Source organism: Nomascus leucogenys, chromosome 13 (assembly GCF_006542625.1).
Source record: "Nomascus leucogenys isolate Asia chromosome 13, Asia_NLE_v1, whole genome shotgun sequence".
Lineage (NCBI taxonomy): Eukaryota > Metazoa > Chordata > Mammalia > Primates > Hylobatidae > Nomascus > Nomascus leucogenys.
Genome location: NC_044393.1, coordinates 77,843,932 through 77,988,110, shown reverse-complemented (window position 1 = coordinate 77,988,110; position 144,179 = coordinate 77,843,932). Strand labels below are relative to the sequence as shown.

The window sequence follows — 144,179 nt, the reverse complement described above, 5'->3', positions numbered from 1 at the left end:
GTAACCACCGTTCTGCTCTCTGATTCAATGAGGTCAACTTGTTTAGATTCCACATATGAGTGAGATTATGAGGTATTTGTTTTTCTGTGTCTGGCTTATTTCAGTTAACATAATGTCCTCCAGGTTGATCCACATGATTGAAAATGACAAGATTTTCTTTTCTTATGGCTGAATAATACTCCATTGTGTATATACACCACATTTTCTTTACCCATTCATTTGATTATGGACACTTTTAGGTTGATTTTATACCTTGGCTATCGTCAATAGTGCTGCAATAAACGTAGAAGTTCAATAAATAAATAGGATTCATAATGCCTGTTGTTTTCTTATATCCATATATATAAATCATGTTTCTAGGTATATAAATGTCCCATTAATCCCTTTGATCACTCTAGAAAATGCTGTTTTTTCATCAATACAAGAATGTTCAAAGAAGCACTCTTATAATAGCCCTAAACTATAAATATCCAAAATGTCTACCATGAATAAAATGGATACATTGTGGTATATTTCTACAATGGCATATTAGCACAATAGGAAAGAATGGTGTGCAACAACATAGATTAATTCACAGTGCTCAGCAAAAGGCATATATGTGAGTACATATTGTGTGATTCCTTCTATATGAAATTCAAAAGCAGATAAAATTAATCTATGATGCTAAAAATCATAATAGGAGTTACAGTGGGGGTGATTTGTGACTGGGAGGAACATGAAGGGGGGCATTAGGGAATGCTGGTAATGTTCTCTTTTTTTGATCTGGAGGCTTAGTTACACAGGTGTACTCCGTGAAAATTATTTGAATGGTACATTTATGATTTGTGCATTTTTCTATTTTTGTTATAATTTGATTAAATTTTTTGAGATGGAGTCTTGCTCTGTCACCCAGTCTGAGTGCAGTGGCGCAATCTCTACCTGGTACAACCTCCGCCTCCCAGGTTTAAGCGATTCTCCTGCCTCAGCCTCTTGAGTAGCTGGGACTACAGGTGCACGCCACCATGCCCGGCTAATTTTTGTGTTTTTGGTGGAGATGGGGTTTCATCATGTTGGCAGGGCTGGTCTGGGACTCCTGACCTCGAGTGATCCACTCGCCTCAGCCTTCCAAAGTGCTGGGATTACAGGCATGAACCACCACAGCCAGCCTATAATTTGATTATTATCTTTTTAAGTTAATTAACTAGCTGGGTGTGGTGGTACATGCCTGTAATCCCAGCTATTCAGGAGGCTGAGGCAAAAGAATCACTTGAACCCTGGAGGCAGCATTTGCAGTGAGCCAAGATCAGCACCACTGCACTCCTGCCTGGGTGACAGAGACTCCATCTCAAAAAAATAGGCCTGGTGCGGTGGCTCATGCCTGTAATCCCAGCGCTTTGGGAGGCTGAGGCTGGTGGATCACAGGTCAGGAGATGGAGACCATCCTGGCTAACATGGTGAAACCCCGTCTCTACTAAAAATACAAAAAATTAGCCGGGAGTAGTGGCATTCCCCTGTAGTCTCAGCTACTCAGGAGGCTGAGGCAGGAGAATCGCTTGAACCCGGGAGGCGGAGGTTGTAGTGATCCGAGATCGAGCCACTGCACTCCAGCCTGGGCAACAGAGGGAGACTCCATCTCAAAATTAAATTAAATTAAAAGTTAATTAACTAGCCAGACTAGTTACACTAGTGTACACTAGGTACACTAGTGTGTACCTGTAATCCTAGCTACTTGGGAGGCAGAGGTGGGAGGATTGCTTGAGCCCAGGAGTTCAAGTCCAGCCTGGGCAACACACTGAGACCCCTGTCTCTTAAAAAAAAAAAAACAAAACAGTTGATGAAAAAAATAATTGTTTAGTGGCCTTGTGCCGCTTTGGTCATATGTTTTGCTCTCTCTTCTTGTGACCAAGCCTGGCAAGTTTAAGAGTCTATTTGTGACCACAAAGCTAAGGGGTCCTTGCAGGGGTGAAGGTTATGATCTCAGCTCCAAGATAACTGGTCCTGGAACCTAAACCAAGGGTGTGGGCAGGCCTACCCTTTTGCAAAATACTAGCTTTCTAGGCATTTGTAAATTTTTTTCAGTTTTGTTTGTTTGTTTGTTGTTTTTTCCAGTTTTTTTCTTCTCATTCTGGAAGCGGAAGAGAAGTGAGAAAAGGCAGTGAGAGTGGCTCACATGAGACGAAGTTTGTGAAAACACCTTGTAAACTGCAGGTTTTCTCATTACAAAGCAGTTTTTAGTAACGGGCAATGATAAGTGGGAGAACTGGGTTTGGGAAGCAGAAAGGGTGAGGAAAAATAGAAAAAGTCATAATGAACAGCGTCCCTCTGGTGATACCTTTTTTCCCTCCTCGCACCTGCCTTGGATCCAAGAAGAGCTTCCCCTCTTTGCTACAGTCAGCTCCTGGCGTCTGCTCCCCTAGCCAGGCGGAGTCCCGCTTCTTACCGCGAGAGGGCGATATGGCCACACTGAGCTGGGACCCAATTGCAGAATTGAGAGTCGGAGTGCATGAGCTGTGGCCTGGGTTTAATCTGGCTTTGAGGGCTAGACCCCCTACTGGCCAAACCCTCCTCTGTCTCCTCCTGCCCCAAGCCAAGCCATGGAGAAACTGTGGAGCAGAAGAGCAGGGAGGCATTTCGCAAGTTGCATTTCATCTCTGGCGCATTGAAATTTAGGGCATGGGGTTGGGAAATTTGAGGGTGCTTTTTTTTTTCTTCCTGTGGTCTCATGGAGAATAAAATGTGCATTGCTTCTGCAAAGGGCTTGAAGACCAGGGCCAGGAATCCAGGTCCTTCTGGACCAGGGTCATGGGGGCTTTCAAAAGTGGAATGTTGGCCGGGCGCGGTGGCTCACACCTGTAATCTCAGCACTTTGGGAGGTCAAGGCAGGCTGATCACTTGAGGTCGGGAGTTCAAGACCAGTCTGGCCAACATGGGGAAACCCTGTCTCTACTAAAAATACAAAAATTGGCCAGGCATGGTGGTGGGTGCCCGTAATCCCAGTTACTCAGGAGGCTGAGGCAGGAGAATCGCTTGAACCCAGGAGGTGGAGGTTGCAGTGAGCAAAGATCGCACCACCGCACTCCAGCCTGGGTGACAGAGCAAGACTCCATCTCAAAAAAAAAAAGAAAAGAAAAGAAAAAAGAAATGAAGTAGAATATTGACACAATAGGCTTTTAAAAAAAACAACATTTTCCCCACTGTTGAATGGTTTTCCCCTTCACTTTTCCTCTCCCAGTGTTGCAGCCCAGTGACTTCCCTTCAGCAACCCCACCTGAATCACACACATCAGAGCCAGAGGGGACCTAAAAGACCATTTGCTCCTGTGCTGCTCAAATTAGGCCCAATTGTCACTAGCACCAGAATCAGCTGTGCTTGTTAAAATGCACATTCCAGGACCCTCACTCAGACGCCATTGGGTGGGTCAGAAACTTACATTTTAAATGGGCACACCCCCTCCTCCAGTATATACGTGTGGTTATCCATGCGCACTAAATTTTGAGAAGTTCTTTAGTTCAGCTCTTTCCATTTACAAGGGAGAAACAAATCTCAGAGGTCAAGTGTCATGCCCAAGGTTATCCAGCAGATTGGCAGCATCACTAGGACTGAAATCAAGACCCTGTACCCTGACCTCACATCAGGGTAAGTTTTTACTCCATGTTTCTGAGAGCCCTAGAGTTTTGAAGAGGTGCTTCAGACGTTCTGCAAATATTTAATTGCGAAGTGACCTGTTTAAAAGAAAACAGAAATTTGGCATTTGCAACTTCTTCTTATGTGAATCAGGATTTTAAAAAATCTTGTGGTTGCAAGGATCAGCCATCATGTTCATTTAATGTTATTGAGATCACTGCAAAAGTCCTACCTTTATTATTGGCTGACTTAGATAAAATAAACGATTGAAATGCCACTTTTATTTGTTTTATCTATTGGAATTCTTTTTAAAGTTTCATTTGACAAAGCAATTCTACTGCTCTATATAAAATGTATTGGGCAATCACTAACTCTGAGAACACAGCACTGTGGAAATACACAAAAACCACCCAAGTGAGAAGAAACAGAAGCTGTTTATTCAGAGGTTGCTTTAGCCAGGGACTCAGCCACCATCACTCGCATTTGTCAGAGACTCAGGCAGGTAGAGCTGTGCAAAGCTTTATAGTGAAAAAATGGACGTCTTCAGCTATGCCTTGATTGGAGCTTGTTGGCATGGGAAAGCTACGTGTAGGCTGACTAGAAATGGAGCATCCAATGTGATTGGATTGGGGACCATATTTGTCTTTCTGTGCTTGGTCCTGAGTTGGAAATGGGGGCAGAAGTTAGGGCAGCTGCACTTACTGACTTGGTTAAGTTCTGACTGTTCTGGGCTGATTGCTGCAGAGGCTGTGGTTTGGCTTCCTGGATGGTTGCTGCAGAGGTTGTGGGCCAGAGTTCTATTGTCATATATGATCTGGCCATTGTCTGTTTGTATTTTCAGTCTCTCAGCCTTATCTGCATTACTTCATCTAAGCCCTTTCACAACTCCATGAGATTAATAATATTATTATTTCAGCTTTATGAATGAGAAATGGAATTGCAGAAAAGTTAGGTAACTTGGCCGAAGTCAGACAGTTATAAAGAGGTAAAGATAAAACTTGAACCTAGGCAGACTGATTTCAGAGCCCTGGGTTTCTGTCTCAGCTTTACAGGAAAAAAAAATTATAGAAACTGACAAACTGTCTAAAAATTCCCATGAAAATGCAAAGGATCTAGATTAGCCAAAACATCTTTGAAAGAGAATAACAAAGTTGGAGGGCTAACACCACCTGATTTCAAGGCTTCATATAAAATAATAGTCATCAAGATGAGGTGCTATTAACATCATGATAGACAGATCAAATAGAACAGATCAAATGGAATAGAATAGAAAGTTCAGACATGCATACATACACATATACAATTGATTTTTAAAAAGACCCAAAGGCAATTAGAAAGGATAATTTCTAATGAATAGTTTCAGTGAGTTGGACTAGAACAATTGGATAGCTATATGCAAAAAAATAAAAAAAGAACTTCAATTCATACCTCATACCATGTATAAAAATTAAGTCAAAATTGATTATGCACCTAAGTGTAAAATCTAAAACTATCAAACTTCTAGAAAACATAGAAGTAAAATCTTTGTGACCTTTAATTAGATAATATGTCTTAGATATTACACTAAAAGCACAGTCAATAGGAAATAAATTTGATAAATTGGATTTCATCAAAATTAAAAACTTATTTTCCTGAAAAGATACTATGAGAAGAATGAAAAGACCAGCCACTGACTGGGAGAAAATATTTGCAAAGCCCATATCTGATAAAGGATGTGTATCCAGAATATATAAAGAACTTTGGAAATCAAATAAGAGCAAAGAATTCAATTTTTTTTCAAAAAGTAGGCAACAGATCTAAACAGATATTTCACCAAAAAAAATGGATGACAAGCACATGAAAAGATGTTCAACATTATTGCACATTAAGGAAATATAAATTAAAATCACAATCAGAAACTACTGTATACCTACCTATTAGATGTCTGATTAAAAACCACGTGTTAATAAGAGTGTGGAGGAACTAGAACTCTCATACACTGTTGGTGGGAATGTAAAATGATAAAACCACTTTGGAAAACAGCTGATCAGTTTCTTAAAAAGTTAAACATACTTACCATATGATCTAGCCTTTCCACCTCTGTGTATTTACCCAAAAAAAGCACATATTCATACAAAGACTTGTACACAAATGTTCATGGTAGCTTTATTGTTTTCTTCCTCAGCTTTATTGAGGCATAATTGACAAATAAAAATCACAGCAGCTCTTTTTTTAAGAGATAGGGTCTTGCTATGTTGCCCAGGCTGGACTCGAACTCCAGGGCTCTAGTGATCCTCCTGCCTCTGCCTCTCAGGTAACTGGGATTACAGGCAGGTGCCACCACACCTGGCTTGAAGCTTTATTTTTTAATTGAATTTTATTTTATTTTTTTTTGAGACGGTGTCTCGCTCCGTCACCTAGGCTGAAGTGTAGTGGCATTATTTTGGCTCACTGCAAGCTCCGCCTCCTGGGTTCACGCCATTCTCCTGCCTCAGCCTCCCGAGTAGCTGGGACTACAGGCGCCCGCCACCATGCCCAGCTAATTTTTTGTATTTTTTAGTAGAGACGGGGTTTCACTGTGTTAGCCAGGATGATCTCGATCTCCTGACCTTGTGATCTGCCTGCCTCGGCCTCCCAAAGTGCTGGCATTATAGGCGTGAGCCACTGCATCCAGCCTGAATTTTATTTTTTTTAGAGATAGAGTCTTGCTGTGTTGCTCAGGTTGGAGTACAGTGGCATGATCGTAGCTCACTGCAGCCTCAAACTCCTGGGCTTAAGTGATCTTCCCACCTCAGCCTCCTGTATAGCTGGGATTACAGGTGCAAGCCACCATGCTGGGCTAATTTTTTAATTTTTTGTAGAGATGGGGTCTTTCTACATTGCCCAGGCTGGTCTCGAATTTCTGGCCTCAAGCCATCTTCCCACCTTGGCCTCCCAAAGTGCTGGGATTACAGGTGTGAGCACCTCACTGGTCTGCAGCTTTATTTTTGGTAGCCAAAAGCAGTAACCAATCCAATGACTCAATAAATGAATGACTAGACAAACTGAAGTATATTCATATAATGGAATGACCTCAGTAAGTGAACATTTTTTCAGTAACAGCTTTATTGAGATATAATTCACATATGTAAAAATTGGCCATTTTAAATATGCAATTTTGTAGTTTTTAGTGTATGTACAGGGTTGTGCAATCACCATCACAATCAATTTGAGAATATTTGTATTACTCCACAAAGAAATTCTGTACCCTTTAGCAGTCACCTGCATTGCCTCCAACCACCCTCACTCTGACCTGGGCAACCACTAATCTACTTTCTGTCTCTATTTGCCAATGCTGGACATTTCATATAAAAATGGAATCAGGCTGGGCAGGGTGGCTCACGCCTATAATCCCAGCACTTTGGGAGGCCAAAGTGGGTGGGTCACTTGAGGCCAGGAGTTCAAGCCCAGCCTGGCCAACATGGGGAAACCCCATCTCCACTAAAAATACAAAAATTAGCTGGGCGTGGTGGCACATGCCTGTGATCCCAACTCCTTGGGAGGCTGAGGCAGAAGAATCACTTGAACCCAGGAGGTGGAGGTTGCAGTGAGCTGAGATTGTGCCACTGCACTTCAGCCTGGGTGACAGAGTGAAACCCTGTCTCAAAAAATAAAAAATAAAAATAAATAAAAATGGAATCTTACAATATGTGGGGTTGGTATGTGTGTGTTTGGCTTCTTTCACTTAGCTGAATGTTTTCGAGGTTAATCTATGTTGTGGCACGTATCAGTGTTTCATTCCCTTTTATGGCTCAATAATATTTCACTGTATGGAGAGACCACATTTTGTTTATCCATTCCTCAGTTGATGGACATTGGAGTTCTTTTCACATGTTGACTATTATAAATAATGCTGCTACTGGCCAGCTGCCATGCCTCACACCTGTAATCCCAGCACTTTGGGAGGCCAAGGCGGGCAGATCATTTGAGGTCAGAAGTTTGAGACCAGCCTAGCCAACATGGTAAAACCCTGTCTCTATTAAACAAAATACAAAAGTTAGCTGGGTGTGGTGGTGGGCGCCTGTAATCCTAGCTACTCTGGAGGCTGAGACAGGAGAATCGCTTGAACCCAGGAGGCAGAGGTTGCAGTGAGCCGAGATCGCGCCCCTGCATTCCAGCCTGGGTGACAGAGTGAGACTCCATCTCATAATAGGCCGGGCACAGTGGCTCACGCCTGTAATCCCAGCACTTTGGGAGGCCGAGGTGGGCGGATCACAAGGTCAGGAGATGGAGACCATCCTGGCCAACATGGTGAAACTGCATCTATACTAAAAATACAAAAAATTAGCCAGGCGTGGTGGCGCATGCCTGTAGTCCCAGCTCCTTGGGAGGCTAAGGCAGGGGACTCACTTGAACCCAGGAGGTGGAGGCTGCAGTGAGCCAAGATCATGCCACTGAACTCCAGCCTGGCGACAGAGCAAGACACCGCCTCAAAAAAAATGTATAATAATTAATAATCCTGTTATGAACATTCATATACTGGCTTTTGTGTAGACACATGTTCTCATTTCTCCTGGGTATATACACTTAGGAGTGAAATTTTGGGGTCAAAAGTTAACTCGATGTTTAAATGTTTGAGAAACTGCCAGACTGTTTTCCAAAGTGGCTGCATCATTATAAAAGCCTACTCGGCCGGGCGCGGTGGCTCACGCTTGTAATCCCAGCACTTTGGGAGGCCGAGTCGGGCGGATCACGAGGTCAGGAGATCGAGACCAAGGTGAAACCCCGTCTCTACTAAAAATACAAAAAATTAGCCGGGCGTGGTGGCGGGCGCCTGTAGTCCCAGCTACTCGGAGAGGCTGAGGCAGGAGAATGGCGTGAACCCGGGAGGCGGAGCTTGCAGTGAGCCGAGATTGCGCCACTGCACTCCAGCCTGGGTGAAAGAGCAAGACTCCGTCTCAAAAAAAAAAAAAAAAAAAAAAAAAAAAGCCTACTCACCAGCAGGGTATGAGAGTTCCAATTTCTCCCTATCCTCACTAACACTTGCTTTTGTCTGTTTTTTAAATTTTTGTCATCTGAATGGGTGCGCAGTGGTATCTCATTGTGGTTTGTTTTTAGTAACAGCTTTATTGAGAGATAATTCAAATAGCGTACGACTCGCCCACTTACAGTACATGCAGTAATGTGGATAGATCTTAAAATAATTAGACCAAGTGAAATAAACCAGACAAGAAAAGAGTAAGGACTTTTGAATAAAAGCTATGTTAACTGGAAATAAAAGAATAAATATTGTACGATTGTATTCCTATAAAATTCTAGAAAATATAAACCAATCCATAATTACAGAAAGCAGATAAGGGACAATGGGGGGTTGGGGAGAGAGTTTGGGGGAAGTTTCCAGGAAGAAGGGATCACAGGAGGACACAAGGAAACTTTTAGGGGCTGATATTTATTTTCATTATCTTTTTTTTTTTTTTTTTTGACAGAGTCTCACTCTATCGCCCAGGCTGGAGTGCAGTGGCACGATCTCAGCTCACTGCAACCTCCACCTGCCGGGTTCAAGTGATTCCTGTGAACCACCGTGCCTGGCCTATTTTCATTATCTTGACTGTGGTCATGGTTTCACGGGTGTATATGTATGTCAAATCTTATCCCATTACACTGTAAACATGTAGTTTACTGTATGTCAATTATACCTCAGTAAAGCTATTTTGAAAGAATACAAAGGACTCTACAATATTCTGTTACCTCCCCTTTGTCATGTCACTATACTTTTACCCTGAAAGCTCCCTCCAAACCATACCCCTTAAAATTTATTTTGTTTTATACCCTCACCAATGTCCTCCAGCTTCTCCCACGCCACATTGCTCCATTCCAAGGCATCCCCTGTTTCCAGCCACATTCACTGGTGTTCCTATTCCTGGGCTTCCTAGGTCCCCAGGCTTCCTGGGTTCAAGCACAAACTCTGGAGATGGCTGCTTGGGTTCCAATCCTGGTTTTTCTGTTCTGACCTTAAGCAAGTCTATCATCCTTTTTATGCCTCACTTTCCTCATCTATAAAATGGGCATAATCCTCATACAGTTGGTGCGATGATTAAATGAGTTAATAATATATGTAAATGACTGAATGGAAAAACTGGGAGAGTCAAAAGTGAGCAGAGGCTCTCCATTTCTACTTTTGTCACAAACCGCATTAAATTGTAAATAAGGCCCTTCTTTGCTTGACTTCAGGCAGCAGATTGTCGAGAAGCCTATGGACAGCAATTTCTCTGACAAGACAAAGTGGATATTTTATACCAGGGGTTGGCAAACTATTGCCCATGGGCCGAATTTGGCCCAGTCTGTTTTTGTATGGTGCAAACTAAAAATGATTTTTACATTTTTAAAGAGTTATAAAAGAAAAAATACGTGGTCTGTAAAATCTAAAATACTTACTACCACCTGGCCTGTTGGAGGAAAAGTTTGCCAAACTTTTTTTTTTTTTTTTTTTTTGAGAGGGAGTCTTACTGTGTCGCCCAGGCTGGAGTGCAGTGGCACGATCTTGGCTCACTGCAACCTCTGCTGCCCTGGTTCAAGCGATTCTCCTGCCTCAGCCTCCCGAGTAGCTGGGATTACAGGCACCTGCCACTGCACCCAGCTAGTTTTTTTTGTAGTTTTTAGTAGAGACAGGCTTTCACCATCTTGGCCAAGCTGGTCTTGAACTCCTGACCTCATGATCCACCCACCTCGGCCTCCCAAAGTGCTGGGGTTACAGGTGTGAGCCACCGCACCCGGCGTAACCTCTGTTTTATACCATTAACTATGAGATTAACAAAAACCTTTACCTTTGTGCAGAAGGTTAAAAAAAAAAAGCGTAGTCAAGGAAAAGGAGATGTGTTACCTCTTCATACACTTCTACAACCATGGCATTGCAAAAAATAAAAATAACCACCTTTAAAAAAAAACCTTATTTAAATTGCTGTTAAAAAATAATAATATATGTAAGATGATTAGATCAGTTCCTGGCATATGGTAAACATAGGTAAGTGTTCAGTATTTATTTTTGAAGCAAAAATGAGGATTTGTCAAAAATTGGGTGAGCAGCTACTTATGGAGGATAAAAGAACCTTTCAGGCTGTTTGGGAAAAGCTTCATTCTAAGTTTCTTCTTTGTAAGAGGACCTATTGCTGCCAGCGCTTCTCTTGCTAACAATTCTGGTGGGTGATTTGTCTTTGTTCTGCATTTCCTTCCGTGGCTCCTGTAGACATTGAGGGTTGGGTAAACCTGTTACTAAGGGGAGATACAAAAGTAGTGCAGAGGGTAAGATTAATTGCATGGAAATGAAATATGCTCTGAGCTTTTTTTTTTTTTTTTTTTTTTGAGACGGAGTCTCGCTCTGTCGCCCAGGCTGGAGTGCAGTGGCACAATCTCGGCTCACTGCAAGCTCCGCCTCCCGGGTTCACGCCATTCTCCTGCCTCAGCTTCTCCAAGTAGCTGGGACTACAGGCGCCCGCCACCACGCCCGGCTAGTTTTTTGTATTTTTAGTAGAGACGGGGTTTCACCGTGGTCTCGATCTCCTGACCTCGTGATCCGCCCGCCTCGGCCTCCCAAAGTGCTGGGATTACAAGCGTGAGCCACCGCGCCCGGCCTGCTCTGAGCTTTTGAACATTTGTTACGTGAACCTGAGGAATGAGATGATATACTGAGCACTCCACAAGCTGTCTTTTCCAGTCACTTGTCTGGTCAGAAATTTGTTAACTCACTCCTCCCTGATTCATCACACTGTCAGAAAGCTTGTATAACACGGAGTCTGAAGCATTCCAGAATCTTTCTTTTTTTAAATAGAAATGAATCTTTCTTTTTTTAAATAGAAATGAATCTTTCTTTTTTTAAATAGAAATATGTTGCCCAGGCTGGTCTCAAACTCCTGAGCTCAAGTGATCCTCCCACTTTGGCCTCCCAAAGTGCTAAGATTACAGGCGTGAGCCACCACACCCAGCCCAGAATCTTAAATTTACTATTGTACTTAGGGACTGCAAGAACTTAAAAGTAAGAGGAATAAAATGATCATGAATATTAGTTAGAATTCAGTTTGATAATAACAGAAAAAACCTAAAACACCAGCTGGGTGCGGTGGCTTACGCCAATAATCGCAGCACTTTGGGAGCTGAGGCGGGTGGATCACGAGGTCAGGAGATCGAGACCATCCTGGCCAACATGGTAAAACCACGTCTCTATTAAAATGCAAAAAAGATTAGAGGGGTGTGGTGGCGCAGGCCTGTAGTCTCAGCTACTTAGGAGGCTGAGGCAGGAGAATCGCTTGAACCTGGGAGGTGGAGGTTGCAGTGAGCTGAGATTGTGCCACTGCACTCCATCCTGGGCAACAGAGTGAGACTCCATCTCAAAAAAAAAAAAAAAAAAGAAGAAGAAGAAGAGGAATTATTACATCAGAGGGCAATTAGCAATTATATATATATATATGTTTAGATGGAGTCTCACTGTGTCACCCAGCCTGGAGTGCAGTGGCTGGATCTTGGCTCACTGAAACCTCTGCCTCCCAGGTTCATGTGATTCTCATGCCTCAGCCTCCCGAGTAGCTGGGACTACAGGTGCGCACCACTATGTCAGGCTAATTTTTGTATTTTTAGTAGAGACAGGGTTTCACCATGTCGTTCAGGCTGGTCTCGAACTCCTGACCTCAAGTGATTGGTCTGTCTTGGCCTTCCAAAGTGCTAGGATTACAGGCGTGAGCCACCGCCCGTCCTAATCATAGAAAGTTAATAATAAGATCAATATATAATTAGCATGTGACAAAAAAGCCTGGTTCCTAGTATTTGATTGTTTAAACTGAAAGATTAAAAAAAATCTGTTTGTTAGAAGGAGCACTGTTTAGCATGGATTCTTGGAAGAGGACACTTCTGGAAGGTGGACATAGGCATTGCCCATCCATGTGTTGTCCAGGAGGCAGGAAATCACAGCCTTTAAATGACAAAACAACTTATAATGGAGATGTGGAGGCAGGAGGTTGTAACCAATGGGCTGTGAGTACTCTGCAGTAAGTAACCAGTTGGTGAGACCACCTCTATTATAGGATGACTGGCCTAGGCTGTCTTAGCCTCACCTGTTACCACTGAACCCTGGGGCTTCGTCTAATTTCCATGTGTTTTCCATGGCCACTTGGCAGTCAACTTTCTCATTTTCATGGCGACCTGCCGACCAGAGGGAATGTGCTGCAGAGAGAGACTTGCAGGGGAGAAGTGGCTGACCCTGTAACAGTCCCAATTCTCATGGTCAATGAGTGAATTGGCAGCCCGGTGTCTTCCTCAGCCTCCTATGTCCCTTTTCCAATGTGAGTCTGTTCTCAGAGTCTGGTCCTCGCTGTGTATTGCCAGGGGTGAGCCTGTGGTCCTTCAGGGTGGAAGGCCTGATCCTGAAAAGTGTGATTGTGTGGCCGGGCGCAGTGGCTCACGCTTGTAATCCCAGCACTTTGGGAGGCCGATGTGGGTGGATCACGAGGTCAGGAAATCTAGACCATCATGGCCAACATGGTGAAACCCCATCTGTACTAAAAATATAAAAAATTAGTTGGGTATGGTGGTACGTGCCTGTAGTCCCAGCTACTCGGGAGGCTGAGGCAGGGGAATCGCTTGAACCCGGGAGGCGGACATTGAAGTGAGCCAAGATCACACCACTGCACCCCAACCTGGTGACAGAGCAGACTCCATCTCAAAAAAAAAAAAAAAAAAAAAAGGCGATTGCCCTGAAAGAATCTTTCCCAGCTCCAAACCACTTCCCTTAGATGACATCAATCAACTCTCTGCTGGTTCAAAGAATATGTTGAAAAGAGTGTCAGAGTTAGCAATTTTCATTTTATTATAGTTCTTTGAGAACTGAGAAGAGATAGTGGGAGTGTCCTAGAATATATACTAGGTTTGGTATCAAGAGACTGGTCTAAATTCTGTTATTGCCAGTAACTACTTCTAAACCTCTGTTTCCTCATTCATTTGTAAAGTGGAGCAAACTCATAGCTGTCTTGTTTGCCTTAAAGCTTTTAATGCAAATAGTAAAACTCTTTTCTAAGGTAGATTATTATTCTATGAACACCTGTGGTATTCAGAGTTTAATATAAAGAAATACAATCAATATCCGTTATAGTTATACCTTGTCTGTAACTTTTTTTTTTTTTTTGAGACGGATTTTTGCTCTGTCACCCAGGCTGGAGTGCAGTGGCGCGATCTCTGCTCACTGCAAGCTCCGCCTCCCAGGTTAACGCCATTCTCCTGCCTCAGCCTCCCGAGCAGCTGGGACTACAGGCGCCCGCCACCACGCCTGGCTAATTTTTTGTATTTTTTAGTAGAGACAAGGTTTCACTGTATTAGCCAGGTTGGACCTTGTCTATAACTTTCAAGCAAAATGTCTTACTTGGTAGAATACTCAGCACCTGTACCATGTCAGATAGTTTACAGTACCCAAAGGCACTAAAACATGGTTTTTGTCTTCTGTGAGCTTATGGTTTTTCCCCTAATATGTTCTCTTTTTTTCCGAAATGAAAATAGCTTTTAAAAATTGTAAATATCATATATGCTGGTAGAGAAAAATAGAAAAGTATAAGAAGAAAGTAAAAATCTCCTTAAGGCTGGGCACAATGACTCACACCTGTAATCCCAGCACTTTGGGAGGCCAAGCCAGGAGAATTGCTTCAGACCAGGAGTTCCAGACCAGCCTGGGCAACATAATATTTGTCTTATAAATTAACATAGTGAGACCCTGCTTCTACAAAAAATACAAAAATTGTCCTTGGCTACAGGTGGTGCTTGCCTGTAGTTCCAGCTACTTGGGATGCTGAGGTGGGTGTATCACCTGAGCTAGGGAGGCGGAGGCTGTAGTGATCTGTGATTGCACCGCTCCACTCCAACCTGGGTGACAGAGTGAGGCCCTGTCTCAAACAAAACAAAACAAAACAAAACTCCTTCAATTCCATTGCTCAGAGGTAATCACTGCACATTTTGTTTGTTTTTTTGAGGCACAGTTTTGCTCTTGTCATTCAGGCTGGAGTGCAATGGCACTGTCTCGGCTTGCTGCAACCTCTGCCTCCCAGGTTCAAGCAATTCTCCAGCCTCAGCCTCCCTAGTATCTGGGACTATAGGCATGCACCACCATGCCCAGCTAATCTTTGTATTTTTAGTACAGACAGGGTTTCACGATGTTGGCCAGACTGGTCTCAACCTCCTGACCTCAGGTGATCCGCCCACCTCAGCCAAAGTACTGGGATTACAGGCATGAGCCACTGTGCCCAGCCGATCACTGCACATTTTGGTGCTCTCCCTAGCTAGCCTCATTTATAGAAGTGTACAAATGTAATTAGAGGGGGAAAATTGTAATCACCAAAATGTAAGAGGGGAAGGCCTGTGTTTCAATATAATTTTTTTTTTTTTTTTTTTTGCAGGCGGGAAAGGTAACATACATGCATGATAAATGATTCAAATAGTAAAAAGTGTATAATCCTGTAAAAGGATGTCTTTCTACTTTCCTTGATTTACAGCATCCTTCCCCAGAGGAAACTTGTTACCACTATCTTGTGTTTCTTTTTTGAGAATTCTTTGCTTAGCTCTGTATTCCTTTGGATGAAATTTTAAAATTTTTGTCTTGTAAATTAACACACAGAACAGGCAAGATGGCTCACACTTGTATTCCAGTGCTTTGGAAGGCCGAGGATTTGAGAGGATTGCTTGAGGCCAGGAGTTTGAGACCACCCTGGGCAACACAGCAAGATCCTATTTCTATTAAAAAATTAACAAAGAAGGCTGGGGGTGATGGCTCACGCCTGTCATCCCAGCACTTGAAAGGCTGAGGCAGGCAGATCACTTGAGGTCAGGAGTTTGAGACCAGCCTAGCCAACATGGTGAAACCCTGTATCTACTAAAAATACAAAAATTAGCTGGGCATGGTGGTGCATGCCCGTAGTCCCAGCTACTCAGGGAATTGAGGTGAGAGGATTGCTCGAGCCCAGGAAGTCAAGGCTGCCAGTGAGCTGTGATCACACTCCCCTGGACTCCAGCTTAGGTGACAAAGCAAGACTCTGTGTCCAAAAAGTAAAATAAAAAAAAAATTTTAAAAATTAACAAAGAAATTAACATACAGCAGTATTGACCCTTTTTTAAAAGTACTACGAGTTTTAACACGTGCAGATTCTTTTAACCACCTCCACAATCAACATACAGAATGGCTTCATCACCCCTCTAAACTCTCTTAGCCTATCTTCTTTTGAGACAAGGTCTCATTCTGTCACCCAGGCTGGAGTGGCATAATCATGGTTCACTGCAGCCTTGACCTCCCTGGGCTCAGGTGATCCTCCCGCTTCAGTCTTCCAAGTAGCTAGGACTACAGGTGCACACCACCACACACACCTAATTTTTTAAGGTTTTTGCAGAGATAGGGTCTCATGTTGCCCAGGCTTGTCTCGGACTCCTGGGCTCAATCAATCCTCCCATCTTGGCCTCCAAAAGTGCTAGGATTACAGGCGTGAGCCACTGTGCTTGGCTTTATGCTATCTTTTTGTAATTATATCCTCCCCTCAATTCCATATCCCTAGAAATCATTAACATGTCCTTCAACACTATAGTTTTGTCTTTTTGAGAATGTCATATAATAAAATCATACAATATGTAACTTTTTTTTTTTTTTGAGACAGGATGTTGCTCTGTTGCCCAAGCTGGAGTGCATTGGCACAGACATGGCTCGCTGCAGCTTCGACTTCCTGATCTCAAGTGATCCTCTCACCTTAGCCTCCAGAGTGGTTGGGACTACAGGAATGTGCCACCATGTCTGGCTAATTTTTGCATATTTTGTAGAGATGGGGTCCCACTACGTTGCCCAGGCTGGTTTGAACTCCTGGTCTCAAGCAATCCTCCTGCCTTGATCTCCCAAAATGCTGGGATTACAGGTGTCAGCCACTGCACCCAGTCAATATGTAAGTCTTGAGACTGGCTTCTCACACTTAGTGTAATACCTCTGAGGATCATCCCAGTTGTTACCAGTGTCATAATTCATTTTTTTCCATTGTTGACTGGTATCTCATTGTATGAATGTACCAATGCAAAAAGTTTCTTGGCCGGGTGCGGTGGCTCACACCTGCAATCCCAGCACTTTGAGAGGTCGAGGGGGCAGATTATGAGGTCAGGAGTTTGAGACCAGCCTGACCCACATGATGAAACCCCATCTCTACTAAAAATATAAAAATTAGCTGGGTGTGGTGGCAGGCGCCTGTAATCCCAGCTACTCGGGAGGCTGAGGCAGGAGAATCACTTGAACCCGGGAGGCAGATCTTGCAGTGAGCAGAGATTGTGCCACTGCACTCCAGCCTGGGCGACAGAGTGAGATTCCGTCTCAAAAAAAACAAAAAGTTTCTTTATAGTTTCAGCCACTGAAGAACATCTGGATAATTTCTAGTTGGGGGTAATTATGAATAGCGCTACTATAAACATTCACATGCAGAATTTTGTGTGCACATATGTTTTCATTTCTGTAAATATGTAAGAGTGGGATTGCTGGGTCATGTGGTAGGTATATGTTTAACTTTATAAGTTGCCAAACTGTTTTCCAAGTGGCTGTACCATTTTGGATTCCTACCAGAAATGTATGAGAGTTGAAGTTGTTTCACATTCTCGTCAGCACTAGGTATTCCTAATATCTTTTTTTTTTCTTTTGAGACAGAGTCTTGCCCTGTTGCCCTGGCTGGAGTGCAGTGGTGCAATCTTGGCTCACTGCAACCTCCACCTCCCAGGTTCAAGCGTTCAAGTGACTTTTTTTTGAGACGGAGTCTCGATCTGTCGCCCAGGCTAGAGTACAGTGGCACGATCTCGGCTCACTGCAAGCTCCGCCTCCCGGGTTCACGCCATTCTCCTGCCTCAGCCTCCCAAGTAGCTGGGACTACAGGCGCCAGCCACCACACCCAGATAAGTTTTTTGTATTTTTAATAGAGTCGGGGTTTCACCATGTTAGCTAGGATGGTCTCGATCTCCTGACCTCATGATCTGCCTGCCTCGGCCTCCCAAAGTGCTGGGATTACAGGCGTGAGCCACTGCGCCCAGCCTCAAGCAATTCTTGTGCCTTAGCCACCTGAGTAGCTGGGATTACAGGTGTGCACCACCAGGCCCAGCTAATTTTTGTATTTTTAGTAGAGATGGAGTTTCACCATGTTGGCCAGGTTGGTCTTGAACTCCTGGCCTCAAGTGATCTGCCCACCTCAGCCTCCAAAAGGGCTGGGATTACAGACATGAGTTGCAATGCCTGGCCTGTTATTTTTTATTTTTATTATTCTATTACGTCTGTAGTGATATCTCAATTTGTATTTCCCTAATGGCTAATGATGTTGAAGATCTTTTCATGTACTTATTTGTCTTCTATATATTTTCTTTGGTGAATTGTCCGTTCAAGTTTTTTGCCCATTTTTAAATTGGGTTGTTTGTCCATTTCTTACGACTGAATTTTGAGAGTTCTTTATATATTCCAGATGCAAATTCTTTGCCATGTAGGTGATTTGCAATATTGTGCCTCATCTGTAGTTTATTATTTCATTCTCTTAAAATTGTCTTTTACAGAGCAACAGTTTAAGTTTGATGAAAACTGGAAGAAAATATTTTAATAAACGTTTGGGCTAGAGGTAAAAATTAGTGGTCAGTAGAACACCCAAGAAACGAAACAGCCTCCCTGCACTGTTTGGTGGTGGTAGCTGGCAGGCATCTAAAAACACACCAGTTTTTGAGCACTTCTCTAGCTTTCTCACTGTGTTACTTTCACACTGTGCTATGGTTTGAATGTGTGTGTCCCCCCAAAAGTGATACATTGAAACCTCATCTCCAATATGATGACATGAGCAAGTGGGAGTTTTAAGAGATGAGGTCATGAGGGCAGAGACTCAATCAATAAAATTAGTAACTTTATAAAAGAGGCCCCAGAGAACCGCACGGCCACTTCCACCATGTGAAGACACAGCAAGACGCTGCAATCTATGAACCAAGAAATGGGCCCTCACCAGACACTGCATCTGCCTGTGCCTTGATCTTGGACTTCCCAGCTTCTAGAACTGTGAGAAATTAATTTCTGTTGCGTATCAGCCACCCTGTCTATGGTATCATAGCCCAAATGGACTAAGACACACTGCTTTCTCAAATATTCTTTCTCATAGTCTCAACAACCATTGTGTTAATGTATTGCCTTCAAACACTTTGAAATGTTGACATTTTCGGAGACTATGCCAGAAAGGAGCAAATATCCCTTAAGCCAGGCTTCCATCCTGAATTCTACACACAAGATGAAGAGAAGAAATTCTTTTACTCCTTCCAGAAAGGGGTGAAAGAAGGAAAGAGGAAGCTAATAGGAACAGAAAAGCTGTGACCTGCCCATGTGACCATTCCCTGCCATCTCCAAATGGTCACCAGGCATTTCCAGAAATACCTCATGAATGCTCTGAGTGGCTCTATCTACACGATAGGGAGTTCTACATGGAATTCCTTGCCAGCAGCTCTGATGGCAGGAGGGGAGACGCATGGGAAAAGGAGCGCTGGGGCTGGCAGAAATCTACAAGGATAGTTTTGGATTTCAACAGCCTGTGGCCTTAGCAGTGAATCTGTGTAAACTCTGCTGGGAATCCCAAGAAATGAGGCAGGGAAGGGGTGGGGGTGGGGTCCCTGCTAACTTCTGGTATGTGCATGCATGTATAAATATAAAAGTATCTTTTTTTTTTTTTTTGAGACAGAGTCTCACTCTGTCACCCAGGCTGCAGTGCAGCAGCACGATCTTGGCTCACTGCAACCTCTGTCTCCAAGGTTCAAGCGATTCTCCTGCCTCAGCCTCCCAAGTAGCTGGGACTCCAAGCGCACGCCACCACACCTGGCTAATTTTTGTATTTTTTAGTAGAGATGGGGTTTTACCATTTTGGCCAGGCTGGTCTCAAACTCCTGACCTCGTGATCCACCCGCCTCAGATTCCCAAAGTGCTGGGATTACAGGCCTGAGCCACCACACCCCACCAATATAAACATATCTTAAAATTTACATGTAACTGGAACTATGTTACATATGGTTAGAGAGGCCATTTTCCACTCAACCGTATGTCAGCAAATATACAACATTTCATCAAACATAATATGCTATCACCTGTTAAATGCCCTATAAGTTTCGGTGCCATTAAGAAAGAAAAAAATAGGCCGGGTGCGGTGGCTCACGCTTGTAATCCCAGCACTTTGGGAGGCCGAGGCGGGCGGATCACGAGGTCAGGAGATCGAGACCATGGTGAAACCCCGTCTCTACTAAAAATACAAAAAAATTAGCCAGGCGTGGTGGCAGGCGCCTGTAGTCCCAGCTACTCGGAGAGGCTGAGGCAGCAGAATGGCGTGAACCTGGGAGGCGGAGCTTGCAGTGAGCCGAGATTGCGCCACTGCACTCCAGCCTGGGTGACAGAGTGAGACTCCATCTCAAAAAAAAAGAAAGAAAAAAGTGCTGCCAAATAAACTGTGATATGCCATGGAATGTAACAACTGTGAAAATGCATAAAATAATCATTTTAGAATTGGTGGCATATGGTAGTATGCATCATTCTTTGTCATGAGTGCATAGTATTTCACTCTGTGGATGTTTCAGAATTTAACTACCTGTCCATAGGTGTACATAGTGTTTCCATTTTTCACTTATGTAGGCAATACATTGTCAAATAATCTTGTACATCTATCATTGCTCACTTGTCAGATTACTGAGTTGGAATAAATTCCTAGGAATGTAGTTTTGAGGGTCAGAGGTTACAGATATTCAAAATTTTGGCATAGATAGCTAGAATGCCCCTCAGCACTCCAAGATGACACCCTTTCCCGCACAACCTTGATAACATAGACAAATCTTTTTCAATATGTAAACTGTTTCCAATATAATTGAAAAGTGCTGCCATTTTGCTCTTTACTTGCATTTTCATTGACTACTGGTGAGGCTTAACATCTTTTCAGGTATCTCTTAGTCTTTTGTGTTTCTTTAGGAGCCTGTTCAAATCCCTCATAAGAGCTGCTTTTTACTTATCTATTTATTTATTGACACAGGGTCTTGCTCTGTCACCCAGGCTGGAGTGCAGTGGCGCAATCACAGCTCACTGCAGCCTGGACCTCCAAGGCTCAAGCAATCCTAGAGCTGCTTTTTGAAAAGGAGACCACACATAGGCAGTTATAGTAGGCAAGTTAGTGATTCTTCAAGAGGAAAGCAGCAGAGTCATAGAAAACAAAGAACACCAGATAGGACAAATGTGTTTTTTATTTATTTCCGAATTCAGAAACTGTGGTGAAATGAGCAGAATTGCCTGGAAGCTGCTCTGGAAGCTCATTCAAGGTTACCTGGGCCAGCCAGCTGGAACTGCAAGTAAGCCTATTCCTGGTGGAAGGAGCTGTCCCAAGCTCAGCCTCCACAGCATGGGCAGACTCCCTCCTCACACAGGGTGACTGCACCTTCCCACAAGCCCAAGGTCTCCAAATACTGGGAAGCTGGAGTTCCTCCCATCTCCTCTGAACCCCTGGCACCCTACATCCAAGCTGCCCAGCGCCCAAACAACTCATGTGTTCCCCACTCACAGACTGCTTTCTTACATTTATTCCCTAACAAATACAGCAGAACACGGACCTATCCTGCAGATCCAGCCGAGACCCTGACCTTCACATACTTCTCTATGGGACAGAGAATAGAATGGGAGACTCCTGCTTCCCCATTGCTTGTTGACCCAGCCTTGTAAGATTTCACTTTCCCTAATAAAACCCAATCCTTAGCCCACGCACAGTGACATATTAAAATTCATCCTAAATCCTGGAACACGTGGGCAATGACCCATAAAGGCCAATGTGCCGTGACAGAAACACTAAGTCATACCGTCCATCACTCTGTCTCAATTCTTGTTTATTGCTGGCCAGAGAACTAGGATGATCCTCTGAGCAGACATGTCCTTGGAGGATAATTAAATGGGAACTATATAAATATTTCCATAAATTAAACCAAGGAGGTGTATTAAGTTCAGCTGAATCTGGATACCAACTGCTCCCTTTGACCACATCAGAAGGCCTCCTTTTAAAAGACATTAAAAAAAATTTTAAATAACTTTTGCCAGGCACAGTGGCTCATGCCTGTAATCCCAGCTACTTGGCAAGCTGAGGTGGGAGGATGGCTTGAGCCCAGGTGTTCAAGGCTGCTGTGAGCTATGACTGCACCACTGCACTCCAGACTCGGTGACAGAGGCCATATGTCTTTAAAAAAACAGAGAGAGAGAAAATTACTTTTTATTGTGGTAAAATAAAAAAAGGTATAATATAAAATTCACTATCTTCACAGTTTCTAAATTTACAGTTCAGTGTTAAGTATATTCACATTGTCACCAAACCAAAACTGGGTCCATTTGCCAGCATGCAACAGAAAGCCAACACCAAAACACACAGTTTTTGCAGTGAGAAAGGTTTGTGAGTTGACAGACAAAGAGAGGAAGAAATGGTCAAATCTGTCTCCTGGAGCTGGAGGCTGGGTTGGATTTTATTAGCATAGGGTAATGAGGTGTGATCTGACTAGATCCTGCCATATGGTCACCCCAGAGCTCAATCTGATTGGATCATGGGTCCTGCCATAGTGTCTGCTTTTATTTTTATTTTTATTTTTTATTTTAGAGATGGGATCTCACCATGTTGCCCAGGCTGGTCTTGAACTCCTGGGCTCAAGCAGTCCTTCTGCCTCGGTCTCCCAAAGTGCTGGGGTTACTGGCGTGCACCACCAGCGCCCAGCCTGGTGTTTGCTTCTTAATTTAGCCCGGTTCCTTGGTCCAAGCACTTAGTTGCCATTCATGGTTCACACGATGTTCATCTGGGCATTGCCCCCTCCAACCTGCAGGGCCATGACCACTGAAAAACAACTCACAACTTTGCTACATAGAAGTCGAACCAGATTGGTGTAATGTGGTTACAACATTGCTGTGCAGCCAGTCCCCAGAACTTCCTCATCTTGCAAAACTGAAACTGTACCCATCAACTCTCCATTTTCCCCTCCCCTCGGCCCCTGGCAACCGCCATTCTACTTTGTTTTTGTGAATTTGACTACTCTAGTTACCTCCTATGAGTGGAACCAAATAATATTTGTCTTTTTCCGACTGGTTTATTTCACTAGTATAATGTCCTCTTGGTTCATCCGTGTTGTTGCATGTGTCAACATTTCCTTCCTTTTTAAATGGACTGTGGTGATGGTTGCACATTTCTGTGAATATACTAGAAACCACTGAGTTGTAATACTTTAAGTGGGTGAATTGTACGGTATGTGAATTATATCACAATTAAGCTGTTTAGGGGAAAAAAGAGGGAATTTGTTAGAAAGATACAGACTCATGTAACCCAAAGACAGGGACTAGGCCTGCTGGATGCTCATGGGCTGGGGACTCTGAGGAGGATGCTGAACTAAGCCCTCTGGTTCAGCCCTCTGGCCCAGAGCAGGGGTCCTCACCATGAGTCAAGCCCCTAACTTGTAGCGTCGGTACCACCTGGGAACTCCTTAGAAAAGCAGATCCTTGGGCCACACCCCAGGCCTTGTGACTCAGAAACTCTAGCAGCGGGATTCAGCGGACTGTGGGTTTTTTTTTTTTCTCTTTCTTTCTTTTTTTCTTTGAGACAATGTCTCGCTCTGTCACCCAGGCTGGAGTGCAGCGGCGTGATCTCAGTTCACTGCAACCTCCTCTGCCTCCCGGGTTCAAGCGATTCTCCTGCCTTAGCCTCCCAAGTAGCTGGGATTACAGGCGCCCACCACCATGCCCGGCTTTTTGTTTAGTAGAGATGGGGTTTCGCCATGTTGGCCAGGCTGGTCTCAAACTCCTGACCTCAGGTGATCCACCCACCTTGGCCTCTTAAAGCACTGGGATTACAGGGGTGAGCCAGCGTGCCCAGTTTAGCAATCTGTGTTTTGACAAACTCTCTAGGTGCTGGTGACGGAGGCTCACATTTGAGAATCCCTGGCCCAGACCACTGCGGGAAAGCGGGGAAAGTTTCCATCTCGCCTCTGCTCTGCATGTGCATTTCCTCTCTTGTTGCAGACAAGCTGTCTTCCACTGACCATTCACCTCCACATCTCTGCAAAAGTCTTCATGGTAGAAAATGACCACTGACAATTCCTAAGTTGAAATCTCTTTTGGGGCCGGGTGCGGTGGCTTACACCTATAATCCTAGCATTTTGGGAGGCCGAAGCGGGCGGCTCACTTGAGGCCATGGGTTTGAGACCAGTCTGGCCAACATGGTGAAACCCCATCTCTACTAAAAATACAAAAATTAGCCAGGCATGGTGGCGGACACCTGTTATCCCACGTACTTAGGAGTCTGAGGCAGGGAATCACTTGAATCTGGGAGGCGGAGGCTGTGGTGAGTTGAGATCTCACCACTGTACTCCAGCCTGGGTGACAGAGCAAGACTCCATCTCAAAAAAAAAAAAAAAAAAAAAAACTCTTTGGAGCACAAGCCAACCTGAGATGGGCATCCAGTTCCAGCTGCAAATTCCCAGGGAGGACCTCAGGTGATCCGGCTTGCATCAGCAACTTCCTCCAGGCTTTTCCCAATATATCCTAAATGGAGGAAGGCTGGGCTGGGAAGGCCTATTTCCCAGAAAAGGCATGAGGGAAACAGGAAAAAAAAAATTGTTATCTCTTAGGGAAGACAATAGAAGAAAATCTAGGATGACCAATCATCTGTGTTTGCCTAGGACTCTCCTGCATTTGGCACTGAAAATCCCATGTCAGGCCGGGTGCAGTGGCTCGCGCCTGTAATCGCAGCACTTTGGGAGGCCGAGGTGGGTGGATCACAAGGTCAGGAGATTGAGACCATCCTGGCTAACACGATGAAACCCTGTCTCTACTAAAAATACAAAAAATTAGCTGGGCGTGGTGGTGGGCGCCTGTAGTTCGCGCCAGGAGAATGGCGTGAACCCTGGAGGCGGAGCTTGCAGTGAGCCAAGATCGCACCACTGCACTCCAGCCTGGGCGACAGAGCAAGACTCCATCTCAAAATAAAATAAAATAAAAAGAAAATCCCATGTCCTGGGAAACCTCTCAGTCCTAAGCAAATAACAATTGGTCATATAAGAACTGAAAAGCTGGCCTGGTGTGGTGGCTCATGCCTGTAATTCCAGTGCTTTGAGAGGCTGAGGTGGGTGGATCACTTGAGGTCAGGAGTTCAAGACCAGCCTAGCCAACATGATGAAACCCCGTCTCTACTAAAAATACAAAAATTAGCTGGGCATGGTGGCGGGCACCTGTAGTCTCAGCTGCTCCGGAGGCTAAGGCAGGAGAATCGCTTGAACCCAGAAGACAGAGGTTGCAGTGAGCTAATATCACGCCATTGCACTCCAGCCTGGGGTGACAAGAGCAAGACTCCATCTCACAAAAAAAAAAAAAAAAAGAAAGAAAGAAAGAAAAAGAACTGAAGAGCCAGCTGGGCATGGTGCCTCACGCCTGTACTCCCAGTGCTTTGGGAGGCTGAGGCGGGAGGATTGCTTGAGTTCAGTTCAAGACCAGCCTGGGTAACATAGAAAGATCTTGTCTCTGCAAAAAATTAAAAAATAAGCCAGGCATAGGGGCATGCACCTGTGGTCCCAGCTACTTGGGAGGCTGAGGTGGAGGATTGCTTGAACCCAGAAGGTCGAAGCTTCAGTGAGCTGAGATCTTACCACTGTCCAGCTTGGGTGACAGAGCAAGACCCTGTCTCAAAAAAGCAACCAAAAACCTGAAGAGCTGTGGGGTATGTATGCTTTGACTCTTAGGAAGCGCACAAAAGGAAGAAGAGTTGATGAGATTCTCAGCTAAGGGCATGTGGAGATGTTTAATGTATTTTTGGCCACCGCTGTGACTGGGGTGTGTTAGTGACAGACTGCAGCACTTCCTTGCACAAGGAAGAATTCCCCCAAATGCCAGTGGCTCTCCTGTTGAGAAACTCATCTGTAACACAATGAAGGCATAGCTATCAACACAGTTGCACATTAGAATCACGAGGGAGCTTTAAAATACCTAGATTGGCACTCCAGACCTAGCCTCAGAGTTTCTGATTTGATTGCTCTAGGAAGGCACCCAGGCACTGGTATTTTTAAAAGTCCCCCAGGTGATTTCACGTACAATGGGTTGATAGCCGTGATTAAGAATCAGAGCGACAACCAGAGAGGAATGAGTCCTGGAAGTTGGAGTCCTGGAAGGTCAGGATTTGGGCATTGCATTAAGAGGGAAATTGGAGGCTGCAGAGAGATCTAGAATGCTGGAGGACATCGATGAGGGCTTTGAGTTTGTTCGGGGAAAGAGCCTCTGGGGTCTAAATGCAGCAGCGTGGAACCAGAGCAGGTATGTACTCAGTACCCACTAAGCAGAGTGACAGGGAAGGGGAGAGTTATGAGTGGATGTAAATATCTAAATTCTTCAGGAAGCAATAGCTGGCTGGCAAGCAGTTTGGCCCCAGGAAGCAGAAAGCTGCAGGCAGTGTGGTAATGTGACAGTGGTCTAGGGTGCTTGGCTGGTGGGGTAGCCAAGACTTTGTCTTGTTTCCTGACTTGGTAACTCATTAAATACACGATTCCTCCGATGTTCCAAAGGGCTATTGGGTTTTGGTAAAAATCTGTAAATTATTTCCCTTTTTTTTTTGGAGACTGAGTGCTTTTGCTGCTCAGGCTTGAGTGCAGTGGCGCCATCTCGGCTTACTGCAACCTCTGCCTCCCAGGTTCAAGCAATTCTCCAGCCTTAGCCTCCCGAGGAGCTGGGATTACAGGCGTCTGCCATCATGCCCCGCTAATTTTTGTATTTTTAGTAGAGGTGGGGTTTCACCACGTTGGCCAGGCTGGCCTCAAACTCCTGGCCTCAAGTGATCCACCTGCCTCGGCCCCCCAAAGTCCTGGGATTACAGGCGTGAGTCACGGTGCCCGGATTCTGTGAATTATTTCTAAATATTATTTCCTTTTTTTTTTTTTTTTTTTGAGACGGAGTCTCACTCTGTCGCCCAGGCTGGAGTGCAGTGGCACAATCTCGGCTCACTGCAAGCTCCGCCTCCCAGGTTCACGCCATTATCCTGCCTCAGCCTCTCCGAGTAGCTGGGACTACAGGCGCCCGCCACCACGCCCGGCTAATTTTTTTTTGTATTTTTAGTAGAGACGGGGTTTCACTGTGGTCTCGATCTCCTGACCTCGTGATCCACCCGCCTCGGCCTCCCAAAGTGCTGAGATTACAAGCATGAGCCACCGCGCCCGGCCTCTAAATATTATTTCTAAGACTAGAAGTTACTGACTCCACATATTTGTAAAACAGTGTTTAATCATTTTATAGTTGTATACAGTGAACCAATTCTAAGGCACTTTCACATTATCTGGTTTTCCTGTGTGTCGGATTGGTAGGTATTATGAGCACCTGCCTCCCAATGCCCCACTTTTTTTTTTTTGGAGGGGCATCTAACTCTGTCACCCAGGCTGGAGTGCAGTGGCATGATCACAGCTCAGCTCACTGAAGCGTTGACCTCCCAGGCTCAAGGATCTTCCCACCTCAACCTCCAGAGTAGCTGGGACTACAGGCTCATAACATATTGCCTGGCTAATTTTTTTATTTTTTGCAGAGATGGGGTCTCGCTATGTTGCCCAGGCTGGTCTTCAAGTCTTGGGCTCAAGCCATCCTCCCGCCTTGGCCTCCCCAAGTGCAGGGATTACAAATGTGAGTCACTGTGTCTGGTTCCCCTTTTTGTAGGGGAATCCAGCTTAGGAAGGTAGTTACTTGGCTGGAGTCACCTGGCTGGAAAGAAGTGGTGTTGGGACTGGCACCAAGGAGTCTGGTTTTTAGGACAGCTCTCTTCCTAGTGCTGTATAAGAGAGTCACTTTTCCCCTTACAGTCAGCGGTGCTTTCTGTATTTGTGGGAGAAGAGCATTGATCCATCAGCCTGGTTGTCCAGCAGTTCGGCCAGATCACACCAGCACCAATGCATTGCTCACCACCCTGAAGTATACTTCAGGGCTGGGTATCAATAAACTGGATATAATATGAATTATACAAATTAATCTTTTTTGGGTGAAAGCTACTTTTCTCCCTCCTCTACATCTGGATTCCAAAGAGAAAACCGTCAAGGAAAGCCTTTGAGTGTGACAAGAGAGATGGGGTCAGGGGTAGTTTGGTGCTCGTTTTACTGAATTAGGATTTTTTTTTCTATTCTCTTTCCCTGGGGTTCTCTGTATCATATTTCCTTTTCTGAAATGAATTTCACTCTGTTTATGTTCAGAAGAATGCAGACCTACTTAGTACTTTCCCACCCCAGCATGTCGCAACTGTCCCTCAGAAAATCTTCAAGCAAGGCTCCTTGTGGCTGTAGGCAGTTAATTTGTGCTCTCATTGAAACAGGAATTAAAAGAAATTAAAGAGTGTGTAAGCAGAAACTCAGCTGTATGTAAGAAAACCCAATTCCTCTGAGAAAGAAAAAGAGCTGGAGTCCTTTAAAAATTAACTGCCTATTTTTCTGTGGCTAGTAAGCCTTATCTCTCCTCCTTTCCCAGGCATTGTGAAGACCCTATTTCCCTAGCTATGCAGCTGCAAGGTCACTAGACAGATAAACTCAAGTCGTAAAACATGTTTTTCCTTGAAAAGTAAGAAATGATGTAATGCATGTCTCAATTAATTGAATAAATGTCTTTGTTTCTCGCTTCTGTAGTATACTTTCCCCTGCACAGATCTCCCCCAGCCTATGAAATGCTTAAAAGGTAACTTAACTCTTTCTTCAAGGCTCAGTCCTTTGGATGTTAATCTGACTGAGCCGTTGCACCTAAATAATAAATATCCTCCTGAACCCCATTGGTCTCTCTGATTCCTTAAAAAAAATTCCGTAACATCATGATTCATGGAAGTTCAAGATCTCGGTTCAGTGTCCTCCACTTCCAGCCCCTCCCACCAGTTTGCATTTGCTTTGCAATTGAAATCCAGTGAAATGCTGGCTATGACTCAGGGTGGTTCTGAGCTGAAGAGCCAGACAAAGGCAGATGCTGTCCTCAGCACGCAAACCCTGAATTGGGTTTAATTGAGGGAAAAGAAATGTGTTTGGTGCTGGGTTTGTTGTGGCTGTCTTAGGTTGTGCAGCTGCAGGAGTTTGGTCTAGAGTATGTGCCCTGAGGGCTGGTAAGTCAGGATAAGTTGAGTCAGGAGAGGTTGGTGCCATGTGGCCTTTTCTCCACAAACAGCCACCAAGATTCAGCCAACACTGGCCCCTGACAATTACAACTTCAAGTTTATATTGTCATTGTTTTCGGGGGCAGGGGAACGCCAGCTGTGTTGTTTTTGATAAAATATGCTTGTTAAGAATGTAAGTAATCACTGGGTGTGGCGGCCTGTGCCTGTAGTCTCAGCTACTTGAGAGGCTGAGGCAGGAGGATCGCTTGAGCTCAGGCATTCAAGGCTAGCCTGGGCAGCATAGCCAGACTCTCTCTTTAGCTGTGCAGTGGAACAGGCTGGGCTGCGGGCAGCGTCGCCTCAGGTGGAGCAGAGCTGAGCCGAAGCGGGACTCGGAGCCTGAGCAGCCGCTGCCATGGTTATCAAATTTCTGCAAGTCATCAAGCCCTTCTGTGTCATCCTGCTGGAAATTCAGAAGCTGGAGAGGAGGATTCAGTTTAAGGAGAAAGTGCTGTGGACTGCTATTGCCCTCTTTATCTTCTTAGTGTGCTGCCAGATTCCCCTATTTGGTATCATGTCTTCAGATTCAGTTGACCCTTTCTACTGGATGAGAGTGATTCTAGCCTCTGTTAACAGAGGCACATTGATGGAGCTGGGGATCTCTCCCATTGTCATGTCTGGCCTTATAATGCAACTCTTGGCTGGCACCAAGATAATTGAAGTTGGTGGCACCCCAAAAGACCAAGCTCTCGTTGATGAAGACCAAAAGTTACTTCGCATGATCATTACTATTGGCCAGTTGTGATGACAGGGATGTACAGGGACCCTTCTGAAGTGGGTGCTGGAATTAAAAAAATAAATTAATTTTTAAAAACTATAATAAATGTAAACCATCACTATAAAGAAAAAATTCAGGCTGGGCACGATGGCTCACGCCTGTAATCCTAGAATTTTGGGAGGTTGAGGCAGGAGGATCACTTCAGGCCGGGAGTTTGAGACTAGCCTGAGCAACCTAGTGAGATCTTATCTCTACAAAAAATTTTAAAAATTAGCATAATGGCACAGGCCTGTAGTTCCAGCTACTTGGGAGTCTGAGGTGGGAGGATCACTTGAATCCAGAAGTTTGAGGCTGTAAGAGCTATGATCCCACCACTGCACTCCAGCCTGGGCAACAGAGCAAGAACCTGTCTATAAAAAAAAAGATTCAAATGATGTGAACCTTATTAATGCATTCAACAACTATTTATTTTCTGTCTACCATATTCCAGCCAGTGTTCAAAGCACTGGGGATATGGCAGTGACCAACACAGAGTTTCTGTTTGCATTGTTGACCTAAATGAAAGAGGCAGAGACATAAAATGCAATTTGAGGCTGGGCGCAGTGGCTCACGCTTATAATCCCAGCACTTTGGGAGGCCGAGGCGGGCGGATCACGAGGTCAGGAGATCGAGACCACAGTGAAACCCCGTCTCTACTAAAAATACAAAAAAATTAGCCGGGCGTGGTGGCGGGCGCCTGTAGTCCCAGCTACTCGGAGAGGCTGAGGCAGGAGAATGGCGTGAACCCGGGAGGCGGAGCTTGCAGTGAGCCGAGACTGCGCCACTGCACTCCAGCCTGGGTGACAGAGCGAGACTCCGTCTCAAAAAAAAAAAAAATAAAAAATAAAATAAAATAAAATAAAATACAATTTGAAGAGATTACTAGAGGCCAGGCAAAGTGGCTCACGCCTGTAATCCCAGCACTTTGGGAGGCTGAAGTGGGAGGATCGCTTCAGGCAAGGAATTCAAGACCAACCCTGGCAACAAAACAAGACTGCATCTCAACAACAACAACAACAAATTTAAAAATTAGCTGGGCATGGTGGTGCACAACTGTAGTCCCAGCTACTTGGCAGGAGCTACTCAGCAGGAGTATTACTTGAGTCCAGGAGTTTGAGGCTGCATTGAGCCATGATTGCACCGCTGCACTCTAGCCTGGGTGACAGAGAAAGACCCTGTCTCAAAAAGAATTTATTTGAGCCAAAGTGAGAAGAGCTGCCCAGAAGTCTCAGACCCAAGCACCCTTGGATATGAGCTCCATTTGGCCTTTATTATAGCAGGTTTTTAAAGTCAAAAAGGAGGAAAGCTAGTAGGCTGATACAAAGTTATCTGTCAAAAATTCTCATTGGTTTATAGAAATAACATTGACTATTGATTGCCATACACTGTTAAGCTACAGAATGTGGGTTATGGTGTCTGGTACGGCATTATTAGGCTAATTTTAGTTAATTTTTAGCTACCTGTGGCAATAGCAAGCAGTTTCAAGAGACAAATACATAGTTCAAAAGCGGGGAGTAGGGCGTGATTGTTGTCTCATTTTCATGCCTCTCTGGGCCTGATAATTTAAAAGAACTCTCATTCCTCAGATAAAAGATATTTTCTCATCAGGGAACTTACACTTTAATGAAGGGAGTAGCTAAAAACAACAAAAGTATGGAATGTGTCAAGGGGTGATAGTGCTATGAAGAAAAACACAAAAAAGGAAATATAAACCGGCTGGGCACAGTGGCTCACTCCTGTAATCCCAGCACTTTGGGAGGCCGAGGCACGTGGATCACTTGAGGTCAGGAGAATGAGACCAGCCTGGCCAACATGGTGAAAACCCATCTCTACTAAAAATACAAAATTAGCCGGGTGTGGTGGTGAGCACCTGTAATCCCAGCTTGGGAGGCTGAGGCAGGAGAATTGCTTGAACCTGGGAGGTGGAGATGGAGTGAGCCAAGATGGCGCCACTGAACTCCAGTCTGGGCAATAGAGGCACTCTGTCTTAAAAAGAAAAAGAAAAAAAAAAAGAAAGAAAATATAAACCACTCAAAATCTCATCACCAGAGATAACCATTGTTAACATTTTGTTGTCTATTCTTCCAAACCCCTCTCTTTGCCAATATACAAATATGTTTTTGTATCAACAAGCATTTTTACAGGCTGATTCATAACCTGTTTATTTTTCCAATAATATTTCTGAGATATCGTTTTATGTTAATAAACACAAACTGATATAATTTTGTTTCTAGCTTTGATTTTTTCTATGTCATGAGTCATCAAGCAATTTTTTTAATATGGAAAACTTTAAACATATAGAAAAGTAGAAAGAATGGTAAACACATTTATTTATTCCCTATAACATTATTTTGCCATATTTGCTTTACTTTTTTTTGTTTATATATGTTAAACTCAATTATAGACATGATGAACAGCTTACCTGTTCTGTTTCCACCCCAACTAGGTGAGCTATAATTCAATTCAAAGAGATGTTGGTTTTTTAAAAAACAGCAACTTTTTTTTTTTTGAGGCAGAGTCTCGCTCTTGTTCAGGCTGGAGTGCAGTGGCACGATCTTGGCTCATTTCAACCTCTGCCTCCCAGGCTTAGGTGATCCTCCCACCTCAACCTTCCCAGTAGTTGGGACCGCAGGTGCTCACCACCACTCCTGGCTAATTTTTGTATATATATATATTTTTTTGTAGAGATGGGGTTCCGCCACATTGCCCAGGCTGGTCTCAAACTCCTGAGCTCAAATGACCCACCTGCCTCGGCCTCCCAAAGTGCTGGGATTATAAGCATGTGCCTCCATGCCCAGCCCAATTCTGATGTTATTTACCCAGAGTTAGTATGAGACTCCATGGCGTTAAGGGCTCAGTCTTTTATAAGATGCTCTCATTTCAGACATCAGCCTCACTTTGGGATGTCCCTAAGCCCTTGCACTTTTGACCAATTGGCTGCAAACTCAGGGGTTCCCACAGTCCCCACATGCTTGATAATTTGCTAGAACAACTCACAGAACTCAGGAAAGCATAATACTTATGATTAAAGTTTTATTATAAAACATGGCCGGGAGTGGTGGCTCACACCTGTAATCGTAGCACTTTGGGAAGCAGAGGCAGGTGGATCACTTGAGGTCAGGAGTTTGAAACTAGCTTGGCTAACATGGTGAAACCCCGTCTGTACTAAAAATATAAAAAAATTAGCTGAGCGTGTTTGTGTGTACCTGTAATCCCAGCTACTTGGGAGGCTGAGGCAAGAGAATTGCTTGAACCCAGGAGGTGGAGGTTGCAGTGAGCTGAGATCACACCACTGCACGCCAGCCTGGGTGATGGAGTGAGGCTCCATCTCAAAAAAAAAAAAAAAAAAACAAAAAAACCATCGTTAGAGGCCTGGGAGGAAGACAGAGTTTCCATGCCCTCTCCTGGAATCACGGGGCATCACCATTTCAGCACACCAATGTGTTAAACTAGGAACAGCCACTGAACTTTGGTGTTCAGAGTTTTTGCTGGGGTTTCAAGGTGTAGGTATGATTGATTAAAAAATTGGCCACATGATTGAACTCATCTTAAGCTCCTCTCTCTCCTAGAGTTCCTACCAGAGTTCCAAGGGGCCCAGAGTCCCAACCTTCTAAACACATGGTTGGTCTTTCTGGTCACCAAACCTCAACCTGCAGTTATCTGGGGGTCTGCACAGAGTCACTTCATTACTGTAATGAAGGCATTGCCATCGCTCGGAAAATTTCAAGAGCATTTGGAGCACTGTGCCAGGAATGGGGGATGAAGACTTGATATATTCTTTATTATACTACATTGCACCTAATTATTTTAGTATATGCAAAACCACAGTACGTTGAAGGTATTGTAAGTCAAAAGTGCAGACCGGGTACAGTGGCTCACACCTGTAATCCCAGCATGTTGGGGGCCAAAGTGGGTGGATTGCTTGAGCTCAGGAGTTTGAGACCAGCCTCGGCGACATGGTGAAACCTCCTCTCTACCAAAAGTGAAAAGAAATTAGCCAGGTGTGGTGGTGCATGCCTGTGGTCCCCGCCACTTGAGGGGCTGAGGCAGGAGAATTACTTGAGCATGGGAGGTTGAGGCTGCAGTGAGCCGAGATCGCACCACTGCACTCCAGCCTGGGTGACAGAGTGAGACCCTATCTCACACATAAAAAGTGCATTTTCAATTTATGATTTTTGTTTTTCTTTTCCTTTCTTTTTTTCAGAGACGGGGTCTCACTCTGTCACCCAGGCTGGAGTGCAGTGGTGCGATCTCGGCTCACTGCAGCCTCAACCTCCCCGGCTCAAGTGATTCTTCTGCCTCAGCCCCCACCAGTAGCTGTACTGTATGTATATCACTTTTGCACCACTGTAAAGTCAAAAAATCATGTCGGGGACTGTCTGTACCCCTAAATAAGTAAGGACATTTTCCTATATAGCCCCAATATCATTACCATACGTAACAAAATTAATGAGAGTCCTTTCTGCTTGATTTTCAATGGCTGCCTAGTATCCAAAGCATGCATATATCCTAAAGTTCTTGATGGACATCAAGATGCCTATTGATGGACATTGAGGATATTTCTACTTTTTCATTAGGGGAAACCACACTAGGATGAACATTCTTATGCATACATCTTTTTGTCCTATAAGTGTCCTGTTACTACCTGAGAAAATTGTGACTGCTTGTTTTCCTAGCAGGGAGCTAGGAAATCCAATTCAAAGGCATGGTCTTAAAAAAAAAAATCTTTCTTTTCTTTTGTTCACATCAGGCAGGTAATGTGCAGATGTGGTAACAAGGTTGGAGGGAGGTGTGTCTCACACATGCACGTGAAACTCCAATCATCGTGCTTATCAACTACAAAAGAATCAAGGTATTGTCTTTCAGTGAAGCATAACATATCCCTATCCCTGGTGCGGTCAGCATGGCTTTGCCTGAACTTTTACTATAATCTGTGTACCAAAGAAGTCTGATGTTATCGTATTCTTTTGGGCAAGGATGAGGGCCTTCTACTAACTCTCCAAGGCCGGTGGGCATAATGACAGATGCTATGGACTGAGTTGTGTTGCCCCCCAAATTCATATGTTGACACCCTAGCCCCCAGTGTGACTGTATCCAGACATAGTGTCTTTAGGAGGTAATTAAGGTCACGTGAGGTCATAAGGTAGAGCCCTAATCCAAGAGGACTGTGGCCTTACAAGAAGAGGAGCAAGGAAGTGGTGATCTGTAAGCCAGGAAGAGGGCCCTCTCCAGAACCTGATCAGGCTGGTACCCTGATCTCGAACTTCCAGCCTCCAAAACTGTAAGAAAATAAATTTCCCTTCTTCCAGCTGGTATTTTGTTATGGTAAGTCGAGCTAAGATTTTGATGAAGTTGGACTTCAAAATTCTTAGTGGAAGTGACAGAAATTTAATTTGAATTAGCTTAAGAAAAAAAGAATATTTCTTCAAAGAACTCTAGGAAAGAAAACAATGGGTATTAGAGTAAAACCACTGGCCTCTGACACACTGCCTCTGCAACTTCTCCCCAAAGCGCAGTGGCTCACTTTACCCTGAGGCTGGAGGATGATGTGGGGTGGGGTGGGGTGGGTGTCAAGAGGCTAGAAGAGAATTAAGGAGGCCTCTGTGGGGCCACAACCTATGCTTATTATTGTAACCTGAGGTTCACCACAAATCATGGGTGCCGTCTCAAGGCAGATCAAAGCTTTTTTTTGGCGGGGGGGTTGGGGGTACAGAATCTTGCTCTGTTGCCCAGGCTGGAGTGCAGTGGTGCGATCTTGGCTCACTGCAATCTCCGCCTCCCAGATTCAAGTGATTCTCCTGCCTCAGCCTCCTGAGTAGCTGGGATTACGGGCGCACACCACCACACGTGGCTAATTTTTGCATTTTTAGTAGAGATGGGATTTCGCCATGTCGGCCAGGCTGGTCTCGAACTCCGGACCTCAGGTGATCCACTCACCTCAGCCTCCCAAAGTGTTGGGATTACAGGCGTGAGCCACTGCACCTGGCCAGATCAAAACTTTTATGGAAGGCTTCATGGTATTGCCTGTAGAGAACTGGAGTGCTTGAGGTACAGCCCTCAATCTTTGGACAATCTCACCCCAAGTCAGTAAAAGAAACACTCATTATCTCTTTTCTTCTTTCCTTCAGAGAATCTATATTTAGCTTGCTTGCAGAAGGAAGGAGTCGGGGCTCTTTTTGTTGAGGGTGGGTTTGGTCTCATTAAACTTTGCATTAGAGTCCAGTTTTCCTAGGGTTACCATTGTGCCTAATGACAAAAGTTATACGGGTTTTGGTATTTTAAATATTTCATGTATTTCTAATATTTTATTTCAAATGTATTATTCTAACAATATTCGACATCTCTGGTGCATTTATTTGGTGCTTAAAGATGCGCATCTCAATCACTCCTTTGTCTTTAGCCACCAACTAGAAACTGACAACTCTCAAATCTGGATTTTCAACCCACCCCCTGGGCTTCAGTCCCACACATGCTACAGCCTGCTGGTCTTGGCTGTCTGTTAAGTGCCTCAATATTCAACATGGCTAAGATTAAACTCATCTTCATCCTCATATCCTTTTCTGTTTCCATAAAAGCCATTTCTTCCTTTAGGTTCCATATCTCAGAAGCCTGGGTTCTCTTCCCTCTTGTCACACCTTGCAGCTTAAGTAATCACCATGTCAAGATTCTTCCTCCTAAGTTCCTAAATACCTCTCTATCTCCATGCCCACCGCCAACACTTTACTCCAGGCTACCATCACTCCTCACCATGATTATTACAATCATTTCTTATTTCTGTTCTTGCCACCTTCCCTGCCCAAACCATTTCATGTTAAACTAGACTTTTTTTTTTTTTTTTTTTTTTAAAGACTAAGGAACGAAGAAACATGTCACTTAAGACATTTGCTAAGCACCCACTATGTATCAGGTAATGGCATGAGGTCACAAAGATGGGTTAAACACTGTTTAGCTTCATTTCTTACTCCTACCCAACGTCAACTCTATCCTTCAGCTACTTTCAGTCTTCAGAACATAATTTTTTCCCTTGCCTCCAGGCTTTCATACTGTTGCCTCTGCCTACAATACTAAACCCTTTGCCTAATTGCTTCCTATTTATCTATCAGTCTGGTCTCAGTTTAGACATAATTTCTCCAGATGGTGTTCTCAATCTTTCTACTCTGGGTTAGGTATCACCTCTATTTTTTTTCTTTTTTCTCCAACTGTTAGCTAAATATCCATGTGGTGTTTTAATAATTCCTAACCATAGAACTTTTAAAAATAAGTTTTACTGAAATACAGTTCACATTGCCATAAAATTCATCCTTTTAAAACATATATAAAACATATGTCGTGGTTTTTAGTATATTCATGAGGTTTTTCTGAACATCACCACTAATTCCAGAGCATTTATTTCCATCAATACAAAAAAAAAAAAAACCCTAAACAAAAAACCAACCCTATGCATCAGCAGTCTCTCCTTACTCGTTCTTCTCATGGAAATGACCAATCTACTGTCTATATTTAGAATCTTGCTTACTCTGAACATTTTATGTAAATGGAATCACATAATTAATGTGCCTTTTGTGTCTGGCCACTTTCACTTAGCATAATTTTTCAAGTTTACCTATATTGTAGCATCTATCTGTACTTCATTCCTTTTAAGGGTCAAATAACATTTCACTGTATGGATATAGAACACTTTGTTTATCCATGCATCAAATGACGGATATTGGGGCTGTTTCTGCCGTCTGTTATGAATAATGCTGCTATGAATATGCATGTGCAAGTGTTTGTATGCACACAAGTTATCATTTCTCTTGAGTATATACCTAAGTGTAGAACTGCTGGTTCATATGATAATTCTATGTTTAACTTTTTTTTTTTTTTTTTTTTTGAGACGGAGTCTCGCTCTGTCACCCAGGCTGGAGTGCAGTGGCGCAGTCTCGGCTCACTGCAAGCTCCGCCTCCTGGGTTCACGCCATTCCCTGCCTCAGCCTCTCCGAGTAGCTGGGACTACAGGCGCCTGCCACCACGCCCGGCTAATTTTTTTTTTTTTTTTTTGTATTTTTTAGTAGAGACGGGGTTTCACTGTGTTAGCCAGGATGGCCTCGATCTCCTGACCTCGTGATCCGCCCGCCTCGGCCTCCCAAAGTGATGTTTAACATTTTTTTGAAGAGCTGCCAAACTGTTTTTCAACATGGCTGCACCATGATACAATCCCATGAAGAGTGTGTGAGAGTTCTGATTTGTCCACATTCTCACCAGCATTTATCATTTTTTAAATTTTAGTTTTTCTAGTGGGTGTGAAGTTGTATCTCATGTTTTGATTTGTATTTCCCTGAGGGCTAATGGTGAGCATCTTTTCATGTGCATTTGCATATCTTCTTGGAAGAAATGTCTATTCAAATTCACTGCCCATTTAAAAAACTGAATTATCTGAGGCCAGGCGTGGTGACTCACGCCTGTAATTCCAGCACTTTGAAAGGCTGAGGCGGGTGGATCGCTTGAGGTCAGGAGTTCGAGACCAGCCTGGCCAACATGGTGAAGCCCTGTCTCTACTAAAAATACAAAAATCAGCCAGGCATGGTCGTGGGCACCTGTAATCCCAGCTACGCGGGAGGAGGAGGCACAAGAATCGCTTGAACACAGGAGGAGGAGGTTTCAGTGAGCTGAGATTGTGCCATTGTACTCTAACCTGGGCAACAGAGACTCCATCTCAAAACAAAAAAACAAAACACACACACACACACACACACACACACACACACCCAAAAACTGAGTTGTCTTTTCATTGGTGAATTGTAAGAGTTCTTTATATACTCTGGATACTAATCAGTTATCAGATATGTTATTTGCACATTCCCTTCCATGTTGTGGACTGTTACTTCACTTTCTTGATAATGCCCTTTGATACACCCCAAAAAATTTGTTTTGAGATATGGTCTCACTGTTTCCCAGGCTGGAGTGCAGTGGCACAATCTCTGCTCACTGCAACCCCCACCTCCTGGGCTAAAGCAATACTCTCACCTCAGCCTCCTGAGTAGCTGGGATTAGAGACACCCACCACCACGCCCTGCTAATCTTTTTGCATTTTTTTGTAGAGACAGAGTTTCATTTCATCACCCAGGCTAGTCTTGAACTCCTGGCCTCAGGTAATCCTCTTGCCTCGGCCTCCCAGAATGCTAGGATTACAGTTGTGAGCCACCAAGCCCAGCACTAAATCTTTTTTTAATGAATGAATGGATTAGCTAACTAAAATATCAAGTTTCTTTTTTCTGTCTCAAATTATATCAACTCTGTGCAGTAACATTGTTTTCATCATGTTGTTGGCAGTTAAAAATTCCTTGACTAACAATTCAGAAGCAAACCAACGCACAAGATGATAGGGATTGTGTGATTTAACAGGTTTTGGAGCAACACTGATCTGGATTCAAATCCTAACTTTAAGAACTGTATCCTTGGGTAAATTACATTACTATGTTTCTTTTTTTAGAATGGGTTTTTTTGTTTGTTTTTTAAGTGCCAGGGGTTTATTTCCCTCACATGTGGGATGGCTCACGTACACAACACACAAAGGCACTGGCACCGTGGGAGAGGGCAGCACCCCTGGGTTCTGAGTGGAGGATCTTGGCCTCACAGTGTAAGAAGGGAGAGGATGGTTTCTCTCTCCTCCCCTCAGTAGGGCCTAGGGGACCCAGGAGCAAATTCCATCCCTTTCACCTCTCAGCCAAGGAGAAGCCACATTGGTGACATTTAGTTCCAACCATTATAGTAAGTGGAGAAGGGATTGGCCTGGTCCCAACCATTACAGGGTGAAGGTATACATAGTAAAGGAAGATACAGTTTGGATGAGGCCACAATAGGGGGCAGATGACACCATCAGAAGCATGTGCAGGGGAGGGGCAGTCACTCGGCTTCTGGGCTGTTAGTTCCTGGGTTGGCAGGAAGGGTAGGAAAGACGGATGGGGCTCATTGTTCGGCATTGATGATGTCTACGAATTTGGGCTTGAGGGAAACACCACCCATGAGGAAGGCACCCACATCAGGCTGGCTGGCCAGCTCCTTGCAGGTTGCCCTGGTCACAGAGCCTCCATAAATGATACCAGTGCTCTGAGCCACTGCATCAGAGATGTTGGACTTAAGCCATCCTCGTAGCTTCTTGTGTACCTCCTGGACCTGTTGGGGTGTTGCAGTCTTGCCAGTACCAGTGGCCCACACGGGATCATAGGCCAAGATGACCTTGCTCCAGTCCTTCACATTATCTGTGATGACCTTTGTCTGCTCAAAAACAACCTTCTCAATGATGCCAGCTTCCCTTTCATCTAGCTTCTCCCCAATGCAGGCGATTACTCCAAGTCTCTCTGCCAGAGCATGGGCCACTTTCTGCCCAATCAGCTCATCTGACTCTCCAAAGACATGCCTTCTGAGTGCCCCAGGACGACACCACCCACATGACTCCTAAGTCTTTGACCATGCCAGGGCTGATCTCCTCAGTAAAGGCCCCATTAGTCACTTTGTAGCAGTTCTGCGGAGCCACAGCAATCTTGGGAGCTAGCTTCTGCCGGGCCAACTAGACATAGGCAGTGGGGAGAGCACAAATCACCTTGGTGTCGGCAGGCACAGTGGCCGCGTTCTGAGTGCCAATGAGCTCCCCCAGACACTTCTTCCGCCCGTTCATCTTCCAGTTCCTCCCCACGAAGAACTTCCTGGAGGGCGCCATGGCGCTGGAGCTGAGGTGCTGTAGGTCAGTGTCAGCGCCCAAAACGGGTTTTATTAATACTTGGCAAGGTTGTTAGGCAGATTAAATGAGATCTTGTAACTACAGTGTTTTATACATTGTGATCATTTATCAAATAGCAGTTATTTACTAGTGCAAAGGACTAGCAGCAATGTTAATATTAATATACTGTTACCTTTTGTCCCCAATTTCTCCATAGTACAGTTTCCAAGATTTCTATTTTCTTTTGTGAATTGTTAGACCACTGGTATTGGATTCGGACAGAAAGGCATTCACAAAAATACAGTTCAATGTGAGAATAACCCTAAAGATGTATGCAAAATGCTCTGGAGTTAGAGCACCAGGAGCTGTAAGCAGAATGAAGACCTCTTTTGGGCTTAAGAACTAAGTAAAGGGGAGCCGAACAGAGATTCTAGGCATTTTAGATTTATCTCAATGTGGCACATATTTCAGGTTTGTAAAATAGTTCAGTTGACTACGTGTCTGTCTCCTCCACTAGAGCCAGCGTAGGTACCATGTCTTAATTCATCTTTGGATCTCCAGTACTGTGGCCACTCTACGGAGAGTTGAATTGACGCGCCTTGATCACCAGGGCAGAAAAAGATTCTCTGGAGAGGGATGGGGAAGTCGGAAGGGGTGGGAAAAACCTGGATCCATTTCCAAGGAGCTGAAGGCAGCTCAGATATGGGGCACATCTCGGCGCTAAAGTGCCAAGCTGCTAGCGAGGAACAGAGAGAACACCGGCTCTTCTTCCCGGCTCCTGGCCCGACAGGGTCACTTCCGGGAGGGGGCGGGGAGACAAGAGGAGGCGTGCCGGGAAGGAGGCCGTTTGTAGTGTACCAGGCGGAAGTGTGCCAAAGGTATCGGTGCTGTCGCTTCCGGTCCGGGTAAACGCACCTTAGGTACAATGGTGTGTGGCGTGCGAAGATAGGCTTCTGAGGGCAAGTCAGCGAGTGAAGACGGCAGCGCCAGAATCTGTGGACTCAGAAGTCTAGAGTCAAGTGGAAAACCGGAAAAAAGGCCAGGAACCTGAATACGACCTAATAGCTGTTTCCGAGGGGGCAACTTCCACGGAGAACCTTCTGCCCTGGTAACGGCCAAAGAGGAGGAGATGGCGCCAGTCAGGGAGCGGCCGTGGCCCAGACAGTGAGGAAGCGCGAAGGCGGAGCAACTGAGGAATCCCCCGGAGAAGAATCGGAGCCGTCGCTACCGCCACTACCGCCACCACCATGGAAGGAGCAAAGCCGACATTGCAGCTCGTGTACCAGGCAGTGCAGGCGCTTTACCACGACCCAGATCCCAGCGGAAAGGAGCGCGCCTCATTTTGGCTTGGGGAGCTGCAGCGTTCGGTGAGGGGCCCAGAGAGGCAGTTCTGTGCCACGGGGCCGGGGCGGGGTGGAACCTAGGCTCCAGGGGAGAACCTGAGCCCGGCGGTTGACCTCGTGAGGTCCTCCTTGGGGAGGAGCTGCTGTCGTGGGGTGGGGCTGCGAAGCTACATCTTTGCAGCTTTTGGGAAACTAGTCGCACCTGATCCGTCGCGAACTGGCCCTTTCCCCACCCGGTAGAATCTGATTTGTAGGTCTTAATACTTTTCGATTGTGGCATCAATCTAATCTTGTTTAAGTTCTCCCTTTGCCGTTGCTTCTTGGGCCGTGCTTTTCCGTTTTGTCTTCCTCCCACCAAATCCAACCCCAGTGTTTCTCCACCTTCCGCTTAAGAAGGCTTTATTCGTCTCCCCTCCGTGTCCAAGACTTGCATCTGGCACTTTCCTCCCAGTCGTAGCCTTATGCCTCACTCTTTTTGCCTATTTTCACTCCAGTTTGAGTCTGTTCTTCTCGAAACTTCGCAGGTTTCTAGATTCTTACTCATGCGAGTTTTCCCCTTGCTTTGGAGTGGCAACATAATATGAAGAAAAAACAGTAATTCTGCTTTCAGAAAATCTTTGGAGTTCTCATTTTGTTTCATATTAATCCTCTAACCTTGTTATTTCTCTGGCTTTTAGATTTTTATTTATAAGATGGGTATCACTGCTGCTTTGATTATTCCATATGAAACTGTATGTGCATCCGGTGAGATATTTAATTGTAGCTTATATCTGTTGTATTTCTGCATTCTTTGATTTCATGTTTTATGCTTCCTGCCCTAATTTTCACACCTTTGCTGTGCTTCATTTCTGTGTAAATGTGTATTCTTGGTGATCTGGCTGACTTAGGTTCTAATGTAGGATGTACTTTAAAAATTAAGTACTTTGAAAACTAAAGAGGCTTTTTTACAGGCTGACAAAATACTCACCTTTACCTTTATTTTTGCATTTTATACTTACAACCATATTTTTTTGGCCCCCTTCCCCTTATTTAACTCATAACTGATACTTAAAGGTGCTCTGCCTTATTAAATCAGCTCCTAGGCTGCAGGTGCATAATATTTAAAAATTTGCAACTTTGACTTTTTTAAAATCTGGTCTTGGTATGGAGCAACTTTGCTTTTTTTGCTTTTTTTTTTTTTTTTTTTGAGACAGAGTCTGGCTCTGTTGTCCAGGCTGGAGGAATGCAGTGGTGCTATCTCGGCTCACTGCAACCTCCTCCTCCCAGGTTTAAGTGATTCTCCTGTCTCAGCCTCCTGAGTAGCTGGGATTACAGGCACACGCCACCACACCCAGCTAATTTTTGTATTTTTTAGTAGAAACAGGGTTTCGCCATGTTGGGCAGGCTGGTCTCGAACTCCGACCTCAGGTGATCTGCCCGCCTCGGCCTCCCAAAGTGCTGGGATTACAGGCATGAGCCACCGCCCCCTTGACTTTGAATATTAAACTTAAAAAATTGGCGCCCAAGTCCTCGTCAGAAAATAAAGGAATATGACTCACTGTAGGCTACACAAGAAAATCATTCACATATGGTCTCATTTAGTGTTTCTGTGATCTCTGGAGAGTCAACAATTCCCTGATCTTTGTATAGTTTTCTAAAGTATAATTAGGAGAAATGCTACACTATACTAAAAAAGTAATCTCTTTCTAATTAAACCTGCTTGTTGTGTGTATTTTAAATCAATATTTGAGTGCTTACCATGTGCCAGCAACTATGCTGGGTGTTTGGATTTGGAAATGAACCAGACAAAAATCTCTGCTTACCACAGAAGGTAGTTGTGATTAAATGAGTTAATATTCTACGAAGAGCTTAGAAAAGTTCTTGGAACGTAGAGATTAAAATGTTAGCAATTGTTATTTAAATATTAGTCACTTTTCTCTCCTTACTTTCCAATACTCTATTACAACCTTACATCATCTTCACCATCACAGTTAATAGTAAGAGTCCAGACAGGAACAGATGGCACACTTGACAGGATAATTTGAGTTTATTTTATAAAGATACTATTATAAAGATTTAGGTATAGTAGTGCGACAAGAAATAGTTTGGTAACCTGTAGCTGAACGGTTAAAATCCCATAAAAGAGGGAATAGTTACTTGAAAAATATGGAGTTGGCTGCCTTGAGAGGAATGGTGACTTTCAGCCGAGGGGACATAGCTAGTTTCAGGTGACCTTGAGAGAATGAAGCTGGAGGAATGAATATCCTGACCCTCTTCTCTTAATTTCTTGCTGGGATTCCCCATTGGCCAAACCCAACTGGAAGCCAGGGGACACAGTGACCTGTTGGTAAAGTCTATACAGGTCAGCCTATTGGAGCAGAAAACATGATAGAGGAGGGTGGAAAAGTGGATCTGGAAAATATCCAGCAGTCACACATCATGTTTAGGCAACTTCAGCATCTGGATTGACAGTTCAGCTAACACTTTGGCCTTTTGATTCCTTTACCTCTTCATTCTCTTTAGCCACCTGGTCACACAATCACACCCTGGATCTTGTCTTTACTAAAAAGCCACCACCCAGGATCGTTTTAGATCCTGGCGCAGTGGCTCACGCCTGTAATCCCAACACTTTGGGAGGCTGAGGCGGGCGGATTGCTTGAGGTCAGGAGTTTGAGACCAGCCTGGCCAACATGGTGAAAACCCGTTTCTACTAAAAATACAAAAATTAGCTGGGTGTGGTGGTGCACACCTGTTGTCTCAGCTACTCAGGAGGCTGAGGCAGGAGAATCTCTTGAACCCAGGAGGTGGAAGTTGCAGTGAGCCGAGATCGTGCCACTGCACTCCAGTCCGGGCAACAGAGTGCGACTCCTTTTCAAAAAAACAAAAAAGTTGCCAGCCAGGCCAGGCCCATTGGCTCACGCCTGTAATCCCAGCACTTTGTGAGGCTAAGGTGGAGGATCCCTTGAGCCCAGGAGTTCAAGACCAGCCTGGGCAACATAGCGAGACCTCATTTCTACAAAAAAATAGGAAAATTAGTTGGGTGTGGTGACATTCGCCTATAGTCCCAGCTACTCGGGAGGATCCCTTGAGCCCAGGAGTTCAAGACTGAGTGAGCTATGATTTCGCTACTGCGCCTGGGAAACAGCAAGATTGTAAAACAAACAAACAAACAAAAAAAGTCACCACGCCTCCAAATCACTGATTCAGACATTCTGCTGTGATCATAACCCACTGTTTTCCAATTTGCTGGCTCAAAAATCTCAAATAATGTCGCCTAGTTTTTTTTTGAAATCTTTATGTAGTTTTACTAATATTTAAGTTTTATTTTTAAAACAAAATTTTGTGGAACCTTTTTTTTCCTGTTGGTAATCAAATACCTCTTTTTTTTTTTTTTTTTTAACATTCTGTTTGCTGGGTATCCACAATAAGTCACCCCCAAATCTCAGTACTGTAAATATCCTCGTTGTTCAGACTGGTGATTTGTTTTCTTTTTTGGCTGAAGGAAATATCGGTCCCAAGAGCCCTCCATTTCCCTGCTCCAGTCTGGCCTGGTTTGCTAGGTCTGTTGGATAAATATTGTCATGGGATTCCATAAGCACTGTCCTAGGGAATTCCCTTTGCCTCTTTGTTGTGCTGGATCCACTGATTCTTGGATTCCATGATGTTTTCTTGGGTTTCTCTTCCGTTTAATGGATCATCGAGAAGGGAGCCTTCATCCTTTCTCTCATTGCTTTTCTGTTGGTCTGTTTTTCTTGGGCTGTTTTTACCTTGAGTTCTCTAGTCAGCCTGGGGGTTATAAGCTAGACTGCCAGTGTTCTAAAGCCAGGTCAGGGAATGAAGCCAAGGGATGGATCTCACAACTAAGTATGTAGGTTTTAATTTAATCTCTTGTTTTCAGCATGATACTCCTGTCTTTAGCTGAGTCTGTTGTCTAAGAGTCCAGAGACCACCTACTTCAATCTTTCCACAGTAAACCTTGAGTCTCCTGTTATGGTGGGAGAGTAGTAGCCTGGTTGCTCAGAGTCAGAGAGGAAATTTAGGAGTCTACTGCTTCTTACACAGATTTTGACCCTTTTATTTATTTAAACTTTTTTCTTTTTTTGTTTTAAGGCTGCATTATTGGCATTCCCCCCACCCCACCCTTTTTTTTTTTTTTTTTGAGACAGAGTCTCGCTGTCCCCCAGGCTGGAGTGCAGTGGCGCCATCTCGGCTCACTGCAAGCTCTGCCTCCCAGGTTCACGCCATTCTCCTGCCTCAGCCTCCCAAGTAGCTGAGACTACAGGTGCCCACCACCACGCCCAGCTAAGTTTTTGTATTTTTAAGTAGAGACAACGTTTCACCATGTTAGCCAGGATGGTCTTGATCTCCTGACCTTGTGATCCGCCCGCCTCGGCCTCCCAATGTGAGTGACCACGCCCAGCCCACCCCACCCTTTTTAAAAAAAGAAAGAAAAGAAAAGATGAGGTCTTGCTATATTGCCCAGGTTGAACCCAAACTCTTGGTCTCAGGCAATCCTCTCTCCTCAGTCTCCTGAGTAGCTGAAATTACAGGTGTACACCACCACACCCAGCTCCACTCCTTTATTTTTTGTTCCACCTGTGCATCTGCCTTCAGATGTACCTGTGCTTCCAATTCCCCAGTCTTCCTGGGTTTTGCAACATGAATAGTTTGTCCCTTGCCTTCCCCATTCTTATCGCATCCTCCCTCCCCACCCCCAGGCAAATATCAGCCTTTTCGGATCTGCTAAGACAGTTAACACTGTCCTTTAGCTTTCCAGTTTCCACAGTTCTATTGATATCTGTCACCTGTTTCCATTTTCTTTGTCTTTGTGTGTTTTTGCCTTTTTTAAAAAAGATCTTTACTCTGATTTTTATTGGATTTTTGGAAGGACCTGAGAGCAGACAGCTGTGTTCAGTCAGTTAGTTTAGTCATTTTAAACAGAAGTCCCTGCATTAGTTCTTGAGTTTTATCAAAACCTCAGTTCATTGACTGTTCCTTACTTTTTCTTTATTAGGTCTTCTTGTTTTTACTTCTCTCCTTATCAAATGTGGATTCCAAGATTTATCATTCTAGTCATTTTTATAAATATACCATCACCTTTTCCCTCTAATTTGGTCAAACTTCAGCATGGTTGTATGCAGCTGCTTCTCCTCTTGTCAGATCTAGGTGCTTTGCATCTCTCAATCTTCTGAAATCTCTGGGACCTTGATCTTTTGGTTTATCCTATGTCTTGTCTGCATCTTTAGACTCCTTTACTGAGTCTTTCCTATCAGCATCCAAATAGCTGAAATATTTCTCATAGTACACCAATATTTTGGGGTAGAGTGAATGCTGCCTTTGCCCGACTTTACTTTCTTCTCTGCTTTTACTCTTTCCCAACTCTTTCTTCAAATGCAGAAACTAACTCATCTTTTGAAAGCCCAACCTAAATTCTGCTTTCTCCTTCAAGGCTTACCTGCTTCTCTTCAGCCAAAAGTGATTTCAGCCCCCGGTGAATGCCTAGAGAACTTTATTTCATTGTGTTTGCCTTTTTATAAACCTTTTTGAAAATAAGTGTTTTGCCTCCCCTACTAGACTGGGATTCTTGTCACATTTGTTTATATAGTCCAATACCCATAGTTGAAGAAATAAACCATGGTTATTAAGATAAACAAGATGCTTCACACACAGGTTCTTAAAAATGTTGATTGTCGGAAGTGCATATATGCAGATACTCAGTTGGATAACTCACATTTTTCTTTATCTGCGAGTTTTATTTTTGCTGTCACTCTTCACCATATACATGGTTAAAAATAAACAGTGTTCAGCTCCTTTAATGCTCTTCAGTCTTTCCAGTCTTTTTTTCTTTTCTTTTTTTTTAAAAAAAAACCTTTATGAGATGTATATGTTGCCCTCATTTTATACTTGCAAATATTCAGGTACAGAAAGGGAGAGGAACTTTTTGACTCAATAAGGCTCTCTTTATTTATTTATTTTTTGAGACAGCCTCACTCTGTTACCCAGGCTGGAGTGCAGTGGCACCATCTTGGCTCACTGCAACCTCCGCCTCCTGGGTTCAAGCGATTCTCTTGCCTCAGCCTCCCAAATAGCTGGGACTACAGGCACGTGCCACCATGCCCGGCTAATTTTTGTATTTTTAGTAGAGATGGAGTTTCGCCATGTTGGCCAGGTTTGTCTCAAACTCCTGGCCTTAAGTGATCTGGCCGCCTTGGCCTCCCAAAGTGCTGGGATTACAGGTGTGAGCCACTGCACCCGGCTTATTTAGTTTTTTGAGACAGGGTCTCACTTTGTTGCCCAGGCTGTGGAGCGCAGGGGTGTGATTACTGCTCACTGCAGCCTTGCTCAGCTGAGCCTGGGTTCAGTTGATCTTCCCACCTCAGCCTCTTTGACAGCTGGGACTACAGGCATGCACCACCACACCTGGCTAATGTTTTGTATTTTTTTATAGAGTCAGGGTCTTGCCATGTTGCCCAGGCTGGTCTCGAGCCCCTGGGCTCAAGCACTTCTCTCACCTCAGACTCCCAAAGTGCTGGGATTACAGACATGAGTCACTGTGCCTGGCCAAGGCTCTCTTTAAGTGGTCACTAAGTGGCATTTGTAACCAAAAGTAATGTGTGTGGTGGTTTTTTCTTTCCAGTAGATTTTGTGTACTGGAACAAAAGCGTGTTTTAACTGTAGTAATAAGTATAGCGTTTTAACATCCATTTGAAATTGGTAAGGCATAGAATTTGTGTGGTTTGCTAAAAAACTACTTTCAAGAATATGTATTTGTGAAACTATTACCCTTATTCTTCCCTACCACCCCACCTAACTAATCCGAGAGTAATTTAGTATAGTTCTAATGACCTGGTGACGGTAGACGTGGTATAGAGGTATAATTCGAATATGCTTTAGCCTGTTCTGTGAGTTAGCATCTTTTCTCTTTCTCTAATATTTGTATAAAACAGCCATTTTCTGAAGAATCTGTATTCATTGCTCTAAACTTTTTCCACCAAAATTCTTGGAGATGTACAGCCATGGTTATGTTTTATGTGATAGGTAGATATCACTGATAACTTCAGAGTATTCTAAAAGACAGAGTATTTTGAGGCAGATCTTAAAGGAATCTTAGTAGCCTGTCCTGTATATTTAGTAGTTTCATTTGTCCACCCCTAGTAACCAAAATTAGTAGAAGTTGTAGAGAGCTATTGAAGGAAAGACCATCTCTTCATAGGGCCAATTACTTAAGCTACTCAGTTATAAGTTTATAATTTAAGTTGTAAGTAGGAGATAACTTTTACAGAGACAACCTTTGGGTTAGATGTTACCTCAAAAGTTTTATAGTTCAGTCTGGAAACTGAAAAGGCATGCTTCAGCATGGGTGTATGCAGCTTTTTGATGAAAAGCATAAAAAGCATAAAGCAGATGAAGTAAAGTCATGCTTTGATAGACTAAGTTGACATTGTCATGTTTGGTTTATCACATGTCCATAGGAATTTTCTTCTTAGATATCATATCAGAAAGGTCTTGGGTTGATATGGTTTGGCTATGTCCCTACCCACATCTCACCTTGTTATAATATGCCCCCTCCCCCCACTTGTGTCAAGGTGGGGCCAGGTGGAGGTAATTGAATCACGATGGGGGGTTCCCTCATACTGTTCTTGTGGTAGTGAATAAGTCTCACAAGTTCTGATGGTTTTATAAATGGGAGTTCCCCTCCACAAGCTCTCTCTTGCCTGCCACCATGTAAGACGTCACTTTGCTCTTCCTTCGTCTTCCGCCATGATTGTGAGGCCTCCCCAGCCATGTGAAACTGAGTCAGTTAAACCCCTTTCCTTTATAAATTACCCAGGCTTGGGTATGTCTTTATTAGCAGCGTGAGAACACATTAATACATGGGTCATGGAATATCGGCTTCAAACTTCTTTCCTAGTACTTTTCCTTTTTGGAATTTATTGATTCTTTAGCCTGGTTATAAAACCTAGGGTTTTTGGCTTTTCTCTGGTCATTACTGATTTATCTTGAAAGTTTAGGCATTTTTTGTGTGTGCTTATGCTCACACCTTCCAGTCAAAACATGCTTTTGAAAGGAAAGCCTTCTAGAAAATAGAAAATGTTCCTATACAACTTCAGTAGATGAGTTCAGTCTAGGAATACTCTGTGCCTTGCACTGATAGAAACTGGGAATATGTAAATAATGAAAACCAAAGATCTTTCTCCCAGAGAGTGTACCAATGTAGCTGTGTCATCCAGTGTAGTAGCCACCAGTCCAGTGTGACTATTTAAACTTAAAATTAAGTAAAGTTAAAATCAGTTTCTTTTTTTTCTTTTTTCTTTCTTTTTTTTGAGACAGAGTCTTGCTCTGTAGCCCAGGCTGGAGTGTAGTGGTGCAATCTTGGCTCACTGCAACTTCCACCTCCCAGGTTCAAGCAATTCTGCCTCAGGCTCCCGAGTAACTGGGATTACAGGTGCATGCCACCATGCCCGGCTAATTTTTTGTATTGTTAGTGGAGGTGGGTTTCACTGTGTTAGCCAGAATGGTCTCAATCTCCTGATCTCATGATCCACCCACCTCGGCCTCCCAAAGTGCCGGGATTACAGGCATGAGCCACTGTGCCCGGCCTAAAATCAGTTTCTTATTTGCACTTACCCACATTCCAAGTACTGTACAGTGCAAATATAGAACATTTCATGTCTTCGAAGTATTGGAGTCTATGTTTGTGATTTTGTGACAGTATTTCTGTTGCCATAGTAGTCTGTTATGTGATGGCATTTCTCCCTATTTTGATTAGTTTCTTGTCTTGCCAGGCCTTGGGCCAAAGTTGATAGTTTGATTTAGGATGTAAAATTGTCAGGGTACTACTATATTTTCTAATTACAATAGTTTTTCCAAAGCTTTTCAGATATTTCTTCAGCATTCTTTTACAGTGATTGCACTGATGTTTATGGAGGAAATGGAAAGTAGGTTTTATAGATTTTTTTTTTGTGGTAAAACATTCAAAACGTAAATTTACCATTTTAACGTTTTTTTTCTTTTTTCTGAGACAGGATCTTGTTCTGTTGCCCAGGCTGGAGTGCAGTGGTGCGATTATAGCTCACTGCAGCCTTAAACTCCCAGGCTCAAGCTATCTTGCCTCTTCAGCCTCCCAAGTAGTTGGGATTACAGGCATGAGCTACCGTGCCCAGTCATTTTAACCATTTTTAAGTGTACAGTTCAGTGGTATTACATACATTGACATTGTTATGTAACCATCACCATCATCCATCTTCTAAACTTTTTCATCTTGTAAAACTAAATCTATGCCCACTAAACAAAATAGGTGCCCATTTGCTCCCCGCCCCAGTCCCTGGCAACCACCATTCTACTTTCTGTCTCTATGAATGTGACTATTGGTACCTCATGTAAGTGGAATCATACAGTATTTAGCCTTTTTGTGATGGGCTATTCTCACTTAGCATAATATCTTCAGGGTTCATCCATGTGCGTAGCATGTGTCAGAAATTCCTTCCTTTTTAAGGCTGAATAATACCCAGTTGTATGTATATACCACGTTTGGCTTATCCATTCATCCATCAATGGACACTTGCTTGCACCTTTGTGAATAATGCTGCTGTGAACATGGGTGTATAAATACTTGTGGGAGTACTTGCTTTCAATTCTTTTGGATATACAGTATAGCTAGAATTGGAATTGCTAGATCATATGGTAATTCTGTATTTATTTGTTTACTTATTTGGGGAACTGCCATACTGTTTCCCAGATTTTTAAGCTCTGTTAAACTTAAAAACAAATTTATTTCATAGGAAGTTGAGATTACTCAGACTACCTGTCCTGTATTTCCCTCATTTGTACCATGGTGCTGAAATATTACCAGAGAGTATTTTTACAGCTGTACAGGTGAAGCCTCTAAGATAAACCTTATTTCTCTTTACTGGAAGTTAACAGTATTGCTACAGGGGATATTTTTGTAGTGTTTGGTATGTACATACTCTTAAAAGTACTAATTTAATTTTCCTCTTCTGGTAGACTATCCAAAATGAAATTAGAAAACAAGTATTTTTCCTTTTGGTGGGTTTTCTGTTAACAGAGTTTGCATAATGGTTTTTACTTATTTTTTCTCAACCCCACAGCACAATTCTTTTTTCTATTTTGTATTCATTGCTTCCTAGTTGTATTTTCTGTCTCAGTCATAGTGTAATATTTTAACAGTTATCTTCAAAGCAAGAGAATATATTTGGAACTAGACATGAAAACATAGATGTTTTGAGCAAGACTCCATCTCAAAACAAAAAAATTTAAAAAGGCCAGGCACGGTGGCTCACGCCTGTAATCCCAGCATTTTGGGAGGCCAAGGCAGGCAGATCACTTGAGGTCAGGGGTTCAAGAAAATATACATGCTTTTATATAAATAAGCATTCAGAGATTTAAATACCCCTTTAATGCGTTATTACAATACTTTAAATTAGACATATTACATTTATATAAGTTTGAAAAATTTGAGTCTTAAGCACTGTTAACATATGCTTTGTATGTACAATAGAATTCTCATCTGGTTTATATGAGTTATAAAACTGAGCAGGTAGGCAGAAATAGAGACCAGTGTTGAAAGAAGATAAATTTTCTGTATTTTGGCTTTCAGGAAGCCCTTGCATGGGCTAACCATTTGTTTTCAAATGAAATGGTTTCAAGCTTGGCATTTTCTATTTTTAAAGGAAGACTGCCTAGTATAAATAAGGCTCACAGTGAAAAGATTATCGAGTAATGCTTGCCTTGGTCATTCCCAACTGAAGTTGGCTTTATCGATCTAAATTTATTTGTCTTTTTCAGGGCCATTCTTGAGATTAATACTGACATTCATAGGTAATTGAGGATTATTATTTTGGAGAGGGATTCTTGTCATGAAAAAATTGGGGCAAGATATCTTAGTACCATCTTATGTGTGACCAACAACTACATAGTTCAGCCAAAATTCATTTGTCAGAGGTCATTATGATATAGGATTATTTAAAAATGCTTGTCTCAGAACTTCTGGGATTTCAGAAGAATCTGGGAAGACCACACTGTGCAGTGCTGTCATTGGCCTTATTGATTCCTTTCTTTTATTTTGATTCGATTTCAGTTTATTTTAGAGATAGGGTTTCACTCTGTCACCCAGTCTGGTGTGCAGTGGCAGGATCACAGCTCACTGTAACTAGGGCTTCAGTGATCCTCCCACCTCAGTCCCCTACCCCCACCCCCAGAAGCTGAGACCAAAGGTGTGCACTATCACATCCTGCTATTTTTTTTTTTTCCTGTGAAGACTGGGTCTTGCTATGTTGCCCAGGTTGGTGTAGCATTTCTGGTCTCAGGTGATCCTCCCACCTTGGCCTCCCAAAGTGCTAAGATGACAGGTTGTGAGTCATTGCACCTGGCCCTTCCTTTTAAGTAATTGTTTTTAGCTACGAATATCTTTCCTCCTAAGGAAAATATTTGTTTTCATTTTGATTATATATTTAGCTCTTATGGAGATGGCTGTGAAAATGTAAGTTGACTGAACTTACCTCTATAAGGGAACTTTTTTGCTTCTAGAAAATGTATTTATGTATACCCAAGTGTATTTTGTGAATCTGGGCGCTTGCTAGGAGATTTGTGATTACTTTCCTTTTACAATTTATTTTTTTTTTTGGAGGATGGGAGTTGCTTTATCACTGCTTTGGTGAAGATATTAGCTAAGTTTGATTTCATCTTGCTTTCTGTGTTTCAGGCCATCTTGCAAAAGAAGTTATATTGAAAAATATTTTTAGGTAGTGATGGTTATCTTATGTGCCCCTCAGTTTATTTTTTTCTTAAATAGTATCCTTTCAAACCATTTTTCTTCCCACTGTCCGAGAAAATTATCAGGAAGTAATTTGTTGTAACAAATCTAGCAATTTATCTCATTTTGTAAAATTCTCATAAAGGATTAGATAAAAGAACTTAAGGTAGTTGATGACTTAAAAAATTACTTTTTCTGTTTCAGGTAAATTAGACTTGTTCTTTCTTTACCCATCTCATGAAAATGATTTTTTCTTGATATGGGAAATTCTGACTTTTCTAGCTCTATACCACATGGTTGCAGGGCATAGATCTAAAATATTGTTTTGTTTGACTGATTTATAGTTTTCTTTTTTTTTTTTATGTCCAGACTTCTCTTTTATTATTTTTTTTTGCACACAAAACAATAAACATTTTCTAAAAGTACATACAAAAAAAAAGATGCATATCAAACATATTAGGAAGGTTGCACATGGGAAGACGGGGAATAGAAATGGGGGTGGGAATTAAAGAAAATAAATGAGAGAGGGACTTTGTATGGATCAATGATAATAACTCAATCCTCTATTTGATAAAGAAAAAGGAGAAGGAAGAGGAAGAAAAAGAAAGTGGGATAAAGGATCAGAAAGGGAGGAAAATAGAAAAAATTAGAGTATGACTCCAGGGTAGACCTGTTTTGTTGTCGCTTGGTTGGTTGGTTGGTTTGTCAGTTGTATTTTTCATGTTTTGCCATTTTGGCCAGGCTGGTCTCGAACTCCTAGCCTCAAGTGATCAACCCGCCTCGGCCTCCCAGAGTACTGGGACTACAGGCGTGAGCCACCACGTCCAGCCCCCACATTGCTTCTGGCCTCTGTGGTAGACCTCCCAGACGGGACAGCCGGGCAGAGGTGCTCCCCACATCCCAGATGGGGTGGCCAGGCAGAGGTGCTGCTCACTTCCCAGACGGGGCGGCCGGGCAGAGACGCTCCTCACTTCCTAGACGGGGTGGCGGCCGGGCATAGGGGCTCCTCACTTCCCAGACAGGGCGGCCGGGCAGAGGCGCTCCTCACAGCCCAGACAATGGGTGGCCGGGCAGAGGCGCTCCTCACTTCCCAGACGGGGCGGCTGGGCAGAGGTGCTCCTCACATCCCAGACAATGGGTGGCCGTGCAGAGGCGCTCCTCACTTCCTAGACGAGGTGGTGGCCGGGCAGAGGCGCTCCTCACTTCCTAGACGAGGTGGTGGCCGGGCAGAGGCGCTCCTCACTTCCCGGACGGGGGCGGCCGGGCAGAGGCGCTCCTCACATCCCAGACGATGGGTGGCCGGGCAGAGGTGCTCCTCACTTCCCAGACGGGGCGGCCGGGCAGAGGCGCTCTTCACTTCCCAGACGGGGCGGCCGGGCAGAGGCGCTCCTCACATCCCAGAAGGGGTAGCCGGGCAGAGGCGCTCATCACTTCCCAGACGTGGCCGCGCAGAGGCGCTCCTCACTTAGCAGACGGGGCGACCGGGCAGAGGCGCTCCTCACTTCCCAGACGGGGCGACCGGGCAGAGGCGCTCCTCACTTCCCAGACGGGGCCGCCGGGCAGAGGCGCTCCTCACTTCCCAGACGGGGTGGCAGCTGGGCAGAGTCGCTCCTCACATCCCAGACGATGGGCAGCCGGGCAGAGGCGCTCCTCACATCCCAGACGATGGGCGGCCGGGCAGAGGCGCTCCTCACATCCCACACGATGGGCGGCCAGGCAGAGACGTTCCTCACTTCCTAGCGAGACAACATAGCGAGCTCCTGTCTCTACAAAAAAATTTAAAAACCAGCCAGGCATGGTGTACTTGCAGCCCTAGCTACTCAGAAATCAGGCATGGTGTACTTGCAGCCCTAGCTACTCAGAAATCACTTCCTAGAAGGGGTGGCGGCTGGGCAGAGGCGCCCCTCAGCTCCCAGACGGGGCGGCCGGGCAGAGGAGCTCCTCATAACCCAGACGATGGGCGGCCAGGCAGAGACGCTTTCCACCTCCCAGACGCGGCGGCGGCGGGGCAGAGGCTGCAATCCCAGCACCCTGAGAGGCCAAGGCAGGCGGCTGGGAGGCGGAGGCTGCAGCGAGCCAAGACCACGCCACCGCACTGCAGCCCGGGCAACACCGAGCACCGAGTGAGCGAGCCTCCGTCTGCAGTCCCAGCACCTCTAGAGGCCGAGGCGGGCAGACCACCGGAGGTCAGGAGCTGGAGACCAGCCTGGCCGACATGGCGAAACCGCGCCTCCAGCCAAAGGAGAAAAACCAGGGAGGGGTGGTGGCGCGCGCCGGCAATCCCAGGCAGCCCGCAGGCCAGGGCAGGAGAATCACGGGAGCCGGACGCAGGGAGTCAGCAGCGAGCCGAGTGTACTGGAGCCTGGGCCACAGAGGGAAGAAAAGAAAAGAAAAGAAAAGAAAGAAGGAGGGAAGGAAGGAAGTATAGTTTTCTTTTTAAGAGTCCTTTTTACTCTGTGTTCTGATGTAGTCTTCCTTCCCAGAACTTTCCCCAATATACTATAAATCTTTGCAAATCTTCGTTTAATAAATAATATCGTTCACTCATTGAAATGCTTAAAAAATGCAGCAACTTGACACTTATTGAATATTGAATTGAATAAGTCTTACTGAATTATCTGTATTTCCAGAACTTTATTTTCTATTTGCCAGAGCTCTTTGGTACTCAGTGAAGTATTTTAGGTAATTCTGCTTAATTTGAGGAGTTTTTGTGTAGGATTAACTAGCAGCTGTAATCTGCTTCTAATTCTTGGCAACTAATGAGTCCTTAGGTGCCTGTCTGGGTGTGTGCTTGCATTGTTGAGGGCCTGCTCAGTGATTTTAGTTGATTCGGCAGTTTTAGAAATGTTAGTGTAGAAGTGAGTCTTGGAGCAACAGTGCACCATTAAACAAAAAAGGGAGCAAGTACTTTAGGATCTGCTGTGAAGTATAATGAAGGGCTTAGAGCATGTTAGTGAAAGGACTGCTGGGCCATAGCCTGCCTCATATTCATCACATAGTCATGGAAATATCTTTTGAAAAGACTGATGTAAAGGCCTGTTCTGCTACTGCTTTGTGAAATGGAAGATTGGAATTAGATGCTTAAATGGAAAATGTTCTCTTGTTGCAGCCTCTTTGAAATGTGCTGCTAGTGGGAGCTGCAGCTTCCTCCTGCTGACTCTGAGCCCCAGGCTTCAGTTGAGATGGTCCTTTCAGAAATGTGGAGCTTAGTCCAAGCCTGGATTTCAGTGGGTAGCACCTGGCATCTGTGGCTAGAAAGTCCTATGAAGTGTAAGTGCTTTATTCTCTCTTTATAAAGAATCTCTTTTCCTTCCTTGATTCTCTTCCTTCCCTTCCTTTTTTCTGCTGTTTAGCAGAGGGGAAGAACAATGAGCAATGTACTGTAGTTTGTAGGGTATCAGGATTTGGTTGAATTTTCTTTATGACTCAGTAGCCAAAACAAGATTTCATTTTGTTTTCTTTTTTGAGACAGCATCTCACTCTATCACCCAGGCTGGAGGGCAGTGGTGTGATCGTAGCTCGCTGCTGCCTCCAGCTACTGGGCTCAACCAGTCCTCCTGCCTCAGCCTCCTGAGTAGCTAGGGCTACAAGTACACCATGCCTGGCTGGTTTTTAAATTTTTTTTGTAGAGACAGGAGCTCGCTATGTTGTCTCCAGGCTGGTTTCGAACACCTGGCCTTAAGCAAGCCTCCTGCCTAGGCCTCTGAAAGCTCTGGGATTACAGGTGTGAGCCACCATGCCTGGCTGGATGTCAACAATTCTTAAACTTTCCTGGAATTCAAAATAAAGTGATAATTATGACCCTTAACATTTAGTATGGGCAATGTCATCATGGGTGATTTTTCACTGACGATGTACTTAGTAGTAGCCTTGATACCCAAGTTTGCCAAGTGATTCTTTAGGGGTCACTCTCATATTTAGTTATTATTCTGAAAAAACTAATACAGTATTTGAAAGGAGAAGTACATTTGACCAGTGGGTAAGACAGTATCAAAGTAAATAACGGTGCTTGAATTTAGAAGATAGTGCCTCCCTTTTGCTTCTACTTGATACATTTGCATAAGAGTAAGTCAATGATTTTTCTAAGACTAATTTCCCATAGCATTGTCCTGAGAAATTCATATAGCTGCCATCCATAGTTTAGTTTAAAAAAAAACTCAAACTAGATAATAACATAATGAGCATTAAAAGGTGCAATTTTCAACTTGCAGAAAAATAATTTTTTTAACGAGAGATAATTTTCTTACATAAAGTGCACCATCTTAAGTGTATAACTCAATTTTTTCTTATATGTATATTTTAAGTAATCACAAATAACATCAAGGCATAGTATATTCTATTAACTCTAGCATATATCTGAATGCCTCTTCCCAGTAAATCATTCCCCTCCCATAACCACTATTCTGACTTACATCACCACAGATTTGTTTCGCTCGTTTTTTAAAAAATCGCTTTAGTGAAATATAGTTCACACAACTACATTTCACTCATTTAAAGTATACCGTTTAATGGTTTTTAATATAGAGATTTCTTTATCCATCAAGTTTTGGACTTTTTTTTTTTTTTTTTTTTTGAGATGGAGTCTCACCCTGTTGGCTAGGCTAGAGTGCAGTGGCACGACCTCGGCTCACTGCAACATCTGCCTCCCGAGTTCAAGTGATTCTCCTGCCTCAGCCTCCTGAGTAGCTGGGATTACAAGTGTGCACCACCACGCCCGGCTAATTTTTGTATTTTCAGTAGAGACGGGGTTTCACTGTGTTGGCCAGGCTGGTCTTGAACTCCTGACCTCAAGTGATCCACCTGCCTCGGCCTCCCAAAGTGTTGGGATTACAGGCGTGAGCCACCATGCCCAGCTGGACATTTTCATTATACCAAAAAGAGACCTGTACCCCTTGGCCTGCAACCTCCCACCTCATTCCTAGGCAACTACTAATCTACTTTCTGTCTCTAGAGTTCTGCCTATTCTGGATATTTCATATAAATGGAATCATATAGTTCATGATCCTTTGTGACTGTCTTCTTTCAGTTAGTATGATGTTTTCAAGGTTCATCCATGTTATAGTATATATTATTACTTCACTCCTTTTTATGGCTGAGCAGTATTCCATTCAACATATATACCACATCTTATACATTCATTGGTCAGTGGACACTGGGACTGTTTCCACTTTTTGGCTATCATTTGTGAATAGTGCTATAATGCATTCATGTACAAGTGCTGTTGAAATTTTTGGATTATATGATAACTCTTTTTTTTTTTTTTTTTTTTAAGACAGAATCTTCCTCTGTCACCCAGGATGGAGTGCAGGGGTGTGATTTCTGCTCACTGCAACCTCTGCCTCTCCAGCTCAAGCAATCCTCCCGCCTTAGCCTCCTGAGTAGCTGGGACTACAGGTGCACACCACCATGCCCAGCTAATTTTTGTATTTTTTCTAGAGATGGGGTTTCACCATGTTGCCCAGGCTGGTTTCAAACTCTTGGGCTCAAGTGATCCTCCCGCCTTGGCCTCCCAAAGTGCTGGGTTTATAGGCATGAGCCACTGTGCCTGAGTGATAACACTCTATTTTTAACCTTTCGAGGAATGGCATCCTGTTTTCAAAATGGCTGTACCATTTTACACTCCTACCAGCAGTGTATAAGGGTTCCTGTTTTTCTACATATTCACTAATACTTGTCGTTGTCTGTCTTTTTGATTATAGCCATCCTGGTGGGTATGAAGTGATATCTCATTGTGGTTTTGATTTGCATTTCCTGATCGCTAATCATGTTGAGCATCTTTTCATATGCTTTTTGACCATTCATGTATCTTTGGAGAAATGTCTATTCAAGTTCTTTGTCCATTTTTTAAAAAACTTTTAGGTTCAGGGATACACATGCAGGTCTGTTGTATAGGTAAACCTGTGTCATAGGGGTTTGTTGTACAGATTATTTTGTCACCCAGGTGTTAAGCCCAGGACCCATTAATTATTTTTTCTGATCCTCTCCCTCCTCTCAACCTCTTACCTACAGTTAGTCCCAGTGTCTGTTGTTCTTCTTTGTGTTCATGTGTTCTCATCATTTAACTCCCACTTATAAATGAGAACATGCGGTATTTGGTTTTCTGATCCCGTGTTAGTTTGCTAAGGATAATGGCCTCCAGCTCCATCCATGTTCCTGCAGAGGACATGATTTCATTCTTTTTTATGGCTGCATAGTATTCCATGGTGCATATCTACCAATTTTCTTTATCCAGTCCACTGTTGTTGGGCATTTAAGTTGATTCCATGTCGTTGCTATTGTGAATAGTGCTGCACTGAACATTTGCATGCATGTGTCTTTATGATAGAACAATTTATATTCCTTTGGGTATACACCCAGTAATGGGATTGCTGGGTCGAATGGTAGTTCTGTTTTTAGCTCTTCAAGGAATTGCCACATTGCTTTCCACAATGGTTGAACTAGTTTACACTCCCACCAACAGTGTGTAAGCATTTCTGTTTCTCTGCAACCTCACCAGCATCTGTTATTTTTTGCTTTGTCCATTTTTAAATTGGGTTCTTGGTGTTGAATGCTTTCATTTTAGAAATATGGTTTCATTGGCTTTAGAATTCTTTCCTTTTTTTCTTCCCATTTTTTAGATCTATCTCTCCATGTCTTCTGGCATCCTCATTCTTGACAAGAAGTCTGCTCTAGCTTTTTACTTTTGTTCCTCTGTATTTAATGTGTCCTTTCTCTCTGCTTCCCTTCAGTATTTCTCTTTATCTCTGGTTTTCAGGAGTTTGAGTATGATATATTTAGAATTGTTCGCTTATGGGGGAGTAACATTCTCTGTTGCCCTGGTCTACCCTAGTCTTTAGCATTTCCGTTGTCTGCCATTCTCACTGGTAGGGCAGCCTCAGTGATCCTAGTTTTTCTTGTGGCATTCATTCTTTGCCTTGCATCTGGCAGGTATTGTGCAAAATAGTTTTTTTTTCCTTCTCTCGGTGGTAGGAGACCTCTCATGGTGTTGGTGGTATTATTATAGGCTCAAGACTGTTTTATGCCTATCCCCTAGGGGTAGAGGTTTTTCTTTTACTCTTAGTGCAACTGTGGTGAGTCTTAACCTGTACTTTGAGGGGTGACATGCTTTGCTGCCCCTTCCCATAGCCTAAGGCTTTTGTTCAGGGAAGGGTTCAGTCAGATTTTTGTGCTTTTTCACAACAGAGGCTCTTCCCCTCCTCTAGGACTGCACCACCAAAGGAGGTGGTCTTCTGCCCTACCCCCAGTCTTTCTCTTGAGTATCTGGTCTGCAGAGGTGATCTGCTGGGTGACTGTGAGTTCCCCTTGTGTCTGCGAGTCCCAGGGGTTCTATATGCTCATGCTAGCCCACATGCAGTCTTTCTCAATTTGTTAGAAGTGTTAGCTGAATTTTTATGAGCTGGTTGCCAGGTGCCCTGAATTTCTTCCTCTGTCCTGTCGTAGATGAGCCAGTGCTTGCCTTTATTTTCCTTGTTAGAGGTCTGTCCTTAGATTTCAGTCGACTTGGTTGCCCTAAGACCTCAGCTTTCTGATGCATTTAAGCAAGGTTATTTTGTAGTTTATTTGCTTTTGTGTATTGTTAACTTACAGAAAGCAGTATTGTTTCTGTCATTATATATCTTAGGTGGATGTGGAACTCTTCTGAGGCATTTTTATTCTTCATATATTTTAAATCCCACAAGATATTATTGCTTTATATATATAATCAGTGTTAATTGGATTTACCCATATACTTAACTGCTTTTCCATTGTTCTTCATTCATTCCTGATTTCCCTTTTCTCTTTTCCTGCTAGGATTTCAATTATATGTGTCTTAGCCTTTTTCACTGTGTCCCACATGTCGCTTGCATTCTTCTCATTGTTTACCTTCTACCCTGTTTTTGACTTTGTGCTTCAGTCTTTTTGTTTTTTATCGACCTGTTATCAGGCATAGTAATATATAATTCTTCAGTTGTCTGATTTGCTGTTTGGCCCTTTCTAATGGTTCTTAATTTCAGTTACCATATATTTTTACTTCTAGAATTTCCTTTTAATTCTTTTTTATATATTCCATTTATTAATGGAAATTCTCCAGTTTTGTCTTCTAAGTCTTTGCATATATTAATCAGCTATTCATTTTTTTCCAACTCTTTATTTCTTTTAACCTTTTAGAAATACACCTTATAATGCCCTACTCCTTAAACTTTTCCACTTGTATCTTGTAAGAACAAGGACATTTTTCTAAAATAAACTAAAACTGTTGTCACTCTCAAGAAATTTGACATTGATATGATGGTATTGTCAGTCTGTATTCAAATTTTCCTAATTGCTCTAGTTATAGATTTCAAGCTTTCTAAAATTTTATTTTCTCTAATCTAGGATCCTTCAAGGGTAATGCTTTTCTTTTGGTTGTTATGTCTCTAGTTACCTGGGTATTTTTTTTCTTTCATGATGATGATATTAAAAAACAAATCCAAGACAGGTACGGTGGTGCACACCTGTAGCCCCAGCTACACAGGAGTTTGAGGTGGGAGGGTTGCTTGAGCCCAGGAGGCCAGACTGGGCAACCATGTCAAGACCCTGTCCCTTTAAAACATATACACATGGCTGGGTGCGGTGGCTAACGCCTGTAATCCCAGCACTTTGGGAGGCCGAGATGGGTGGATCATGAGGTCAGGAGTTCAAGACCAGCCTGGCCAATATGGTGAAACCCCCATCTCTATTAAAAATACAAAAATTAGCTGGGTGTGGTGGCAGGCGCCTGGAGTCCCAGCTACTCAGGAGGCAGAGGCAGGAGAATCGCTTGAATCCGGGAGGCGGTGGTTGCAGTGAGCCGAGATCATACCACTGCATTCCAGCCTGGGTGACAGAGCGAGATTCCATCTCAAAAAAAAAAAAAAAAGAAAAGAAAAGAAAAGAAAAAACACACATACCCCACACAAATCCAGGGTGGGCCATTTTGTCTTAGTTTTTAGTATGCCTCACTATTTAGATTTGTCTGGTTCTTTTCTCATGATTGCATTTAGGTAAAACATTTTTTGGAAGAATACTGCATAGACGATAATTTGTCATTTTTACTGAATCACATTCAGGAGTCAATCTATTCGTGATGTTTTATTACTTTGGTTAAGACATCAGTTATTTTAGTCTTTGATAATTCATTATCTAGATAATGGTTACTTTGTATTGTCTGTTTCTTTCTAGTTGTTGTCACTTGGTTTTGCTATTTTTCCCCCCAGACGTGGTCTCGCTCTGTCACCTAGGCTGGAGTGCAGTGGTGTGATCAAGGCTCACTGCGGCCTTGACTTCCTGGGCTCAAATAAGTGGACCTCCCACCACAGCCTCCGAAGTAGCTGGTATTACAAGCATGTACCACCACATCTGGCTAATTTCTTTTTTTCTTTCTTTTTTGTGTAGAGACGAGGTCTCACTTTGTTGCCTAGGTTGGTCTTGAGCTCCTGGCTTCATGCTAGGATTATAGGTGTGAGCCAATGTTTGCTTTTGTTTGATAGATGCTTGATATGTTGTTTAAGAAAAGTTGAAGAGATAAATGATGTTTCCTTCCTGAGATTATTTTCTTTTGCTTCTGGCAGGTCTTTTTTTTTTTTTTTTTTGGAGATGAAGTTTCGCTCTGTTGCCCAGGCTGGAGTGCAGTGGCATGATCTTGGTTCACTGCAACCTCTGCCTCTGAAGTTCAAGTGATTCTCATGCCTCAGCCTCCCAAGTAGCTGGGATTACAGTTGTGCATCACTATATCCAGCTAATTTTTGTATTTTTGATAGAGATGGGAATTTTGCCATGTTGGCCAGGCTGGTCTCGAACTCCGGGCCTCAAGTGATCACCCGCCTCCTAAAGTGCTGGGATTACAGGTGTGAGCCACTGTGCCTGGCCCTGCTTGAGATTTTATATTCAGTTCTTTTAGATATATAGCCAGAACTGGATTTTTTGGAACATATGATAGTTCTATTTTTAATTTTTTGAGAAGCCTCCATCCCCTTTTCCATAGTAGCTACACCATTTACATTCCCACCAGTGATGCAAAGGGTTCCAATTTCTCCACATCCTTATTAACACATATTATCTTCTGAGGTTTTTTTGCTTCGTTTTTTTGGATAGTGGTCATTCTATTGGGTGTGAGGTAATATTTTGTTGTGGCTTTGATTTGCCTTTCCCTATGGTTGGTGATGTTGAGCATCTTTTCATATGCCTGTTAACCATTTGTATATCTTCTTTGGAGAAATATTTATTCCAGAAATGTCATCCAAGAAATCATTGTCAATTGCAATGATTATGAAGCTTTTCCCCTAGGCTTTCTTCTAAGAGTTTTATAGTTTCAGGTCTTACGTTTAGGTCTTTAGTCCTTTTTGAGTTAACTTTTATATGTGATCTAAGGACTAACTTTGTTCTTTTTCATGTGAATATTCAGTTTTCCTATTACCATTGTGTAGTCTTGGCACCCTTGACAAAGATCATTTGAATCCTTTACAGGAGGGTTTCTTTCTGGGTCTATTCCATTATATTGGTCTGTGTGTCTGTCTTTATGCTAGTACCATACTGTTTTGACTACTATGGCTTTGTAATAAGTGTTGAAATTAGAAGTATGAGACCTCCAATATTATTCTTTTTTAAGATTGTTTTGGCTATTTGGGGCCTCTTGAGATTCCATATGAAGGAAACAGTTCCATTTTCTTAAGAAAATGTCATTGAGATTTTGGTGAAGGTTACATTGAATCTGTAGATTACGTTGGGTAGTACTGAAATCTTAACAATATCAGGTCTTCCAGTCCATGAACATGAGATGTCTTTCATTTATTGGTGTCATCTTTAATTTCTTTCAGCAATGTTTTGTAATTTTCAGTATACAAGTCTTTTGTCTCCTTGGTTAAGCTTATTCCTGAGTATTTTATTCTTTTTTATTCTATTGTAAATGGAATTGTTTCTTTTCAGATTTTTCGTTGTTAGTATGTAGAAGCAACTAATTTTAATCTGTAAATTTTGTGACCTGCAACTTTGCCAAATTCATTTATTAAGTCTAACAGTCTTCTTATGGAATCTTTTGGGTTTTCTACATGTAAGATCAGGTAGAATGATCTTACATTATATGTGACCAGAGATTATTTTACATCTTCCTTTCAATTTAGGTGCCCTTTGTTTTTCTTACCTAATTGCTCTGGCTAGAACTTCGAACACTATGTTGAATAGAAGTGGCAACAGTAGACATCCTAGTCTTTTTCCTGATCTTAGAGTTTTGAAGAGCTTTTTGTCTTCACTGTTGTGTGATGTTAGCTGTTGGTTTTTGCATATATGGCCTTTATTATGTTGAAGTTGTTTCCTTCCTGGTTTGTTGAGTGTCTTTATCATGAAAGGGTGTCAGAGTCTGTTAGATGCTTTTTTTTTGCATAGATTGAGATGACCATGTCTTTTCCTTCTTCATTCTGTTAATGTGGTAGATTACATTTATTTTCATATGTTGAGCCACCCTTGTATTCCAGATAGAAATCCCACTTGATGATGATGTATAATCCCTTCAATATGCTGTTGAAAAGCCAGGCATGATGGCTCATGCCTGTAATCTGACCTATTTGGGAGGCTGAGGCAGGAGGATTGCTGAAGGCCAGGAGCTCGAAACCCATCTGGGCAACATAGCAACACCCCATCTCTAAATTTAAAATTTTGAAAATAAAAATTTAAAAAGTGAGAAAAAAATATGCTATTGAATTCCATTTGTTAGTATTTTATTGAAGGTTTTTGCATTACTATTCATAAGGGATGTTATTAGTCTGTAATTTTCTTTTCTTGTTTCTTCATCTAGCTTTGGTATCAGAATAATGCTGGTCTCATAGAATGAGTAGGAAGTGTTCTTTCCTCTTCAGTTTTTGGAAAGAGTTTGAAAAGGATTAATGTTATCTCTTTACATGTTTTGTAGAATTCACCAGTAAAACCATTTGGTCCTGGGCTTTTCTTCTTTGGGAAATTTTTCATTACTGATTTAATCTCTTTACAAGTTATAGGTCTATTCAGATTTTCTATTTCTTCATGATTTAGTCTTGGTAGGTTATTTTTCTAGGAATTTGTTTATTTCATGTAAGTTATTCAATATGTTCACTTGCAGTTGTTCATAATACTTTTTATAACCCTTTTTATTTCTGTAAAATTGGTAGTAATATCCTGACTTTTATTTCTGATTAGTTATTTAAATCCTCTTATTTCTTTCTTTCTTTTTTCTTTTTTTTGACATAGAACCTCACTCTGTTGCCGAGGCTGGAGTGCTGTGGCATGATCTCGGCTCACTGCAACCTCTGCCTCCCAGGTTCAAGCGATTCTCATGCCTTAGCCTCCCAAGTAGCTGGGACTACAGGCAGCTGCCATCAGGCCTGGCTAGTTTTTTTTTTTTTTTTTGTATTTTTAGTAGAGACAGGGTTTCACCATGTTGGCCAGGCTGGTCTTGAACTCCTGACTTCAAGTGATCTGCCCACCTTGGCCTCCCAAAGTGCTGAGATTAACAGGCATGAGCCACTGCGCCCAGCTCTCTCTTATTTCTTAATCTAGCTTAAGCTTTGTCAATTTTGTTGTTGTTGTTAATTTTGAAATACTTTACTTTAAAAACAGGTCACAACACTAAGCTTTTGGCCCATTCTGCCGTTGTACAAGGTACAGATGCTTGCTCAGCAGCCAAGGGGCACTCTTGAGTAGCATATCTGAAAAGTGAATAAAAATCCATATTAAACAAATATTTAAATAGTTTCCATAGGAACATATATAATGTGTGACCTATATCCTAGTCTTCCATATTGCCACATCCATATGAACCCAACTCTTAAGAAAAGTGAATAAAAATCCATATAAAACAAATATTTAAATAGTTTCCATAGTAACACAAATAATGTGTGACCCATATCCTAGTCTTCCATATTGCCACGTCCATGTGAACCCAACTCTTATGAAATCCATTAATTCAAGCTGGACTCATGGTTAACAACTACAAGAGTGATATCTACATATTAATACTAGCAGAAGCACAAGTTGCTGATTGATGTTGCATTCTATTTTCCCAAGCACAAGACACAGGCAGGGTGCTAATGTCCTGTTCCTCTACTTGGGGTGGAAGATCGTGGTTCTAGATACACTGCATGAGTTTCGATGCTGGTCCTGACATCACATGTAGATTGTTGGCCTCTGGAATCCATTAAAAGTAGAAGTAGCAGCAATAGTGTCAGCGCCCATGTTTTTAAAGAGCATCCAATTACCTACATATATTTTGGGCAGATCACAGTGCTCAACAATCTGATCAAGGCCATCACATGTTCTTCCCATATACTAGATGAATAATACTTCTCACTGATGTAGGTCTCTTTTGCAGCAGGGGCTTTACATGTGCATGATAATAAAGGATTGATTAAATGATCCATATACTTCATCATTCATGTAATACATAAAGGTCTGTTCACTTGACTCATCTTCCTCTTCAGAGCCTGTCTGTTCTTTTTTTTTTTTCTTTCTTTCTTTTTGAGATGGAGTCTCGCTCTGTCACCCAGGCTGGAGTGCAGTGGTGTGATCTCGGCTCACTGCAAGCTCTGCCTCCTGGGTTCACGCCATTCTCCTGCCTCAGCCTCCCGAGTAGCTGGGACTACAGGCACCCGCCACCGTGCCTGGCTAATTTTTTGTATTTTTTTTTGAGATGGGGTTTCACTGTGTTAGCCAGGATGGTCTTGATCTCCTGACCTCATGAACTGCCTGCCTCGGCCTCCCAAAGTCCTGGGATTACAGGCATGAGCCACCGCGACGGCCCTGTCTGTTCTTTTAATATGTTTTTTTTGGCAGTGAAAGCTGATGCCACATGAAATATCTGCCTGGCTCAGCTGTGACTCTCACTCTAGAGTCTGGTGGAAAATACTTGTCCGATGCTGGGTTGATTACACTGGTAATACTTCAAATTTAAGCCTCACATCCTCAGATCCAGGAAAGCAACTGCCAGTATTAAGCAGTTACATTCTGAAACCAAACTCAACTCCTGTGTCAAAGACACAATGGACATTGGAGGCTGCCTGCATGAAGGTCTCAAGATTGGTACAGCTACTTCCTGCATGGAAGCTGACACCAGTGACATCAATATTTGGCTCTTTTGCCCATTCCAAAAGAAGCCTGCTGGCTTTGAGCATGGCACCAGATTTAACACTGACGTGACGGGCTGCTTTGGAATTATCATTTGCAATCTTAAAAACCAACTCTGCTTTGAGTGTGTTCTGGCAACTGACATGAACTTGACCTCATTACCGAAAATCATCATCTGGACTCCATTATTGGCAGTGCACTTAATTTGAGACATTTGTTTACAAGAATTTGCGTAGATAAACCTCTCTGGGGGCATCCCCAGAATCTGCACCAATTGTATTTCAGCCTTGCTAGCACAGTCAAATCCTGTCCCGATGGCAGCAAGAGTCTTCATGATGGCTCTGTTGTCATTATATTTGACTGCATAAAAGGGGGTGACATGAGGAAGAGCTTTTAACCATCTTAGATGTGTCTTTAGAATGTCTCTAAGGTCCGTGACATAGAAGGCATCCTAATCATCATCAGAAGAAAATTCATTAATTTTTTGGTCCAGAATGTCCTTGGCAGTAAAACCTTCATCAAGGAAGCAAGTGGCAGTGAAACTCTTCATTATTAAACTTTTCATGGTTTCTTGATGTTCCTCTGAAACACAACAAAATGGAAAACTAAGAGATGGAATTGGAAGAAATATTTCCAGCTTCTCACAAAGACAGTTCTCCAGGAATTCCAAATCCTGCCTCTTGTGCCCTCAGAGCAGCAGTGGAAACATTCTCAGAGCACCTGGGTACCACGGAGAGTGAAGATGCTACTGTCTGAGCCAGAGCTACAGGACCTCTCTGCTGTGCCTGTCAGTGCCTTGCTTCTGCCCGCCAGAGATGCTGGCCCAAGGTAGTGCTGGAGCTGTTGGCAGAGGGGCAGCCAGTGACTGTGGCTGCTGGGACTGACCTTGTTGATCTTTTTGTAGCATTCTCTTGATTTTCCTATCCTCTATTTTGTTAATCTTTGCCCTAAATCTTTATTATTTCCTTCTTTTTGCTAGCTTTGGATTTAGTTTGTTCTTTTTCTGGCTTCTTAAGGTGTAAAATTAGGTTGTTGATTTGAGACCTTTTTTCTTTTTTAATGTAAGCATATGTACAGTTACACATTTTATTCCTCTTAGCACAGTTTTTGCTGCATCCCGTAAGTTTTGGTATGTTGTGTTCTTATACTAGTTCAGTTTAGTTCAGTTTTATACTAGATTTTATACTAGTACAGTTTAATATGCAACATTGGGGTTTTTGTTCTGTTTTATTTTCTAAACATAAACACAGAAACACAATACAAATGTATAACTTAGTGAGTTACTATATGTGGATGTCCTTTTAGCCACCACCCAAGTCAAGAAACATCTTCATTTGTCTGAAGATGTTTTCTGATTTCCCTTCCTTCACCCACTGGTTTTTTAAGAGTATGTTGTTTAATTTCCACATATTTGGGAAATTTCTAGTTTCCCTTTTGCTGTTGACTCCGAGTTTTATTTAATTGTGATGAGAAAAGATGTTTTGTATGATTTCAGTCTTTGAAGATTTATGAAGACTTACTTTGTGGTCTTACGTATCAGTCTTTTTAAGGAGTGGTATATTTCTTGTTTCCTTCACTGGGTCCCAACTCAAGAGTTTGGAGTATTTACCAGGGCTTCTCTTCGATATTTCTGAATTCCAGTTTTTATTTTCCCAGTCTTGAGAGGCTGTCCAGAGCTCTTCAGCTTCTTAGCCTCTTGTCTTCCGCTTTCAAATTGGCAAATGCCATGAGGGGAAAAGTGGAGCCAAAGAGTGAACTGAACTCACTGCTCTTCCATTCCCTTCTTTCTGGGATCTGTGGCCTCATATTTTAGCTTTGGTGTCTTTAAAAAGGTTCTTTGTAGGGAGTATTTAGTGTTTTTTTTTTTTTTTTTTGAGACAGTCTTGCTCTATCACCCAGGCTGGAGTGCAGTAGCGTCTTCTTGGCTCACTGCAGCATCCACCTCCTGGGTTCAAGTGATTCTCTTGCCTCAGCCTCCCGAGTAGCTGAGATTACAGGTGCGTGCCACCACACCTGGCTAATTTTTGTATTTTTAGTAGAAATGGGGTTTCTCCATATTAGTCAGGTTAGTCTTGAACTCCTGATCTCAAGTGATCTGCCCTCCTTGGCCTCCCAAAGTGCTGGGATTATAGGCGTGAGCCGCTGTGCCTGGTCTTAGTGAATCTTTTCTGGTAGTTTATGAATTGGTGTAATACCAGGTGGTCTATTATAAACAAAGTTGAAACACCCAATAAATGTTATGAGAGAGATAGCATTATTGTTTAGGGAGCATATGGACATGAAACTAACTCCTGTGTGTTGTTAAAAAAGCTTTGCTACCTTTTCTAAACAAATTTTACAGAAAAAAATCTTACAGGCCGGGTGTGATTGTTCGTGCCTGTAATCCTAGCACTTGGGAGGCTGAGGCAGGCAAGCCCAGGAGTTTGAGACCAACCTAGGCGTTATAGCAAGACCTGTCTCTACAAAAAATAAAAAAAATTAGCTGGGTGTCGTGATGTATGCCTGTAGTCCCAGCTATGCAGGAGGCTGAGGTAGGCAGATCACTTGAGCCCAAGAATTTGAGGCCACAGTGAGCTGTGATAGTCCCACTGCCCTCTAGCCTGAGTGACAGAGGCCCTGTCAAAAAAAATTTTACAAGATCTGTATCAGTTTTTAAAAAATTGTATATAAAGTACAAGTTATTTTTAATAAACAGGTAATTACAAAAGACACTTTAAAAATATTCAAACCAGCTGGGTGCAGTGGCTCATGCCTGTAATCCCAGCACTTTGGGAGACCAAGGTAGGCAGATCACCTGAAGTCAGGAGTTTGAGACCAGCCTGGCCAACATGGTGAAACCCCGTCTCTACTAAAAATACAAAAATTAGCTGGGTGTGGTGGCACATGCCTGTAATCCCAGCTACTTGGGAGGCTGAGGCAGGAGACTCTCTTGAACCTGAGAGGTGGAGGTTGCAGTGAGCCGAGATTGTGCCATTGTACTCCAGCTTGGCCAACAAGAGCAAAACTCCCTCTCAAAAAAAAAAAAAAAAAAAAAAAAAAAAAATTCAAACATCATCAAAGGTGCTTGAAAAATAAATCTCCTGTGCATCCCTACCCTCCAAGTTAACCAGTTTTGCATCTCTACCTCTAAGATTACTGGTTTGCCCAGGGGCAAGTAATTGTTTTGTTTTTTTGCTTCTGCCCTTCATTTTTGAGGTCTCTACTTTTAAGGAGATAGAAATGTTTAAAGTCAGAAGTACAGATAATTGAGAATGATACGGTTGGTGTTTTCTGCCATTTAGTTTCTGCACAATTTTTTTTTTTTTTGAGACGGAGTCTCACTCTGCCGCCCAGGCTGGAGTGCAGTGGTATGATCTCGGCTCGCTGCAACCTCCGCCTCTCGGGTTCAAGCAATTCTCCTGCCTCAGCCTCCTGGGTACCTGGGACTACAGGCACACACCACCAAGCCCAGTTAATTTTTGCATTTTTAGCAGAGATGGGGTTTTACCATGTTAGCCAGGCTGGTCTAGAACTCCTGACCTCAGGTGATCCACCAATCTTGGTCTCCCAAAGTGCTGGGATTATAGGTGTGAGCCACTCCGCCCAGCCTACATTGGGATTTTTATTGTTGTTCTGTTTTATTTTCTAAATGTAAACACAGAAACACAATGCAGATGTGTAGCTTAGTGAATTACTGTATGCAGATGTCTTTTTAACCACCACCCAAGTCAAGAAATAGAACTTTGAGCACAGTGGCTCACACCTGTAATCCCGGCACTTTGGGAGACCAAGGCAAGAGGATTGCTTGAACCCAGAAGTTTGAGACCAGCCTGGATAACATAGTGAGACCCTGTCCCATTTTTATAAAAAAAGAAAAGAAATAGAACTTTACTGGCCATTCCGCTCCAGAAGCTTTTCTTGTACCATTTGACATAACTACTTCCCTCCCTCTAAAGGTAACCACTGTCCTTTTATAGTAATCCTTTGTGTTTCTTTATGGTTTTATACTTAGTGGCTTAGTGGGCAATCCCACACTTCATAGTTGAGTCCAGCTGGTTTTTTTTTGTTTGTTTGTTCTTTGTTTTTTTGTGTGTGCGTGACAGTGTTTCACTCTTGTTGCCTAGGCTGGAGTGTGATGGTGCGATCTCGGCTCACTGCAACCTCTGCCTCTCAGGTTCAAGCTGTTCTCCTGCCTCAGCCTCCTGAGTAGCTGGGATTACAGGCACCCACCACTATGCCCGGCTAATTTTTTGTATTTTTAGTAGAGATGGGGTTTCATCGTGTTGGCCAGGCTGGTCTCGAATTTCTGACCTCAGGTGGTCCACCTGCCTTGGCCTCCCAAAGTGCAGGGATTACAGGTGTGAGCCACTGCGCCCGGCCTGTTTTTTTATATAATGTTTTTTGAGTGTCTTAATTTGCAGGTTCTTTCTCTGTTTGGTTTATTTTATTTTATTTTTAAGACTGTCTCACTCTGTAGCCCAGGCTGGAGTGTGTAGTGTGGTCATGGCTCACTGCAGCCTTAAACTTCTGGGCTCAAGGGATCCTTCCCCTCAGCCTCCCGAGTAGCTGGGAGTAAGGGGCATGCCACCACACGTGGCAGATTTTTCAAAAATTTTTCATAGAGGCTGGTCTCAAACTCCTGGCCTCAAGTGATCCTCCTGCTTTGGCCTCCTAGAGTGCTGGGGCTACAGGTGTGAGCCACCACACCTGGCCTCTGTAGGTTATTTATCTGTTGAAGTATCAGGGCCATTTGACCTATAGAGTTTCCCACAGTGGATTTTGCTGATTTTATTGTCATGATTCAGTTCTACTCTCCTTTGTTTTTCTGGCAAATTAGCTGCTGGATCTAGAGGCTCAATGAGGCACAGATTTGATTCCCTTGTTATTGTGGTATCTCCTTTCATCAAGAGGCATATAGTGTTTGGTTTTCTGGTGGTTCTAATTGTTTACCACTGTGAAGGAGATTATCCCAAAACTTAAGTGATTTGAAATAAAGACCATTTTATTGTATCTCGTAACTTTGTTGATCAGGAATTTGAGCGGGCTCAAATCAGCATCCAGGATGCTGGTTGTGCTCCTTCAGTTTTCATCCATTTGGTGGTTAGGCTGGTCTGGAGGTTCTAAGATGGCTTCATTTACATGCCTGACAGTCTGGTGGGAATGACTGGAAGCCTGGATTCAGTTCAGCCCCTCTAGCTTTCCGTGTAGTCTCAGGCCCCTTCTGCATTCTCTCCAGCAGAGTAGTTTTAAGTTTTTACAGGCAGTGGCTTTCCTCAGAGTAAGTGTTCGGGATACCAAGGCAGAAGCTCCAAAGATTCCTTTGACTTAACCTTGAAAGTCCCAGAATGTCACTTCCTGCCATATTCTATCAGTTAAGCAAGGTATCAAGGCCAGTGCAGATTCAAAGACATGTAGATTCTACCTTTCAGTGTAGGATTAGCATTATATTCGCAGCTATCTTTAATCCACCTCATTCTTTTTTGTGTGTGATGTAACTAGCTGTTATTGTTCAGTGCTTAATCCATTAATTGTGAGTTGTGAAGTGTTAATATTCTAAATCTGTTATTTACTTACATGCTATTAGGTTGGTGCCAAAGTAATTGTGGTTTTTGCCATTAGAATACTTCTATAAAGAGACTCTTCTCTGTTAGGTTACTTAGGAGTACAGTTTATATAGGAAAACCAAGATAAATACATGATTTTTACCCTTGTAAGATAATGAGTTTATGTCTGCTTGCAATTGTTACCAAAAATGGCCTGTGGTGGCCAGTTTGTTTTTTTCCTTGTATCCCTTGCTGAATCCTAAGTTGTCCTGTCTCTGGCCAGCTGGTTGCCTCCTTTGCCCCTTAGTACTTTTGAAATGACTCTAGTAGTCTTATTGTCTTCTGTCCTTTCTAGTATGGCAGGATGTATCATGGACCCATCTTGTGTATTTAATATTGGTATCTTTTAGTGGGAAATTGAATTTAAAGACTACAATGTAGGCACTAGGGATGCAAGTTGTTACTGAGTTGGACAGTATGTTTAGGGCTTTCAGTGGATAGAGCTAGGGAATTGTATATTTTTATATATCTATATAATACATATAAATTATCTACACGTGTATGTATACATGTGTAGAAAAGTACATATATAAATAGTGGGTATAAATACTTAAAGGTAAAATACCTCATGAATTTGTAGAGATATTGCCTTTTCAACTACAGCACTATAAAGTTTTTAACTTAAGCCTTTTTATGTCTACACTTCCTTTCTTCCATACTGAGAATCCAGGTTGTGAGGGACACAGAAGGTGACAGAGTATCTCGTAATTACTCAGTAGCTCTGTCCCACATTAGCCTAGTCAGTAGCCTCAGACTAACAATACTAACACTACTACCATCAGTATATACACCAAAAGCAAGCATAGTTTTGCATGTGCTCTGCCCTTTCTTCCACACTGTATCTGTACAGAGCTTGTAATCATTACATACCATTTCTCTTTTGACTTTCATTTATTCTTAATTGTTGTAATAAACTATGTTTAATATTCATCCCCAGTCCTTATGTTGATGCCTTGTTCTCTCTAATCAGTTTTTTTAAGCAGATTGTTTAGGAAGGGCTTATAGGAATAATATCTACATTCTTGCAAGTAACAGTTTCTGGCCTTTATAATTGAAAATCGGTTTGACTTGACATAAAATCTTTGTCACATTTTCTTTCTTAGCGTATCTTTACCGTGTTCTTTCATTTTCTTCTGCCATGAAGTGTTCAAGTCAAAGTACATGATAATCTAATTTTTTCCTTTATAGATCACTTGCTGTTTTTATATAAATGTCCAAATTATTTTATCTTTTTCTTTATAAAAAGTATATTAATTTTACCAGATTATGTCTCAGTATTGGTTGTTCTGGGTTGGTATTTTTAGGTAGATGATATACTCTTCAGTGTATAGTTTCATGTCTTTCTCCCCCACCCCCCAACATTTCAGAAACCTTTTCTTTTTTTTTTTTTTAAGAAACAGGGTCTTGCTCTGTCACCCAGGCTGGAGTGCAGTGATGGGATTATATTCATTTATTTACTCTTCCCCTTTTGATAACTTTGATACCAAATTTTTTAAATTAAAAAAAATTAGCGGCAGGATCATAGCACACTATAACCTCAAACTCCTGGGCTCAAATGATTCTTTCTCCTCAGCCTCCTTAGTAGCTAGGACTACAGGCACATACCACCACACCCAGCTAATTTTTAAATTTTTTGTAGAGACAGAATCTTGCTATGTTGCTCAGGCTGGTCCCAAACTCCTGGCCTCAAGTAAGCCTCCCACCTCCGCCTCCTAAAATGCTGGGATTACAGGCGTAAACTGCCTTGCCCAACCAGGAACATTTTCTTGAATTACAGTTTTTGATAATTGTTCTGTTTCCTTGTTTTGATTTTCTTCTTCAGAGAGCTCTGTTCTGTATATGTTAGATCTTTGCCTATGTTCAATATTTGTCATTTCCTCTTGAATCTTTTAAAATTTTTTTGTTTTAAAAAAAACCCTCCTTTTCATGTGTTTCTCTTAAGACATTATCTGATGTGTTTAGTCAAATGTGAAATTCCTCCTAGTCTTCATCTCTGAAGGGATTTTTTTCTTTAATTTCTGATTTTTTCCTGAGATTTTTACCTAATTTCTGAAATTTTCCTTCTCAATTCTATTCTTCCGTATCTTGTATCATTTTCTTAATATTGTTTAGCTCATTTTGAAGTAATAGGCTAGGTTTTTAAACCTGTTTTTCTGGTCTTCTTTCCTCGTAAGGTATTACTCTGCTTATTTTCTCTTTCAGCCATATGTGACATTTGACCTCAGTTGCTTATTTTCTGTGAAATTAGTTTTTCTGAATTTCTAGAAGGAGGTTTGATTAAGGATAATACTTTCAACCTTTTCTTCCTTCATCTCTATTATACTTGTCCTGTATTATTTTGTTTTTTTTCATAGCCGTTTTTCCTCAATTGGGGTCTCTTCCTGACTGTTTGGTTTCAAGGTTTTATAAAGGCTAAACTGTTGGCATCTGCTTCACACTTATACTCACTGGCTATTGGATTGGGTAAAACCTCCTCCTTTTTCTTTTTCTTTTTTTTTTTTTTTTTTTTTGAGACGGAGTCTCACTCAGCCGCCCAGGCTGGAGTGCAGTGGTGCGATCTCGGCTCACTGCAACCACCGTCTCCTGGGTTCAAGTGATTCTCCCGTCTCAGCCTCCTGAGTAGCTGGGATTACAGGCACCCACCATCATGCCCAGCTATTTTTTGTATTTTAGTAGAGATGGGGTTTCACCATATTGGCCAGACTGGTCTTGAACTCCTGACTTCAGGTGATCTGCCTGCCTCAGCCTCCCAAAGTGCTGGGATTACAGGCGTGAGCCACCGCGCCCGGCCAAATGTCCTCCATTTTCAACTGCCATCCTCAGATTGGCTCCTTGTACTTTCCAGTGAATCTCTGTTGGTTCTTGGTGTTTTCTCTGTTCTTAGGTCCATTAGACACCCTGTTGTTTGCCTCTGCTTCCACATTTACTGAGACTAAAACCACACAGGTCTTACAGATGTCACTGGTTTGTCTCCTTCCACTTATATTTTGGGGTTCTTGTAGATACCCTTGGAGATAACTAGACAACACCTAGTTTTGTTGCTATCCAATGCTCTGTTTTTTTGAGGGATTTGTGGAGATTGTATAAAGCTTCATAGAATCTTTTTGCTATTTAAAAATATATCGGCTAGGCATGGTAACTCATGCCTGGAATCCCAGCACTTTGGGAGGCCAAGGCAGGAGGATCACTTGAGTTTAGGAGTTCAAGACCAGCCTGGGCAACATGGCGAAATCCCATCTCTACAAAAAATACAAAAATTAGCCGGGTGTGGTAGCAGACACCTGTAGTTCCAACTACTAGGGGGCTGAGGCAGGAGAATCTCTTGAGCTCAGGAGGTTGAGGCTGCAATGAGCTGAGATCGTGCCACTGCACTCCAGCCTGGGTGACAGAGCGAGACCCTGTCTCAAAAAATAAAATAAAAAGATATTGATGTGAGCAAAGTAAAGATATTCTGATGGTCTATTAAATCATAGGTGTGCTTGGGTTACTGGTTAATCAATAGCTAAAAACTTTGGCAGATTTTTTACTTGAGAAAGGAAAATTGGTGCTATTAGTACTACATTAATTAATTGAACATTTGTTGAATACATTTGAGACACGATGTTTGGACTAAGAAGTACAAAAATCAGTAAAATATACTGTATCTGTAAAGAAGTTAACACCTCATGCTTACTTTGCACCCCTTATTTCATCGAAAGCTAAGGTTGGGGTTTTTTGGTGGGGGGCGGGAGGGGTGGTTTTTTTAAAAACAGGGTCTCTGTTGCTTGGGTTCAAGCGATCCTCTCGCCTCAGCATCCCAAGTAGCTGGGATCACAGGTGCATGCCACCATGCCCAGCTAATTTTTTATTTTTTATTTTTTAAGTTTTTTTAGACAGGGTCTCACTCTCACCCAGGCTGGAGTGCAGTGGTGCAATCTCGGCTCACTGCAACCTCTGCCTCCTGAGTTCAAGCTATTTTCCTGTCTCAGCCTCCCGAGTAGCTAGGATTGCAGGTGAGTGCCACCACACCTGCCTAGTTTTTTTGTATTTTTAGTACAGACCGGGTTTCACCATGTTGGCCAGGCTGGTCTTGAACTCTCGACCTCAGGTGATCTGCCTGCCTCTGCCTCCCAAAGTGCTGAGATTACAGGTGTGAGCGACTGTGCTGGGCCTCAGCTAATTTTTTAATTTTTTTGTAGAGGCACGGGGGTCTTGCCATGTTGCCCAGGCCAGTGTCAAACTTCTGGGCTCAAACAATCCTCCCGCTTTGGCCTCCCAAAGTGCTGGGATTATAGGCATGAGCCACACGCCCAGCCTAAAGCTAAGTTTTATGTCAGTAAATCTGTAATTAGGAAATTCAGGGTCTTTATTTTCCATTTACTTTAGGAACTTATACAAGCCATTTATTCTACCTGTTTCTATATCTTAACTTGCTTCATATCTATCTTTGGAAAGATCTTGAAGGATACACAAGGATTATGTATTACTTGTGAAGAGCTCTGTCTTCATAAGAAATTGACCCCTTCTCTTTACAATAGACACTATTCCTAAATTGAGGTTGGAATTTTTTTCAGTCCATTATTGCCAGTCCATGTTAGTCTTCTTCCAGAGGCTGTTGAGTGTAGAATTGGATTAGAATTAATCTAATTAATTAGTTGTCTACAATCTATTGCATGATATTGTTTCCAAAGTTGTCTTCAAAATATGACTCCCCTTTATAATTGTGACTAGCTACTAGAGACTAGATTTTATACTTTGGTTCTTTTTATTATGTCTATAGATAAGTTTATTTTTCCATTGAAAATGATTTCAGTAATGTGTAGCACTTTGCCAAGTAGTAATACATCAGAAAATAATTGAAGGGGCCAGGCACGGTGGTTCATGCCTGTAATCCCAGCACTTTGGGAGGCCGAGACAGGAGGATCACCTGAGGTCAGGAGTTCAAGATCAGTCTGGCCAACATGGTGAAGCCTTGCCTCTACTAGAAATACAAATATTAGCTGGGTATGGTGGTGCACACCTGTTATCCCAGCTAGTCAGAAGGCTGAGGCAGGAGAATTGCTTGAACCTGGGAGGCAGAGGTTGCAGTGAGCCTAGATTGTGCCACTGCACTCCAGCCTGGGTGACAGAGTGAGACTCTGTCTCCAAAAAAGGAAAGAAAATAATTGAAGGATGTGAAATATTTACTTGAGCCAAGATAGTTTTTCTGCTATTTTATCGGGAACTAATAATTGAAATGTAGGGCCACTGAGACCAATATGAAGTATATTCTCATATTTATAGATATATTAAAACAGCTTCTAGATTCAATTCTTAGAGTGAACAAAGCTTTATTTTAAGCAAGAAAAGAGAAGAAACATGCAGCCATAGATTAGGATTGGAAATTATACAGCGACATTTTAGTTTAGTGGAGACTTTTGGGACATTTTTCTTCATACTCTCGACACCCACACAGTCATTCAAATCAACAAGATTGTATCTACTAATTTAACTGATAGCTCTCATGCCTTCCTAGAATGAGTCAGATTTTAGGTAATTATTTTGTTGAACAGGGCCTATAACAATGTATTTTGAACTGTTGGCTGAATTACTGGGTAATTTAGCTTGTCAGATTTTTCTTTCTTCATACTTTGGTCTAAATATGTTTATATAAGTATTGAGGTTATGGCATTAAAATTAGAAAAGTAGTCTTCTTTAAGACGTCTTTGTCTAATACGCTTTCAGGTTCATGCATGGGAGATCTCAGACCAGTTGTTACAGATCCGACAGGATGTGGAATCATGCTATTTTGCTGCACAGACCATGAAAATGAAGATTCAGACCTCATTTTATGAGCTCCCCACAGACTCTCATGCCTCTTTACGGGACTCATTGCTAACCCATATCCAGAACTTGAAAGACTTGTCACCTGTCATTGTAACGCAGGTAAATCCTGTGCTTCTCATTAAGAGAAATTTGTGTGGACATTTGGATTTATCAGGATTGTTTTAATGGGTATTGCTAGGCCATGTGAGGTAATGTTAACTTCATTACAGATGTACTGCTATGTTCTTATAAGTGGATAGAGAACGAAATTGTTAATCTTTTGTATTATCTTGGAGTTCATTTGGTTTCAAACTAACTTAATACCAGAAGTGGATAAGGTGAGTATGTGTTTTCACAGTCATGCTAGGTCAGAGGTTTAGGTAGTTGCCTTTTAAGAAATCCTTTCAGGGCTGATTGGCTTTAGTAAAGGTCTCGTGAATGAAAGGTTGAACTAGAGCATCTGTCCTTTCCCCTTTGGACAGGGAAATACATTAGATAGGAAAACTGGAAACTTCTGTGAGTACATACTCACATGTGTTCTCTGCCTGGCATAGAAGTGCCCTTGAAGAGGAGGCTTTTCTTAGGTCTTCAAGATGACAAATGGAAAGAGAAGGGAAATGGCAATCCATTACTTGAGAACTGAGTCAAAGGTCTGACTTTGTTAGTAGCTTTGACCTTTGGCTTAGTATAATTTATGTCTGTGAAGTTCTGTGGTATTGCCAAATAAAAGTAAATATTGATATATTTTGAGGAATGTCTATAGTCTGTTGTTTCTGACTTCTTTTCTTTTTCTTTTTTTTTTTTTTTTTTTTAAGTTTTAAAGGTTAACTCTTAAATTTCAGCAATTTATAGCTAACCCAGAAGAGTTTACATCAGATATACAGAATTGGAGGTTGGGAAAAATGGGGGAAGGGGGTTAGTCTTAGTTGTCATATTGTTTGGAAGAAATGTTTCTTTGCTTCCCAACTAATATTTATTGTAACCCTATTTCTGTTCATCTGTCTTCATTTATTTAATCTCTCTTATTCAGCTGGCTTTAGCAATAGCAGATCTTGCCCTACAGATGCCTTCCTGGAAGGGATGTGTGCAAACACTGGTGGAAAAGTAAGTAATTTGTATTGACTGTATATTAGCATTTGGAATTGCCATTAACCTACACAGAGAAATTTGTTTGCAATAGCTAGATATTTGACTATTTCCCTGAACTCTTAACATAGAATTATGTTATTAACCTTTGTTAGATTAAGTGAAACTTATCTAAACTTTTAAATACTACTGAAATATATTGTGTGGGATGTAAAAGACTCGTAATTTATGTAACATACACTTCTTGAATTAATTGCAGCAAAGTCTTTTATTGCCTTGTGGATCAGTCACTAACTGGCATGACAGCCATTTTGTAAAAATATAGAATTTAAGATTATATTAAATGGGAGGTTGTTATGAATATATGTTCTTACTAATTGGAGTTTGTTTCACGTTTATCAGAGGGGCAATATTCTTTTTAGACACACAGAGCTTGCTACTTTGAAACAAGCATTCCTTCTGGGTCCTGGCAAGATAACCTTGATATTTGCTTGCATTTGGTTGGGAAGTTATTTTTGAACAGAGTAGATGTACTTTTTACCTCCAATATAGTGTGTCATTAAAGCATTTTACGGATAATAACTTTTTATTTATTTTATTTTATTTTGAGATGGAGTTTCGCTCTTGTCGCCCAGGCTGGAGTTCAATGGTGCGATCTCGGCTCACTGCAACCTCCACCTCCCGGGTTCAAGTGATTCTCCTGTCTCAGCCTCCCAGGCAGCTGAGATTACAGGCATGTGCTACCACGCCTGGCTAATTTTTATATTTTCAGTAGAGGCAGGGTTTGGCCAGGCTGGTCTCAAACTCCTGACCTCAAGTAATCTGCCCATCTCGGCCTCCCAAAGTGCTGGGATTACAGGCGTGAACCACCTCATCCAGCTTGGATAACTTTTTTAAAAATTATTTTAATTTTTTTGGAGACACAGTCTTGCTGTGTCACTCAGGCTGGAGTGCACTGGCACAGTCATGGCTCACTACAACCTCAGCCTCGACTTCCCAGGCTCAAGTGATCCTCCCACCTCAGCCTCCTGAGTGGATAGCTTATTTTTTATTTATTTATTTTTTTGAGACGGAGTCTTGCTCTGTCGCCCAGGCTGGAATGCAGTGGCGCAGTCTCGGCTCACTGCAAGCTCCGCCTCCCAGGTTCACGCCATTCTCCTGCCCCAGCCTCTCCGAGTAGCTGGGACTACAGGCGCCCGCCACCACGTCCGGCTAATTTTTTTTTTTTGTATATTTTAGTAGAGACGGGGTTTCACCGTGGTCTCGATCTCCTGACCTCGTGATCCGCCCGCCTCGGCCTCCCAAAGTGCTGGGATTACAAGCGTGAGCCACCGCGCCCGGAGGATAGCTTATTTTTTAAATAAAATTTTTATTGGGGAAATTGACACATGCTCCTTGAAAAAATTCTAACAGTATGGAAACCTTCAAAGTGCAAAATGAACCCCATCCTCTCTCCCTATCCTTATATTTTATTTTTGAAACAGGGTCTCGTTCTGTCACCCAGGCTGAAGTGCAGTGATGTGATCATGGTTCACTGGAACCTGCAACTCTTGGGCTCATGAGATCCTTCTGCCTCAGTCTCCCGAGTAGCTGGGATTACAGATGCACACCACCATGCCTGGCTAATTAAAAAATTTTTAATGTAGAGATGGTCTCCCTGTGATGCCCAGGCTGGTCTCGAACTTGTGGACTCAAGTGATCCTCCTGCCTCGGCCTCCCAAAGTGCTGGGATCATAAGCATGAGCCACCACACCTGGCCCTTAACCCTGTATTTTATAAGCAACCACTATTAACAATTGGCTATGTAGAGTTTCCTTTATGCATTTTAAAATAAATAAGTGCATATATATTTTAATGTACATATACCTATATATTTGTTCACCCATATTCAATATGTTTCATACATGTTTTTCACTTACTACATTATGGACATTTTTTCATGTTAGGACATATAGAGATCACGTTCATTATAATGGCTATGTTTCATTGAATAACTGTGTCTTTTTTAATCTTAACTAATTATGGAGGACATTTATGTTTATATCTTTTTTCTCCCCCTTAACAGTGGTGGGAATGTTGCTTTTGTTGTTGTGAGTTACTCTGATGGCTGTTATCTTATGTGATTGTGTATTTTCTGGCTATAAATAACATATCTCCGCTTTTTTCTTTTGCAGATACAGCAATGATGTGACTTCTTTGCCTTTTTTGCTAGAGATCCTTACAGTGTTACCTGAAGAAGTACATAGTCGTTCCTTACGAATTGGAGCTAATCGGCGCACAGAAATTATAGAAGATTTGGCCTTCTACTCTAGTACAGTAGTATCTCTATTGGTGAGTAAATTTGAAATACTAAGTTGCTGCATAAAGGCAGAAAGCCATGGTGGTTATTTTGTAATCCAATTGCATTATTGTGAAATAGCTTTCTTTGCAAAATTTAATGATGATGCTTTGGCATTTATGTAATACCATTACAACATACTTTCAGAAACTATGCTTTTTAAGTTTCTGTATAATCCTCTAAAGGTAACATTATCTCTTTTATGAATGAAAAATGGACTTTAGAGTTACACAACTGTTAATTCAGAATTTGAACTAAGGCCATCTCATTATGTATCTTGTGCTCTTCTACTGCTTAATGCTCCAAACTGTTGGCTGTTAATAAAGGATCATGCAAAGGGAAGTGTGTATGAATCTACTTTACTAAGAAAGGATCCTTTCTTTTTTTTGCTAATTGATACATGATAGTTGTACATATTTATGGGGTTTCATGTGTTACTTTTATTTTTTGAAGCAGGATCTCTGTCTCCTAGGCTGTAGTGCAGTGGCATGATCTCAGCTTACTGCACCCTCCTCCTCCTGGGCTCAAGTGATCCTGTCACCTCAGCCTCCTGAGTAGCTGGGACTACAGGTGTGCGCCACCACACCCAGTGAAGTTTTTTATTTTTTGTAGAGATGGTGTCTCTCCATGTTGCCTAGGCTGGCCTCGAACTCCTGACCTCAAGTGACCCACCTGCCTTGGCCTCCCAAAGTGCTGGGGTTACAGGCGTGAGCCACTGTGCCCAGCCACATGTATTATTTTTGTCCAAGTATATAGTATGTGATGATCAGATCAAATCAGGTGATGATCAAATTGAGATATCCATCACCTCAAACCTTTATCATTTCTTTGTGTAGGAAACATTCTAAATCTTCTCTTTCAGCCATTCTGAAGTACTCAATAAATTATTAACTATAGTCACTCTGTTTTGCTGTGTAACACTATAACTTATCCTTTCTATTCAGCTGTGTTTGTGTACCCATTAATCAACCTTTCTTGATCCTCCCCTCCCCGTTACTCTTCCTAGCTTCTGATCACCATCATTCTACTCTTTACCTCTATGAGATCCATTTTTTTTCACTCCAACATAGCAGTGAAAGCATGTGATATTTGTCTTTCTGTGCCTGGCTTATTTCACTTAACGTAATGTTTAACAGCGCCGTCCATGTTGCTGCAAATGACAGGATTTTATTCTTTTTGTGGCTAACGAATATTTCATTGTGCACCTATACCATTGTTTCTTTATCCATCCAGCCGTTGATAGGTACTTAGGTTGATTCCATATCTTGGCTATTGTGAATAGCGCTGCAATAAACATGGGATTGTAGACATCTTCTTGATATACTGGTTTTTTCTGGGTATTTACCCAGCAGTGGGATTGCTAGATCGTATGGTAGTACTATTTTCAGTCTGTTGAGGAACTTCCATACTGTTTTTCATAATGACTGTACTGCTTTACATTCTAGAGCGTTCCCTTTTCTCTGCATCCTTGCCAGCATTTGCTATTGATCTTTTGCCCATTTTTTAATTTTTAATTTTTTTTTTTGCTATTGAGTTATTTGGGTTTCTTATATATTGTGGTTACTAATCTCTTGTTGGATGGGTAGTTTGCAAATATTTCCTCCTGTTCTGTAGGTTGTCTCTTCACTTGGTTGATTGTTTCTTTTGCTGTGCAGAAGCCTTTTAGCCTGACCTTTGTCGACTTTTTTTGCTTTAGTTGCCTTTGATTTTGAGGTGTTGCTTAAGAGATCTTTGCCCAGATCAATGTCCTGCAGCATTTCCCTAATGTTTTCTTGTAGTAGTTTTATAGTTCACCTCTTACATTTAAGTCTTTAATCCATTTTGATTTGATTTTTGTATATTGTGAGAGATAAAAGAAAGGATCCTCTCTTAAAGATGAACTGAAAGGTGATAGAAGATTTTACCTGACCTTTGAGGAGTATCGCATTATGGATGAGCTAATACACATTTTTAAAAGAATTAGATGTGATTAAGCTCCCTTCAGTTAGTTGACATTTTTAATACTCTAGAGCAGGAGTGGGTAAATCTATAGTTTATGGGTTGGTTGCCTCTTTTTGTAAATAAAGCTTTGTTGGAACACAGTTATGCCCATTTGGTTATATTTTGTCTGTCCATTATTTTGGACTACATCAGCCTAATTGACTATTTTTCACAGAGACCATATGGCTTGCAAAGTGTAGAATGTTTGTCTGGTTCTTTATAGAAAATGTTTCCTGGTTCCTAAAGTAGATGCTAATAAATTGATTAACCCATATCTCATTTTTAGGTCTTTATAGTCCAGCTTAATTTTCTCAATAATGTGGTTATACAGCTTGAATATCCCTTACTGAAAGGCTTGGGACCAGAAGAGTTTAGGGTAGGGCAAAAAAAGTAGTATTTAGGATTTCTGAGTTTTTAAAATTTTGGAATATTTGCATTATACTTTCTGGTTCAGCATTCCTAATCTGAAATGCTCCAGTGAGCATTTCCTTTGAGCGTTATGTTGGCACTCAGAAAGTTTTGGATTTTGGAGTTTTGGATTAGGGATACTTAACCTATAGTAAATTATTTTTCAGAGATGTGTTTCAGTATAGCAAGATCATAGATCTTTTTGTTTGAAAAAAATTAAAATTCTGTTAAAAATTGTGTTCCATTTTGTATTAGAAATTCATTGGAGGGCTGGGTGCAGTGGCTCACCCCTGTAATCCCAGCACTTTGGGAGGCTGAAGTGGGTGGATTACTTGAGGTCAGGAGTTTGAGACCAGCCTGGCCAACATAGTGAAACCCTGTCTCTACTAAAAATACAAAAATTAGCCAAGTGTGGTGGTGCACTCCTATAGTCCCAGCTAGTCGGGAGGCTGAGGCAGGAGAATCACTTGAACCTGGGAGGCAGAGGTTGCAGTGAGCCAAGATTGCACCACTGCGCACTCCAGTCTGGGCAACAGAGGGAGACTCCATCTCAAAAAAAAAAAAAAAAATTCATTGAAAAATAAGTTAAATATATGTTTTTCACTTAGCCATTTATTTTAAAGAAATAGTTTTATGGAAAATTAGAAAATATGGACAGCAAATTACACTCAAACCATCTGGAGATCATACAGTTAACCCTTTAATACATATCCTCTATGAACATATTTATGGACATATATACAGATTTTTTAAGCCCAAATGAAGTTATACTTTACTTGTTCTTCTGCATCTTGCTTTTTCAGTCATCTGCTTACCTTTTCATGTTAGTAAGTTTTCATATCATCTGATAAACCCAGACCATATTCACATTTCACCAGTTGGTCCTAAGATATTCTTTACAGGCTGGGCGCGGTGGCTCATGCCCTATAATCCCAGCACTTTGGGAGGCCGAGGCTGGCAGGTCACAAGGTCAGGAGCTCGAGACCATCCTGGCCAACATGGTGAAACCCCATCTCTACTAAAAATACAAAAATTAGCTGGGCATGGTGGCATGCACCTGTAGTCCCAGCTACTTGGGAGGCCGAGGCAGGAGAATTGCTTGAACCCGGAGGCAGAGGTTGCAGTGAGCCGAGATCGCACCACTGAACTCCAGCCTGGGCGACAGAGTGAGACTCCGTCTCAACAAAAAGAAAAAACAAAAAAAGATACTTTTTACAAAGAATGTCCAATCTATAACTATGCCTTGTATCAGGTTCTTAGTCACAGTCCCACATTCTGTTCCTTGTTTAAAATAACATGACTTGTCGAAGAGATTACACCAGTCGTTTTATTGAATTATCTTACCTTTATGATTTTCTGATTGCCTCTCCTTTGTTTCATTTAGCTTGTTTTTCTTTTCTCTGTATTTCCTCTAATTGGAAGTTGTATCTAAAGCAGCCCTTCTCAGTAGGGGTTCCTCAAGAGAATTAAGCCTAAAGCATTCATTATATGTAATGAATTCTTTCCTCTACATTAATAATGGTTCTAGCTATATACGGCCCTTAGGATAATTAAGAAGATAGGCACTCAGATAATTTTCTGAAGGGCTTAATTCTATACAATATTTTTTTTTTTGTAGATATAGAGCCTCTCTATGGTCTCCAACCTGGTCTCAAGTGATCCTTTCTCCTTGGCCTCCCTTAATGATGAGATTGCAAATGTGAACCACCACACCCAACCTATAGGATTTAATTCTTTCCTAGAATCCTGATTGAGAAAAACTGAGAGGCTTAGAGGATTAGTTTTTAAAAGTTAAATATTTTGGGCTAGAATATATCATAAGTACTTGATGCTATGTCTTAGTATATATACAGTGTTCAGTTGATCTTCTATTAGTGATGCTAGGGTTGACCACTGGATTAAGATGAAAGTCTGATCCTTCCATTTTTAAAGTTCACTTTCCTCCTTTGTAATATAATGTAGTTTGTGTGATGGTAGCTTGTTATTTTATGAATGTTCAATTCCTATCAGACTTTAGCCTAATTGTTTTACATTCCAGTAGATAATCCCTACCTTAATCAATAATTTCATTATGGGCCAGGCAATGTGGTTTATGCCTATAATTCCAGCATGTTGGAAGGCTGAGGTGGGACGGTTGCTTGAGGTCAGGTGTTCAAGACCAGCCTGGGCAACATAGCAAGACCCTGTCTCAAAAAAATAAATAAATTAACCAAGCATGGTGGCATGCACCTGTAGTCCTAGCTACTCAAGAGGCTGAGGCAGGAAGGATCACTTGACCCCAGGAGTTCAAGGTGGCAGTGAGCCATAATTGTACCAGTGCACTCCAGTCTGGGCAACAGAATAAGACTGTCTCTAAAAATAATTTCATCATGGGTTGCAAAATGATATTTGACTATTTCTGTCATTCCTTGTACGTATAAGTTGGCATTCTTATGAGCTCTTACTAGAAAGATAGGATAAATCTTACTTCTTTTCAAAATGAGGATTTATTTTAAAGCTGCCTTGAGTTTTTTTTTTTTCTTTTGGCTTTGTCTTTTTGAAGTATGATGGACTCATGTTCATTTAGATCCAACCAGATGTCTCCTTTCCAAGTTTCAGAATCCCATTCTTTACCAGTCAGTTCCCTAACTTTCACATGAGAAGTGTGGAGGGACTGTAAATTCACCTGTTGTTTGTAATTCAGCAAGTCACACAGCTAAGTTTTGTATACGAGTTTCAGCAGTACTAACTTTGTAGCTAACAAAAAGTAAGAGCTGCTTTTAGACTTGGCATGAAAGCTCTGGTGCTCAGACTGTGGCCTGAGTTGAGAGTAAATGGACTTGAATTTGTCGTTTTCTTTTTGTAAGCACTTGTGAACTTAAAATAATCCAGTCCATATGTATTTTGTGTCGTGATTACTGCCACAGCAGTCAACTACAGCAGCCACTTGGGCATTCAAGGCACGTGCTTGACTTAGCACATCATGACAATCAATTACAGGTGATATTTTGATGAATTGTGACACAGTCTGAAAAATGTATTTCCTGTGGTGCTTAAAAATGTCTCTAATTTTGTCATGTAGCTTGTCATGTTATAGAACCCAGGGGATGAAATTAGTCCAAAATGGCCAAGAAAGGAATAGGCATGTGGCTGTAATGCCAGGTTCCAAACCCCTCTTAAGACCTTTTCTCATTTAGTTTCCTGCACACTCTCTTTTAATGATTACATTCTGTCCTATTTCTTGTTAGTGTTATACTTTTGTGGTCTGTCCTAATGGACCCATTCCTAAACATGGTGTTGAACTTTTTGAAGTTTTAAACATGTTTCTGATTGCTCTCATAGCTAAACTGAACCTGTGCTTCGAACAGTTTTGTCTCTCCACTTTCTATTTTGTTAATCTAAGATCTCAAATCTTATCTATCCCTGCTATCTTTTTACTGGTGAGTTCTTCTGAACTCTGTGGCATTTATCTTGAAGCTTTTGAGGACTTACTTTAAGAGACAGATTTTTAACATAGCATAGCTCTCAAAGAGGAACAGAAGATAACTCTTAGTTCTGATGTTTTAGAATATATGTTTGATTTAATTTTCAGAATTTCATCTTTTCAAAGAGATTAGTTTTAGAAACAGGTTTTTTTTTCAGAATTTGGTCTTTCAGTTTGAGTCAGTAGTTAGAATGTACGAGCAAATCCTTCCACTTGTATACATCATGTCTTATTAAAATTGAAATGTCATTCAGGAAGTATAAAGGCCAAGTGATTATGTAATGAGTTTATATCAACAGCATCAAAGATTCAATTGAGAGTTTGAGATAGGTTGAGGGGGAGAGAGAATGAGTATCAGCTCTTAAAGAGAAATCTCTTAGTGGCTCCAGTTCGTGTTAAGGGAACTTAGTTACTCCGTTCATTTTGCTACTTTCAGCCTTGAACCGTATTAAATTAAGTGCTCCTGTGCATTTATTAGTTTATGTATTACATATTTAAATATATTGCATATATTAGTGTCATAGTCTTTTCTAAAAATTCTGGCCATTTTAGTGCCTGGCATCCCTGAATATTTTCTTTCTGAGTTTCAGGGGAACAAAGAAAGTCTTGAGTAAAAAATAACTAGAAGAACTTAATGGGGCCAGAACCATATTTGTGACATTTTCTCGTCTCATCTAGTGTGTTTTCTGGTGACTTTTAAAATGTTGTTTTATTTTTTAATTTTTTTGTAGAGACAGGGTCTTAACTTCGTTGCTCAGATTAGTCTAGAACTCCTGGGCTCAAGCGATCCTCCCACCTCAGCCTCCCAAAGTGCTGGGATTACAGGTGTGAGCCACTGCACACAGCCTCTGATGACTTTTTACAAGTACTTTCCCCTCTAAAGCAAGGGCTCTCAGTTCTTTCCTTTCCTGCCATTCTTCTTTTTTTTTTAGACAGAGTCTTGCTCTGTCGCCTAGGCTGGAGTGCCATGGCGCAATCTCAGCTCACTGCAACCTCTGCATCCTGGATTCAAGCAGGTCTCCTGCCCCAGCCTCCTGAGTAGCTGGGATTACAGGCGCGTGCCACCACGCCTGGCTAATTTTTGTATTTTTAGTAGAGACGGGGTTTCACCATGTTGGTTAGGCTGGTCTCAAACTCCTGACCTTGTGATCTACCCACCTCTGCCTCCCAAAGTGCTGGGATTACAGACGTGAGCCACCGTGCCCAGCCCCTGCCGTTCTTCCTTCTATAAATACTTCTATAAATACTCTGTGCCTCTTGTGGCTTTAGATAGTGACAGATGTCTCAGAAGTCTATATCCTAGACATGAACTTATGTGTATACTCCTAGTTATGTGGTTAATTTCTCTGCAAGTTAGCTGCAACTCCACCTTTTTCCAACAAGCATATATAATGCAATATGCACAATAAGTGAAAATGAGCGGAAGTGAGTCTGCATTTAGTTAGCAATCAAGTTTTGATGTTATTCATTACAAATGATGTATAATTCAAGCTGACATGCTTAAAACTAGTAAAATAGTTGGTTCATGTGTGATAGATGATTCTGTTTCCCCATGCTGTTAATATTTCCTGGCTTTCTTTGGTAATACACTAATCATTATCCAGGTAAATTAGTATATAGCTAGTTATACTGATAATAATATATAATATTAGTAAGATAGATTATTGTTGCAGTCTGCCTAACTTTACAGGCTTTTGAAATATAGGAAGTCCTTGATATTAATCATATCTTTGTTCTGTATATGTAAGCAAATAGAGAAATTTGGGAGATAGCTATCGTGTAGTCGTTAAGATCATAGACTTTGAAGCCAGACTTCTTAAGTTTAAGTCCTCGCTATGCTGTTTCCTACCTGTGCCATATTGGGCAAGTTACTTGACTGTCTGCCTCAGTTTTCTCATCAGTATAATGGGGATAATAGTATCTGTTTCATATTGTGGGCATTACATGATTTAATACATATAAAGCTCTTAAAACAGTGCCTGGTGCACAGAAAGGGCTCAGTAAATGTTACAATGACTGGTCAGCTTATTTTTCATGTACTTTTCTTCCTCCCCCGAAATGTAGTGGCCTGGAAGAGAGAGAAGAAATAGAAAGAGTCAAGTATATTAATATACTTGGACTTCCTTTCTTCTGTCTTCTGAGAAGGAAAGGTGGTTTTTTGTTTTGTTTTGCTTTGTTTTAAAGGTAGCTTCCAGACCTGAATATCTTAAATAGCCCCCTGTGGGAATGAGTTGGTATACAGTCACTCATTAACCCCTCACTTCTCTTCATCTTAGCAACCTAGCATTCTTTGGAGCACAATAATAAAGACAGTCATCTTCAGTGTAGATTTATGTAGTAGATGAAGCTTTGAACTTGGAGAATTTTCCTATGTAGTTTATATCTGCATTGTAACCACAAATATCAATATTTAGATCTTATTTAATAATACATTATAGGATTTCACCACACTCATGCCTCCTGAACCCCATGGAAATTATATTTCTAACTCATTGCTTGCAAGAGCTTTTTTAAAACATTCTTTGTCTAGAAAAAGATGCATTACATTTTACTTTGGAAAAAATATATGTCACAAAAACAGACTACAAGGAGAAACATTGAGTTTTAGTCTAATTCTGTTTTATCTCTTTTATAGTATTTATAGTAGTATCACTTTCTGTGGGATGACATGTTTATTCTATTGCCAAAGCTGAAACATTAGCTTTTCTTGTGGAAATATACAGTAGTATGCCTAGCTTACTCTAGCTTATTATCTATTCTATGACAACCCGGTATATAAATAAGTAAATTACTTGTAAAATAATTTTTTGGATAATAAACCTTAATGCAGAATTGGGAATTAAGAAATTAGTAAGTTATTTCTGAAACAACTTGGGTAAGTCTGTAACCTCTCTGTACTTCAGTTTTCCCATTGAGAAAGTAGAGACAATAATAGTACCTACCTATAAAGTTGTATTTGGGGATTGTGTTAGTCCAGTCTCATGCTGCTATAAAATACCTGAGGCTGGGCTCAGTGGCTCACGCGTGTAATCCCAGCACCTTGGGAGGCCGAGGTGGGCAGATTGCCTGAGGTCAGGAGTTTGAGACCAGTCTGGCCATCATGGTGAAACCCCTTGTCTACTAAAAATACAAAAATATTAGCTGGGTGTGGTGACGTGCATCTGTAATCCCAGCCACTTGGAAGGCTGGGGTAGGGGAATTGCTTGAACCAGGGAGGTGGAGGTTGCAGTGAGCCGAGATCATGGCACTGCACTCCAGCCTGGGCAACAGAGCAAGACTCCATCTCAAAAAAAAAAAAAAAAAAAAAAAAAAAAAAAAGAAATACCTGAAACTGGGTAATTTATAAAGAAAAGAGGTTTAATCAGCTTATGGTTCTCTGGGCTGTACGGGCTTCTGTTTCTAGGGAGGCCTTAGGAAACTTAACAATCATGGTGGAAGGTGAAGGGGAAGCAGACACGTCTTCACACGGCCAGCACGAGAGAGAGAGCAGGGGGAGGTGCTACACACTTTGAAACAACCAGATCTCATGAGAACTCTATCACAAGAACAGCAAGGGGGATGTTCATTCCCATGATTTAGTCACTTCCCACCAGAACCCTCCCCCAACATTGGGGATTACAATTTGACTTGAGATTTGGGTGGGGACACAGAACCAAACCATTTCGGGGATTAAGTAGATTAGTGGTATTTAGAACAGTGGTGCCTAGCTGGATGCAGTGGCACATGCCTGTAGTCCCACCTGGGCAATGTAGCAAGACCTCTCTCTTAAAAGGAAAAAAAAAAAAAACAGTGACACTTAAACTTAAAAAGCACTTTTAACCGTTGACTGTTTTATTGCCATCCTTCTCATTATTATACTTGTAAGGTGATTGAAATAATGGTTTAAATATATAGATTAACATTATTCATTTTAAGTTTTTTTCCCTATTCAGATGACCTGTGTGGAAAAAGCAGGAACAGATGAGAAAATGCTTATGAAGGTTTTTCGCTGTTTGGGAAGTTGGTTTAACTTGGGAGTTTTGGACAGTAACTTCATGGCTAACAATAAATTACTAGCACTCCTTTTTGAGGTTTTGGTAAGTAATGACCTTATTTATCAAAGTATTTCTGCCAATCACTTTTCGTGACTAACCTGCTGGGACATAACAGTGTTTTTAAATTTTTGCACAGTAGCTGGAAGGCGTGTATTAAGAATGCAGCAATGTTCCTTCCTTTCTACGAGGTACCAAATTAGAAGTATCAGTTTTAATACTCCTAATAGGATATAGTTATGTTTAAGAAGAAAACAATCTTATATGTTGATGCATGATTTACATATTAAAATCCAAATAACCATTGGTATCTTTTTCCTTGTTTTAAAAATATAAAATTATGTATTTCAGTAATGGTCATTGAATCCTAGACATTTCCATGATACAATTATATGTGCATCATAAGTTTAGGATAAAATAGAACAAGAAGAATTAAAAATTATGTTTAGTGCACCCAGAGACAATTATAGATTAAGATATTATCTTTGTAGTTGAGATTAAACATTGTATGTGCAAAATGGATTTGGGTTTTTGAGATTAGTAGAGTAAGTACTAATGTCTTTTTAAATACTTGTGTGTTTCTTCTTTAAGCTTTGAAAGTAGCAGTGCCTAGTAATATAGTCTTGGTAGATAGGAGTTAGGGAGTGATTAGAATAAGATAACATATTAGAACAAGAAACATAACATTATCTCAAGCATAAATATTATTGAAGGGGTCTTTGGAGACATGAAAAACTTTGTCTCTTTCTGCTGGAGGGTTTCCTTCAATGAAGATGTATTAGTATGGAAGCTGCATGTATTGTGAATGTATGCTGATGCGCTATTACTTAGAAGATAGTACCATGATGCTAGATTGATGCCACTGTGAATTAAAGAAAAGAAAGACATTTTTCAAGGAGACATTTGGCATGTCATTGGTAGTGTATTTCTGTGTCATTTTTGCATCAGAAGCTAAGTCTTAGGAAAATTAGGATGCCAGTCATTGTTTTGCTTGCCATTGTCTGTCTCCATGTATGTTGGTATCCTTCCTCAATAATGATAATATTTATTATCACCTCAACAAATAGTGTGAAGAGTAATCACTGTAAATAAAGTCATGTCCCACTTTTGTTTAAAAAATGTACATGTGATTACATATAAATGGAGGACAGTCTAGAATACACTTAAAACTTAACAGTGGTAATTTCTGGAAATTGGAATTGGAGTAAGGAAGAAGTTAATTAGTATGCCAGGATTATATTATCTCCTCTACTGATCCAGTGTCAGGACCCCTCTGTGACTAGTAAGAGTGTTTATCTAGAGTCAGGGTAAAATATATTCTCATTTTTACATTCATTCAGTGGTTTAAAATCATGCTACTTTTTTTCTTTTTAGGGGGAGTGTCACAGGGAGTCAGGGTGTCTCCCTGTCATCCAGACTGGAGTAGCTCTATTGGCATGATTGTAGCTCACTGTAGTTTCAAACTCCTGGCTTCAAGCAATCTTCCTGCCTCAGCCTCCCAAGTAGCTGGGATATAGGCATGTGCCACCATGCCTGGCTAATTTTTATTTTTTTCTAGAGACAGAGTCTCTCTTTATTGCCCAGGCTAGTCTTGAACCGGCCTCAAGCAGTTCTCCCACCTCAGCCTCCCAAAGCACTGGGATTACAGATGTGAGCCACCACACCTGGCCTATGTCACATTTTATTTTGCTTTATGTTTGGACCGTGACTTTCTTGTACAACTTTCCCCCAACAGCTCTTTAAAAAAAAACAAAAACAAACAAACAAAAACTTAAAAATTAAAATACTTCATATATACAAAAGAATAAGTATGAACACTTACTATTTATTTATTTATTTATTTATGAGACAGAGTCTCCCTCTGTCACCCAGGCTGGAGTGCAGTGGCGCAATCTCGGCTCACGGCAACCTTCGCCCTCTGGGTTCAAATGATTCTCCTGCCTCAGCCTCCTGAGTAGCTGGGACTACAAGTGTGTGCCACCATGCCCGGCTAATTTTTTGTATTTTTTTTTGAGACGGAGTCTTGCTCTGTTGCCCAGGCTAGAGTGCAGTGGCGCCATCTTGGCTCACTGCAAGCTCCACCTCCTGGGTTCATGCCATTCTCCTGCCTCAGCCTCCTAAGTAGCTGGGATCACAGGAACCCACCACCACACCTGGCTAATTTTTTGTATTTTTAGTAGAGACGGGGTTTCACCATGGTCTCGATCTCCTGACCTCGTGATCTACCGGCCTCGGCCTCCCAAAGTGCTGGGATTACAGGTGTGAGCCACCATGCCCAGCTCGAACACTGACTTTTTATAACTTGGTAATATAATGAGAATCTTTGAACCCACTATTCAATCTAAGAATACCTAATGAATAATTTGCATCTTTGTGCTCTCCCAAACCTGCTTATATAGCTTTTTGTCCCACTGGAGATTTTAAATATCCTTTTTTAAAAATTATTCAAGGAAGACTAATACGCCCTTACTAAGTGTATTCAACATCTCATCTGTACTCTCTTCACTAGAAACCCGGGAGGATTCTCTTCTTGGACCTTTTGGTCTGCTCTGATTTGCATCAGTTGTTCTTTAGATCTACTCCCTGTCATCTTGGGACTTGTCTTTACTGTGCTTTCTGGATTAGGTTAGCTGTTTCTCAAACCCCCTCAAATAACTTCTTCAGAAAAGATATAATGGAAAGTAAACTTGGAATTTTTGCATGCCTGAGAACTATTTTTATTTTGCTTTCAATCTTGATTGATGACTCAGCTAGGTATAAAGTTGTAGGTTGAATATTATTTTCCTTCAAAATTTCAAAGGCCTTGCTCTCCTTTACTAGCATGCATCATTGTTAATGAAAAGTTGGAGAACTCTGATTTCTGCTCCTTACTATTACCTCCTTCTGTCTTCCCCTGAAATTTTACAGACCTTTGTTTAACTTTGGTATTCTGAAATTTCACAATGATGTGTTTAGGTATGTGTCTTTGATACTTGTTGAGCCCTTTCATTTTATTTTTAGTAGAGACAGGGTTTCACCGTGTTAGCCAGGATGGTCTCGATCTCCTGACCTCGTGATCCGCCCGCCTCGGCCTCCCAAAGTGCTGGGATTACAGGCGTGAGCCACCGCACCCGGCCTATAGCCCTTTCATTTTAGGTAGTACTTGAATATCAGAAAAAGGATGGAAAAGATTTTCACACACTAGAATAGGGTAGGGAACACATGGCTTTCCATTTGGAGGGGCTGGTGTGAATAAGAACATGGAGATTAGATACGATATGACCATGACTTAGGGACAGAAAGGCTGATTTGCTTGACATATAAGGAAATAGAAATAGGATTGGGAAGATTGATGGATGTTGTCTCATGGAAGGCTATGACTTGACTGTTACACATTTAAAGTACGTGTTCAGAAAGAGGCTATAATTGAAAGAAAGAAAGAGGCTCTAATTGTTTTCCTATTACACTTATCCATCGCTATCCTCCAAGGATTGGTTCCAGGACCACCCACTACCCCTGCCCCTCTGTGTACAGTTTCCAAGATACGCAGATGCCCAAGTCCCTTATATAAAATGGAGCAGTATTTGCATATAACCTACCCACATCTTCCCATATACTCTAAATCACCTCTAAATTACTTATAATACCTAATACAATGTAAATGCTATGTAAATAGTTGTTATAGGGTTATTTTTAAATTTGTATTTTTCATTGTATTATTATTTACTTGTATTTTGAATATTTTCTATCGATGGTTGAACCCTAGGGTGTGCAGGGCCAACTGTAGATTACTCCTTAGTGATCATACTTCTTGCTTCCCTATTCCTGCTACCTCCCCAGCAACAGGATAAGACCTCATCTAACCTACATGAAGCTGCTTCGGACTGTGTATGCTCAGCTCTCTACGCCATTGAGAATGTGGAGACAAACTTGCCATTAGCCATGCAACTTTTTCAGGGAGTGCTGACATTGGAGACTGCCTATCATATGGCCGTGGCACGTGAAGATTTAGACAAGTGAGTAATTGTTTAAGTCTGGAGCCCTGGGTTTACCTACAGTCTGGTCATTCTTTTAAGTCACTTTTTATTATTCGTCTGTCATTTGTGATTCTCAGTGATTCTGTAAAGTACAGATAGTGCTTCCTAAAGACGCTCTACTATGCTCTTCTGAACCTAGAGTGGCAAATTGGGTGCAGGGTTTGTAGAATTACCATAGAAAGGTAAGGCTTTAAAAATTAGAGACAAATTTTAAAATATCAAGTGTGATTAGATGGGAATTTTTATTCAAATGTTTTAATAATAGAGAATTTGAACTGACAAGTCACTTGTGTAGGGGTGTATGATCTAGGTAAAGGTGTCTGTCATGGGAATTGTGATACAGCATAGTAAATAATCACTAGATGTCCCTTAGACTGAGGAACCTTTTATTTATTTGATTAACTGTGCCCGTATATACTTATAATATCCAGATTTCTGACTCGTTGTTCTCATTCCCCTGTCTTCTGCAGAGTTCTGAATTACTGCCGTATTTTCACTGAACTATGTGAAACTTTCCTTGAAAAAATTGTTTGTACTCCAGGCCAAGGTCTTGGGGACCTTCGAACTCTGGAGCTGCTTCTTATCTGTGCAGGACATCCTCAATATGAGGTAGTGTTTACGCTATTCAAAGGCCATTATTCTCCAAGTTGTGTGCTGCATATTATCTATATTTCATTACCTCGTGCCCACATTTTTATTGTTGAGAAATTACAGTCTTGTTTTTAATTAATGTGATTTCGTCTGTTTTGGAATTTAAAAAAAAATTATATTTGGGTTTCTGCATTGTGTCCATTTCTATTTTCTTACCTGGTTGGCTGGGCTGTTGTAGGCCCCTCAAGGAACTTGTTAGAAAGCAAGCCTTTCCAATGAACCCCTTGTCTAGCTTGACTTATTCTCTAGAGCTTTACAGCTAAAAAACACCAAATTCTAACTATACCTCCACAAGTCTTAACACCCCCAATTTTTCTCCAAATGATGGATGAGAATGACAAAGGAATTGAAAGGACTTAAGGGTCTCTATCATTCAGAATCCTTCACACCCTACCTACCTCAGTTTGCTAGATTTTTAAAAATCTCATTTATTTGAGAAGTTTTACCTCTTTATAGAATAAGAAATAAGAAAGGGTCGGGATTGGTGGCTCACGCCTGTAATCCCAGCATTTTGGGAGGCCGAGGTGGTCGGATCACCTGAGGTCAGGAGTTTGAGACCAGCCTGGCCAACATGGTGAAACCCTGTCTCCACTAAAAATACAAAAATTAGTCGGGCGTGGTGGCTCACACCTGTAATATCCCAGCTACTTGGGAGGCTGAGGCAGGAGAATTGCTTGAACCTAGGAGGCAGAGGTTGCAGTGAGCTGAGATCAGGCCACTGCACTCCAGCCTGGGCGACGAGCGAAACTCCATCTCAAAAAAAAAAAAAAGTGAGAAAGAAGTGCTCCCAAGTTGGGCATTGTTTTAAATAGCTCTGTTTTGGATCCTTGATGGGAAAAGGATGGTAGGGATCCTCTTACTGTGCCTTAGGCACAGTAGTCCTGTGACTCTGACCTGTTTTCTGTTATCACATACAAGACAACGTTTATTTGTTTTACGTAATGTCATGAGGATACCTAGATTTGAATGGAACCCAAAACATTTCTGGGAGAATGTAACACCATGCAATTATCACTCCTTTAAACAGTACCATATGGAAAAGAGGCTACGAGTAAAATCCCAGGCTTTTTCTCCCTTTCCCTCACACTCAAGAGAACAGGTGAATAAAAGTGACATGAAGCTGAATCAGTTATGTTCAGGAGTTGCAGATGGTTTGCCAAGTAAGAAATGTTCTAATCTCAAACATTCAATGAAATGATTTCAGAATTTTCAAGAAAGTACTTTAAAAAAGACTTCTGGCCGGGTGCAGTGGCTCACGCCTGTCAGCACCTTGGGGGGCTGAGGTGGGCAGATCATAAGGTCAGGAGTTCAAGACCAGCCTGACCAACATGGTGAAACCCCATCTTTACTAAAAATACAAAAATTGGCTGGGGTGATGATGCGCACCTGTAATCCCAGCTACTCAGGAGGCTGAGGCAGGAGAATCACTTGAACCCAGGAGGTGGAAGTTGCAGTGAGCCAAGATCGCGCCACTGTACTCCAGCCTGGGTGACAGAGCAAGACTCCGTCTCAAAAAAAATAAATAAATAAAAATAAAAAGACTTCTGGCTGGGCACAGTGGTTCATACCTCTAATGAGGTTCATACCTCTTAACACTTTTGGAGGCTGAGGTGGGAGGATTGCTTGAGCCCAGGAGTTTGAGACCAGCTTGGGCAACAAAGCAAGACCTTGTCTCTACAGAAAATTTAAAAAATTAGCTGGGTGTGGTGGTGCACACCTCTCATCCCAGCTACTCAGGAGGCTGAATGGGAGGATCACTGGAGCCTAAGAGTTCGAGGCTGCAGTGAGCCATAATTACACCACTGCACTCTGGCCTAGATGGCAGAGCAAGACCCTGTCTCTACAGAAAATTTTAAAAATTAGCCAGACATAATGGCGAGCGCCTGTAGTCCTCCTGGCTACTCAGGAGGCTGTGTGGAAGGATCGCTTGTGCCCAGAAGTTCAAGGCTGCAGTGAGCCATGATTGTGCCACTGCACTCCAACCTAGGCAACCCTGTCTCTAAATAAAATATATATATATCTTTTGAGACAGGGTCTCACTCTGTTGCCCAGGCTGGAATGCTGTGGTGCGATCACGGCTCACTGTAGCCTCAGCCTCCTGGGCTCAGGTGATCCTCCAACCTCAGCCTCCTGAGTAGCTGGGAATACAGGCATGTGCCACCTACGTGCCTGGCTAATTTTTGTATTGTTTTAGAGATGGTGTTTCGCGCCTGGCTGAAATTTGTTTTAAATAAAATAAAACTATGCGGTAGCTCATGCCTGTAGTCCCAGCACTTTGGGAGACCTAGGTGGGAGGATTACTTGAGGGCAGGAGTTCAAAACCATCCTGAGCAAGATGGCAAGGCCCTGTTTCTACTAAAAAAAAAAAAAAAAAAAAAAAAAAAAGAAATTAGCTGAGCTTGGTGGTGTGTACCTGTAGTCCCAGCTACTTGGGAGGCTGAGGCAGGAGGATCGCTTGAGCCCAGGAGTTTGAGGCAGCAGTGCATGTGTTCGTGCCACTGCACTCTAGCTGGGGCAACAGAATGAAACTCCGTCTCTAAAAAATAAATAAAAATAAAGACTTCCATGTCTGTTATCGTTTTCTCTAAATTCAAAATTTAATGTACTTTTGGAGGCATTACCTCAGGACTAAATGGAATGTAAAGCCAGTCATTCTAAATGGAGATTTGGGCCTAATGTGGGAAGACAATTTGGGGAGATAATAGTAAATCTGCTAGAGAAAAGGTGACTTCTTAACTAGCTCCACTCATATTATTTAAAAATATATCTTTCTTCCTATATGGTCGTGGTGATAATAAAATGTCTTCTTATTCTATTCCTTTCCCATTCAAATAAATCATCTCTTTTAACCTAACAGGTAGTAGAAATTTCATTTAACTTTTGGTACCGACTGGGGGAGCATTTGTACAAAACTAACGATGAAGTTATTCATGGCATCTTCAAAGCTTACATTCAGAGGCTGCTTCACGCCTTGGCTCGACACTGCCAGCTGGAACCAGACCATGTAAGTTCCCTTCTCTACCTCTTCAAATCTTAATTTCTTCCTCTTGTCAGTGCCAACTTGAAAAGGAACTGAGAAGATAGATAATAAACCTGGCTGGGCACCCTGGCTCATGCCTGTAGTCCAGCACTGTGGGAGGCCAAGGCGGTTGGATCGTTAGAGCCCAGGAGTTCAAGACCAGCCTGGGCAACACAGGGAAACCCCTGTCTCTACAAAAAGAAATAAAAGAAAATTAGCCGGGCCTGGTGGCACACACCTGTAGTCCTAGCTACTCAGGAGGCTGAGGTGGGAGGACTGGCAGGTTTTGTCACTCTACAGCTTATGCTGAAGAAGTCAGTACCAGTATAATCTGTTAGGTCTATTCAGGAAGAAAAAAAAAAAACCACTCCAGCTAAACCAGTAATTCTTTTCCTGGGAATATATCTTAAATCTGCAGAAGAGAAAAACAGCTATTTTCTATACAAAATGTTACCTATAAAAGTAAAAATTATAAACCCATGTACAGCAGTATAACAAGAGTTATATGAATTATATAAGAAGAGTTATGATTTAGCAACTTGATCCAGCAATTAAAAGGTAGAGAAATGATGATATGGTAAGAGAAAAATCAGAATGTAAAATTTTGTACTCTTTTTTTTTTTTTTGAGACAGAGTCTTGCTCTGTCACCCAGGCTGGAGTGCAGTGGCGTGATCTCTGCTCACTGCAAACTCTGCCTCCTGGGCTCATGCCATTCTTCTGTCTCAGCCTCCGGATTAGCTGGGATTACAGGCACCCACCACCATGCCAGGCTAATTATTTATATATTTAGTAGAGATGGGGTTTCACCGTTAGCCAGGATGGTCTCGATCTCCTGACCTCGTTCATGATCCACCCACCTCGGCCTCCCAAAGTGCTGAGATTACAGGTGTGAACCACCGCGACCGGCCAAAATTTTGTACTCTTATTAAATAGTAGAAAATAAGTGGTTAGATGAAATATTTGTGTGTATGATTTTGCCCCATGAACATACACATTTTTCTTTTTTTTTTTTTTTTTTGAGACGGAGTCTCGCTCTGTAGCCCAGGCTGGAATGCAGTGACGCCATCTCCGCTCACTGCAAGCTCCGCCTCCTGGGTTCACGCCATTCTCCTGCCTCAGCCTCCCGAGTAGCTGGGACTACAGGCGCCCACCACCGTGCCCAGCTAATTTTTTGTATTTTTAATAGAGACAGGGTTTCACCGTGTTAGCCAGGATGGTCTCGATCTCCCGACCTCATGATCCGCCCGCCTCGGCCTCCCAAAGTGCTGGGGTTACAGGTGTGAGCCACCGCGCCTGGCCCATACACATTTTTAAAATCTTATTTATACTGATTTTATAGTTTAAATGAATATAGAAAACTATTTGCTTAGAAAAAAATACTAGAAATATTATTAGTTTATTAGAAAACTCTTCAAACATCATGCTTAGTCTCTTCAAATTTTGCCACATTGATTTCATCCTGTTGGTTGGTTGAATCCATCCTTTAATGTAGGACCTGCAGTAAGTTTTATTGCTTACAATTAAATCCCACGTGCTATTCTCTTAATTTTAATGTTAGTATTGTGTTTGAGTCATGGTATTTTGTATCTCCACACAACCTTAGTCATGATTTAGTCTAGTGGTTTTCAAACTGCACCCACCCCCGCTTTTTTTTTTTAAGTGAAGAATCCAACTGGGCGTGGTGACTCACGCCTGTAATCCCAGCACTTTGGGAGGCCGAGGTGGGTGGATCACTTGAGGTCAGGAGTTTGAGACCAGCCTGGCCAACATGACAAAACCCCGTCTCTAGTAAAAATACAAAAATTAGCTGGGCATGGTGGCAAGTTCTTGTAATCCCAGCTACTCAGGAGGCTGAGGCAGGAGAATCACTTGAACCCAGGAGGTGAAGGTTGCAGTGAGCCGAGATTGCGCCACTGCACTCCAGCCTGGGCAGTAGAGCAAGACTCAGTCTCAAAAAAATAAAATAAAGTGAAGACTCCTGTCTTCAACCACATTTTATTTGGAAGCCTGATTTATAAAGCAGGGCCCCTTTGGTTTAAATGGCTCTGTGCTTGATCCCTTTTTTGCCTTTGCTAATTCTGTGGCACCATTTCCCTTGCGGGTAATTTCTTACACTTGTAAGTGTACAGTGCTTTATAATTTGTATAGTGCTTTATAACGTTAGCCATTATCTCATCTGAGATAGCCGTCGTTTCCTCCTCATTCCTTCACCTTAATTTCTTCATCTTAAAGCAAGGAGGTTGAACTAGATTAGCAATTCTCAATAGTACTAAGGGCTTTTCCCAGGTATTTGGGCCCAAGATTCTCGTACGTGCCTTTAACCATCTTATAATTGGTAACTCTTTATTTATTTACAGAAGTATGTCAGAATAGCAAAGATACAGAAGTATTTGGAATAGGAAGCCATGGAATATAAATGATCTTTAAATTTTTTAATGACAAATTTCAAATGCACAGCAAACATAAAATAATGTCATAGAGAACATCTGTATACCTACCTAAATTCCACTATTCGTATTTTACTATGCTTGTTTTTTGTATCTGTCCACCTACATGAAATGTTTAAGTTTAAAATTCTGGGCTGGGCTCACATCTGTAATCCCAGCACTTTGGAAGGCCAAGGCAGGAGGATCACTTGAACCCAGGAGTTTGAGACCAGCCTGGGTAGTATAGTGAGACCTTACCTCTACAAAAAAATTTTAAAAATTAATTGAGGCCAGGCATGTGGCTCATGCCTATAATTCCAGCACTTTGGGAGGGCAAGGTGGGCAGATCGCTTGAGCTCAGGAGTTTGAGACCAGCCTGGGCAACATGGCGAAACTCCAACTCTACAAAAAATATAAAAATTAGCCAAGCGTGGTGGTGCATGCCTATAGTCCCAGCTGCTCGGGGGCTGAGGTGGGAGGATTAAGCCCAGGAGGTCAAGGCTGCAGTGAGCCGAGATCATGTCACTGCACTCCAGCCTGGGTGACAGAGCGAGACCTTGTCTCAAAAATGAAAGTATATTTTCTGTGTGAAGTTATTGTGACAGTGGTTGATTTTGGTAGATCTTGAAACATAAATCTTCAGTTTGTTTGGTACTAAAGAGCTGACCTTCTCTAGATAGGCTTATCACTTAATTTACTACTTCTTCCAGGTCACTTCTCACTCTCCCCAAGCCACATTTTTCCGACAGCAAAACAAGCTGTAGCTTAGAAATACAAAACACAGCAGGGCACGCTGGCCCACGGTGGCTAACACTTTGGGAGGCCGAGGTGGGCAGCTGACTTGAGGTCAGGAGATTGAGACCAGCCTGGCCAACATGGTAAAACCCTGTCTCTACTGAAAATACAAAGATTAGCCAGGTGTGGTGGCGTGTGTGTGTAATCTCAGTTACCTGGGAGGCTGAGGCAGGAGAATCACTGGAACCTGGGAAGCAGAGGTTGCAGTGAGCAGAGATCGCACCACTGCACTCCAGCCTGGGCGACAGAGTGAGCCTCCGTCTCAAAAAAATAAAAATAAAATACAAAACACACATACAAACCAAAGAATTTCTCCTGGTAAAGGCAGAGAATAGGTTGTCTTGACTTGTATACCTCACAATTTGGGAAACCCTCTGTCTAAAGTAAAATACCCTTGTGATTTAGGCAACTTTGGCTCATTGAAACTTGACTGCTTAATGGTTTTTTTCTTCTTCTTGATTTTGTAGAGGTCATTGAAAGCTGCAGTGAGTTTAAAGCAAATGTTATCTGATTTGATATTTTAGGAGGGGGTTCCTGAGGAGACTGATGACTTCGGGGAGTTTCGGATGAGGGTATCAGACCTGGTAAAGGACTTGATTTTCTTGATAGGGTCTATGGAGTGTTTTGCTCAGGTAAGCCTATTTGGAGATTGTTTCCAGTTTTACTGGTCACGTTAATTGTATTCACTTCTGTGTCTTCTGTGAATGTTCCATCTTATTTCTTCAATTTTGGTGGCCGAATGAGATAATAGATATGCAAGTGCCTAGCACACTGCCTGGCATATAGTAGCTATGTTTATTTAACATTTTACAAGTCGGTTGCAGTTTATGGATGATTCAGTTATGGTTTACTCTGTATGCTTGCAATGATTGCTGTTCCACTTGTACAGCTGGAATAGAAGATCATAGATAAGCATTAAAGCCTCTAGGATACTTATAGGGAATTTGAACCTAGCCAGGAACAATAGGCAAGTGTTTCTGCTTTAGTAATTACATACCAACTCCTGGTAACTCTTGTAGTTATTTGGCATTATCTTTGTCCACACTTATGGTTAGATTCCTGTGCAGTTTCATCCCAGAGGTGACTATGCTAGAGTAGAAGATTCATAGTCCAGAGGTTTTCCTGACAATCAGTGAGTAACATTTTACCGCATAAGGTTACAATCATCATCATTCCATATCACTTAACATTAGTATAATTTCAGGCGGTTTTCATATTGCTGGATTATACTCTAATGAGCTCTGAAATACTACTTTGGAAGCTTTGTCACAGCAATACTGAACTAACCTAAATTTTTTTTTTTTTTTTTTGGTAGCTCAGTCATTTTTTGTATATTTGGGCATAATACGATCTAAAAAGTATTAATTAAAGTATAACTATCTTCATTATATTAAGCAAAGCATGCTTATTGACCCATCTATGAAGAGTTGAGGATTCTTAAAAAGCCACTTAAATGAGATCCCTGGATCTTAGACAGATGACCTCTGCTCAGATTTTAGCTCTTCTCTCTTTAGCTCTATGGCTTTGAGAAATCCTTTGATCTTCTCAATCCTTTGACTTAATTTACAAATTTATGTAAATTATCAATGTTGTTCAAGATATAGTCTGTGGAACATCAACCCCATGAGATGTTTTTTGCCAAAAAAAAAAAAGTTATATCATTAATTAAAATTAGGAAATGGTATAAATACTATATTAAAGGCTCTGTGAAGTTGTATAATAAGAGAGCTGTTTAATTTTGCCTTTCCTAGCAGTGTCTGTTATTTCACTATAAAAATGTTATTTAGTCACATTCTGTAGGTGGATATAATCTGGGAAATTGTGGACCAGAACATCTCTGAGTATTCTGCTAGGTGTACCTTTTTTAAAAAAAATTAATTCTGCTTGGATACAGTATTGTGATAGGTGCTTCTAAACAGCTGCTTTTTAGGAATTCAGTCAGTGCTACCAGTGTTGATGCAGACAAGTAGTTAAAACAATGGAAATGTAAAGCCAATACGTATTTAGAGGATTTACATTGTATCTCTATTTTAAGTGTGTTTATGTATTTATCAGTTATTATCAGGGCCAGGAAAAGACACTCATGTACTGTGTTTTGTTTTTCTCATAGTAGTCATTTTCTGGGGGCAGATGATAATTTTGATAAATTCTTGGGGGTCTAAATGGGTTTATTTCAAATATTAAAATAGTTACTCCTAGTTAGTGATGATGTAAAAAAATGAAAATAATATTCTCACCTGGCTTGAGAGAGAATTAGATTTAGAAACAAGGAGCAGGATTTACTTTAACTGGATTTTTTGTTTTGTTTGTTTTGGCATTCTGTTTTCCTTTTAATGGATCCGTAATCCACCTCTTCTTCTCTAGTTATATTCTACTCTGAAAGAAGGCAACCCACCCTGGGAGGTGACAGAAGCGGTTCTCTTTATCATGGCTGCTATAGCAAAGAGTGTTGATCCGTGAGTGTCTCATAAGTCTTTTGCTGGGAACTCTAAATATCAAGAGGAAGGAAAATGACACTATTTTTTTTTTTCTTATATGGTATATACCTGGAGACTTTTAGAACTTCTTACTTCTGTTGTGCCGTCTAGTCTTCTGACTTCTAGAGTCTAGTCCAGGGTAGCCTGAGTTGCTGATACCATGTTTTAACAGCATTTCCTAAGAGTTGAAATTATTTTATTCTTGATGCTAGGAATAGAATGCTGATTTATTTTTCCACCTAAGGCTCCCTTGTGAAAGATGGTATGGTAAAGAATTTGTTAGACTGTTTAATTGTTGGTACTTGCTTAAAAGCAATTGAATAGACACTAATTTGGGTTTCTTGCTTTTGTGACCTTGGGTAAGTTATCCTTACAAAATTAATTACATTGTTTCAGAGAGGCAAGGCATAGGCACCTTTTCACCTAAAAGAGCCAGATCTAAAGGGCAATTACTGTTTTTGTTATTGCCATTGAAAAATTTCAAATTATTCAAATTTTACTTCTAATTGCATAGAAATTCTATTTATGACACGAAGCCCTAGAGACAAAATTTGCTTTGTGCCATGAGTATATAAATCGATGTTAATATGTACCATGCTGAATTGTGACCTGATACCTGCAGTCAAGCTCTGTATTCAGTCTTGATTGGAGAAATGGTTAAGGGAGATATTTACAAAAAGCACAGTGCTTCTTTCTTAGCTGCCTTTCAGGGCCTCGTCAGTGGCATATTGTTTCTAATCCAGTAAATATTCAAGGAGGTAGAATAGGTTTATTTTTCTCTATTAAGAAGTCCTGGTCCTTAATTATGTACCACACTATTTACTCTTAAACCAATTTTGGTGTCATTTTGAACCTTCTGTGACAAGTCTGAAGATTATTAAAATCATTAATATTCTAACTAATATGTCTTGGTTTGAAAAATGATGGCTAGATAGTCTTCATTAATTGACTTAGTGTCCCTAGGAAACATAGGGCATAAATGTGAGATTCGATATATTTTTTTGTTTATATGTATTTCAAGCCAACTGCATGATTATAATTTTTTAGTGCATATAAAAGGACTTAATAGACTAGTTTATTAGCAGAGGGTGGTCTTGCTGTAATCCAGGATATTATTTACATTTTAAACATCTTTCATTTCTGGGTTAAGTTCTGCCACTTTGGGGGCATCCTTCACTCTACTCAAAAGGCCTTTAGCCAGTATATTTTGTGGGGGACAGAGGGAGGAGAGGGAACAGATAAACTCATGGAGCTATGGAAAGTGTTTGGTTAACTTTAATTTTCCCTCATGTTCCAAATCGGGACAACTTAATCTATTCCTGCAGCTTATTTTCTTGTTCTTTCAGTTAGTGAGCTGGCTACCCATACTTACTTGTTCTTAAAGTTTCCAATATCCAGCTATAAGAAATCTTTTGGAGCATAACAACAGAGAATGGTCTATGAGAATTATTCATTCGTCTGTTTAGCCATTCAGCAATATTTATTGAGTGCCCACTATGTGCCAGGCACTGTTCTAGGTGCTGCAGCTGTAGGACTAAATAAAATAGATTCTTTAAAAGAAGACATTCATCCACAGTAAATGTCTGCCTCTCCAGTTTAAAGAGCCTGCATTTAATAGCTTGATGTGTCTTTAGACACTTTACTGGCATTCAGAAGATTAAGGAGCAGTATGCTTTTCCTGAAACAATATCTTTCATTTCTATCTTTTCCTCTTTTTTGAGGATTTGAAAATCTTTCATAACAAATACCAAGTACTTTTATCTTAATGGTTATTTAGAAAGAAGCCCTTTAGCAATGCTGTGTGTCATCACAGCCTGTTATTTGGCCAGAATATAACCTCTGAAATCAGTAACTGTGAGTACTTACCGCCTCTACTCAGGGAAAACAATCCAACACTTGTGGAAGTCCTAGAAGGAGTTGTCCGCCTCCCGGAGACTGTACATACGGCTGTGCGATACACCAGCATTGAATTGGTTGGAGAGATGAGTGAAGTCGTTGATCGAAATCCTCAGTTCCTTGGTATGTGTAATCTCTCTCCTCTGCCACTTCTAACTTGCCATTTTTCTGATTTTTCTTCTCATCTCTTACTTTTGCATGTGTTTTCCTTTCTGTTTTTTTAACATGGAGTATTTATAGAAACTGAGAGTAAACAATATGTTGTAAATTAGTGCTTATTTGATATAACATTTATAATCTGATCTGGGAGAAGGACCTTTGAAAGATTAGATCTACAGATAGGGAAACAGTGAACAGTTTGCTTCTAGTACTCTGTTTAAGCATGAACATTTCTATCTCTGTTAGTCTTTGGCATATGCTTGAGCTAATCAGACTCTCTTACAGTTTTAACATACTAGAAGCTACTAAAGGACCAAAGCAAAGGAGATAATTTTTCACTTGTAATACATGCTCCATTTAAAAGCCAATAATTATTCAAAACTAAATAACTGCAAATTAAAATGAAGACTGTTATATAACCTCTGGCTGTCCTTATTGACTTGAAAAAATAACTAAAGGTCATAAGTAACAACTTTAGAATTGAAGGTAAAGTTAGAAATGATTTATTCTAACCTCCTCATTTTATAGACAAGGAAACTGAGGCCCAAAGAGACGAAATAACTTATCCAGGGTAATATATATCAAGCCCTGACATTTAAGAGGGATACATTCTGAGAATTTTAGGAATGCCAAAATTTGTGATTAGTATTATATCATTAAGTTGGATGTGTTTCCTGTGTATATCTTTATTATCGCCTTTTTACTTGATTTTATTTTATACATCTGTTTTTAGTGACTGAAACACATGCTAAAAAAAGTGAATGTGTTCTTTGTTTCTATACACTGAGCTGCTTTCTAAGTTCAACGTACTATTTCTTTTTTTTGTTGTTTTTGTTTTTATTTTTTGTTGTTTTGAGATGGAGTCTTGCTCTGTTGCCCAGGCTGAAATGCAGTGGCCTGATCTCAGCTCACTGCAACCTCCACCTCCCAGGTTCAAGTGATTCTCCTGCCTCAGCCTCCCAAGTAGCTGGGATTACAAGTGCGTGCCACCATGCCCACTAATTTTTGTATTTTTAGTGGAGACAGGATTTCGCTATGTTGGGCAGGCTGGTCTCAAACTCCTGACCACAAGTAATCTGCCCACCTCAGCCCCCCAAAGTGCTAGGATTACAGGCGTGAGCCACCACGCCTGGCCCAACATACTATTTCCAAGTGATTTCAAAATGGCTGTTTTTTAGTTCTTAGATTTCTGCACTTTATCTGGCTCAACACTTGGCTTTCTTTACTGAACCATTTTTCCACCAAGAAACATAGTAGATTTGTTTGTTTTAATACCTTCAGTTAATGTCCAGAAAGCAGCAAATCTAGGTTGCAGACTCTTATCAAAAGATTTATCATTCACTGCCACCTTGCAGTATCTCATTCAGATTTGTGCCTCAGCAGTAGACAGATTGCTCTGTGTTCATACTCAGAATAGTCAAAACCACAAATACCCAATTTGGGAATCACGGAAGTCTACATTATTAGAGTTGCTTGGGCTAGGTTCTAGATTCTAGGTCTTTTGATTCCTAGACTAAACAGGGTAGGGTTTAGGTTTTGTTTTTTTCTTTTTGGTGGAGATAGGCAGATTGTGCTGAGTTTGGGCATTGTATTGATCATTAGACTAGAAATGGACATAATGGTTTTAAATGGGCTTTAAGACATTATTATTGGCCAGGCATGGTGGCTCACACCTGTAATCCCAGCACTTTGAGAGGCTGAGGCGAGAGGATCATCTGAGTTCAAGAGTTCGAGACCAACCTGGCCAACAGGCGAAACCCCGTCTCTACTAAAAATACAGGAAAATTAGCCGAGCTTGGTAGCGCATGCCTGTAATCCCAGCTAGTCGGGAGGCTCAGGCAGGGAGAATCACTTGGACCTGGGAGGCGGAGGTTGCAGTGAGCCAAGATTGCGCCACTGCACTCCAGCCTGGGTGACTGAGTGAGACTCCATCTCAAAAAAAAAAAAAGAAAAAAAAAAAAGATGTTATTCTTTTGATTCTTTCCACTTTTTCACAGTTTGCTACAAGGTCAATATAAAGTACTCACAATGACCTTTAACAATACATGGTTTTTTTGCCCAGGCATGGTGGCTTACAGTGGTAACCCCAGCACTTTGGGAGGCTGAGGTAGACGTATCACTTGAGGCCAGGAGTTTGAGACCAGCCTGGCCAACGTGGTGAAACAATCGTCTCTACTAAAAATATAAAAATTAGCCAGGCTTGACACATGCCTGTAGTCCCAGCTACTCAGGAGGCTGAGGCAGGATAATTGCTTGAACCCGCAAGATGGAGGTTGCAGTGAGCTGAGATCATGCCACTGTACTCCAGCCTGTGGGACAGAGTGAGGCTCTGTTCCCAAAAACAATATATGGTTTTTCTAAGGTTTTTTCCTATAGAAAAAAAATCTGATTTTTATAAAAGAAGGTAAAAAGATGAGTAGAATTAGCTCTATAGAAATTTAACTTTATAATAAACTTTCTTGGAGCACTTATATTTGGTAAAATTAAAACATAGTGAATTAATTCATCTAGAAGTGCTAAAGATTCATCTGCCTATTTTTAAGGCCTTTTGTAACTAGAAAGAAGGAAGTATAAAAGTTTCAGCTTTAGACAACTATCCTTGTCCTGATTCATATAGGCTGTTTTACCAAGTAATTCATCTCTTGGTATAATTGTAACTCCCTGAGCTTTGCATTCTTTCTTACATTGCCATATTCTTAATACCTGGATTGCCATATATGCTCTTAAGTCAGTGGTTTACGAATTGCTCTGTGAATCCCTGGGAGTTACGTTGACTGCCCTGAGGGAAGAAATGGAAGATGAAACAGATGGTGCTCAGGGCCTGTTGACAATATGTAAGTGAGATCAGCTCCATTTTTATGTGTTTTATTTATTGTGGTTCTGAACACATTTCACTTTTTAAAAGGGTTCTTTTGCTTTAAAAAAAGAAAAGCAAGTATACCTCTGTTCTAATAAACTAGAAGTTTTCCTTTAGTTTCAGATATGTAATCTCTGCTTGGCTTTTCTTCTTAGACCCTGTGTTGGGCTACTTGATGAAAGGCCTGTGTGAAAAGCCCCTGGCTTCTGCTGCAGCCAAAGCCATTCATAACATTTGCTCTGTCTGCCGAGATCACATGGCTCAGCACTTTAATGGACTCTTGGAGATTGCCCGCTCCCTTGATTCCTTCCTGTTGTCTCCAGAAGCTGCTGTGGGCTTGCTAAAAGGTATTTACTTGATGTTAACCACTAATAGTCACCTCAAAGCCACTACTTGGGGTAATCTTACATCTGTCATATCCCAGTTTTTCAGTTGCAATGTACTTAGTGTTTAAGAATTTATAAGATGAGGAAGATGGCTTTTCCACTAGAGGGGATAGTGTTGACTATATGTACATGCATTCTTTTCTTGGACTATCTTAAGCCTATATAATTAATTAATACTACTTGCAGTATATATAGCACCGACCTAGATTTGGGTAGAGACAACATATTCAAACTAAACATGGCTGCTTTTTAAGTTGGAATAATAAAAAGGGAGACCAAAGAAGCATTGCCATACCAAAGAGGTAAGTGGGAGTTGAAAGGTAGTATACATGGATCAGTGCCATGAGTAGAAGTCAGGGGTCCTGGTCTCTTAGCAGCCTTTAACCATTACTGATCAGCTTCTACTCAGTGATTGTCTATCCAGAGGCAAACAGCCATTGTGATGAGGCTCAGACTTAATAGAAGAACTAGAGATATTAAGGCTAGGGGAAAAGACTTAGAACAGCCTTTAAGCCTGGTGGCTATTTTTAAATATTTGAAAGATGGTCTTATAAAAGAAGGATCATATTTATTTTATGAGTAGTCACTTGTCAGCCATTTATAGGGAAGCATATACTGGCTCTAGCAAGAAAACACTTAACCATACTTTCTGAACACAGATTGGGGTGCCCTGTGAGGTAATGAAATTCTTATCACTGGTAAATTAGAGAGATTGAGGTATATTAAAGGATTGGGTAAAATAACCTGTGTGATATCTTCTAAGCCTCTGTGACTTGTTAAACAATTAGCCTTGGCAAGAGTGGATGGCCTTATTTGTGAATTCTGTCCTTTGGTATTCATATGACCAGATTCCTTACCAGCTAGTGTGACTGTGCTCTTTTATATCAGATTGTCTTTTTGTACCTTGGGTTTTTGTTGTTTCCCTTCATAGGCACAGATAAATCAGAGTCAAATATTCTTGTCATTTTCTAGTGGAATTTAACCTTGATATTGAAGTGAGGTCTAACCTATAGTACAATGTGACCTCCCAATTTTCAGTGGTATCTAATAGATGTAGAAAATGGTTTTCAATTTTTATTTATTTATTTATTTTAGAGACAGGGTCTTGCTTGTTGCCAAGCTGGGATGCAGTGGCATGGTCATAGCTCACTGTAACCTTGAACCCCTAGACTCAAGTGACCCTCGTGTCTCAGCTTACCAAGTGGCAAGGACTACAGGTGCACACCATTGTGCTCAGCTGATTTTTTAAATTTTTAATAGAGATGGGGTCTTGCTATATAGCCCAGGCTGGTCTTGAACTCATGGCTTCAAGTGATCCTCCCACCTTGGCCTCCCAAAGTGCTGAGATACCAGGCATGAGCCACCACACCTGGCTGAAAACTTTTTAATATAACATACTTTTCTATAGGAATTAATTAAAAGGAAAATCATGCTGAAATTAGGCTTTTCCCTCCTAGTTTTAAAGAAAAGTCTAACTCATCTATGGCTTATAGATGGCCAAGAAGATTCACTCTGTTTTTTTATTCAAATTTGAAGGTTTAGGGATAAATTACTGTTCTGTTGAATGAAACTTCAGGAAATGAAAACATTTATATTCAAGGTGGTTTTTTTTTTTACCTAGAAGGGACCTAGGCTAATATGTAATCCTTTGGATTTGGGGAAGGTGTTTCAGCAGTTGGTGGGTATAGAATGGGGATTGCAGCAAGAGGGAGGCTGAGTAGGAAGGGTCTGGACCTTCTGTCTCCACTTGAACCTAACTGCCTGTTTTGGTTTTTCTTTTTAACCTATTTTATTGGAGTTTTAACTCAAGATTCGTTTAGGAGGGAAAAAGAAGGGGGTAGGAGGCTTTTGTAACTATTTTTTTTTAAAAAACGAAAGAAAGGCAAATTTAACTGTTACTTTGCTGTTCAAATCACTTATTTCATAAAGAAACTGAAGCCCAAAGAAAATGTCTCTCATCACCTCACAGAGAGTGTTATGGTGTAAGAGTGAAATCTCTAATTTCAGTCCATTCTTCTAAAAGCATTATGTCAGAATTTCTCTTGTGATAAGAATTGCCGGAAGTATTTATCAAAAATAAAGACTCTGTTTGACCCACTAAATCAGAATCTCAGGGAAGTCTGAGAAACATTACACTATGGTATACATTTTAAAATATCTTTGCCATTGGCTTTGTGAAGGAGATTTTAAAAGTCTTTGACAAATATTAACTTCAGTTGTAAGTGTTAATCAGTCTTAGCCTTCTGAGCCAAATAAAGAAAAAACAACTGTAAATAACAAAGTGTTGTCATTTTAAAAAACAATGCTGATCTTTTTAAAAGAATGGAACCAAACCAGTTCGCTTTTTCTGGTCACTCATACGATGTAGACCAGTTGAGTTACCTCAATTCAGCGTTTATTTTTCATTTGTATCTTCTTTTGTTTTTCAGGGACAGCACTTGTCCTAGCCCGATTACCTTTGGATAAGATTACTGAATGTCTTAGTGAACTATGTTCTGTTCAGGTTATGGCATTGAAAAAGGTAAGTCCAATTAAGGAAGGTGTGAAACAAATATAAGATGTTTACATGTTAAAAATGAAAAGATGGAATTACTTATTTACAGATCTTTTATCTACCTAGAAAATCCAAGAAAATGCACTAAGAATTTATTAAAATTAATAATGCAATCAAAGTAGCTGCATACGAGAAATAAGTATTTCAGAATTAATAGATTCTCATTATATCAGTGTTAACACAAAAACCAAATTTTATAAAATGTTTTAAAGAGGTTTGTCCTGAGCCAGTATGAGTGACCACAGCCCAGGGAAACCCAGTCTCGAGGAGTTCTGAGAAAGCGTGCTTGAGGTGGTGGGATTATGGTTTGGTTATATACACTTCAGGGATGTAGGAGTTACAGGCAAATACATAAATCAAAATATGGAAGGTATACATTGGTTTAGTCTAAAAAGATGGGATGTCTTGAAGTGTGGGGGCTTACAAGTCGTAAGTGAATTCAGAGATTCTTTAATCTGCAGTTGGTTAAAGGAACAAAAAGCTTGGAGCTCGCAGAAAGGAATGTTTAAGTTAAGGGTGCTATGTCAGAGTCAGCCATAACTCTGACAGTTTAGTAAGATTGATGGGCTATAGATGTGACTTAACTCTTGCCTTGTGTGGCCTCAGATCTTGTTTATAATTTGGTAAAGGAGTCTTTGATCAGCTGGGTATCGTGGCTCATGCCAGTAATCCCAGCATTTTGGAAGCTTAGGCAGGTGGATCATTTGAGGTCAGAAGTTAAAGTCTGACCAACATGGTGAAACCCTGGTCTCTACTAAAAATACAAAAAATTAGCCAGGTGTGGTGACGTGTAATCTCAGCTACTCGGGAGGCTGAGGCAGGAGAATCACTTGAACCTGGGAGGCGGAAGTTTGCAGTGAACCGAAATCGCGCCATCCTGGGTGGCAGAGCAAGACTCCATCTCAAAAAAAAAAAAAAAGGTCTTTGATCAGTCGTATGATCTCCATTTAACATTAATGCTGGCCACTTGCACCTAAACGCCAAAAGATAGGGAGCATAACAAAACATATCTGACCTCTCTTCCCATCATGGCTGAGAGCTCCGTTTTTAAGGTTTCTCTGGGGTCCCCATGGCAACAGGAGGGGCCTGTTCAGTTGGTGGGAGACTTAGGATTTTATTTTTAGTTTACATTGGTAATCATCAGTTAGAAAATGTAATGGGAAAAGAATTCATTCAAGTTAGCAATCAACGCCGGAACCTACCATGTTTCCTTAAAGGATATTTTAAAGATGTCAACTCTTCTCCAGTTATATTTATAGTGCAATAACTTTAGACATACCAATGGGATTTTTAGAACTTGATAAAATAATTCTGTAGTTCATCTCTGATGATTTACTAATGGGATTATCTAAGAAATTTTTAGGAAAGAAGAGTAAGAGACAATTTGCTTAAAATATATTACAAAGCTATAATAATTTTAAAGCTTTATAATATAAAGCTAAATATATAATCTTTTACATATTGTGTAACATAACATATATATAATCTATATTATGTAATATATAATAATAATAATTAAAGTAAATAGGAAAAAATCAAATTATACTGTTTTCTACTCCTCAGTAATCAGTAAAATGTAGCAATATGTAGTCTTGGCCAGGATGCAATAAGATGGAGGAAAATAATTTGACAATATAAATTAAAATTTGCACCATTTGAGTAACTTTTAGGACTTTATATACTTTTAGGACTTTATATAAGGAAATAAGCAGAGATTGAGACAAAGGTTGATGTATGTTGCAGTGTTGACTGTAGATTTGTACGTGTGACAATTGGGTGTTAATGTCCTTTTGTCTCTTCAGCTGTTGTCTCAAGAGCCCAGCAATGGCATATCCTCAGATCCCACAGTGTTCTTAGATCGCCTTGCAGTGATATTTAGGTAAGAAAGGAGACTCTGGATGCCTTACTTGGGTTAAAGGCTCAAATGAAACCATTGTGTATTGAAGTAAGCAAGTATTTTTTCCTCATACTTCCAAATATCTCCCTGTGTTTGGAGACTAATTAAGCCAGCTGTTACCTGAAGTTCTGGGGCAAAGGCAAATTCTAAGAATTCATTCCTGGTAGGTCTTTCTGTTAAAATACTCTTTAAAAAGTGGAAGGCCAGGCGCGATGGCTCACACCTGTAATCCCAGCACTTGGGAGGCCAAAGCAGACAGATTGCTTGAGCTCAGGAGTTTGAGACCAGCCTAGGCAACGTGGCAAAACCCTGTCTCTACCAAAAATATAAAAAATTAGCTGGGTATGGTCACATGGGCCTGTGGTCCCAGCTATTTGGGAGGCTGAGGTGGGAGGATCACTTGAGCATGGGAAGCAGAGGTTGCAGTGAGCTAAGATCACGCCACTGCACTCTAGCCTGGGTGACAGAGTGAGAACCCCATCTCAAAAAAAAAAAAAAAGACTCTTTAAAAATAGAATTCTTTTGGTCTCCAGTTCTGTGGAGACCAAAAGACCAAACTTTCACATATATCATCATTCCACATGCATCAGAATCACCTGGCCTTATCAAAACACAGATTGCTAGGTCCCATCCCTTCAGTGTCTGATTCATTGGATCTTGGGTAGGACCTGAAAATTTGCATTTCTGATAATTCCCAGGTGATGCTGATGATTCTGCTTGCTAATCCAGAGACTATACTTTCAGAACCATCGCTGTATATAGTGTATGGGTACAAAAATATAATGAAGTTTCTTCAGTGATCAGGTGAAATTAATGCATCTTTGAAGTGAAGAGGAGGGGCCTAATGATTAAAAAGGCATTTGAGTGACAGTTTTCAAAGAGTGATTCTTACTGAGTAACATAATTTATAATTTGTGGGACCCATGTATAACTGGAATGTTACAGTAATCATTGTGTAGAAGCCTATGTGGGATAAATATTTAAAAAGGTAATGTGTTACTAGTTATTGTCAACAGAGATCTTTCTCTGAGTTGGTGCAATGTTTTCCTTTTATAATTAGGAGAGCCCTATTAACAATGCCATTCTGAGAACCTATTAACAGTAACCCTTATTTCACAGTAAATGAAAGAAAATCTGAAATAGATGTAAATACTTGAATTAAATTTAAATTTAAATTTAAATTTAAATTAAAGTTAAATTTATCAAGTTGCTGTTGAGCTTTTTAAAACTAAAGAGTAGCTTTCCTTTAAAGTAGTTTGTAGTTAATTATGTGTGTGTTTTTTTTTTCCTGCTTTTCTTCAAATTAGTGGGCTCTTGAACTAGACAGAGGAGTTGTATTTGGCTGATTGTGGAAAGTACATTGGATTCAGACTAGAACTACAACATCTTTGGACTACAGTTCCTATAGCTTTTAGTCTTTTAATGCAAGGAATGAAGCAATACTTGGTTTCTAGTAGTGGATTTAGACAACCTGTGTATGTTTTTTTGTTAATTTGGAAGAAACTACATATTCAGGTTTGGTTTTGTTGTTGTTGTTGTTGTTTTTGTTTGTTTGTTTTTGAGATGGAGTTTTACTTCATCCACTTGTTGCCCAGGCCGGAGTACAATGGTGTGATCTCGGTTCACTGCAACCACTGCCTCCCACGTTCAAGCGATTCTCCTGCCTCAGCCACCCAAGTAGCTGGGATTATAGGCACACGCCACCACCACCCTCCCAAGTGTCTGGGATTACAGGCATGCACCACCACGCCTGGCTAATTTTTGTATTTTTAGTAGAGACAGGGTTTCACCATGCTGGTCTTGAACTCCTGGACTCAGGTGATCCACCCGCCTCGGCCTCCCAGAGTGCTGGGATTATAGGCGTGAGCTACTACACCCAGCCCATATTTGGGTTTATAAAGGGAAAAATGGAAAAGATAGCCGTAGTGCCTCACAGCCCATCTACCCAAAGTTGGATTGAATTTGCATGTTCTATTGGAAGTGACTTAAAGGTGGCCAAAAAATGATAGGATGATTTAAAGTGTGTGCTTATAAAGGTGATGTAAGTAAATGACTTTATCATCTGGTTTTCTTTATTTGGTGAAAATGATATTAAGTAAGCAAGCAGGGATCAGGGCTCTGGGTCCTCAGTGAAACTGGTCTTTGTTCACTATTTTGGGCTGTTGTCTTTTCCCAGGCATACCAATCCCATTGTGGAAAATGGACAGACTCATCCGTGTCAGAAAGTCATACAGGAAGTAAGTGCTAATGGATGCTTGTGGAATCAAGGCTTTCTTCTTTTTTCCTTACAGGGCTTTGGGTAACTCACCTGAGAGGATACTGTCTTCCAAGTTCATAGGGAGATTCAGCTTGTTGATGTGGTTTCAATGAAATGAGGGACAGAGCCATCCAAATGTCTTTTATTTTAGATTTGATAACAAAACAGGCTGTAAGGGAATGCATTGAAAGGCCAGAGAAGTGGTAGAAAGAGATTCACTGTGTGACTCCTAGAGTTAACTAGGAAGCCTGATCAATACCAGCAGAATATTTTTGACAAAGCTAGTGACTTCATTTTCCTCAGTGATGACTTACTTCCCCTCTACTTTTTTTCACTAAAGGTTATGTGAGGATCAAAAGTCATGTTTTAAGAATTGCTTTTGAGACTTCAGAGGACAAATTACATCAACACTAAATACTCTTTAAGTGTCCAGTGGTCTCAAATGATGCCATTTCCTTAACTCTAGTCCTTTTGTTCAAATTCTTCCACCTTCCAGGAACTATCTTTAAACATCTCTTCCTGTATAGCTCGTACCAGATTCTTTTCATAGCCTTTCGGGAAGTCTGAAGTTTAGGAAATTGTGTATCTCTGTCTTTTAGCAAAGTTAGACATGCTCTTCCAGTTCTAAAGAGGCACTGTTTTCTCTTGTTAAGTGGTAGGGTTTTGTGGTGGGTAGTCTATTGAACCTGAGCATGCTGGCCATGTGTCTTCCCTGTACAGAAAGTTTTGTCCCAGTATTTAAAAGCTAAATGAGGTGTTACCAACTTAGCAGTTTTTCAGGTCCTAGTTGTTGATTATTTTCTTTCTTGTGCCCTTTTACTTTTGACCCAGATATGGCCAGTTTTATCCGAGACTCTAAATAAGCACCGAGCTGATAATCGGATTGTAGAGCGTTGTTGCAGGTGCCTGCGCTTTGCCGTTCGCTGTGTAGGCAAAGGATCTGCAGCACTGCTGCAGCCACTAGTCACACAGGTAAAGTTATCTGTTGGCGGGGGGACGTGTTCCATGTACAGAATTTGAAATAGGCAGGGTGCGGTGGCTCACGTCTGTAATCCCAGCACTTTGGGAGGCCTATGCAGGTGGACCACCTGAGGTCAGGAGTTCAAGACCAGCCTGGCCAACATGGTAAAACCCTGTCTCTACTAAAAATACAAAAATTAGCCAGGCATGGTGGCAGGCACCTGTAATCCTAGCTACTTGGGAGGCTGAGGCAGGAGAATCGCTTGAACCCAGGAGCCGCACTGCACTCCAGCCTGGGTGATAGAGCAAGACTCCATCTCAAAAAAAGAATTTGAAATAGGAGCCTTAAGAACAAAAACTTTGCTGATGAAATGAAACACTTTTGTATTTATTAACAAACTAAAAAAACACTTCAAAGAGATTAGTGCCTGTGATAGGTACAGTGTCTATAAGGGAAACAGCCTAAAATCACTTCTGTATAGTAGCTATAGCAGTATTCTAAGTAGCAACACAGTCCAGTGTGAAATTCTGTGAAGCGAATGACTTGGGCTCAGTACTTACATACTAATGATAAGCATTTTTATATTGAGATCCTTGGGAAAAAAATGTAGCAAGTCAAACTTTGCTGTTTCTTGGCCCAAAGGGATTTTCTTCGATCTTGGCCACAGTTAGTTGTCCACAGAAGTCTCTTGTCAAAAAATAAATTTTACTCTTTTAGTCATTAAGATTGATATGTAATTATGATGGTATGACTCACTAAATGATGTTCTCTAAAATCATATTGTCATCTAGAACTGTATGAGATGCCTATGCTTAAGTCACTAAGTAATTGTGTTGATGTTAACCTTAGAGCAGGGCCAGGATGCCAGTGCCCAGGGCACAAGATTTAGGGACACAAGGCAAAGTGCCAATCCGGCATTTGCAGGACTCTGAGGTGCTTTCTGAAATTTTGTACCCATGCTGTGAGGAAAACAGTCACAGAGCTCCAGGCTAGAGTCATACCCCACCCAACCTGAAGTGACCATGCTCCACCTAGGGAGAGCACCTAGGGTGCAGATTTTAAGGAGGTCCTGGCCTTAAGAATGAGTTCCCCCTGGCCAGGCGCAGTGGCTCACGCCTGTAATCCCAGCACTTTGGGAGGCTGAGGTTGGTGGATCACGAGGTCAGGAGTTCAAGAACAGCCTGGCCAAGATGATGAAACCCCATCTCTACTAAAAATGCAAAAAATTAGCCGGGCGTGGTGGCAGGCGCCTGTAGTCCCAGCTACTCAGGAGGCTGAGGAAGGAGAATCATTTGAACCCGAAGGGTGGAGGTTGCAGTGAGCCGAGATCGTGCCACTGCCCTCCAGCCTGGGTGACAGAGTGAAACTCTGTCTCAAAAAAAAAAAAAAAAAAGAATGAGTTACCCCTTAAATTCTGCATCATAGGTGCCCTCAACCACAGGCACAGGCATGCTGGTGCAGTGTTGGTACTTGGATAACCTTGCCTCTCTAAATTGTAGATTTGATTAAAGGTTGTACAGGTAAATATTTCAACAGAATTTTAATTTTTAGTGATTTCTCTACTTTCACTATATGCTGAGCACAATAATGTATGTTTGCATTTAGGCGATTGCCACCTCTGGTCAAGTGTCCCCTTCAGTGCAATACATTCTGGATCTACTACAACTTGATAGAATGCCCCTTTGCTATTGGAGGATACCATCATGACTTTGATACTGTTTTTTAATTCCTGCCAGTTAAGTATATGACCAACCCAATAGAGTAGGTAGCACTATTATATAGGAAGTGTGTTCTAGAGTCAGTACATGTGACAAAAATGAAAATTATCCTTAAAAAATCCCTTAACTCAGGAGCCAGCAATCTATGGTCAGTGGCCTTGCCACCTATTTTTGTTTTTGTGTTTTTTTTTTAATGTTTTACTGAGCTATAGCCATAATTCATTTAAGTATTATCTATTGGTCATTTTTGTGCTACACTGGCAAACTTGAGTGGGCAGAAGACTGAATGGCGGACAAGATCTATACTTTTTACAAAGTAGCCCTTTGAGAAAAAGGCAACCCTTGACTTAATCATTCCTTAGTAGAGCATATAATTTTCAGTTTACAACATGGAATGGATTCATAGCTCCCATCTCATGCTCATCCCATGGCATATGACAATAGAAGAATTAAGTTACTGTATCCTTTCAGTCCCAGGTTCATAGAGTTGAATTTATGTAATAAGATCAATACATATGTACTGTGGTGGCATTTTAAATAGGCGAGTGTACAATTGTTTCTTAATTCTGGGAGGATAGTGGAGTAAAAAGTCTAAACAAATCATTTAAGCGCATATTGTGGCCGGGCATGGTGGTGCACACCTATAGTCCCAGCTGCTCGGGAGGCTGAGGTGGGAGGATCCCTTGAGCCTGGTAGGTTGAGGCCGCAGTGAGCCAAGATCTCACCACTGCACTCCAGCCTGGGCAACAGAGCGAAACCCAGTCTCTTAAAAAATAATAATAATAATGTGCATATTGTATTAAAATTTTTGTTGAAATCCAAATATCTTCATAGAAAACACTATTTTTTACTTAAAAGATAAAATAGGTTTAGGAGCAACTCAAAATTTAAACAATGCTTTCACTGTCTTCTCCAGGATGAAGGTGTTTGATACTGTTTTCCCAACTATGGCTATATATCCTATTTAAAAAATATGACTTATCTACAGTGCAAATGAGAGCAACTTTTACGTACTGGATGAAATATTCTGTGCTGGGGTTTTGCAAATAGTCCATGAGCTCCCTGATAGCTTCCAGCTTTAAGTATTAGACAACTCTTATACAGCATTGTCTTTTTTTTTTTTTTTTTTTTTTTTTTTTTTTTTTTTGAGACGGAGTCTCGCTCTTTCACCCAGGCTGGAGTGTAGTGGCGTGATCTCGGCTCACTGCAGGCTCCGCCCCCCGGGGTTCACGCCATTCTCCTGCCTCAGCCTCCTGCGTAGCTGGGACTACAGGCGCCCGCCACCTCGCCCGGCTAATTTTTTTTTTTTGTATTTTTAGTAGAGACAGGGTTTCACCGTGTTAGCCAGGATGGTCTCGATCTCCTGACCTCGTGATCCGCCCGCCTCGGCCTCCCATACAGCATTGTCTTGGGAAGATGAAAGTTCAAAGAGTTGGAAGAATAGAGAACCTGAAAATCATTTGAGATATTGAGCCCTATGTTTCACAAAATAGTGCTAACAAGCTTTATACTATGTTGCCTTAAAGAGAAGAAGCCAATCTATCTCTGAATTTCTTCCTGGAGACAGCTTCATAAGTCGGTACTTTTTGAAGGACAAAGCATTGAACTAATTGTTTTTTCCCTCGACAGATGGTGAATGTGTACCACGTACATCAGCATTCCTGCTTCCTGTACCTTGGCAGTATCCTCGTGGATGAATATGGCATGGAAGAAGGCTGTCGGCAGGGACTACTAGACATGCTCCAGGTATCTTTTCCATGAGGAGTGTAGACGCATCAGGCCTAGAGGGTCTGAAGGCCTAGCAGCGTATTCTTTACCATGTCTTTAATTGTGTTGCTTGTTTATGTTTTCCCCCAGGCATGTTGATTTCCTAATAACAGGGAGGTGGAAGCTTCCCAGTTGTTCACAGAACAGGCCTGTTTGAGAGAATGAGAGACTGACCACATGAGTGTAATGATTATTACATGTTACTGCCTGGTTTATGCTCTTCCAGAGATAGGGTGTTTGGAGGGGGGAGGAGGTGAGAAAAATGAATCTCTAAGCTCAAGCATTATTGTATTTTTAACTTCTTGCCTGGAACAGCCAACTGACTAGTTTACTTAGCAGCAGGGAGGGTTTTAGAGTTAATAATAGCATTCGAAACAGATCCTCAGATACTGCTTTTCCTTCCCTTCCAGCCACAGAGGGGAATATTGAGTTGAAGAATGTTGTTTCTTTTCCCAAGATGTCTTTTCACTTAAAATTGATATTTCATAATTATTATAAAAACTTCCACTCCCTTAGTGGACTATACCTACATAGAATCTTTGCTTTCAGAAATTTCTAAAACTTTGAGATTACGTCTGTTGAGTTTTATCAGCTAAAATCTGTGTCCTCAACCCTTTCTTAAATGTGGATTTCATAGGTGAAAACTGTTTATGTCAACTGGGAAGGATTTATGTCTTTCTTTTCCTGATCAGATTCTCATTACAATCTTTTTCTTTTCCCAGATGTGCTTTTCTTCTTTGTTCCTTTTGTACTTATTGTAATATTTGGCAAGTCTGAATGCTATGGCAATTCTGAAAAAGAATTTCTTTTAAAATCACTGTTCTGTTTTAGGCACTGTGCATCCCCACCTTTCAACTCCTAGAACAGCAGAATGGTCTCCAGAATCACCCTGACACTGTAGATGACCTGTTCCGGCTAGCCACCAGGTAAATCCTTCTGAAGAGCCCATTTCTTAATTGCTCATCCTGTCACTGCTTAGTCTTGCCATCTGACCCTTGGTTATTTTATTCTTGTAAAATGAAGTCACTGGAGTAAGTAGATTAATGATTCATAGCCCAAAGGTAAATTGCAAGCTGATATATCCCCAGCAATGACGCAGAGTATTGCGGGAAGCAAGGGATAAAGGAGCTGAGTTCCTGCCAGGAAGGAGGGCACACACACAAGACAATGCAGTGTGCCTGGCAAAACACTTGACTAGATCATCTCTACAGTCCTCTGTAGGTTTTAACTGTTCATGCTGTTGCAATTTCATGTTTCACCTCAACTTTCTCTTTGAGGAAGCTTAGCATCCTTCAGATACAATCAGTTTCGGAATAAAGAATGTTTGGGATTTTAAGATGCCTTAGCAGTTATCTCATACTGTATTTCTCAGCTCTACTCACAGCCTACTTTATCAGTAGCACTGATAATATGATTGCCAAACTTCTGCTTGAATTCCTTAGTCCCTAACTAAGGAATTTGAACCAAAACTGTTACCATATCAGCATTTAAAAAAAAAAAAGAAAAATCATTATTTTCAAAACAACAAAAGCCCAACTGTTATATCATTTACAAATGCAAAGTAATATTGACTTGATTGTTTCATCTTAGGATTGATTTTTTTTCTTTTTTCTTTTTTGAGATGGAGTCTCTCTCTGTTGCCCAGGCTGGAGTGCAATGGCATGATCTCGGCTCACTGCAACCTCTGCCTCCGGGGTTCAAGTGATTCTCCTGCCTCAGCCTCCCGAGTAGTTGGGATTACAGATGCCCACCACCATGCCCAGCTAATTTTTGTATTGACGGGGTTTTGCCATGTTGGTCAGGCTGGTCTCAAACTCCTGACCTCAGGTGATCCGCCCACCTTGGCCTCCCAAAGTGCTGGGATTACAGGCGTGAGCCACCGTACCTGGCAGGATTGAATATTGAACACTTTTTTTTTGTTAGTTTTCATATAGGTTAGAAAAACCTTTTTTTTCTTTTTCTTTTTTTGTTTTTAGTTGATAGAATTGTTGGATGGGCTATCACCCTCTGTTTTCTTTCTTTTTTTTTTGAGATGGAGTCTCGCTCTGTTGCCCAGGCTGGAGTGCAGTGGCGTGATCTCGGCTCACTGCAAGCTATGCCTCCTGGGTTCACGCCATTCTCCTGCCTCAGCCTCCCAAGTAGCTGGGACTACAGGCACCCGCCACCACACTCAGCTAATTTTTTGTATTTTTAGTAGAGACGGGGTTTCACCGTGTTAGCCAGGATGGTCTCGATCTCCTGACCTCGTGATCCGCCCTCCTCGGCCTCCCAAAGTGCTGGGATTACAGGCCTGAGCCACCACGCCCGGCCCACCCTCTGTTTTCTTAGGGTATGTATTCCTTGGGAAACTAGTCCCTAAAAATGTTCTTTGTACAAATGATGAAACAAGTTTGGAATATACTGTATCTTTTTCTGAAGAGATTCTCCCTGTATATTAAAGGAACTTAGAAATCTGATAGTAGTTTAAAGCAAAAAATAAACAAGCAAAACTACTTTCAAAATCCAGCAGCGTTTCCCAAGCTTACTTGAACACACAACCTTTTCTTTGAGGGATTCCTGTTGACATCCTGGGAACTGGAATTCTGTGAACTTTAGTTTGGGAAATGCTGTTCTAGCATCTTTAGGACTTTTTAACCTAGGAGAGTTTCTACTTGTAAGTCCTTTTGACTGGTCTTTCTTGATTTATAAAATCTTAGTTGGAAATAGGGTGTGGTGACACGTCTTTTAATATACTAATCTAAGATATGGTCCTATTTTTTTTAACAGCAACTTTAGGTTCACTGCAAATTTGAGTGAAAAGTTTCTCCCATATACCCCTCCCTCCTAACACAGACAGCCTTCCCCTCTATTAGCATCCCCCACCAGGGTAATACAAACAGTGACCATATATTAACACATCCTTATCACCCAAAGTCCATAGTTTATATTAGGCTTCACTCTCAGTGTACATTCTGTGGGTCTTGACAAATGTGTAATGATGTGTATCCACTGTTATAGTATCATACAGAATATTTTCACTGCCAAAAAAAATCCTCTATGTTCTGTCTATTCATCCCTTCTTCCCTGAAGCCCCCACCAACCACTGATCTTTTTTACTGTCTTCATAGTTTTGCCCTTTTACCCTAGCTGCTTTTATAGCCTAATCTTGTCATTTATACCTAGTCTCACTTTCCACACCAGGTTTATTCAGCGTAGCCCTGTCACCTTGCTGCGGAGCCAAGTAGTCATCCCTATCTTACAGTGGGCCATTGCCTCTACTACCCTGGACCACCGGGATGCCAATTGTAGTGTCATGAGGTTTCTACGAGACCTCATTCATACAGGGGTAGCCAATGATGTAAGTATAAAAATGATACCATTTCTACTTAACAGCTTTTATCTCCTATCTCTTTGTCATTCCTTAGGAGAAAACCAGCATCCCAGTATTTCCTTATTTGATCTGTATTGGTAGACATATATCATAGTGGATCATTCACTAGCCAAAATATCAAGTAAGACACTTGTGCTGGGTGCTTTAGGCTGTATAAAGCAGTCTAAAACTGTTCATGCTCTCAAATCATTTGGTGTCTAGTTGAAGAGAGAAACAGGTTTAAAGAGTTAAGTAACAACAAGATGCCAGTATTTGGTGTTTTTCATTTGTTTTTGAAACAGGGTCTTGCTCTGTCGCCTAGGCTGTAGTACAGTGATGTGAATCTCAAAGGATCCTCAGCCTACTGAGTAGCCAGGACTACAGGCATTCAACACCATGCCTGGCTAGTTTTTATATTTTTTGTAGAGATGGCGTTTCACCATATTGCCCAGGTTGGTCTTGAACTCCTAGCCTCAAGTGATCCTCCCACCTTGGCCTCCAGTATTTGATTGTTCAGATGAGTGATAAAAGTCATGATTGGTATGAGATCAGACGAGGGAAAGCTCTAGACCAAAAAGAGTTGGAATAACTTTATGGAAGGGGAGGGATTTAAATGGAGCCATGAAATAGAGGTAGAATTTTGATGGATTAGAGAGGCAGATAGTCATACTGCCTCTAAACCAAGATCAGAGCAAGTCAGAATAGTACTAAGTTTGTTAGTGGACAACTAAGCAGTGGGAGTAGTAAAGTGCTTCACAGGAATTTCGAAGGTAGGTTTGATTAGATGTGGAGTAAAATTGTAGACAGGGGAGAGCAGTGAAGAAGTATGTATTTACTTATGCATTCTATTCAGGCTATTCATTTAAGAAGTTTGGCAGTAAAAGAGGGAAGAAAATAACTAGAAGGGAAAGGCAATTTAAAAAATATTTTTCTCAGGGTATTAGAAATATATGTGTATTTGAAGACCACAAGAAGGGCCAGGCACAGTGGCTCACGCCTATAATCCCAGCAGTTTGGGAGGCCAAGGCGGGCAGATCACTTGAGGTCAGGAGTTCAAGACCAGCCTAGCCAACATGGTGAAACCCTGTCTCTACTAAAAGTACAAAAACTAGCCAAGCGTGGTAGTGGATGCCTGTAATCCCAGCTACTAGGGAGGCTGAGGCAGGAGAATTGCTTGAACCCAGGGGATGGAGGTTTCAGTGAGCCGAGATCAGGCCACTGCACTCCAGCCTGGGTGACACAGCAAGACTCTGTCTCAAAAAAAAAAAAAAAAAATTAAAGACCGCAAGAAGAAAAAAAGGGTTTTCTTTTTTTTTGATAGAAAAAATTAGATCTCTGATAGACGTCTTCAATTCTTATTTCAGTTGGTTTTGTTTTGTTTTATTGTGACATGGGGTTCTGGCTGTGTTACCCAGACTATAGTGGCCATTCACAGGTGAGATCCCACTATAGATCAGAATGGAATTTTGACCCACTCTGTTTCTGACTTGGGCTGTTCACCGCTCCCTCCTTAGGCAACCCAAGAGTCGTTCCTCGCTCCTAGGAGGTCACCACATTGATGCTGAATTTAGCACAGGCACCCAGTTGGTATAGCATGCTCTAGCCCAGAACACCTGGGTTCAAGCTGTTCCCCTACCTGAGCCTTTGGAGTGGCTGGGACTATGGTGTGTGCTGCCGTGCCAGGCTGACTTGGTTTTTGAAAAAGGAAATAGGAACACAAGTTATTTTTCACATTAAAAAAAAATTAATACCATCACATAGAAGATGAAGAGAAAAAAATTTTAAAAATTGCTAACTTTAATTCTTAACCGTGTTTTCTGCCTTCAAATCATGAAAAATCTAAGCATTAATCTCTGTTGAAACCCATGTTCATTCCTTGGATGCTAATAAACTCCTTCATTTTCTTTCTAAAGACAAAAAACTTCTGGACTTTGTGAATCCAGCTGTTATTTTACACACACCTGTATACACACACACACACACCCGCACACACACATACACTTTCCTATTAAAGAGAAATTACTAAAGGGGAAAGAGTGCTTGGTCTTTGGGAAGTTGAGACTAGAATTTATCTGACGTTCCTGCTTTCCCACATACAGCATGAAGAAGACTTTGAATTACGGAAAGAACTGATTGGACAGGTGATGAACCAGCTTGGACAGCAGCTTGTCAGCCAGCTGCTGCACACCTGCTGCTTTTGCCTCCCCCCCTATACCCTACCAGATGTGGCTGAAGTGCTCTGGGAGATCATGCAGGTTGACAGACCGGTAAGATTGTTTTCATGAGGAATTTATCTCATAGTCCCTAAACCTAATAGGCTTTGGTTCCTTAAGGCCAACCCTAATTTTGAAACTAGCCCTGTTTTCTGTCCATGGAACCAAATTTAGGCATATTGCCAAATTAGATTGGTAGATGAAGAGGCCCGTAAAGATCAGTAATTTATTATTGAGTTCTTTAAAGCATGTTTCTATGTCACTGTCATAGGGGGTATACTACCAGAAGTAAGTATCAAGCATTGAATTCAGTCGTGTGGCTGTCCAATGTGAAATTTGTTCACTTGTGAGAGATGCCCAAATGTCAGTTATATTAGTTACGTATTACTTGAGAAGTATTTAATCCTTTCAGACTTATTCTATAGCACTGTATTATTTCTTGGTGATACATCTAGCCAGAACATTTGGAAGCACATAATTGTCAAAGTAACCCACAATGTACAGTCGGATATATTTCCCCTTTGGATTTCTTTGAACCAGATCCTTTATCACCCACCTAAGGATGGAGTTGTTTTTTTAAAGCTATCTAATAATGCCCAAGTAATTTCAGTACTGGGCCACATGACCATAACTCAGGTTATGTGCACTGTGTGAAAGTTGAATAGAATGGTAACGTATAATATAACCTGAAATTATTTTTAAAATGGAATTTATAATTTTTAATATTACTGTAAAAGCAGTTCAGGAAAGTACTCATTGGGACCTAGTTAAAGTGAGCTGTCTTACAGAACCACAGAATATAAAATTGAGAATAATAATATATAATAGATAGTACCTATTCCTTGCTGGTTCAATACACATGTTCCATTTCAACCTGATAGAGTAGCATATTTGTTTTTCTAAAGAAAAGTACTTTTTGAGCCTCCAGGAATCAGCAAATTTAATTCAAAAGTCCTTGACCTGAGGGAAAAAGTCTTCATACTCTGCTTAAACTTTTTTACAAATACATTTGGTTCCCAAGTAACAGAAAACTTATGTAAATCTAACTTTATAAAAACATTCTTGATTGTAAGCATATTGTTAAGTGCTAACAACAACAACAAAAGATGAGAACAAGAAGGTTGGACAGGAATGGAAACCAGGTAGCCATGTACTCTAAGGCGTGTACTATATATCAGCCGGGCACAGTGGCTCACGCCTGTCTTCCCAATACTTTGGGAGACCAAGGTAGGAGGATCACTTGACGCCAGGAGTTTGAGACTCCACCAGCTTGGGCAACATAGACCCCATCCCTACAAAAAAAAAAATTTTTCTTTTTAATTAGCTGGGTGTGGTGGCATACATCTATAGTCCCAGCTACTCAGGAGGGTAGGATTGCTTAAGCCCAGGAGTTCCAGCCTGCATTGAGCTATGATCATGCCCCTGCACTCCAGTCTGAGCTGCATAGCAAGACCCTCTCTCAAAAAAAAAAAAAAAAAGTTTGCTATATAACAACTATTATGTATTTTTTAAAATTAAGGAGCTGTTATGTATCCATGATTAAGAAATGCTTAGTACTTCCTGAGCGTTTATAATACTTTTGCTCTGGCCTATTATGGTCATAAATGAATATGATGGGAAAATATATAATGTAAAAAAAATTAGGTATAAAAGAGTAATTTTACAGCCCAAAACTATGACTGAAGTATACATTCCACTTAAGAAAGGGATGAAGAAATATTAACGCTGACCCAAAGGACAACAATTAAACTGAAAATAAGAACCCAGAGGAAGTCTGTAGAATTTTTATTTTAGAAAGGAAGGAAGTAAAGGGAGTAGAGACAATTTTTGTGCATAGGAAAGGCATAAAGAGAATGCTCAGATATACTTATATAAAAGATATATAAGTAAATTAAACAGCAACAAGAGCAAGGTTTTTTAACACAAAGAGCAGGCAGATATCACAAAGGAACTGAATGGACAGGACTTATTCTGAGAGAGATGGCCTTAAAATCCTTAAGATTCTGGACTCATATGTCTCATATGTATACTTTCTGATATGGTGGCTTAGTATACTTTTTGCCCCTGCTCTTTCAGGTATCTGAACCTTTACTATGGATCACTTTTGGTCTTTAAGCTCAAGAGCTTTTGGAAATCTGTTTAATTTTTAAAATATACTGGTCAAGTGCTTATACCTGTAGTCCCAGCACTTTGGGAGGATCTCGTGAGCCCAGGAGTTTGAGACCAGTCTGGGCAACATAGACTCCTCATCTCTTAAAAAAAATTGTTTTTAATTAGCCAGGCATGTTGATGGACTTCTGTAGTCTGAGATACCTGGGAAGCTGGGGTGGGAGGATCACTTGAGCCTGGAAGGTCAAAGCTGCAGTGCACTGCACGCCAGCCTGGGCAACAGAGTGAGACCCTATCTCAAAAAAGAGAGAGCGAGCGAGTGTGTGTGTGTATGTTCGTGTTCGCATGTGTGCGTATGTATATATGTCATATATGTTATGACAGGAACAAAACAATAGCCTCATCCAGAAGAAACTTCACTTCTAAGGTGTAGAAGGTCCTTTTCTGAAATGATGCCCGCTGCCCCTTTGAAGGGAAGTCTAGGCATGCATATGCAGACTGCATCAACCCAGAGGGTTTGAAGGGCTAATGAGAGCACTTTTGTTGATTCCTTTACTTGCTCCCAAGTGTAGGGAAGTAAATGCTACTAAGGAAAATTTGTGGGGTTTTGTTAATATCTATAGGGTCTCAGGTGAGTAAGCCATGCTTCCTTTTAAAACTCTTACCCCTTTTTCCTATACAGACTTTTTGTCGATGGTTAGAAAATTCCTTAAAAGGTTTGCCAAAGGAAACAACCGTGGGAGCCGTCACAGTGACACACAAGCAACTTACAGACTTTCACAAGCAAGTCACTAGGTGAGTGATACTGGGGGTTCTTAAGGAGGTGTGGGGTGTGGGAAGAAACATATCTTTATTTCTTATGCACCCTTGGAAATGGACAATTTATAGTCTGTTTAAACTTGAATTGCACAAATTGGCATTGGAAGCCATTCTGGTGGGAAAACATCACCATGCTGTGTATGTATGTACATATATTTAACATATGTGCTAACTGGTATAAGATTTTTTAGCGGTAAGTGGAGGCACTGTTTCTCCCAAAGGAAAATGCACTGAGCAGCTCACTCCCCGTCAGGAGATCTGTCTATATTTTTGTAAGTCCTTCTGAGTTTTCATCCACATTTGGGGGTCAAGAATGTAGGTACCTGAGTAAGGCAAAGCATTGGTTATAAAACATTAGAAAGTGATGTAGACGACAGTGAATTGGAGAATGTTCACCGTACCTAAAGATAGTCAAATTCTAATTTCAAAGAAGTTGTGTAGTCCAAACAGAACATCTGCCTGGGATACATTAGACCCATGAGGCACTTACAATCTCTGGATTACAGACTAAAATGTAAAGTGTGTGTGTTTTTTTTACTGTGAACATATAAATATTTTTAATACAGTTACATAGTCTTCCTAATTATTGTTTTATAGCCATAAAGGTGTTTCTTGATTTCCTTATAATGCCTCTATTAGTAGACATTTAGATCATTTTTCAGTTTTTTCGTATTACAGATAATGTCAAAAATAGAGCCTTTTCCTTCTTCTGAATATTTTCCTTTAAAATGTAATCACTGAATCAAAGGTTGTGAGACTTATGGTCTTTTTTTTTTTTTTTTTTTTTTTTGAGACGGAGTCTCGCTCTGTCACCCAGGCTGGAGTGCAGTGGCGCAATCTCGGCTCACTGCAAGCTCCGCCTCCCGGGTTCATGCCATTCTCCTGCCTCAGCCTCCCGAGTAGCTGGGACTACAGGCGCCCGCCACCACGCCCGGCTAATTTTTTGTATTTTTAGTAGAGACGGGGTTTCACCATGGTCTTGATCTCCTGACCTCATGATCCACCCACCTCGGCCTCCCAAAGTGCTGGGATTATAAGCATGAGCCACCGCGCCCGGCCAAGACTTATGGTCTTAATGGTAATGACAGCAACTTAAGTTGGATTTTTTTTTTTTTTTTTTTTGAGATGGTGTCTCACTGTGTCGCCCAGGCTGGAGTGCAATGGCACGATCTGGGCTCACTGAAAGCTCCGCCTCCCGGGTTCACACCATTCTCCTGCCTCAGCCTCCCAAGTAGCTGGGACCACAGATGCCCGCCACCACGCCTGGCTAATTTTTTTGTATTTTTTTAGTAGAGATGGGGTTTCACTGTGTTAGCCAGGATGGTCTCGATCTCCTGACCTCATGATCCACCCACCTCGGCCTGCCAAAGTGCTGGGATTACAGGCATGAGCCACCGCGCCTGGTCTTAAGTTGGATTTTATAACTACGTATTCCCTTGCCCTGATACTCTTTTTATATCTAGAGTCTTTAGAGTTTTGTCTAAATTTTAGGCAATGACTTATAATCATACAGTGTGGAAAGATATGGGTCAAAGAAGGAATGTTAGAGCAAGGTTAGTAGTAGTGAAAAAACTGGAAATATTCTAATTGCCCATCAATAGAGAAAAGTTAAATAATTAACAGTGTGCTTATACTAGTAAATAGTCCCAAAGATGAACAAGGAAGAAGAAATATGTGATAATATGGAAAAATATACAAGATAAATTGTGTAAAGGTTAAAATAATAGTATTACATAACCTAACTTGAGCTTTTAAAATAATTTTAAAAATTTTTAATTGTTATAAAAATACACATAACATGAAATTTACAGTATTAACCATTTTTGTAAATGCATAGTTCAGTAGGGTTAAGTATATATTCATGTTGTTGCACAACCAATCTCAAGAACTTTTTCATCTTGTAAAACTGAGACTATACCCATTAAGCAACAATTCTCCATTCTCCCCTCTCCCCATCTCCTGGCAATTACCTTCCTCCTTAATATTTGAGTCTGACTACTCTAGATACCTCATATTAGTGAGATCATACAGATTTGTCTTTTTGTGACTAGCTTAACTCACTTAGTATAATGTCCTTAGGATTCATCTATGTTGTAGCGTGTGCCAGAATTTTCTTCCATTTAAAGGCTAAATAATAGTCCATTGTATGCATATACCACATTTTATTTATCCTTCCATCTGTTGATGGCCATTTGGGTTGCTTCCACCTCTTAGCTGTTGTGAGTAAGGCTGCTATAAACACAGGTGTACAAATATCTCTTTCAGCCCCTGCTTTCAATTCTTTTGGATACCCAGAGGTGGAATTGCTGGATCATATGGTGATTCTATTTAATCTTCTTTAATTTTTTTGAAGAACCATCATACTGTTTTCCATAGCAGCTGCACCATTTTACATTCCCACTAGCAGTGCACAAAGTTCCAATTTCTCCACATCCTCACCAACACTTGTTATTTTCTGGGTTTTTGAGAGTAGCCATCTTAGCATTTCACACCAAGTGTGAAGTGTTATCTCATTGCGGTTTTCATTTGCATTTCCCTAATGATTAGTGATGTTGAGCATCTTTTCGTATGCTTATTGGCCATTTGTTTATCTTCTTGGAGAAATGTCTATTCAAGTGCTTTGCCTATTTAAAAATTAGGTTTCTTTTGTTGTTTAGTTGCAGAAGTTCCTTTTATATTTGGGATATTAATTCCTTATCAGGTACATGATTTGCAAACATTTTCTTCCATTCTGTAGGTTGCCTTTTCATTCTGTTGATTGTGTCCCTTGATGCACAGAAGTTTTTAATTTTGATGTAGCCTAGTTTATCTGTTTTGCTTTTGTTGTCTGTTCGGTTTCATATCTAGGAAATCATTGCCAGATTTCATGTCATGAAGTTTTCCGCCTAGGTTTTCTTCTAAGAGTTTTACAGTTTTAGGTCTTATATCAGGTCTTTGATCCTTTTTGAGTTAATTTTTGTATGTGGTATTAGGTAAGGGTCCGGCCTCTTTCTTTTGCTTGTGGATATCCAGTTTTCCCAGCACCATTTGTTGAAAAGACTGTCCTTTCTGCACTGAATGGTCTTGACATCCTTGTTGAAAATCATTTGACCATATACAGGAGAATTTATTAATGGGCTCCCTGTTCTATTCCATTGGTCTATGATGTATTTCTTTATGTCAATACCATGCTGTTTTGATTACTGTGGCTTTGTAATAAATTTTAGAATCAGGAATATGAGGCCTGTAATGTTTGCTTTAAAGATTGTTTTGGTGGCCAGGCGTGGTGGCTCACGCCTGTAATCCCAGCACTTTGGGAGGCCGAGGCAGGCGGATCACGAGGTCAGGAGATCGAGACCATCCTGGCTAAAACAGTGAAACCCCGTCTCTACTAAAAATAAAAAAATTAGCCAGGTGTGGTGGTGGGCACCTGTAGTCCCAGCTACTCGGGAGGCTGAGGCAGGAGAATGGCGTGAACCCGGGAGGTGGAGCTTGCAGTGAGCTGAGATCACGCCACTGCACTCCAGCCTGGGCGACAGAGTGAGACTCCGTCTCAAAAAAAAAAGAAGATTGTTTTGGCCACTTGGGGACCCTTGAAATTCCATATGAATTTTAGGGTAGATTTTTCTGTACGAGAGGTTGTTGGGATTTTGATGGGGATTGTATTGAATCTATAGATTGCTTTGAGTAGTATTGAAATCTTAACAATATCAAATCTCCAAATCGACAAATACAGTATATTGTTCCATTTATTGGTGTCTTTAATTTCTTTCAGCTACATTTTGTAGTTTTCAGTGTATAAGTTTTTCACCTCCTTGGTTAAATTTTTTCATAAGTTTTTTTTATGCTATTGTAAACGAACCAACTTGTACTTTAAAGAGCTGTTTTATTATAAATTATACACACACACACAGGCTACTTTCTGCACAGTAAGTTTTTGGAAAGATATGTAAGTGAGACTAGGAGGGGAGGGAGGCTTTTCATAACTTTCTGTACTATGTGCACTTTTTTATGAGCATAAATTACACTTTTATGGGTAAAATCAGACTTAGAAGGGAAAGAAAATGAACTTTAAGCAGTGATACAAGAGCTAGTTGTCTTTTCTCAGAATTGATTTCTTAATGTCACTTTCCAAAATAGTTTACTTTCTCATCTTCTGGAATGTCTCCAACAATTTTGTTAATGTTAAAATCCCAAACCATGGAATGCTACTATTTTATAGTCTACTAAGTGGCTTAAGTAGTAAGCCCAGTATGCCCCAGAAATAACTCACTTTTAGCCATAGATCAAGTGACATGCATGACTGAAAAATAGCATGTGACCCTTCATGATACATTTTGCCAGAAGTGGGGATTTCCCCTCCACTGGGTAGGCATATATTGACTGGGGTGACCTTAAAAATTCTTTGATTGCTTTTACTGTGAATCTTCTCAGTAGAAGTAGAGTATTCTATCTACAAGCTGCCTCGGGGGAAAGAAGTATAGTAGTTGCTTCTCTCTGCTTCTGTTTTGCATTATTCCATGCAGTGCTGGTTACAGTATAAGGGCAGGATCCTATTGACTCTAATTTTCCTAAAGCAAATGGGAACCTAGGGGAAACCCTCCAAAGATGGGGTTTGGAGTCAAGTATGTTGGTTTGAATCTTGGCACATACCCTATTACTTTGAACTTCAGTTTATTTATCAAGTGAAATAGGGTTAGTACTGCCAGTCTCATAAGGTTATTATGAGATACCAAATGGAAATCTAAAGAAGATCTTGCACAGTGATCAGTGAATGTTAACTCCTTTCTCCTCAGAGGAGAAACTTCTAGAATGTCATTATGTACTTGCAAAACTAGCTGGGACATGTCTCCTGTTGACTCTAAGGCAGCCACCCACACATTCTGGAATCCCACACATTCTAGAATAAGTCTCTGTCAAGCCCTCTTTCCCTCAGTGGGACTAATATATGACAGATAAAATAATATGGTAAGTCTGAAATCAAGGTCATAGATATCCTTTCCTAATTTAAGATAAATCTTGGGGCAAGGAAAAGAGACCTAAGTAAAGCAGTGCTGTGGGGGGAAAAAAAACCTGTGATCTTTGCCCTGTGATATGGGAAAATAAGGTGCACCGCCAACCTCACCTACTTGATCTTTCATTGCTAAACAAGTTTTGCAGCTCTTCCTATAGCAGGCTGTAACATATGTAATATAGTGGTGGGAAATGAACAGAAGTAAGAGCTGATGTTGAGGTGCTAGAGAAAGGACTTGAGATTGCTCATCTCCTCTTAGTAATTCTCTTCCTCTAGAATGCCTGTAGTAGACAGGACAGAAAGCCCTTGAACTTTCTGTCCCATGCATGACTCAGTCTCCCTTTTGATTTTAAGGTCCGTAACACCTGCCTCAACATGCTACTTTGTTTGCCATTCTGGCAGAGAGGGTGAACTGGTTCAGTTTCATTTCAGCAAGTCCAAGCCTGCTTTTCACATGGTACTGGTAATTAATTCCCTAGCTTTTTTAGTTGGTCAACTTGAAGAAAGCTGGGACGTTTCATTCTAAAATAACATTCTTGCTTTCCAAATGCCAAATGAGCCTATCATTAACTAAGACCAATTGGGACTAGAAGAAACCCTGCCATCATTTCCATTTCTCCATCTTGGTGTTTATTCTGTGACTACTTGTCACTTGCCTGGGGCTCTTCAAAGCCAAAAGATGTTGAACATGGGAAGCATTGATACTGGAATTAGAGGCCAGTAAGGGGTTGAATCCCTAGTCAAGTCATCAGAGTTTCATTATTTTCTGTTACCTACCAGGTCATCGGATCAAAAGGATCTCATTTCTCAGCACTCCCCTAGTAATCTTACGGGGCTCGAGAAATAACGACCATAAAAGCTTTCAGAAATATGGTGGAAGGATAGGAATTTGGGGACTAGAAGCCAGAAAACAGAATCTAAAAAATACTGGCAGTTGAAAAAGTAAATAAATAAAATAAAAAGCTAAGAAATATCAAATGTCAGAAGGACTGAGACAGAATATACAGTCATGTGTTACTTTATGATGGGGATATGTTCCAAGAAATGTGTCATTAGGTGGTTTAGTTGTTGTGCAAACATCATGGAGTATACTTCTACAAACCTAGATGGTATAGCCTACCGGACACCTGGTCTATATAGTGTAGCCTATTGCTCCTAGGCTACAAACCTGTATAGCAGGTTACTATACTGAATACTGTATGCAATTGTAATACAATGGTAAGAATTTGTATATCCAAACATATCTAAACATAGAAAAGGTACAGTAAAAATACAGTATAAAAGAGAAAAAAAAGGTATACCTGTATGAGGGCGCTTACCATGAATGGAACTTGCAGAACTGGAAGTTGCTCTAGGTGAGTCAATGAATGAGTGGTGAGGGAATAGAAGGCCTAGGACATTACCGTACACTACTGTAGACTTTTTATAGATACTATATACTTAGGCTACACTAAATTTATAAAAAAATTTTTTAATCAATAATAAATTAACCCTTGGCCAGGCACAGTGGCTCATGACTGTAATCCCAGCACTTTGGGAGGCCGAGGCAGGCAGATCACTTGAGGTTGGGAGTTTGAGACCAGCCTGGCCAACATGGTGAAACCCCATCTCTACCAAAAATTTTAAAAATTAGCCAGGCGTGGTGGTGGGCACCTGTAATCCCAGCTACTCAGGAGGCTGAGGCTGGAGAATCGCTTGAACCTGGGAGGCAGAGGTTGCAGTGGGCCGAGATCGTGCCACCGCACTCCAGCCTGGGCGACAGAGTGAGACTCTGTCTCAAAATAATAATAATAATAATAATAATAACAATAACAAATTAACCCTTGCTTACTGTAACTTTTTTACTTTATAAACTAAATTTTTTTTTAATTCTTGGACTCCTTTGTAATAACACCTAGCTTAAAACACAAACTGTACAGCTCATTAAAAATTTTTTTCTTTATATCTTTATAAGCTTTTTTCTATTCTTAAAATTATTTATTTATTTTTTAGCTTTTAAACTTTTTTGTTAAAAGCTAAGACACAGACACATATTAGCCTAGACCTACACAGGGTCAAGATCATCAATATCATTGTCTTCCACCTTTTTACATCTTGTCCCACTTAGAAGGTCTTCAAGGGCAATAACATACATGGAGCTGCCATCTCCTAGGATAACAATGTCTTCTTCTGGAATCCCTCCCGAAGGACCTGCCTGAGGCTGTTTTACAGTAAAATTTTTTTTTTTTTTGTAAGGAGAAGGAATATACTCTAAATTAATGATAAAAAGTATAGTATAGTAAATACATAACCCAGTAATATAGTTGTTTATGATCAAGTATTGTGTACTGTAGATCATTGTTTGTGTTGTCCTTTTATACGACTGGCAGTGCAATAGGTTTGTTTATACCAGCATCACCACAAGCATGTGAGTAACGCAACGTGCAGTTCTTCATCTCTTTTATACTCATAGGACCACTGTCATACATGCAGTCCATCGTTGGCCAAAACATCATTGTAGCACATAACTATAGTTCTAACATTCATGGAGCTTTTTTTTTTTTTTTTTTTTTTTTGAGACGGGGCCTTGCTCTGTTGCCCAGGTTGGAGTGCAGTGGTGTGATCTCAGCTCACTGCAACCTCTGCCCCCTGGGTTTAAGCGATTCTCCGGCCTCAGCCTCCCGAGTAGCTGGGACCACAGGTGCCCACCACCACGCCCAGCTAATTTTTGTATTTTTAATGGAGATGGGTTTCACCATGTTGGCCAGGCTGGTCTCAAACTCCTGACCTCAGGTGATCTACCCACCTTGGCCTCCCAAAGTGCTGCAATTACAGGTGTGAGCCACAGCACCCGGCCTCAAGGAGCTTTTGGATCCATTTCTATGGGCTCCCCACCAAGGACACTTCAGTTAAACATTTGGCTGAAGTGTTTGACATCAAAGCACTTGCAGATAGGATTGGGGCAGAAGCCGAGTTGACAGTGTCACCTGTCCCTCATTTCACCCTATCACACTGCATTTCTCCCACACTTGCATTTTGGTTTCAATACTTTTTCTCATGTGCCACAAAGGAGGCTGTGAAGTTATCATTACTCTTCCAAAGTCTCTGCCGGGCACAGTGACTCACGCCTGTAATCCCAGCACTTTTGGAGGCTGAGGCAGGACGATAGCTTGAGCCCAGAGGTTCGAGCAGCCTGGGCAACACAGTGAGACCCTGTTTCTATCTGTTTTGAAAACAAAACAAAACAGAAGTCTCTTGAAGAAGGGTAAAATTTAAAACATGTAAGACATTAGATAGCAAAAAAATCCCAGTCTCCAGCACTGTCCTAAGTTTCAGGGTTTTCTATGATCTTAGTCGCTTGTAATAACACACCACATAGCAACTTCTCTTGGGTTACAGATCTTCCTCCTTCCTGATATTGGGAGCATCAGTGATATGGGCTCATATGCCCTGGCTGCCTCCTTAACAGTCAGTATTAATTTGGAAGTAAAATGAGAAATGTAACACTTTAATTGAAGCTTATTAAATCCACAGAGGTAATGGCAATTCCAATACAGCCAAAAGACCTTTCTCATTTTCTTTCTTTTTTCTTTTTTTTGAGACAGGGTCTCACTCTGTTGTCCAGCCTGGAGTGCAGTGGCACAATCATGGCTCACTGCAACCTTAACCTCCCCAGCTCAGGTTATCCTCCTGCCTTAGCTTTGTGAGTAGCTGGGACCACAGGTGTGCACCACCACACCCAGCTAAGTTTTAAATTATTTGTAGAGACGGGGTCTCCCTGTGTTGGGATTACAAGCATGAGCCACTGTGCCTGGCCACCTGCCTTATTTTCATTACATTTTTAGGATGGAGAGACTAGAAGAAAGTTTCTAGAATGTTCTGTTGAATCAAGTCATGGGGTCTAAGTCAAGGTTCTTAATGATGTTTCAGAACTTATAATGGATGGGGAAATCTGGATGTAGGAACCTAAGTGGATAGCTCTATTTTCACCTTTTCTGTTGGATCACTTAGAGCAGTTCCCTTCCCTGGTGTTTAACCATTATGAGCTGGAAAGTGTGTTTTCATCTGCATTGAATCCTAGGCTGTAGGCACTGGTATCTTAGTTGAGCCAGGGAGAGGGCCACAGGAAGGCAAGCATATTAAGAATTGCTTCCTGGCCGGGCGCGGTGGCTCATGCCTGTAATCCCAGCACTTTGGGAGGCCGAGGCGGGCGGATCACAAGGTCAGGAGTTTGAGACCAGCCTGGCCAACATGGTGAAACCACATCTCTACTAAAAATACAAAAAATTAGCCGGGCGTGGTGGTGGGCACCTGTGATCCCAGCTACTGGGGAGGCTGAGGCAGGAGAATCACTTGAACCTGGGAGCGGAAGTTGCAGTGAGCTGAGATCGTGCCATTGCACTCCAGCCTGGATGACATGACTCCCTATCAAAAAAAAAAAAGAAGTGCTTCCTTCTCCACTGCTTTAGCTTAGCCTCATGTTCATTTAGCAAAAACTGTTATGAAGACAGATACAGTAGAATGAAGCTGGCATCAGCTGGTTTCTTGGTGACAGTTTTGGACAAAGGGAGGTCGGGGGGCTTTTGAAAAAACAGGGTCAGATGAATATTGGGCTATTCATATCACATAGGCATCTCCTGCTTCGTCTCTCTTTCTACGTGCTTTAACCCTTTCCTCTCTCCCTCTTCCTCCCACAGGAGGAAATCCTGAGCAGCCTGTTCAACTAGAAAATCAATGACTGGTGGAGACTTAGTTGCTAGACCAGCCTTTGTAAACAAAATCTATCTTTGGAAGAGAATGAGGAAACTTATGAGAGCCTTAGCAACCAAGTGTTGTTGTAGCAGCCTACATTTATTGAATACTATTTTGTTCACTGCTCTATTTTCATAAGCACTCTGTATGTGGATGATTTTAATCCTCTAAACAGTGTTATGAAGTAGATAATGGATGAGGAAACTGAGACAAAGATTGGTAACTTGTTCAAGGGCACAGTGGAGCCAAGATTCAAACTTGGGCAGTTTGTGTCCAGAGTCCACCCTTTGAAGACCACCAAGTTGATAACTTTTCTCATATATAATAATTTTTGCCCTGAATTACAGAAAGATCTGAAGCCAGGGTCGCTCAGGAGACGATGGGGAGAGCTCCTAGTGGAGTTGGGACGGTTCTCAGTGTGCCCCAATGTTGCAGTTGTTTTTCAGCATATTCTGTCTTTCTCCTCAGTCAAGGACCAACCTACCTTTTCTTTTCTAGTGCTGAGGAATGTAAGCAAGTTTGCTGGGCCTTGCGAGACTTCACCAGGTTGTTTCGATAGCTCACACTCCTGCACTGTGCCTGTCACCCAGGTGAGGATACCTAGTTCCCAGCTTTTCTCTGGACTGTCGGACTGTCGGGGATTCCTGGGAATGGAGATAGGTTTTAATGCCTATCATGGGACCAGTCTTATAGCTAGAGTCAGGGAAGGACTCAGCAGTTTAACTGTGGTGAACAGCTGGAATATACAGGGCCCGGATTTTCTTGGGCCTGGGCAGCCAGGAATTGTCAGTGTCTTTGGGGTACCATTTTCACCTCCATAGGAAAGTAACTGTTACAAAGTACATTGAAACATTTTCTTCCCCCTTCCCCTCACAGACACTTCTAAGATGGTAAGTGTACATGGCAACAAACAAATAAGTATTTTTAACCTGGCCACTTTGGCGAAAACAACCTCAAGTTGACTGTTATATGTGGTGCCAGTCTCCTAAAACTGACCCTCCAGATGTAATGAGCAAAGAGTTTATTCTTATCACTTTTATGACCTGAATGCTGAAGTGCCAGGTTTTGACCAGGGCAGGAGGTTTGAATTGAATATCCCTTATCCAAAATGCTTGGGATTTCGGAGGAAAAAAACACTTTCAGAAGTGTTTTTCAATTTTGGATTTTTTGGGATTTTGAATATTTGCAGAATGCACACCAGTTGGGCATTCCTAATCCAAAAGTCCAAAATCCAAAATGCTCCAATGTGCATTCCCTTGAGGGACATATCAGCGTTCAAAAAGTTTCAGCCGTTGAAGCATTTTGGCTATTCAGGTTAGGGATGCTTGGCCCTTAAAGGAAAGGAGGAGCATCTTTGGCTCCCAATGAGCACTTTTCTTCACGTGCTTTCCGTCTACTGATTCTGAAGCAAAGCAAGAAGCTTAGCTGAAAGGAGTGGGTAGTAGAATTTGGGTGCCAGTTTCTTGACGGAGAGAAGAAAGGCAGCTCTCCTCTAAGCCCACTCTTTGATGTCTCAAGGTGAGTTTCTTCTCCCAGGAGGCAATTCTTGATGAATCTGTAGCACTCACTGGTAGTTTCTGTGTTAAATGCATTCGTAGGTAAAGGTGATGTTCAGCAGTGCCTTGTCACACCCAAAATCATTTCTCAACTTTGATTGTTTTAATGAGTAATAATATCATTTGGGATCTCCCGGTTTTGCATGGTGTCTGGGTTAGCTGACATTGATACACCTCATAAGGTTGCTCATGGACAGCTGTAGGTGTTCATGGTTAACTTTGTGCCCTTACTGTGTGTCAAGGCACTGTTTTAAGTGTTTTAGATGTATTAACTAAGATAATCCTCATCTGCTTTTCTGGATTTGTTACTATTTTTCCCATTTTACAAATGAGGAAATTGAGGTTCAACAATGTTTAACAATTTGACAGTTATTGGTGGAGCCAGAATTCACATGTAGATATTCTGGTACCAGAGTCCTCACCTTGAACTACTCCACTTAATACAGTATCCTTTTGATAGCATCTAAATTGGTGTTTTGTTTTGTTTTGTTTTCAACTGTTACTAGTAGGCAAAGCCTTCTTTCAAAATAAAATCGACATGAAGCCTGTGGGATTTAGCAGACTGAGGTGAAGCTTCCCTGGTTGCTTTGGAATGGGAAGCCTGGACCTACTGGCTCTTTGCCCTCCTGACACATCCTCTCTTGTTTCCACAGTACACTCAGCATTGGAAGCACACTGCAGACGGTGTCATTAAAGCAGTAGCTCCCTTGAACCCACAAGTTAAAACGCCAGACTTTTATTTTTATTTTATTTTATTTTTTTTCTGAGTTCATATGGCAGACTTCAGAATTAGGTACCTGAGGAAATATAGAAATCTCTGCCTTAAGGTTGATTTTATTAAATGCTCTATTTTCTGGTACAGTTATTGACTGTCTTATCTCTTTTGTCAGGGAATGTCTTTTTTAATTAGAAGACAGGAAGAAAACAAAAACCAGACTGTGTCCCACAATCAGAAACCTCCGTTGTGGCAGAGGGGCCTTCACCGCCACCAGGGTGTCCCGCCAGACAGGGAGAGACTCCAGCCTTCCGAGGCCATCCTGAGGAGTTCCTGTTTGGGGGTGTGAGGGAAAATCAGCGCGGATTTTAAAAAGATGGCTGTGGCCTGCCCGGCGTGGTGGGAGGGGAGCTGGTTTCCTGGTGAACTTTCTAAAAGGAAAAATAATTTTAAGTAAAGAAAAAAGAAAAAAAAGGAAGACTAAACAGAAACCAGAACTGAAACATTTACCTGGTAGCAAATGACACATGCACGCACACACACATACACGCACAAGTGCCAGTGCGCACGTGTACACGGAAAAACGAAAGGACAAGCTTTCTGTGAAACAAAATATTTACTTAGGGATAATGTGGGGATTCACATGAATTAAATAGCTGCAATTGGAAGAAGAGGGTCAGGGTCATTTGTTCAGGTTTTCTATTGTTTTGTCCTCTCTTTCCTCTCCTACCCTTCCTTTCTCCCCTCCTTTTAAATGCAAATGAGTAGAAATTTCTTCTACCTTCCCCAGCTGTTTCTTCCCACCTTTAGAGTTGTTTAGACAAGGAGGAGTAAGCAAGGAACTTGTTCTGCTTTCTATCGTGGTCACATTGGTGATGCTCAGGACCTGCCAGGGTCAGAATTTATGGATATCTGAACCCTGACCCCGTTCATTCTCTCAGTCCACTTCCAATCCACATCAGATTGTTGTCTGCCTTGGAGAGATGAGCCAAAACTCGGGTGGGCGGGGGGTGCAGGATATAAATGTATACGTTTTTTTTTTAAGGTTTTTTTCTTAGTGAATTATTCACCCAGAGACATGAGAGAAAAAAAGAGGGAGGGTGTGTGGAGAAAAAATGTTTACAGGGCTAACAAGGGATGACGTGTCATTTAGTATTTTACTAAAAAGTGTGGAAATGACTTGATTTTAAGGGGAGGGTGAGGCCGAAGAGGGAAGCCCAAAACAGATCTTAATGTTTCAAAGGAGTGCAGCCCTTCACAGCCATCAGATATGAGGGCACTGTTCTGTCTGGTGTTGTAGCCATCTCAAGAACAAATCAACAGCAACAAAAGAAAAAGAATAAATTTTTAAAATTTAACCAGTGTTTCTTTGGTTTTACTTTCATTCACTGCCTTGTACCTCGGAAATGGTTCAGCTAGACTAGCTTTGGAAGCAGCCTTTAGTGCCTGATAGACATCTGGAGATGGAGTTGAAAGGGCAGGCCCCTGCCCTGATGCCACAGACCCTTCAGACTTCAGGGAAACCGCTCATTCTGCACTTTTTATTGTCCTAATTCACACCAAAGCTCATCACGCTTACATTTTACCCTTTTGTGTAGCCTCAGTGGGAAAGGGAGTTGGGTTACTCTTTCAGTTAAATAGTGTGGTATGGTTTTTCTACTATGGCCACCCAAGTAGACAGTTTCCTGACCTACAGATTTATTGGTCTTTAAAAAAAAAAAAAAACTTTATTGAAGTATCATTAACATAATTTGCATGTGTTTAAGGTATACACTTTGATAAGCTT

General features: G+C 41.4%; 1 protein-coding gene, 1 non-coding gene and 3 pseudogenes across 5 annotated transcripts; 2 read left to right on the top strand and 3 right to left on the bottom strand.

Moving 5' to 3' along the window:
• Positions 1-29,115: 29,115 nt before the first annotated feature.
• On the top strand, positions 29,116-29,564 carry LOC101177562 (annotated as a pseudogene).
• A 4,697-nt stretch (positions 29,565-34,261) lies between these two features.
• LOC115838156 lies at positions 34,262-34,365 on the bottom strand. Its single transcript, XR_004033197.1, has one exon. It is a non-coding gene; the product is annotated as a small nucleolar RNA U13 (small nucleolar RNA).
• Positions 34,366-39,465: 5,100 nt separating this feature from the next.
• On the bottom strand, positions 39,466-40,231 carry LOC100597856 (annotated as a pseudogene). Its single transcript, XR_004032956.1, has one exon. The product of XR_004032956.1 is annotated as a triosephosphate isomerase-like (transcript).
• Positions 40,232-41,049: 818 nt separating this feature from the next.
• On the top strand, positions 41,050-143,751 carry TNPO3 (transportin 3). 3 transcript variants are annotated; one of them, XM_030825538.1, is made up of 24 exons: positions 41,097-41,583; positions 56,421-56,581; positions 78,685-78,885; positions 79,796-79,869; positions 82,026-82,182; positions 91,973-92,116; positions 95,891-96,066; positions 96,558-96,696; positions 99,596-99,742; positions 103,504-103,611; positions 105,344-105,435; positions 107,336-107,475; positions 110,524-110,715; positions 113,184-113,275; positions 115,111-115,187; positions 117,382-117,442; positions 118,294-118,434; positions 121,771-121,887; positions 122,740-122,834; positions 125,089-125,245; positions 127,357-127,524; positions 130,262-130,374; positions 140,621-140,712; positions 142,569-143,751. In XM_030825538.1, exons 3-23 carry the CDS (start codon positions 78,763-78,765, stop codon positions 140,679-140,681), a joined length of 2,574 nt encoding a protein of 857 aa, XP_030681398.1. In that variant the 5' UTR covers positions 41,097-41,583; positions 56,421-56,581; positions 78,685-78,762; the 3' UTR covers positions 140,682-140,712; positions 142,569-143,751. The 3 variants fall into 3 exon arrangements, with proteins under 3 accessions (XP_003261361.2, XP_030681398.1, XP_030681399.1); XM_003261313.4 differs by lacking the exon at positions 56,421-56,581 and having other exon boundaries at positions 41,050-41,583; XM_030825539.1 differs by lacking the exons at positions 41,097-41,583; positions 56,421-56,581 and adding an exon at positions 68,140-68,227.
• LOC105740774 lies at positions 66,125-68,019 on the bottom strand (annotated as a pseudogene).
• Positions 143,752-144,179: the final 428 nt, after the last annotated feature.

Bases quoted from the DNA above. Each gene is read 5' to 3' on its own strand.
- TNPO3 (XM_003261313.4), top strand. From the start codon at position 41,464: ATGGAAGGAGCAAAGCCGACATTGCAGCTCGTGTACCAGGCAGTGCAG. The intron at 105,436-107,335 runs GTGAGTGTCTCA...GCCTCTACTCAG, and splicing joins ATAGCAAAGAGTGTTGATCC to GGAAAACAATCCAACACTTG. The intron at 115,188-117,381 runs GTAAGAAAGGAG...GTCTTTTCCCAG, and splicing joins CGCCTTGCAGTGATATTTAG to GCATACCAATCCCATTGTGG.